The sequence below is a fragment of the Canis aureus genome, chromosome 29 (genome assembly GCF_053574225.1).
Source record: "Canis aureus isolate CA01 chromosome 29, VMU_Caureus_v.1.0, whole genome shotgun sequence".
NCBI classification, from domain to species: Eukaryota; Metazoa; Chordata; class Mammalia; order Carnivora; family Canidae; genus Canis; species Canis aureus.
In genome coordinates, this window is record NC_135639.1 from 12,766,070 (window position 1) to 12,910,248 (window position 144,179).

The 144,179-nt window shown below is 39.5% G+C and overlaps 1 protein-coding gene and 1 long non-coding RNA gene across 6 annotated transcripts; one reads left to right on the top strand and one right to left on the bottom strand.

Moving 5' to 3' along the window:
- The first annotated feature begins 46,731 nt into the window (after positions 1–46,731).
- On the top strand, positions 46,732–104,027 carry RAB11FIP2 (RAB11 family interacting protein 2). Of its 5 annotated transcripts, XM_077877475.1 has the most exons (7): positions 46,732–46,944; positions 47,481–47,785; positions 53,418–53,863; positions 54,572–55,040; positions 79,575–79,620; positions 83,750–83,815; positions 85,563–89,964. In XM_077877475.1, the coding sequence occupies exons 2-7, from the start codon at positions 47,649–47,651 to the stop codon at positions 85,788–85,790; spliced, it is 1,392 nt and encodes a 463-aa protein (XP_077733601.1). In that variant the 5' UTR covers positions 46,732–46,944; positions 47,481–47,648; the 3' UTR covers positions 85,791–89,964. The 5 variants fall into 5 exon arrangements, 3 of the variants coding, with proteins under 3 accessions (XP_077733601.1, XP_077733599.1, XP_077733600.1); XR_013367775.1 differs by lacking the exons at positions 46,732–46,944; positions 83,750–83,815; positions 85,563–89,964 and adding exons at positions 81,464–82,054; positions 82,111–83,386 and having other exon boundaries at positions 47,262–47,785; XM_077877473.1 differs by lacking the exon at positions 46,732–46,944 and having other exon boundaries at positions 47,262–47,785.
- Positions 97,918–108,922, bottom strand: LOC144301046 (uncharacterized). The gene is made up of 3 exons (XR_013367777.1): positions 108,517–108,922; positions 101,196–101,251; positions 97,918–99,670 (listed from the first exon to the last, which is right to left on the bottom strand). It is a non-coding gene; the product is annotated as an uncharacterized LOC144301046 (long non-coding RNA).
- Between the last annotated feature and the right edge of the window lie 35,257 nt (positions 108,923–144,179).

A 144,179-nucleotide genomic window follows, 5' to 3' on the forward strand; every position in this document is an offset into this window, starting at 1 on the left:
AATTATTCTAAGCAAAACAATCATTACTCCTTCAGCAAAGCCTGAAAATTCTTGCCTTCAGGTACCTGCTTAGGCTGTTTCTCCCACCCAGAGTATACTCTTGATATTGAAGGCTGCATAAGCAAATTCGATCATTCATTTAACAAATATTTACTAAAACCGTGTTCTACGCAAGGCATCATTCTAGGTGGTGGATGATGAACAAAAGACCAAATAGCTACACTAATGGAGCTTCCATGAATATGGAGAGAGATGGATGATATCGGGTTTAAATGGTGGTAGCAGGATAAGACTTGGGGATAGTAAGTCCATGCTACTTGTCCCATGCTTAGGATCCATTATTGCCACTGTATTTTCCCACACACTCCCGTCCCCATTTCACTGACCTGCACCTCAGGTGGCTGAGGAAAGAAGCTGCCTGGCAGGCCCAGGACCAGCTTTTTGTCAACCCAGCTGTCACTCTTTGCTTTGCAGTGAATTCTCGCTGGTGGACGTCCCTGTGAGATGCAAGGATGCTTTGTGCCCATTTCCAAAATTCCATCCACATGGTCCTTCCAGACTTCTCGCCTCCAATCTTCTAGTTTTACTTATTTTAGGTTCCTGACAAATGGTGAAGCTATTTGTTTCTGCCCAAACGTTTGTGTACATCCATACCTCAGGGCAGCATGCCTCCATTCAAACAGTCGAGCATACTGCTCACAGCTATACCTACTACAAGAATCTTCCTTCACCAATGACTTTAGGCTAACACCCACATTACACAAACCCATCTGTGAACTAAGCCTGCATTTTTTCCTGAAATCTCGTTGTACCTCCCCCACCTCCACCCCATGATGTCGTAGGTGTGAGTTGAGGGAGGGGTTTTGGTTCAACAAAGGTGAATGCCATTGACGTCTGGGCTATCTGTTTGTGTAATCTACTTATGTCTTGTGGACACAATCCCAAATGTACTTGACCTGATGCCAAAGGTACCATTTCATCACACAATAGTATCATTTGGCCCGAGCTCCAGATCAGTTGCCCCATAGTTGGGACCTTGGTGGAGAAAATAAATTCTCAGGCCTTTCCAGCTCTTATCTCCTATAGGTAAAGCAGTCCTCTGGAACCCGAAGACCACCCTCTAAAGAAGAACTTCAGGTGTTGGGTTTAGAAGCAAAAACACACCAAAACGTGAGACAGAGTGCATAAAAAAGGGGGGAAGATAGTTGAGAAGATCGGAGGGGAACACCTCCATTGCCTGCCATGTCTGCTGTGTCCACCATGGTCTGTTACATTTCACCAGACAGGTGGAATGCACAGAGGTGTAATGGAGCCACTAGCACCACAACTTTAAATCTTGAGAATAACCCTAGCAACTCCCCTGGGATGTATGTTACTTCTGATATTGTCTTAACCCAGGGAACCAGCCCTTTCTACTTACATGGCTCTTCCGCCATAGGTCAGGATGAACCACCTGACCTACTAAATGTCAGTGACATCCTGCTCCCCCTCCCCCAGTCCTAGTTGTGACAACCAAAAATGTGTTCAGACATTGCAAAATATTCCTTGGGTGCAAAAATGTCCCCAGGTAAGAATCACATCTCTAGAAGACCCAGCCTCCTTTCAATCAACAGACTCTAGGTCTGAAAACTGACTTAGATCTGGATATTGGGTGAGGGACCAGGATTTTCCAATGCAGTGCTGACATCTGCCACCTACTAACTAAACTAATTCCCATTACATACCCAGGAACTGCAGAAAGGACAAGAGGCTGTGGACCACAAAGGGGACTTGGCTGTAAACTCTATTTATCCCATGACCTCTACTAGCTCCTACTCCAAATGGGGGATCATAATGGCACTTCTGGTTTCCAGATAGTCAGCTCCAATCAGACCTCCAATCCAGCAGTCTCTGAAAAGTCTTGAATATTCCTCCCTTTTTCCAGGTACCTTGGCTTCAGTTCCCTCTGAAAAGGATTTGGGGGATATTTATGATATATATATATATATATATATATATATATATATATATATATATACTACAGTAACATTACAAGGACCTTCTTCTAGAATAGTGTTATTCAACTGTGATACTGTTGATATTTGGGGTTGGATAATTCTCTGCTGTGGGGGCTATCCTGTGCATTATAGAATGTTCAGCAGTTTCCCTGGTTTCTACCTACTAGATGTCAGTGGCATCCAATTCCCCCTCCCCGAGTCCTAGTTGTGACAACCAGAGATGTCTTCAGACATTGCAAAATATCCCTTGGGTGCAAAAATGTCCCCAGGTAAGAACCACATCTCTAGAAGACCCAGCCTCCTTTCAATCAACAGACTCTAGGTCTGAAAACTGACTTAGATCTGGAAATTGGGTGAGGGACCAGGATTTTCCAATGCAGTGCAGACATCAGCTTTCTGCTCTTATTTTAAAATTATGATTATTATACCAGCCAGGTAACTGGCCGTGGGTTATTCACACAGCTCATGCTCTGTTGCTATAGCCACAGGTTCCTCTAAGGTCCAGGCATCCAGCTTGCTACTCCACCCTTGAAGCCCATGTTAGGAATCACATGTATCTTATCTCTAAGGCCCAAGAGCTGTCACCTGACCTTGGCCACTCCAGAAATATCTCACTGCTCTTTCCTCTGCAGTGAATTCTCGCTGGTGGACACCCCTGAGAGATGCAAGGATGCTTTGTGCCCATTTCCAAGGGTCCATCCATACGGCCTTTCCAGACTTCTTTGCCTCCAATCTTCTAGATTTACTGAGCCTGTTTCCGTGTAATATCTCCTGTTTTCATGAAATATCTCCCATCATCCTTCTAGCCTGGAATGGTGAAATGCTTTTCCTGAGTTTAGAGACACATTTCATAAGGTTTTTATAGACTCTGCAGAATTAAGACATCCATAGTGGTTTTTCCCTACTCCCCTGTTTTACTCTCCTTGCCCCTAACTCCTGATTCCTGGGGATCGCATTTCAAAATAGCCACCTACATTAGGCCTTTGTTTCAGGTGTGTCTTAACAGGTTAAGACTCCTGTTATCAAGAGTGACCCTAGGAAGCAGACCCTCAGGGTAGGGTTTTGTGGCTGGATCATTCACTAGCCATTTAAGGATAAGAATCCCATGCTTGTGGTAAGTGGAGTGTGATACAGGCAAAAGCTATTTGTGGCAATTGAATATTATGGAGGCAATAATAATTATATAGATTATGGAGTGGCCTGGCCTTTGTTGAGTGCTTTTAGAAATCTGGAAAAGTAGGGACCCCTGGGTAGCTCAGCGGTTGAGTGTCTGCCTTCAGCTCAGGGTGTGATCCTGGAGTCCCAGGATCAAGTCCTACATCGGGCTCCCTGCATGGATCCTGCATCTCCCTCTGCCTACGTCTCTGCCTCTGTGTGTGTGTGTGTGTGTGTGTGTCCCATGAATAAACAAATAAAATCTTAAAAAAAAAAAAGAAATCTGGAAAAGGGGAAGAATCAAGAAACTCAGCTCATTAACTATTAACTTAAATCATACTGTGAGATCCTGAAGGGCTCTCTGGTGCATTAAGAAGTCCTGGATCTTACACAGCCACAGAAGAGATTGCTTAAAATTAGACCCAGGCTCTGTTTGTGAAGGGACAGAACTATAAAGGAATCTGTCTAGGTTATGCACTTAGGCTTGTTTATACCTCTGCCTTACATCAAGAATCTTAGCCGGGACTCCCTTAGAGAAGACACTGAAGAAAAGGCCTAGTGTAGGTAGTTTATTTTGGAATGTGAACCTCCTAAAGCAGGACTAAGGGAGAAGGATAGCTAAACAGAGGAGTAGGGGTAAACTGGCCTGGATGACTCAGTCTGATAGGGCCTTCACAAAAGCCTTATAAAACACGTCTCCAATCTGTCTGCTCAGGGAAGACTGGAAAAAGCATTTATCCCTTTGGCTCCTATCCTTGGTTTGTCAGAGATTGCTACAAGGAATGTTAACTCCCCTCCACTTCTGGATCATTCGTGAGTTAGTTCCACCTGGTTTCTATACGATGTCTCACTGCTTGTTGTAGGAGAAGCCCCAGGGCAGGAAGCAAGAGACATAAGATAGGGTCAGCTCATGCATGCACAAAACTGGTTGGAACCTTCATGTAACTCTTCCCCCACAGCAATGGCTAGAGTAAGAATTGGGGCCTAGAATGTTTGAAGCAATGCACAAAATATACCTGATGCAGCTAAGAGAGACAGTGTTTCAGGGAATGGGACATGATAAATTGTGTCCAATGCTGCTAATAAGTGAGATAAGGGCTGAGAATTAACCTTCAGCAACATTGGAGGTCATGGTGACCTTGACAAGAGCGGTTCTAATGGAGGGATGGGGGCCAAAGGCTGATTCATCCACCTAGACTCCGCTTCTCTTCAATACGACTTTGAAAAAATAAGCCCCAAGATAGTAACACCCTCAATGTCTGCCACGTAACATTGCAGTCTATCTTGGCAATCGTCTTTGGCTTCTTCCCTTTAGTTGCAAGGGAGGAGGCAGTCCTCTTCCTGTCCAAGAGCTAGCCTGTCCTCTCCCAGCATCCCAGGGTCTTCAGCTTCTTCATTATTCACTTTTCCTTCTATGAATAAAAAGGATGGAGAACAGGAAGCATTTAAAGATGTTCAGGTCTTCCTCAGCTCCACACTTCCTTCTAGCTACACCTTGCTTTTCTTTCCCCGTCTTACCTTGAAAAGACTTCTACTTTCACTATTTCTGTGCTCTCACCCCCCACTTGTCACTTCCTCACCATCTGATTTCCACCCCCACCCCCACCGTGACACCGCCACGGCTCCTGCCAAGCTGAGCAATGACCTCACTGTCACTCCACCTCTGTCTGAACCTCTTTGCAGCACTTGATTCCTTTGATTGTTTCTTCCTTCCTGACAACACCCTCTTCCATTTGCTTCCTTGACAGTGCATTCTCTTCTCTGACACTTTCTACCCCTACTTCCACCCCTCTCCCCCCACTTCTTTGAAGTCTCTTTTTCCTCTGCCTAGATTGCAAGGTGTTTCTATCTCTGGTCTCTCTCCCTTCCGACTCCTTGGTTCTCCTCCAGTGAGCTCATTCCCTCTACCACTACCATTTCTCCATGCTAATGATTCCCAAATCTATACGCCACATCCATATCAGTCTTCCTCCTGGCCCAGTGGGTGTCTGCACTTGCATGTCTTCAAAGCACCTTGAATTTCAACTTGACTCAAACAGAACTCAGAATGTCACCCTCTCCCACTCACCAAACTACTCCTCCTGCTGAGCTCCCTACCTTGTTAATAGCATCATCCAGTGACAAATGTCCTTTTATAGGAGATAGAAGAAGAGAAGACAGAGACACAGAGCAGAAGGCAGAGAAAGATGGAGACAGAGAGTAGAGTTAAACAGCCACATGCCTAAGTATTCCTAAAGCCAATAGAAGCCAGAAGAGGCAAGAGATGGATTTTGCCCTAGAGCTTCCAAAGGAAGCATGACCCTGCCGACATCTTGATTTCTGACTTCTGGTCTGCAGAACTGTAGAAGAATAAATTTCTGTTGTTTGAAGGTGCCAGGTTTATGGTAATGAGTTATAGCAGCCCAACAAATAAAATGCCCAAACAGTGTTTTTTATTTCCTTTCTCAATACTTTTTTCCCCATCTTCCTCATATCAGTCAAGTGTGCTAAAATCCACCTTATTCCTCAGGTCTAAACTCTTAGGAGTAATCCTTGGCTCCTCTCCCAGCTCTGTTTTTTAAAAACTATTCCAACCCTAATCACTTCTCATGAAACCAACTATTACCACAACGTTTCAGGCTGTTGCCATGTTTCCTCTAGACTGTTGCTTTCATCTCCTAGATAGTTCCCTGGTTTCCTTTCTTCTTGAACCACCATGGGGCACTCCTAAACTCAGATGCCATCTCATCTCTGATTGAAACCTTCCGGTGGTTTCTCAAGTCCTCAGACTAACCATGGTACCAAAATTGGCTCATAGGCCCCAAATAGTCTGACGTTTGCTACCTGCCCAACTTCATCCCCACTATGCTCCCTTTTGGCCACCCTGCTCTGGCTGCTCAGGTCACCTATCTATTCCTTGAGAGCACCAAGCTCTTCCCTCTCACAGGTGCTTACAGTTGCCACTTCCTCTGCTCAAAAGTCTCTTTTCCAAGGCTCTCCCATGGTCTGCTTCTCTCATTCATTAGACCTCTCTCCTCCAGAGCCTTCCCTAGACATCCTATCTAAAGTGACCATGTGCATCTTTTCGTCATCTATCCTGCTAAACCAGTTTACTTTCTTTGTAGTCTTGATTATGTAAAAATAAAAAATATTATTAGGCGCTTACTCATGTATTGAGTGTCTCCTCTACTATGATGTAAGCTCTGTAAAGGAAAGGGCTTTGCCTGTTCTTCAGACAACCCTCAGAGTCCAGAACAATACTTGGCATACAATAGAGCCTCCATATACGTTTGGCTGCTCATATAAATTTTGACTGCCTCTTTATCTGTATCTTGCTTACAATAGTCCTTAAATGTATATGTTAAATCAGTGGATGTATAAATGAATAGTTTCTTGATTAAATTAGCTGGAAGAAATCTCTCCCTCCTCAGAACTCATACATGACATTCCTTCATGTGTCAACACATAAGCCTTGGAAGCAGTTCATTGATACATGCTATTTCTCTCATGGACTATAAACTCCTTAGCTCAGGACCACAGTCTCTCTCATGTTTAGTTTCCACACAACGTAGTTTGTCCTACATGACAGAGAGTGGTACTTCAACAGATATTTGGTGACTAACTGAATGAATGAGTGAATGACTAAGAGGGACATAATCTGTCAACTTATAAACTTCCACATGCTTAAGGTTGTTGAATCCTTTCAGATTTGTCCCAGATCTGCCACAGCTCTCCACCAAATCCACCACTTGAGGTATTAAGAGTATCGAAAAACTTCATTCCTTCCCTCTGAGCAGTGAATACAAGAGGCTGCAAGTAGCAAAACACTCATGATACCCATGGGCCTATTGGACTCTTTTTTGGCCACTAACTCACTTAATTTGGTGTAGTTTAGCACATTACAAGATTGTTCAAGAGTACTATAAATGATGTCAGACACCATCAGAAACCACTTCAGAAAATCATTGCCTGTAGCCGGATCAAAAGGTGAACACCTGGAAACTAGCAATGCTAGAAAAACAGAATAAATCACTTTTTTTCCCTCCACCCTGTAGATATTTGCACCTTTTTGCTCTAAGGAATGTCTATATCAACTTAAATTTTAAGCTTCTATAATATAGTTATAAGATGTCAGTATAAGAAAGCATTTTGCTACCTGACTAAAGAGGAATTATCTTGGGTTCTCTGATTTCTCTGCAAAGACTCCGGGCTATTTTCAGGCTATTTTATTTATTTGGGTCATTTGTTCAGCATATTCTATTCTGATCTTATTTTCAACATAAAGATAGTCATATTTAGCCAAATCATTATCATCACTTTGCATTTTCAATAAATGAACTTTTTGAACTTTATATATTTTAACTGAAATATTTTAAATTGACACTAGAATTTTTTTAATGCATTTATTCATGAGAGACACACAGAGAGAGGCAGAGACATAGTAGAGGGAGAAACAGGCTCCCTCAGGGGAGCCCAATATGGAACTCGATCCTAGGACCCAGGGATCATGACCTGAGCCAAGGCAGACACTCAACCACTGAGTCACCCAGGCGTCCCTTCAATTGACTTTAAAAAGCAACGTGGCAATGTTAAACTGCTTTCAGCCTCCTAGTTAGGGCTCAGAACATGATGCTTTTACATCTGTATATTTTCCTTTCTGTCTCAGAAGACTGTTGCAAAAAAACGGTTGGCCAAACAGAGTTCTTATATGAATGACAGTTAACATATCCCATTTTAATCCAATCATTTATTTCTTGAGTGTTTGCTAACTAACTGCTACCTCCTTAGCGCCTTGCAACATGATAAATGTGGTTAATATGACCTCACGTCGACTGTCAGGGTGCCTGGGGCAGGTAACTTATACTACATTTTGAGTAGATATCCAGCCAGCAGCAGCCATGAATGTATCTGCAGCAACTCTCCTCTCCAAGAGATACCAAAGCTGGACTTTCTTAAAGAAGTGTGGGAAAAGGAAGTGAGATGTGGGAAAAATTAAGGCTTTTTTTTTTTTTTTTTTGGTCATTTTATAGCTTGAACGTGGTTTATCTGAAATTTTGTGAACTTGATATGCTATTGTGTTAATGCATCAAGGCTGCAGAGTTCAAAAAGAGATGGTTTGTTTGAAATTATGGCACCAAAATGTGTTTCCACTTAGGATTTTACAAAACAAATGCTTTAGAGATTTGAAGAAGGGCATAGCACGGAAAGAAAGATCTTTCACATTTTATGTTAACATTCACTTCTCAGTGCTCAGAGGAATTCAGCCCAGTATGCTGTGACAATCACATCTGTGAAGCCCCTTTTGGATTCATCTCAGTCTTGAGTGGAACATTCAAAAATGCCCAGGAGAGTTTTGTTCTTCTGGAAAGTGAACCTGCTTCGCTCTGAAGACACTTCTGAAATAAGATTGTTACTTTCTTGAAATGTTACTAGACTGGAATGTATTATGAATTATATATACCTGGACTCCCTTGGGTTTTTTTATTTTTTAATTTTTTTAAGAAGATTTTATATATTTATTTGAGACAGAGAAAGAGAGAGAGCACAAGCATGGGGAGGAGCAGAGGGAGAGGGAGAAGCGGGGAGCCCACTGAGCAGGGAACCAGCCATGGGGCTCGATCCCAGGACCCCAAGATCATGATCTGAGCTGAACATAGACGTTTAACTGACTGATCCACCCAGACCCACTGGAATCCTTTGTTTAAAAAATGTAAAACTATGAAATTAATCAACTGATCAAAAAATGTGTTTCTAAGTGGATAGTTTTCCCTCAAGATATTTTTCCCTAGTTTATATAGAATGACCATCAATATAACAGAGAAGGACAAAATGTGTGTGTACAAGCCAGTATGTATGGGGAGAGTGCCTTGTTGTGCTTGATATGCATTCATTCATTCATTCATTCATTCTTCTACCTCCACACCATTCACAGAGGAGCTGGGGAGGAACACAGGCCTGATAGAATGTTGGAGAGGGAGACATGACCAAGGGCACAGGCACTTGATACTTCAAGTCAGTTCTGCTAAGAATACATCCCCATGCTAGTCAGGATCTCTCCCCTATGCCATTTAGCTTTAAAAAGCTGAAATGGGGTAATTGAGTGACGGGCACTGAGGAGGGCACTCGATGGGATGAGCACTGGGTGTTATACTATATGTTGGCAAATTGAATTTAAATGAAAAGATGCTTTTACATATATAAAAAATAATAATAAAAAAATAAAAAGCTGAAAGATAAACACATCAACAGAAGCTCATTGTAAAGATATAGTTCCCAGACTTATCATTTACATCTCACCTTCAGAATTTTTGACATATTCAAGTGTCACCAGCCTGTTAGTTACTTAATCCTTGTTAGCATACTTGACACACATGGAAAAACAAACAAAACAAACAAACAAAGCACCTTAAATAAATTAATTTTGTGAAGGGGGATTTTTTTCACTGCCATACATAGATATGCTATTTAGATATATATTTTTACATCTCTATATTTTATATATTATATTGGCATTATATTTATATATAAATATATAACTATATATTTATTATCTATTTATATAAAATAGATAAATACTTATATAAATAGATAAATATTTATATTAATAGATAATAAATATATAAAATAGAGTGATTTATTTATTAATATATTATAATATGCATATATTTACATGTAATATATATTTCTGAAACATTGTATATTAAAAAGATCAATATTCAGCAAAGATTTGCCATCTGAAAGTAATTCTCTTTAGAAGACATTGTTCTGAAGTATCCAAAGTAGAATTTAAAAAGAAAGGCAAATCTTTAAAAAAATAAAAAAATAAAAAGAAAGGCAAGAGGCTTAGGTGTGGGAAGTGCCATACACCCACACATGGGGAGCCTCTAGCTGATAATGCTCCTTCTTTGCTTCATGACTTCTTTCTATTTTTCTGCCCTTCTGCCATGACTTTCTCAGGTAACCCTTTCCAAAGCCATATTTCCTTTTCTTTCCACCCCTTACCTTACATACCTCACAGAGATCACACTTAACCTTTGCTTTAAAAAAAAACAAAAAACAAAAAAACAGGCATGGACACATTCACATATACGAGAGCAATCAACCAGTTATTCAAAAATCGTATTCACTGTTGAGCAAAGGGTCCTCAAATCCTACTCACTGTCCCATCATCCAGGATACTGCATGTTAATTACACGTGGTCGTCAAAATATCGGAGACATGAAATCATATTTTTTAATTTGTTAAGATTGCTAAAATTGGTTTAAGATTTTTTAATATGTCAATTGAAGTCATAAATTAAGGCGACCTTTTTATCAGACAATGATAGCAAATATACCTTATTAACCAAAAAATCAAGACTAGATTTTATTATAGGTTAATGGCCAGCCACCCATTTCACTTCATTTGAGTACATAGAAAGCTGTGCCTGGATTTAGAAATATGGTACTTCTCAGATACTAACATAAAAAAATAAAAAATCAGTATCATTATTCCCTTTAGCTTTCTTAATTCATCTAGAAATGGACTTCTTTGTTTTGCACTTATTTGCTCTTAAGATGAAGATTAGGCCTAAAATGTATAGCAATAATAAGCAGTTTTAAAGTGTTTTAAACTTAGTATTCTTGAATATAACATATATTTTCTGGTTAGCAAGCTCACTGACTCTTTGATGAGTTGATGTACAATACAGGAAGTTTTGGTATGATATAAGGGTACTATTTTAAATAAACCCTAAATAAAATACTCTGCTGATAAACATTTTTTTTTATTCAGTCAAAAGATAACTCATTGGTCCTCAGTTTCCCCATTTGTAAAAGGACTGGATCTAGGAAGGGAAGTCTTCAAGTCCACTTCCAAACCTAAAAGCCTCTAATTCTGAGATTCTGTATTTTCCAAAGATGTCAAGTATTATATTTTAGTGTTGATAAGATAACTAGAGAAGCAAACACAAGTTAAAACATTAGAATAATGATGTACTTTTTTGTTTATTAATAAATTGTGGACCCTACACTAAATACTTGTATATTCACAGTATCCTCCCTTAAATGATCTCAATGTTCAGTTGATCAGCCCAAAGCATCACTACAAAATTCGAAATTAAAAATAAAACAACTATCCAATGTTGACATGTACCCAAATTGCATTCTATGGACAAAAAATTAGTGAGCTAAATTCTAGCCATCCTTCTGTGTCTTATCATGGGGCTTGAGTCTAGACTGAGCCAGAGATACATATGGCTGCATATCTTTAAGTTAAAAAAAATACAGCTGTGTCTCTTTAATGTTAATACACTATTTTATGTGGTCCTTAAATTAAAAATTCTCATTTACATATGTTACAAACTTTAAGTCTAAGAGGTTTACTCTGAACAAAGGCTAAGAGGAAAAGAGGAAATGTCATTATTTTTGCTGAAAAAAGGCAGAGATGAGTTGACTGAATTCTAATTAAGGCTGAGCCATAGCATAAGTATGGGGTGAGATGAGGTGGGTGGGTGGGGGCCTGTAGGAATCCCCTATGACCCAAGCTGGGGCCTGAAATTTTCACTTTGGAGGTTATTTCTAAAAGAGATTAAACATATTGTTTTTCTACTTATGTTGTGTTATAAACACTAATTTGTTAAATATAATCACTTAAAATTCACTAAAATTTAGAAATACTGATTTTATCATGTCTTCATTTTTTAAAATGTATTCAGAAATCTAGAGTAATGCAAGTAACTTGATTGTGGCTTTATTATTGGTTTCTGGTTACCTGAATATCGGTGATCATCAGAACCACCAGAACCCAAGCTCTGTGAATGCTGGGATATTTGTCTATTTTACCCACCACTGTATCCCCAGTGTTTAGAACAGTCCCTGGCATACAGTGGACCCTCAACCAATATTTGGTGAATAAATGAATGAATAAGGAGGATGAATATATTTGCATATCTGTGTTGTCAAAATGTCCATCTCTGGGGTACCTGGGTGGCTCAGTTGGTTAAGCATTTGCCTTCAGCTCAGGTCATGATCTCAGAGGCATGAGACCAAGCCCCATGTCAAGCTCCCTGCTCAGCAGGAAGTGTGCTTCTTCCTCTCCCTCTAACTCCCTCTCCACCCTGCTCATTCTCTCAATCTCTCTCTCTCTCTCTCTTTCAAATAAATAAATAAAATATTAAAAAAAAATAAGTCCATCTCCCCACTCCTCCCTCTCAGACTTTGGGGAAGCCTATAGCAATGAACTGATAAACAATGTAATCTTTTTAGTCTTTCTTTGGGATATCCCTCAAATTGTGTTCTGATCTTGTCTTTAAAACCAGACAAAAAGTGAATTAGCAAGCACCCAGTAAAGGCAGGTAGCAGCAATATATAAATGGCCTAAGTTAATAAGGATGCAATTATTTTTTTCTTGACTTGATCAGTTAATGCTCAAACCCTCTGTCACTCGATGTTATTTATACTGGGCAGAAGAAAATGAATAAGGTTGGAAAAGGCTACTTTATCTCCCTTTGAAAACTTAATTATAGTAATAAATACCACTCGTTATTACTATAAGCTAATTTGTACAAAGTGCTTATTTTGTGTCAGGTTCTGTTCTAAAGGCTTCATATGTATTAACTCAAGTTATTCTCACCATCTTGAGAGATATGCCCTGTTTCTAGCTCTGTCTTGCAGATGAGGAAACTGAGGTACAGGGAGATTAAGTGACCTGACAGTCAGTGGTGAGGTCAGAAGTCAAAGCATCAGGAGCTGCAAAGTCAACACTCACGAGCACTCTGTTCTGCTGCCTCTAAGACTCAGTAAAGAAAGATCTCTACTTTTCTTTAATGCAATGTTCTCAAACTTGCTTGACCACATGTACCAGTCAATATGCCCAAAATACAGTTTGGCAAACACAGAAGCAGAACATTTCTTTGGTTCCTTACAAGTCAAAACATTCTAACAGCAAAAGGAGTTATACTTGGAAATATCCTCCAAATTTCAGAAGAAAGTTAGCATGGAGTGAGTTTGAATTCTCATCTTCCCTATGTTACATAACTCACCCACCAAAGAAGGGAAGGAGGCAAGATATTCTTTGCCACATCTTTTTTTTTTCTTTGCCACGTCTTAAAAATGAAACTTAACTTCTTTGATTGATATTTACGAGATACGAACCAAACAGAATCTCCAAAATGTACATCGCTTGGCAAAACAACATGACAAAGGATAGCATGAAGTTCATGGGGAAAGAATGCTAAGAAATGTTTGGTTCTCCCAAGTATCGAAACCTGAGCTTTACTATGCATGTGTGAGTCATTCCAGCTGCCACAGTCGTCACAGCCACCAGCAGGATCTAGACGGACTCCAGTGCCAAGTCTAACATGGAACCCTACTTGTTTGTGTATGCCTACGTCTGACCTTGAACAAGGGAAGTAGGTTTGACTAGGTTATAATGTATTCCTAAGAAAGGTGAGCTTGCCCTTCTGAGAGGCATGTAGTCCAGGTCTGCAATTCAGAACAGGGATCTTTGAGCATCTTCAGCTGTATTTTGAATTCTTACCCCTATCCACCAAATTCAAGTTTAAGGTGGGGAAGGATGATGGGTGGGGGTGATGGAAGGAGCAAGGCCGGAGGCAGAATAAGAAGGTGCAGAATCACTCCATCTTCACTCCCAGTCACCTGAGATTGACATCAGTGACAGCTTTGTCCTAAATGAAGCCTTGGGTCAAACAAAGGCCTCTTGCAACACACCTACAGCTTTGGTTTACTTTCTTCATTACTCACCACTGAATGGGACTGTGAATTCAATATGCTCTCAAAAGCAAAGGGCTTGGTGAGCTGAAGCAGTCTGAGTTTTCCATGGAGCTTTTTTTTATTAAAATTCTGATGATTGTTGGTCTACAGATCAGATAGCATCAGAATCCAGAATATCTGGCCATGCTTTGTAACACACAGCATGTGAACTCTACTGTAAATGATGGCATTTTAAATAACAAGTAGGGGGAAAGTGGCTTTTAATTATTTCACTATTAAGCCCTAAAGTTTATTTTACTAAATACCATTGCTAATGTTATAAGTCGACATAACTTTTGAAGAAAGGAAATATCTTATGTCAATGACTGTAAAGAATAACACGCATATCCATCTCAGTCTCCCGAAGTTAAAGGTACAATATGAGATATATCATTGGAATACATAACAGAATCCTTGAATCATTCAATGGATGGCTTGAATTAATAAAAACATGGGGAAATTATTCTTTAAAACCATGAATTCACAACTACAAAGGTTATTTTCGCTTTGCTATTATTAATACAATAAGAAGTTTGACTTTGACCTTGGAATCACAAACGTGGAAAACATTAACAGTATTATATTTACATGTTCTGAGCCTCTCTTTTTCTGTATTAAGCTGAGGCTTCTGATAAGTTCGGAGGAGTCCCTGTGGCACCAAATAAAACCAAACAATGCATAAAGACTAAGATCAAGGAGGTCTAGTGAACCAAAAGATTCCAGCTCCTTGATAAAAGGGAGTCTGTTTGAAACCACTGGCAATTATTAATGTTTTAAAACTGTAATTTAAGAAATTATTCTTTGTAAAAATAAATAATATTCTTTTGGAAAATCTGTCCTTTATAATGTGCTATATGGCAGGGTTTTCAAAGAGATTTCAGACTTAAATTGATAAAAATGTCTTCATACTGTTAACTAAGCCTTTTTCCTTTTGACAGGATACATTTCAACTGTCTAAGGATGAATTAAAAGGTGGCATGTGTCTTTAATGTAATAATAGCACATCCCTCATAATAAAATAAGCCACTTCTTAAAATGTTATAATTTCCCCACGAATTTAATACTTAAGGTCCAGTGTTGGCAATAGAAAATAAAATGAGATTTTTGTCTTCCAGATTGTCAGTTAGTCTCCCCTGGGGTAAGAGTGGCAGTTTGTTGCAAACTGTGAGTTTTGCAAGGCTTCTCTGTAACATTGCATCAGGAAAACTGCATGTGGTGTCACAGGCTGTGGAGGAAGACACAATGCTGTTTTTCTGTTGCTTTTCAGTCTTAATAGACTATTACTAATAGTAATAGTCTTAGTAGCCATGGATCACGCTTTAATGGAACATACTCCAGAGTTAGGTATATAACAAAGAGAAGTAGCTAGGAAGCAGCTGTCACTGGTCATCTGATCATGATATCTCCAGCAATTATTCCATACCAACCTTCCCCAAATAAGATAACAGGCTGGAGACTTGGTTTAATGCCTGTCACATAAAACAATAAATAAATAAATAAAAATAAAGTCTGTCACAGCCTGAAAAGACCTTGCATGAATCCAAGTGTCTGTAAATATTGCTAACTACAGCTCAGTGGTTCTTTAGACATCACACTTTCTTAGATTTCCTGCTGAAATGACCACTTTGGGAAAGCTGTCAGGATGAAGCACATCCTGAAGGTAATTTCTGTCCGACAAATAAAGCAAAAGTAAATAAATAAATAAATAAATAAATAAATAAATAAGATATAATTATAAATCTTAAAAGAGTATTTCCCTTTTCAGTCTGGTTAAAGTATATGGAATTCTAAAATATCAAATTGTAATGATGTTTACAAATTATTGGAATGGGGATCCAGCTTAGTTGGTCTTTAGATACATTATAGAGGCAGTGCTTCATTAAGAGGAGGTAAGTGTTAAATCTATTTTTTGGTTAAAAAGTTTGGTAAATGTTGATTTCTTAATGGCTAAAGTAAGCCTTCTCAACAAACAAACAAAAACAACAGAAAAAGCAGTTTGGATTGACTTCCTTCATCTCAAAAAGGATGTGTTTTCATTCCAAAAGTGTATATACTTATGGTAATTGACATGTTATGTTGATTTACTTGACAACTGTCAATGGGCCCCAAGTTAACAGGATAACCTGACTCCTTTGGGGTATAGTACTTAAAATAGTCATTTGAACCAAAAATAAATTGAGACAACTTTGGGTTATAGTTGACCTCAGTTTCTGGTGTCCTTGAGAACAGCTTTTGTGTATGCAAAAGACTATCTCAATTTATTTTTGATTTAAACAATTAGTGTCCAATTTACCTAAGGAAAAATTTAAACTTAAAAATCTCATTAGTCCATGGATAAGTAGTATACCAAATATTAACAGGTTTTTAAAAGGGGTTTCAAATAATGTTTGGTCTCATTAGTTAAACATTTCAAACACTTTAAACTTTGCTTATAAATTTAGTATGTTATATTTCTGTTTTAAGTACTTCAATGATCTGAATTATAGAAACCCCAGTATACACTTACATAGCTTTCATATATTTAGTACATTAAGTTTAAAGACACAGTGACACTCAAGTTCTCTTAGATGATACAATATTGTATACAAGTTTAGTAAGAATTCATTTTAAAAACTCAAGTCTAAATTAAGTGACCAATCCAATCATCTTAAACTTAGGGATGTCCAGGATGCATGAATTTCAGTTAAAAAAAAAAAAAAAAGCCAGTCCTGAGCAAATCAGGACAAGTTGGTCATCCCAAGTAAAAATCACACAATTACAAATTTTCAACTGAAGTTATAAGACTGTCATTCCAAGTAGGCCAAGTACATAAAATAACAAATATGCTTAGTTTATTTCTTAACCTTCAAATGTTAATACCTCAATTTTAATCATTGCAATCTTTTCTGTATAATTCTGAATCTTCCCAGGGTTAAAAGATTCTCACCCATAAAGGAAGTCTGTTACCATCCTAGGTAATATAGGTTACTTGCAGACAGATTTTGGCCTCAATGAGAACTGGATTTTTGTTAAAGATCCTGATGAGTCTCATTGAATCTTGTTTTATGGTTGAAATATTCTGGGCTCATTGTATAGGTGAGCTCAATGTCACTAATTTTTAGGAAAATGTAAATAAAACCACAGTGAGCTATTTTTTCACATCCACTAGGATGTGAAATGTGAAATGGTACAGCCACAATGGAAAACAATATAACAGTATTTTTTAAAAAAAAGAATTACTGTATAACCCAACAATTTTACTTGTGGGTATATACACCAAAAAATTGAAAGCACGGTCTCGCAGAGGTGTTTGAACACCCATGTTCATGGTAACATCATTTATAATAACTCAATAGTGAAAGTAAACCGTGTGTTCATCAATGGATAATTGGATAAACAAAATGTGGAATACACCTACAATGGAAAATTATTCAGCCTTAAAAAGGAAAGGAATTCTAACACATGCTTCCACATGGATGAATTTTGACATTCTGCTAGGTAAAATAAGCCAGTCACAAAAGACAAATATCATGATCCTATTTATATGAGGTACATAGAATAGTCAAACTCATAGAGACAAAATGTAGAATGGTATTTTCCAGGAGCTGGGAGTAAAGGAAATGGGCAGTTGATATTTAATGGGTATAAAGTTTTGGTTTTGCAAGATGGAAAGAGTATGGAAGAGTGGTTGAATAACAGTGTAAAGGTACTTAAGGTTACTGCACTGTACACTTAAAAAGTCCTTACTATGGTAAGTCTTACATTGTGTGCGTTTTAAATTAAAGTTTTAAAAATTAAATTTGTCCTTAACTGTGTAAGAATCAAAACGTTGGATAATGAGAAGCACTGATGAGGATGCATGGCAATAAGAACCATCATGCCCTGCTGGCGGGAAGGTAAAATGGTGCAACCACTTGGGAAAAGAGTCTAGCAGTTCCTCAGATGATTGAACATAGAGTTCCCATAAGAGGGTATGTCAGTAGAAACTTCCCAAACTGAAAAACAAAGAGCAATAAGACTGAAAAAGATGGAACCAAACATTCAAGGATGGTTGGACAACTATGCAAGATGTAATATGTGCGGAAATGGGGATAACAGAGGAAGAGAGAAAGGAACAGAAGGCATTTTTGAAGCAATAATGACTATGAATTCCCCCAAATGAATGTCAGACATCAAACACAGATCCAGGAAACTCAGAGAATATAAAGCAGGGTAAAGGCTGAAAAATACTACATTTAGGCATATCAAATTCTAACTGCAGAAAATCAAAGATTGAGAAAAAAAATCTTATCTTGAAAGAAGGCAGAAGAAAAGTGAATAAAATGTTGGTCCCTGCCTACAGCATGGATGAGCTTTGAAAACATGCTGAATGAGAAAGAAGTTAATCTCAAAAGGCCACGTAGCCTGAGTCTACTCACGTGGAAGTCCAGAATGGGACAAATTTATAAAGACAGGAAGAAAGTAGATCAGCAGTTGCTCAGGGCTGGGAGAGAGTGATAGGAGATGGAGGGCTCACATCAAGGGTACAAGGTTTCTTTCTGAGGTGATGAAAATGTTCTAAACTTGACTGTGGTGGTGGTTGCTTCTATCTGTGAATATACTAGAAGCCACTGAACTGAACATTCTACATGGATGAATTGTATCATGAGAGAATTGTATGTCAATAAGGCTGTGAAAAATGCTTTTGTTAAATGTGAGGGTGGTTCTCAGAGCCCATAGTATCTAGTCCTTTGCCTGCCCAAAGAAATTTGAAACTCTGGTCCAGGTTGAGCCCTTGATTAGATTTTGTACTTCTCTGACTCATGATTTATGCACATGTTCTTTTTTTTTTTTTAAAGATTTTATTTATTTTTATTGAGAGAGAGAAACAATGAGAGTAAGCACAGTAGGAGGAAGGGCAGAGGGAGAGAGACAAACAGACTCTCTATGGTGCAGGGAGCCCAATACAGAGCCTGATCCTGGGACCCTGAGATCGTAGCCTGAGCCCAAGTCAGACCCTTAACCAACTGAGTCACCCAGGTGCCCCTACACATGTTCTAAAACACTAAAGACCTTTGGATCCCATAAAAACCTTAGTCATATGAATACATTTTCTATCTAACCTGATGGAATCTTGCATTCTTTCCTATTATTAGGACTTATATCTCTAAGCAGTATTTAAAATAATATCCAAAGAATTCTGGAGATCTCCCCTAGGCTTGCCACCACCATACACAAGACCCTTCTGCTGTCTGCCACCTGTGATATGGTGAGATATATTTATTTCTCATAATGTGATATAATCATTCTCATGATGTGCTTTTCTGTGGCCAAAGGATGATTCACAAATAATATTAGTCCTCTGAATCACCAATTTGCCAAAGTTAAAAGATTCACCAAAATTATTTAAAATTTGATTGTTTTGCCCATGATAAAGCTTACATAGATTAGAAATGGAGGGGATGGTTTCTATAGCTTTAACAGGAATGTTAAACTTGTTAGAATCCAGAGATCACAGGGTAATTTAATCTTATGAACATACTTAATATTCAGAAAAGAAACCAAAAGCCATAAATGGATGTGTGTGACCATGAGATTTATGACTTTTAATTCATATAGAAATTTTGTAGTTAATATTGTTATAGGCTGAATTATATCCCCCTCAAATTCATGCAATGAACCCCTAGCCTCCCAGTGTGATTGTATGTGGAGATGAGACCTCTAAGGAAGTAATTAAGGTGAAATAAGGTCATCAGGAAGGCATTAATCTTACAAGTCTAGTATTCTTTTAAGAAGAGGAAGAGATACCAGGAGTGCTCCCAAACAGAGGAAAAGCCATGTGAAGACACAGTGAGAAGAGGCCAGGAAGATCGCACCAGAAACCAAGCCTGCCAATACCTTTATCTTAGATTTCCAGGCACCAGAACCTTGAGAAAATAAATTCTTGTTCCTTAAACCACCTAATCTGTTCTGTTCTGTTATGGCAGTCCAAGCAGAATGATAGAATACCAATTTCTAAAAGTTATTCTGATGACTTATTCTGAGAAACCTTTCAGCCCTTTTGAGGATTATTTCACCATTTTTCTAAGTCACATGGCAACTTCTGTATGTTGTGTTTATTAACTGGACACCAAAATTTAACATGCAATGTGGTGGTCCCTGAATCTTCCTAGTTATTTTTTTATTCGTTTTTGCCTTAATTTTTCATCTTTTAGCATTCTTTAAGGATTTGTTACCACTGTATTTTCTTGAATAATTATTTTTTCAATTAATTTTATTTATTTGAGAGAGAGAGAATGAGGAGAGGGACAGAGAGAGAGAGAATCCTCAAGCAGACTCCGATGTGGGGCTCTATCCCAGGACCCCGAGGTTATGACCTGAGCTGAAATCAAGAGTTGGGCGTTTAACCAACTGAGCCACCCAGACACCCCTTGAATAATTCTTTTTTTATGGCTGATGTATTTCAACTTTGTATTTTGAACTTGTACTTACACATAGGAATCCCTGCTTAGCATCTTCACTTCACTTCTGCACATTGACATATTGTCCAGAAGCCATAACTCCATGGTTCCGATTTACTCAAGTTTTGGTTAGGTTTGGTTTGGTTTGGTTAAGCTTTGCTGTATTCTTTTTTGACCCAGCCATTTGCAGTGGATTTGTCAGTGTGTTCAGTTAGATATCAAGTTCATTGAGGACCTGGGACATTGGGCTCTTCTCAAAAGCTTAAAATACATGGAAATGGTCATATTGGTCTGATTAACTAAACAATGAATTAAGAGAGGTACAGAAAGCTGGATTGAAAATATGTTAATAGAGAAACCTATCCCATTGCTTTAAATCATGACAGTCCACACAATTACATTTGTCATTTGAAATATACCAGAATATTTTTATTTTCTAAAGTTGGTATATAATGAAGTCTGTGATATTCTGGTTTGGCTCACCACTGTAGCTGCAGAAAAACTAAAGCCAAATGAAAGTTTTGAAAGAAAAAAGAAATCCTTAGGAGTGTTGCAACCATCTCATGCATCATGGTTACTGATAGTACAAGATAAAATTAATGGAAACAATTTGATTTTCAGTAAATTGTTCATTCGACAAATTGGTTTTCCAGCAAGCTGATTTTCTTCTTTCCCTTTCTGAATGTGTATGCCATTAATATCCATACAGAAGTTTAAGCAGTGGAAGATAAACTCCTTCAGTAAACCCTGAGTCTTTTTACTGTGTATCATGTCCCTAGTTGAAACAGAAGAAAACAATGTCTTGGTCAAAGAACATGATACATTTGTCATCTGAAGAGACCTTCAAGTTAGAAACATTTTTAAGCTTAACTGAGGTTACTAGTGACAAATTTATTCTCAATAGAAACATTTTTTGTGTGTTCTATACTAACTAGAAAGATAGCTTTATTCAGCTGGACATTTTAAAGCACTTAGTAAAACAGCTCCTTGACATATAACATTTTTTCCTCTTGAAAACAAATTTATCTTTATAAGGGTTTGAAGTGATAAATACACTGAACGTAAGTGAATACTTCTCAGTGACTTCACGTGGTTATCCGCCCTGCACCGTTAATGTGTAATAAATAGATGTTTTAAATATTTGCTCCTCGAGGTCTCTTCTTGAACTTAAGCATAAGTTATCTAAACAGTTGAAAAAAGATTTATAGTTATGAAGAGGCCTATATGTCAAGGAAAGTTTTATGATATGTTCCATAATAAATTAGCAATAAATGGATACAGGTGACTGTGGAATTTATGACATTTAATGCTTTAATACTGCACTAAAGAAAAACTAATTATTAAGGTCTTAAAGGGTAATATAAGAATACCATCTACAAATTGTCAAATTAAGCCGTTAGTGCTAGTTTTTGAGGTAGGTGCTTTCTTAGGTGGCTCCAGCAGAGAGGCAGGCAATGCATATAAATAGAAGAAAACTTGATGCCATAAGTAGTAGAAAAGCAACAGTCAGCCTTTCCAGCTGAAATGAAAGAATTATTTCTAAACTTTCTTCTTCTGTTGAAAAATAATCATTCTTTCAGCACTTTAGTGACGTGCTGTTTATACTGGGGGGAAAAAGAGGCTAATTTCATTAAGTTCTCCCATGGCATTTGTTGTGCATTTTCCCCCAAGCCTCAGGAAGATGTTTGAATACAAGAGGTCCCAGAAAAAGTTATCTGACTAAAAAATCAAATTGAAGCTACTTGCAGGTTTTAGAACTGTCCCTTCCATAAGGGACTTCAATTAAAGCACTCATGGTGGGGAGGCATCTGTACTTTCATCTTTAGTTTTTCATAAGAAAAAAGAACTTACCCTTTTATTCCTAATTTGAACCTCACCAGGAGGTAGATGAGTTTATTTCCTAGAGGGAAGAGGCTATTGTAAAAGTCGGCCTCCGAAGTGATCTTCCAGTTTCCAATCTCTCACCCTTTTAATCCATTCTCCACACTAACACCAGAATGGTCTTTATTTTTAGGGGGAAAAATGCGATTATAGCACATCTCTACTTAAAATCCTTTGACGGGCTCCAACTGCTTAGCCCAACTCCTAAGCAAGGCAGACGGCCTTTTGTGACCCAGTCCCACCCATCCTTCCAGGCTCACTCCCTCCTGGGCCCTCTGCTCCAGTGTGTTGGGTCACTGGCCGTGCCTGCGTGGCTTGCTCATGACTCTCTATGTCTTCACCCTTTGTTTTTGCTGCCCCTATGCCTCTTTTCCTTATTCTTCTTCTTTCAAGGACCAGCTCAAAGGCTCTTCGTGTGCCTTGTCACAAAGACAACCACTGTCCTGTCAGAATCAATTGCTTTTTCAATGCTTTCATGTCATCATATCCTTTTCCTCCCCTTGCGCTTAATTGTGTAGGTGTCTGTCTTGCTATTAAGTTGAAAATCATGGAAGGCAGGGCCCTTGTCATACATCTGTTCATTCTTAGCATCTCAGTGCATATGGATATAATAGTGCTCAACCAAGGTTTGTTGGATGGAAAAGCTGGACAGGGTGAATTGGAGGGAGAGGCGAGGGGAGATAGGTTATGAGTTTGGGACACAGGTCAGCAAACCTTTCTTGTAGGTAGAGTTAGGGGAAGATTTGGAGACAAACCAAAGTGGACTTTTCTTGTCTCCCTAAGAGGTTACTAGATAAAATCCCAGAAAAGAATACACATTATCTGAGATTGAAAGATATTTATGCATGGGGAAAATTAATGAGGAAGTTATAACCATAATAATAAGGAAAATAAGATGAGGTCACTAAATCTGAGAAGCTACTATGTCTCAGAAAACAGGACTTAAAACCAGAATCAGAAAACTGAAGTGAAGTCTCACCTCTCTCTGTGATCTAATGGCAAGTGTTTCTTTCTTCCTACCTACTTTCCACCTCTGTAAAAATAGGAATTATGATGACTACTTCCCAATGTTTCAGTGTGAATTAAAGAAGATCATATATATGAAATGATGATAATGGCTATGACTTGTTGAAAATCTATGATAGGCTTTGTGCTCTTTCTATGTTATCTTTAATTTAATTTTCTGAAAGTACACAATGTATCTGTAATCATTATATTTATGAAACAGGCACTGGTACTCTTTCCCAAGGGGTCATGTGTACCTTGACTTCTTCAGGCTTTATAATATCAGATTCCTAGCCAAGAGATGTGCTTACTGATGTCTTTACCTTAGACAAAAGCATCTCACAGATGTTTCTAGTGTGTGCAAGTGGTTGACTTAACCATGTGCTTCCTTAGAAGCAGGGCCAGCTACAGTCAAAACTGTGAGAGAGGCAAAGATTTGTGTCATTTCCATATCATCGTCTTTGTCTCCTCTGTCCCCACTGGCAATACTGTCGTGTTGCCTGTCACCTGCACAAGGATTTCATATCTGGAGCTCTAAAATGATCCCCTATCCTCTTCCCAATCTAGTAAGTGAACCAAAAAAGCAGATGAAATTGCTTCATGGCAACTGTAGGTGTCTGCTTCAGCCCTTCTAGGTGGGTATTTTTCATTTTAAAGAAGGGTACAAATTAATAAATATATTTAGTCAAGAATTTTTAGTTTAAGACTAATCCAGTGGCAGATTTGCTATGAATTAATAAAACTTAACCTTTGGAGTCCTTCATTGACTTATCTCCCTTCTAAATAAATATTTACTCAAATCATTTATGTTTTAGGACTTGGAACAGCCTGTAACAGGTCCTATCTAAAGGTTCCAGCACAATTTGTCTCTGTTTATAGCGTGGCCTCTGGGATTGGCTGACTTCTTTCCCAACTACTACTCAATATCTTTGATTCACTGCATATGCCTTGGATAAATCTAAGGGTAGAAAGGGCAATAGAGGTTGTCATGGGAAGCCCCAAACATTACACAAGCTCTCTGTAGCTCAAGGTGTACCCTTCAACTCCAATTCCCAGAAAATTCCATCTGTTTCCTCTGAGTTTAAAGGAATATATTTATGATCACTCTGCTAATAAAATAAATAATTTAAAGTGTATAATGTGAAGGGGTAGCCATGAGTGTTTCTTTGTGGTGATGGAACAGTTCTGTATTGGATGGTGGTGGTCATTACGTGAATCTATACATATGATAAATTTCATAATACTATGCATGCTAAAACTGATAAAATCTGAATAAGGCTTGTAGTTTAATTGCACTGTCAGTTTCATAAGGTATTATGGTTATAAAAGACATTATCATTGTGGAAAGCTAGGGCTATTTGGGAAATTTCTGCACTATTTATACATCTTTCTGTGTTTATTTTTGTATCTTAAATTATTGCAAAATAAAAAGTTGAAATATGTAATGGATTCTTTCTAAACTTACCTGAGTAGTTTTCAAGTTTGGGGCTTAGTTGGTAATACTAGTAGAAAACTATCTCAAAGACACTGGCTCACTCTATGAAAGCTGTTACCCTCTTCCAAAAATGGAAAAATAAAACAACAAAGAATGTAGAAAAAAAAAATCTCAGTTTTCAACAGCACCTTGTCTTAATATATACTCCAGTGCAGAAAAGTCCTGCCTTCTTCTGCTTTTCTTTGAGTGCCAGAGAGATAGGCACAGATTTTGGGGGGCCTCCTACTGTGATCCTCTTTCCCACCTGTCACTAATCACAAACATGAGTCAGGAGGCTCTCTGAGGGCTGGGTGTGCAACAAGCAGATCTTCAAAGTGGCTTAAAGAGGATGTTTGAATTGAGTGGAAGGTTAGACTAGCCTGGTGATTTCTAAAGTACACAGACTGTGCCAGGACAGTATGAAGGTTTGCTGCATTTATAAATGAGAAAAGTAAGGAGCATAAAGCCCACAAGTAGTTTTAGATCTGATGTATACTTTTTGAGTGAGGATCAATTTTTTAATCCCAAAATTATGTCCTTCAAATTTTGTTGGTCACTGTTGAACTTTATTTTTAGACCCTATTTTGTTTCTAAACTATGGTTTATGAAATAATGATGATAGTAGATAATTGTTTATTTAAAGCTCTTGGCAAAATTAAAAACTGGCAATTCTAAGTCACCCTCTTTCCCATGTTTTTCCTTTTTATTTCACCAATCTGTGAGACCCAACTGGATTAAATGTCTTTAAAGCATTTTCAAATTCTATTCCTTTAATTGTTCACTCACGCAGTGGTTTATTTAGGGCTTCTTACTTGCAAAGCACAGTCTTAGGCATTCTGGGGTTCTGCCTTCCAAAAAGTCAAGATAAGACAGGTGCAGAAATAATAATAATGTGAGGTAGAAAGTGAAAAGTGTTGTGCAAAGTTTGAAAAATGAGCTGGAAATTTATTCTGACACCTATAAACGCACTCAACGCTAGAAAAGGTGAGAACTGAGATGTCAAGTGGCATGAAATTCATTGGCTAGACCTTTCAATAGATAGGGAGCCTCATATCAAGTTCGACAAGGGTAAAGGCTAGAAAAAAGGCAAAGCCTGTCAGGATTGAAATAAACATTCACTAAACTCGAGGAAGTTTAGAGGGGCTTGGACAAGAACCAGAACACATGTCTCAGAGGTCCTTCTAGCCCGAAGGGAATGAAATCATTTATCTCTGTACCTTTAAGCATGTTAGCCACGACACTTCTTTACATGTTGAATCTGAGAAAAAATATTGACTCTGACTATAAAGAATTATTTGGTAGTAGATTTTTTTAAAGCTGAATCCTTAAAGCCAGTAAATTAAAAGAAAATCAGTATGTCAATACATGGATTTATATAAATGATGAGCAAAAGAAAAAAGGAAGAAAAGGAAGGAGCATGTGAAAGGAAAGACAAATCACAGAAGTTACCACTGCAAGAACTAGGGGATGGAAGGAGGGGGTAGGAGAGAAAGGTTGGTGATAGAGGAAGTCAAAAATTCTTCCATTGAACAGAAGGTTTTACTTTCTCACTCCCTATTGTCACTTAACAGCTATGTTCACAAAACACACAAATCATTGCGAGTTTGAAAGCTCCAGTGTGGTGGCTGTATTTGTCTTAACATCTACACAGGTGAAATTCCAATTGTCAGACTGATTATTAATTGAGCTGGCATTTTATCTAATATATTTCTAGCAGTTTTAAAGCTTAGTCTAGCAGCCCCTCCACCTCAACATTTCTAAGGTCTGCTCTATAATTCTGTAATAGTACAATCTTGAAACTACATTTAAGGGCCAGAAAAGCGTAACCATTTCCAATGTAAGTATTATACCCTGCAGTACATCTTTCTACTATGGTTATTTATCGTGTCAGAGGACTGATAACTCAGTTCTCTAGTGCTTACTACTTTTTTCCTTAAAGATGTCTAGGTAGATTTCAAATGTGGGTACTATACTAGTTATGTGTTGCTGCCTAGTAAACTACTACAAACATAGCAGCTTATCACAATACATGTTTGTTATCTTGAAGTTTCTGTGGTTCAGGAATCTGGGCATAACTTGCCTGGGTCCCCTTCCAAGAACCTACCAGGCCACAATTACAGTATTGGCTGACACATTCTCATCTGAAGACTCAACTGAGGAAGAGTCTACTTCCATGCTTATTCAGGTTGTGGGAAAGTTCATTTTCTGGCAGAGATTCTCAGTTTCTAGAGGCTACAGCATGGACTTCTCTATAGGTAGTTCACAGCATGGCAGCTATTCCCTCCAGAGCAGCATGAAAGTAAGAGCTGGAAAAAAGAGTCCTCTATAGTGTGATGCAACCATGAGAGTGACATCCATCACTTTTGTCATAGTCTAATGGTGAGAAGCAGGTCATAGCTCCGTGTATACTTGAAGGGAGCAGATTATATAAGGATGTGAACAACAGAGGGTGGGGTTCATTGTGGGGTATTCTTAGGGTCTATCTACCACAGCTGCTAAAATCAACTTCTCATATTTCAGATATCTTTTTATATGCCAAAAATAGACATCACTAGGTGAAAGAGATAATGGGGAACAGTGCTTTTCACAGAGAGAAAAACAGTTAAAGTGAAAAACAGTTAAAAACAGTTAAAGTAAACCTTTAAAGGCACTTTTCGTAAACTCAGTATGGTAAATTAAATTCAAATTTACATTTTAAAAATTATTAAATAATAAATGGAACTGAATAAATATGTTAGCTAACTGATTTCTTGAAATGTTTACATGCTAGCAATTTTTCTTTTTCTAAGATTTGTTTTTTTTAGAGAGGGGGTAGGGGCAGAGGGTGAAGGAGAAAAAGTCTTGAGCAGATTCCCCACTGAGCATGGAGCCAGATAGGGGGAGGGAGGAGGTTGAACCCATGACCATGATCCTGAGATCATGATCTAACCTGAGCTGAAATCTTGCTTCACAAACTGAGTCACCTAGGTGCAGCCCTGCTAGCAGTTTTTCACATACTCAGAATTCAGAAATCTAAAAAACTAAAAAAAAAAAAAAAAAAAAAAAGGCAGTAAACTGAGAGAAAGTATTTGCAACATGTTTAATAGAGAGAGAATTAATATCCAAAATACAGGAAAAGCTTCAACAAAACACTAAAGAAAAAGCAAACGCCCCAAGGAAAAATAGACAAAACATGCAATTCTCAAAGAACGTATATAGTAAATAAAGATATAAATGCTCAGCTGTTCTTGTAATTAAGTAAATAAGTGATCAAAATAATAATAAAATATGAATGTTCATTCACACAATTGGAAAGATAAAACAAAAGAAGATTTGTAGTCTCAAGAACTTCTCAGGATATGAGAAAATGAATACTCACATATTTAGTGAAAAGATAAGCTTTTTGGAAGGCCATTTATGGAAACCTATAAAATTTTAAAAAGTCTCATTATTTGACCCAGCAATTTAATTTCTGGGAAACTATCCTAAAGAAACACTCCCACTTTTAAAAAAGTAATACACAGAATATTCATTGTAGAATTTTATAACAGAATATTCATTGTAGAATTTATAACAGAAATAGCTTCAATGTACTATTATAAGGAACTGAACATGATAGATTCACATCATGAAATTCTATGCAGCCAATAAAAAGGAAGATGTTGATTTGTGAGTACATACCTTTTAAAAAAGTTTCCATGACATAGGGAGTGAAAAAAACTAAAGAACAGTATATAGGTTATACTCTCATGTGTATGTAAACAAGATATGCAGAGATATGTGCATATATGTGTGAAAGACATGGAAAGGGAGCCCAAAGAATGTACATCCGACTCTCAACCACCCACACCTTTGAGTGGGATGTAGGAGTAGGAGGATGACCAGACAGATTCTTATGCGTTGGTTTGTGAACTTGATTTGTTTGATTCATGTGCATTGAGAAAATAAATGAAGCAGTACCACCTTTCTCTTTGCCATTCTAAATGGGGGAAAAAAAGCCACCCCCAATAATGAAAAAAATAATAACTATTTTAAAAACCAACCACCTAAATTTATTTTTGTCCTTCCTTGGCAAACTTCTTGCTGAGTCAGCTGATTTCCTGGCATGTGATAAACACAAGCAAGAAATGTAAAATTAAAGGGGAAGTTCTAGTATCTACTTGCTGATTGACCTATCTGTCTACCTAACTAACAATTTTCTGTGTTCTAGTCCACCATTCATACTCTCTGCCTTTCCTAAATAGTTTGTATTGCCCTGTTGCCAGTCCTCAAATTTGTACCTTTGTCCCTCAGAGGGTTTATTTCTCAAAAGCCAAAAGCCATGAAATAACAAGAGTAGGATGGCAGAAAAATGAGATTACAATAACAGAAATAACAAGATCAATCGAAGAACTGTATCAAAATTAGAATTTTGGCATTATCTGAAAAATCTTTCTTGCCTATGTTTGGCTTCCACGTAGAAAAGATTCAGTAGCTCTATTTTCTTAGCAAAATGATAACAAGCTGCAAGAGGTTTGCCATATAATTCTGATTTATTTTGTCACAGTGAAGAATTTTTTAACGTGGCCTCATGTCACTTTTAGCTGATATGAGTGTTTATTGGCATAGATGGTATATTGTATTATGATACAAGCAACATTTTTAAAAAAAGCAAATCCAACTTTTCTTTTTACATCAAAAAAGCAACTAAAGAGCTTAAAAATTAAACCTAAAATTAGAAACATATGGCTTTGGGTCTTTGGATTTGATTGGGTAAATATGTATATAAATTATACTTGAACGTACTCATTGCCCATTTTTACTTTATGATTACCTTAAGTCAATGTAGGGCCTTGTAAAAATGTACCTATGCTACAGTCATTCCATAAACTCTATGAAATAAAACACATCTCTCTGGCTCAGCGAGGTTCAGAAAATCTGGGTCTTCGCTCCTATAAATGTATCATATTGCATTTACTGCCTAATAAAGTCTCAAAGAACAAGATTGCCCTTCTTTTCACAACTTGATCCTTTACAAATTTACAAATGTAATGCTTTAACCTACTTGAACTCCACTCTGGCTCCCTGAGGGAAGATGCTAACCGAGTAGAAGTGTCTGTTCTCGGTTAGCTGGGCCTTGGCTAGAGGCGTTGGGTACCAGGAGGGGCAGCTGCCTGCGGTGGGGTATGGCTGGCCTCCTGGCCTCTGCTGGAGGTCTGTGTAGCCTGAGTGGATGAGGTCAAAATAAGAAGACAAAGGGAGTGGGTACCAGGAGGTTAGGTCACAAAGAAGGGCAAGAGCTATTATCAAGATGGAAGCCAACTCCCTGAAAACCAAATAGAGATAAAACCAAATAGGTGACATTCTTCAGAACTGAGATATTCGTTCCTTCCCAGCTGTCAAATGCTTAGAGCAAAATGTCTCTGCAGAGCTTCTGTATTTAGACAATCTCAGCCTGAAAAGAAATTGGGACATTCAGGTGACTTTGTGGAGGGTCTTGCAATAATAAGCCCTCACTTGAAGCCCACCCAGAACAAGTGATTTCAGTTTATTTTTTGTGAAAAGGTTATGGTTTAAAACGAGAAGCTCCAGAGGAGGTAAATATGTAAGGAAGAAACTATAATAACACTGTAGGCAGTCACTTGAATGTGACCTTGCATAAGAATGGAAATTTCTTTATCAAACAAGGAAATGTTTTGTCTACACAACTCAAAGCGTTCTGAACTCTGAACAGTAAGACAGTGAGTTTGCGTAGGAAGTAGAAGCAGGTGGAGAATGTAAGGACCAAGGAAGAGAGGAGGAAAAAAGAGCCAGGCCCTGCTGCCACCTCAAAAGCTTGAAAATTGTCCTCATGTAAAACTGGCTATTTTCTCAACACCCTGGATGCTTGACATCGGAAACCACTCACCGAGGAGAATGGAAGCTAAAGCTGGTTCCTAAATCATTCAAAGTCACCACAAAAACTCAACACATGTATCATCTAGATAATTTCAAATCAAAGTGTTTGTATCCAAAATAATTATCTAGCTTTTCATTCTGCTCTGCTAGTGGATGCACACCTGAAAAACTACAAGTGACTTTTTTGGAGTGTGAAATACACATACCTCATTCGTTTTGAAGTTTTTAACTGGGCAGATGCACCCATCCCTGGCAGTAAAGAGCCATCTCTAACTACTTTGCCACCTCCTCAAAGGAAAAGCAGTCCATGATCACCATCCAAATGCTGACAATAGAATCTGTCTGTTTCACTAAGCTTCAAAGCAAACCACTGAAAGCACTCAATGACCACTGGCCACCTTGTGCATGTTTCCTCCATCTTTGAACAATTCTAAAGCTGATGGAAAGCAAGTAATTTTCATCAAAATGGTTGTAGTTCTGGCTGTCTCTAGATGAATGTGGGGCCCTCAGGAAATAACTTTTCATAAGGTCTCCAATTACTAACATTTTAATCCAGGTGAAAAATCAAGTTACATGAGTCTTTGTGGGAACCCTAGAGAACGAAAGGAGGTCAACCTGAAGGTGGTATGTGGAGGTGATGAGGGGCAGGTAAGGAAATATTGAAAGGCCATATTTTCCAAAGAATTCTCAGGGAAACAAACACCCTCCCCTTCCTTTTCTGTCTCCACTCCATTCTCTGTGATATGAGGGATGAATTTCTTTTCTATTTTTTTTTTAAGCGTATATAGAGAACCCCCTCCACTATCACACAAGTTGTTGTCCTCGTCACTTAGGGCAGGGCCTGGAACAACCATCTTTGATTAACACTTGGGTAACAACATCCACTCTAGGTTTTGGAGCTGCAGTGCCAGTTGGTCTTTATGTAATTTTATCTTTATTTCTGATGCAGTTGAGACACCATGTTTGTGTGTGTGTGTGTGTGTGTGTGTGTGTGTGTATGTTTATGATTTTGAATATAGGAGAAAAGCTTTCCAGTGAAAAATCTGTTTGCAATGGTAATATGCAAAATAATTTGTCTGTTTGATCCAGAAAACAATTGTTCTGTAAGATAAGACTATAGACTCATTCTGGAAGATAAGACTGTAGAACTGTAAATAGCTTACTGATTAAGCCTAGCAACTTGCTCAACAAGATTCCCTTTAAAACCCTAGACTTGCTTTGCACTTCCCCAGAGCCATTATGGCACAGACCGCCCAATCTCCCCCAGTGACCTCTACTCCTGCCTTGCAACACTCCCTTCAATATCACCAGCTCAGACTCTAATCACTTTCCCAATTTTCCCACTTTGAAGCACCACTGAGACCATGTCAAGGTCGTATTCACTCTTATTGCAATAGATCTAATAAATTTCTCTTGGCTTGACCAGTTGCTTTTTCTGGTAGTTTTAAAAGTTATTAATGGTCAGCGCATTCCTTGACAATATCTTTAGCAGGTTTCATAATGGGCCGCTCTGGAATTAAGGTCTGGCTTACAAACCAGTTTATGTCCTCTTCACAATGCATTACTAAGGCTTACCTCACCCCAGGTGAATGGTTCAAGGGACTTGAGGAGGCAGCTTGGCTTTCTCTTTAAGTGGGGGTAGAACAAAAAAGGGAGGGGACATGTGGTTTGAGATGACCTTACCCTGTTTGAAGATGTAACACCTCTGGGAAGAGGGAGGATCTTTGTGGGTAAGTGGTCACTAGTCAGCAGTGTGGAGAGGTTCATTGTCCTTTGCTGCTCTGGCTGGTTCCATATGTTTCTATGTCCAGCAACATGGTGGCCCTTGTGCAGATAGTACATATGGCTTTCTTTGAGCAGAGTCAGCATCATACTTACTGTCCCCTCTATCGTTGATGTTCCACCGAAAGAGGATCGTACTCTCCATCAGTTCCTAGCTTTAAAAACTTTGGTGTATTTTCTCCCCATTCTTCCCACTTTGTGGAAAGGAAACACTGTGCTCCTTTGTAGGTAATGAGAATAAAATAGAACATTGTTCTGAGATTAAACACACTTTTAAAATATGTGGCCCGTAGACAGTGACTGGTAATCTTTCTTTCCTATTTTACACAGTGCATTGTGTTGGTAATATTACCTTTGGAATTAAGAATGAAATGTAAAAATATTGTATTAATTCACCAATTTCAAAAATATAAGGCAAGGTTCACACGCATTCTATACTTCAAAACCAAAAACTAACCAACTTTGATTTCATCAAAATATAAACTAATGCAAATTTACCAACAAGTATTTTAAAATTCTAGTTCAGATCGATAAGAAAGAAAATTTTGATACCAGAGTGACACTCAGTTGTGACTTTTTTGTTGTTGCCCCTTAATAAATGCTCTTCAGTTCAGTTTCTTGAAAAATAGATATTTCATTGTTGATATGGTTAGACTCTATTCAAGGTGTGAAATTAGTACGTGCCAACACGAAAGGGGGATAGTTCTCTTAATAACATTTTCCATGACATGTCTTAAACACTATGGATATTTGGGAAAGATCCAAAAGAGCAGAGTGAGAAATATTTATAGCATATGAGTGTAATAAAAAATGTAATCATGAACAAACAATACATTAAATTGGTAGGACATAGTTTACATTAGATCACAGGAATGAATATCAAAAATACAGTCAATATTTTTGAAAAAACAACCAGCAGTGAAAAATTTACTTATAATACAAACCAGACACTCCAAAATAATTTGTGGTTTACTTAATTCTTACCGTTCATCCTATATTCTTTTGAATAAGCTGAAGGAAGGCACCCGAGTAACTACCTCAGCTGTTTTTAATTTTGATATTGAATTTTCAGTGAGATGAAAACTCTAGTCTATATAACAAAAAGAGATGGCATGTCATTTTTTAGAAATTTGGATTTTTCCCCCTCAATGTAGATTCCTATTAAAAAGAAATGTATTACAATAAATTACTATATTTCTAAATTGTCTCATTATTTCTGGACAAACAATAATTGCATATAAATTCTGAATAAAGGAATATCACATTGCATCTTATGTGTTCTGCAATATGCACTCATAGAAAATCATTACAGTAACAAAACCAGCTGCATGTAATAGAAAGCAAATGATTTACAATGTTACTATGAGAAACTACTTTATTTCATATTATCATAAAAAGAGCAGAACTGAATATTTGCATGACAAACAGAAGAATCCAGGAAATTCCAAAAGCAACTTGCTTTTTTTTTAATAGGTATTAATGCTGGAAGGTGATTTGAAAGCCTTCTACTCTAGAGAATATTAGCAATTATAATTTGCAGTCATTATTAGGCCAACGATTGAAAGAAAAAAATCTACAAACATTAATAGAATATAGAAAGAAATCCTTGGAGTCATATGTGCTTCTATCATACAACATCTATGTTATAAGAGCTTACATTCAGCGATTTTGAACACCTTATTTAATTTAAGCTAAGAAGTAGAATGTATTTTTGCTCCTAAATGGAGCTTGACCCTGAAATTTGAACCACACCGAAAGTCTTCAAGGTCTGTTTTAAGATGTTTTGTATGTCAACAATCCTATAGGCCTACCAGCAGCCAGGTCCAAGTGAATTGGCCCCGCCCACATCCCTAATAGATTGGAAATCCCATGCAGCCCACAAGTCCCCAGCTCTCTCCTTCCACCCAGCCTACCCAAGGGTGATGGAGGGGGAGCTGCTATGATGTGGCCTGCCTCAAGAAAAGCTGAGCTGGGTTAACAAGACTCCCTCTTGGCAAGGAGAAGGAGCATTCAAGTAAGGAAGATGTGAAAGCCATGAGACATGGACAAAACACAGAGTCCAGGGTACGACAAAACATAGAGTCCAGTGTAGGAGTGAGTAGTTAACAGCACAGCCAGAAGCAGAAGAGAGTCTGAGCCAAAGGGTGCATCTGTGGTGGATTACAGGTGCAAGCTATAAACCCTGCCACTGAGAATCCCAAATGTCCCCAGCTCCAGCTCCAATCTCCAGGACACCAAGCTGAGAATTGGCTCCTAGACCTCAATATCCATATCTCTATTCCCTATCTCTAATTTTGCTTCACATATATCAATGTAGGAAAATCATTCTAAGTAAATTAACTGGTAAGAATGTCAGGTTTGTGTAGCCCCCCAAAATCTATAAACTATATACACAGTATAAATTTATACATTCTAATAATATATATCTCATACATATCTTATAAATAATATAATAAGTATGTAATATTATATTATGTGATTGCATATTTTATATTTATAATATAATATTGTTTATAATATATTTATAATATATAATACTAAATATATTAGTAATCACATATATGTTATATGCTATATATTATATATATAACATTGTAAGTTCATATAGATAGATAGATAGATAGATAGATAGATAGATAGATAGATAGACCGGTCTATCTTACCAAGGCAGAGAAAGGCCCCAGGACCCAAATATCTATGACTGAAGTCCAAGCCCCAATCTTTGTTAGAGCTATCATATTAGAGTTCTCTTCATTGATCACGCTTTCTAGAGAATCAACTGGTCCACGTTATTTAATAAACTTTATGGTAAGAGCAGTGGATGAATATAAAACATATTTGAGTCATGATTTTAAAAATACACCAAAGGAGTGCAGTAAGCTGGTTCATGTTTTCATTATCCACCATCACATGTCACAGTGGTATTATGCTACAACACTCCAAATGCTACAACAGAGTAAGCATCTCTCTGAACCTTGGTGTTCTTCTAGGATGTCTTTGCTTTATAAACTTGACATTAACGGTACCCAGTGGATGAAAGATATGTGATTAACTGGATCACATGCTGCTAATCAGCCAAGGAAGACGACTGAAAATTGACCCAGGCAACATGGAAGTGTAGAATGGCCAAGACAAAAATCGGATTGGAGCATGTCCAAGAGAAAATGGGAGAAAGAGAGAGGAAGTATGGACAAATCTTTCAGGAAATTTTTCCCTGAAAAGAAATGGAAAAGTGGGGTGGTAGCTGGAGCAGATGTTGGGACAACTGAGCCATTGTTTTAATATGAGAAATATTAGAGACTATATATGTGAATGAGACTTGGTCCAGCAGGGAAGAAAACCATTGAGGAAGCAGGAGGGAGAAGAGATAATGGCAGATACAAAATCTTGATAACACAAGAAGGGATGAGTCCGATTATCGTGCTTAGAACTGCCCTGAGATGAAAGTACAGATGGACGATCACTGTACCAGGACAGGAGAGGGCAGGAGAGTGTTGGGGCACCTTCATGGCCTAGATTTCCATCAATGCACCCCAAATTTACATTAGCTTTGCAAGAAGCTACCCCACACTATCTGTTTCAGTGGATCAGCCCTGACCCTCCATCTTTTCCCTGTCTACTGCTGAGAGGTTGCCCAGTCTACCTGCAGGTGATTTTTAAGATCAAGTTCATTAGAGATATCACCTTAGGATAATACATTTGTAATATATTTCATATGTATTAATATGCTTTAACATTTAGTCCTGATGTAAGCTGGTAGAAAAGGAGATCCTGCATCATCTCATAACACCATAGAGGGGCCCCTCACATCCATGGGCAATTCTCTCACTTTTCTTACAATGGGTTATCCCTTCTAGCAAGTATAGTATTTCAGGCCACACACTCAGGTGATATGCAAGATACGTAACTATTTCCCTGAAGACGGACTTAATCTCTATTTGGATTCTCCTACTTCTGCTCCTGTCAAAATTCACCCAGAAAACATCCTAACTGGATATATTCAGTCATTTCAGGTTTTACACTCAGTAAGGCAAGAATTCCTGCCTCCCTATCTTTCTCCCTGGGACAGAACTGAAATCCTTAGGGCTAAACGGAAGTGGAGGTCCCAGGGGAGAAGCCAGAGTGAGTCCACGTCTGTTGGCATCTATTCCCACTAGTCTCCCCTTGCATACAGACATGTGTGGGTCCCATCAGAGTGGGTCGTTGGTCTTTGACTCTGTGCTCCAGATCTTCCAGATTCTGGCTTGGAGAATCACTTAGGTCTACCAGGGGTTTCCTAAGTCATTTTCACACCTTTCTGGGAAAGATAAAATTCTCAGAGGTTTTTTGGTACTTCATATTAAACAGGAGGCTTGGGGAGTTGCCTCCAGTCTTCTCTGCCTAGAGCCTCACTGCCCTGCTAGTCTACTACCACTGTTGCTGCTCCAAGTCAGCATAGTGCAAGGCACTGGGGTGGAGAAGGGGGTCATGCTCTTGGACCTTGCTCACCTTCAAGAGCCCTCCTAGCAAACAAGATACAACTGATGACTCCTTTTGATGCTCAAATTGGTCTGGAGGCTCAATCAACAATTGGCCCAGTTCCCATGCCAACAAGGAGAGAAGGGAAAGATCTTGGAGACATTTAAAAATATGCAACAAACTTGATCTTCTCTCCAGTCCCTTTTTTTCCTTCTCTCTGACCAGTGACATCTTTCATCAATTGCATTCCTTCCAAAATCCTTCCTTTACTTCATGAACTTTGATTTTTATACCTCTTCCGCTCCTGGGTACTTTGAGATAGCAAAGTAATGGACCCTGGAGGAGCAGTAAGTCTGGCTCTGCTTGATGCTGCCTGAAACTGGAAGGAAAGTCACAGGGGCCTGGGTAATACTGGGAATGAAAAAATACATCAGTTATTATCAACATATTATCAAACTTGCAGCCACATGAGCTTGTGAAAGTGTGTTTTTCCAAGAAGGAAGTAGGCTTTTCATTTCACAATAAATTTGAATTTAATCTGTCAATACAATGTAATCTTTTCTGCAATGGTCAACCAGTTTTGATCCATCACTTGTATTTATCCACTTAGCTAGCAAGTTCTTATTTTCAGTACCTTGTAAAGTTGATTAAATTTAACATAGTTTGTATGATGGCAAAGTAGAATTTTCTTGTTCTTAAATCTGTTCAACTCTTAATCATTTTAAGCAATTTTTGATGCTAAGACAATGTGTGAATGCTAAGAGGTATATATTTAGATATACACCTAAAAATTATGATGAAATCTTATAAAATTCTTTACAGCTTAACAAAATGCTTTTACATACATTAGTGCGTTTTACTCTTCAGCAAATGTCCAATAAATGTAATTGGTAGGTTGAGATGGTGTGTGAGTTTTGTACTCCTGAATGAAAATCCAGTATTTTTCCACAAGACACTGTTAACATTTTGTCTTTTGATTATGAAAGTAGGAGAATTTCGTAACGTAAAAAGTGATTTTTTTTTTCTCAATGTGTTCACTAATGCACCTCAGTCCCTCAGTTTATGGATGTCCAGCTGCTGCTTCACAGAAGATGCTATGAGTTGCAAAATAGATCAATTGTCTTTTGCTTGTCTGTGCTTTCACTAAAGCAGTGCTAGGCTCTGGGATTGCGTCAAGGATATTATAATAATGCTTAAAGCCAGTCTAAGTATGAGAGTTGATCAAAGGATATGAAGGATTTGGTTTCCAAGTTTCCTCCCTCATCCTGGTGTGAGCAATGCCTAAAGAGGAGAGTTCACCACACAGACTCCCTTCATTCTTTGTGATGGGTTAGGAAAACATAGTGGTAATGTTTGTGTTGACTGTAGTGTTACCTCTTTGAAATTAAATGGGATTGTGATGCTAAGGCATTTAGCATAAGGTGAGCAATCAGCAAATGTTAGCTATTGTTTTTATTAAAAGAGATAACATGCTTCAAATTAGAGTATCGGTGCAAAGAAATCAGAAAACATGGATTAGTAGCCAAATATGTGTTACTAGGTGTATCAAAGGATGTCATGTTTTTGTTTTAAATTCATTTAAATTCATTTTAAATTCATTATTTCACAATTTAATGTGAAAACCTAGTATATTAAAATATTATCTGGTATACGATCTATTACTTAAGTTTCTAATTCAGCTACTTGTAGAGATGGAAGCTGTATAATTTAAGGAGTCCTTATTTTTCTGCAACTCAGAAATCAGATTAATTTTTATGGAGATGTTAAAATCATAGTTTAGTGAATCATTATTAAATTTTAAGTGACGGTTTGAAGTCTTATTAAGGGGTTATTTTATTTCCATTTTTGTTTGGAAAAAGTGTCTAACAATGTTGTATTTGGCTTAAGACAGGAGTAACTCAGGGTCTCCATTCACTGACTCTTGCCTGCTGGGCAAGGAAGGGCATCTGCTGCAGCCTCAGATCCTGAATTAGTTGGTGAAGAACAGCCTAGAACAACTGTTGTCCGGTCTTTGTTTTCAGATATGAGGAAAGCGGTTGCAAAGAGAAGTGGAGTTGCACCATCAACCCAACAGCAACAAATGTCTTTTGAGCACTTCCTATGTACCAGGCCCTCCCTGAACTGTACCTGACCCTTCATTTAATCCTCCTGACAACCCATTTTACAGACAAACCTAAATTTAGAGAGGACATAATTTGCCCCATGTCACACTGGTAGTTAGTGTCCAAGGGACAAAACCTGTCCTGGGCTAGGCACTCAAGGAAAGTTAAGCAAATGTCTATATCCCAGGAACTTTGGAGAAAAATCTTGCCCTAGAAAACGTTGACAGCCCTTGATTGTTGAAATGCCTAATGCATCAGACTTCACTTGTACGAAGCCAGTTTGTTCCATCCCTTTCCAATGTCCAAGTGCATCTAGAAAGGGAAAACAAAACCCCTCAAAATTACAAAGATGATTTAGGCAAAACTTTAACTTAGAAATTCACACAATGCACTTCATATTTGGATGGGAGTGTTTTTTTTTTTCTTAACTTCCTCAATTTTTTTAAGGCCTCAGGTTACAAGAGCATAGTTATAGACACAAATTACACAATGTAAATACCTTAAACTCTGGCTTATGCCTGATAAACAACCACAATAAAACTCAGTGGCTCAATGATGTCAGTCTATTGGGAAGATATTCTGCGTAAACCTAGATCCAAGTTTGGTGATAAAAGAAATTTACAGTCGTTATTCTATTGAGGAAGAATTTAAGTTGCTCAAGGTCATAGAAAACAGTTGTTTGAGTCAAATGACTTCTCTCAGTTCAGTGTTCTATTGTACTACTTAACTTCCTGGACGCAGGTATTTCTTTTAAGTCTACATTGCCAAGCTAAGTCCTATGCTTAACTATGTATCATTAATGATTCCGATAACTTGAAAATGATTATTATACAGTCTTATAACAGTCCTTTTCTGTATCATAACCTGTAAGTGCTCTGAAGGTGACCTAAATCAGGCTAGGTAAAAGATAAGCACCCAGTTCTAAGCCAAACTATCTTTATTATCAGATATTCAGATGGACTAGAACATTGTTCAGGCTGGTTGAAAACTGCTTGGCAGAGATAGTATAAAATCTGACCCTAGAACAAAAAGAGTTAGATCTATCCCTCAAAATGCAACCCCTCATTCCACCCAACCAGGCTTTGTCTCTCTCTCTCTCTCTCTCTCTCTCTCACACACATACACACACACTATGTGATTTATATATATTATATCATATATATATATATATCTCAAATACTTTTAATGCCTTTTGCTTGGTTTAGCATATATTAAATAAGTAGAAAGGGAGAGACTACTAGAGTACTGGATTTTATAGAGGGGAAAAAAACCCTAACCACCAAATGTTTCTGCCAGCTGCCTATTAGTTTAATGAGCTCCAAATGAGCACATACATTAGTTCCAGAAATATTATAATTCTAATCCCTTATTTTTCGTTAAAAAATAATCCTCCATCTTGGATTTTAACTGAACTTGAAAAAATGCTAACATGTTTACACAGTACAAAGGTGATGAATTTTCATAACTCTGATATGTAACTCTGGGAAATATTACTTTCAGTAATATTCAAAATTATCCAGTCTCTGTTAACCTTTACATAAGTCTATACAAGTTGCAATATTCTAGGAGATTTCAGAAAGGTTCATGGTGATGAGACAATTGAAACTTAAAGATAAATATCTAAGTTTCACAAAACTTTTATCTATTAACAATAATCTTTGCTCTTCAGTAATTTCATACATATGTAAATTTATTTTATTATATATATAAATATATAGAGAGGAAGTAATCATATATAAATTAATATATATGATATAACCTAAAAGAATATACTATAAATTATACATATCATATGTTATATATGTTAATAGCATATGTAGTATAAAGTAAAATAGCATAAATAGTATATATAGTATAAAATGATAGTAAATAGTATATATAAATTAATATGAGTTACTGGATATTATGTGGCATATATTATATATAATTTATGATATACAGTATATCATATTATGTTATACATCATATACATTATATTAATAGTGCATATTTACATATATAATAATATATATTATATATAAATATATACATTATATAATCTATAATTATATAATATTCTATTATATATTATATATATAATGTATGTAATACTTATAAAGGACTTTGAGAATTCTGAAGATGGAAGGGACCTCAGTGGCACAGAAAGATTATGACTTATTAGGATAACAACTTCTCAATTGGAGACCCAGGACAGATCTAATGCTCAGGCCCATGGGTTTTCCACACTATCATTCACAAACTCCTAATAATTTCGGTGTCAGTTGTCAAAAAGAGGTATGGTTACAAAAACAAAACAAAACAAAACAAAAAAAACAAACCAATTCCCTGCACATGCGCATAAGAGACATGCATAGATATCTCTGCAGCATTGTTTCTGATAGGAAAAAATCAGAAACAATTTAAACATCCTTTGGAAAGAAAAAGAGCCAATGGGGGTCATTCACCATATAACAGTTAAAGTAAATCAATTCATGCTTTGTGCATTAACATGAGTAAATTTTGTCAAGGGAACAAAAATTGCACAACATAATAGTATGATTGCATGAGGAGGAAATTAAAAAGACATCCACACAAAACATTCTTTTTTTAAAAAAAATTTTTTTAAGTTTTTTATGATAGTCACAGAGAGAGAGAGAGAGAGAGAGAGAGACATAGGCAGAGGGAGAAGCAGGCTCCATGCAGCGGGAGCCCAACGTGGGATTTGATCCCAGGTCTCCAGGATCGCACCCTGGGCCAAAGGCAGGCGCCAAACCGCTGTGCCACCCAGGGATCCCAACACACACAAAACATTCTGATGTGCAAATATCTATTCTGGTCCATAAACCCCTATCTTCCTCAGTCGGCATGTCTTCATAGTTTGAAAGAGCTACAAATAGTATGAATAGAAGTTACGTTTATTACTACAAGTGAAAAGTTTCAGTCTTTCCAAAACTGAGTACGCTTACGTGTCATTTCTTCCAAATTTTGAGTATCAATTTTTTTCATGTAGAGTCTATTAATAAATGTTATATTTATTTCCTTTCTGTGATGATCATTTTCATTTGGGAGAACTCTCAAGACATTTATAAGATTTTTTTTCTCTTAGAGGATCCTTTATTAATAAGTTACATAGAAAGAGAATCTGCTTTAGTATATTGACCAAATTCAATTAAATTAAAATGCAATTTGCTTCTTTGTATTGTGGATGTACTACTTAGAATTATTAAATATTATAGAATGCTTTAGTGGTTCCTATTATAGACTCTTATTTTACAGATGAAAAAACAGAGGTCCAAGAAAAGGAAATTACTTCCCTAAAGATATGTAGCTAGTAATAGGCAGATTTAGGATTAAGACCCACATTGCTGACTCGAGCTCTTTATACTACACACCACACTGCTTCTCAGGCACCACAAACTGTGTCCATACACTGCCCAATTTCAGAAGACAAATCAAGCCACCTAATGATGAAAACAAAACGATCATCTCCCTCCCCCAAATACTAGCTTATTGTGATTATAATTTCAAATCAATTTGCCAAATACTCTTTTATTTTATTTTTTTGACTGGTTATGTGAAGATTAATCTATGTATGTATCTTCAATATAACGGGAGTTTTGCCATATGTATGTAAGTTTTGTATATTTTTGATAAAATATATTTTTTGGGATATATAAATTTTGTATATATATCTCAAGTGTTTGTGTGTGTGTGTGTGTATTTGAAGTCTGAAGATTGTGATGATATTTTGGGAAAGCTTCTGGTTGTCCTTGTATCTTTGAACCTCCAAATGGAAAATAATATCTGTTATATAATGTATATGGGAGTGACCTAGTGGGTTATTTAAACACCAAGAGCGTTATAATTGTCCTACAATCAATTCACAAGGTGCGAGTTTAGAGATACTGATGCCCAAAGGGAAAAATCTTTTATAGTGCTTGGAATAAGTCTCCTTATGGGACTTGACTTAGACATGTAGCACTTACTCAATATTTTCAACTAGCGAAATCTTCCACTTTTGGAGAATAAATATTGACCATTTTTACTTTCTGGTCAAATTGTTCTTATTCGTTGCAACAGGCATTGTAACAGTTTAAAATGAGAACTTTCAGCATTTTACTCCTTTAAGATCTTATTTTCCCAAGTGCTGGTATTTGGTTTCCCAATACCAAACATTTCTGCACATATCATTAGTCATAGGATAATAATAATAAAAAAAATGACTCTTCAAGTTTGGTGTGTTGTCTTTATGTATGCAATCCTTCTCCCCCTTTTAAATTACTGAATATGTATTTCTTTAAAATTAATAAGAAGAATTTTGTAAACTGTAAGACAATAAACATTCTGCAGAACCACTTTGATCCCAGATCTTATATAACTGCCATTATTTCTCTCTTTGAGCCAACCACATATTTGATCCAACTGACATGTTTTTACTTTTTAAATAAATAATCAAAAAAGAAAAAAAACACTTACCTATAGGAAATCACTTCACTTTTACAGTGTAATTCTTGCTTCTATGTAGCTCATTTTTGTTGCTGTTATTTACTTCCCTGGGACAAAAATATGCTATTTTCTTATTCTGGCTTACGCACATTAGGTCATAACTTCTGATCTTGCCAGATAGTAAAATCCAAACAATTTTGGCTCTAGCTAGGTTTTGGGAAAACTCAAAAGAAATGTGGGTGCTACAGGAAGAGATGTTAGCAATTCTAATTGTTTAGCTCTTGCCTTTGGAGTATTCCCTGAATTGTGTTGGAGTATGTTATTGTGTTGCTGTGAACTACTGCTGCCAACTTCCACCCTAGAGATGACTATATTTCAGAGATGAGTGAAATGATACTTGTAAACAAGTTTATAATCATTAATAAAGCTTACCAAACAATTTAAGCTCTTTAGAAACACACATCCACTCTTATAATTAATTGCCTATTGTTTATTTAATTACAACTTTTTTTTTTTTTTTTAAAGATTTTATTTATTTATTCATGAGACACACACACACACATACAGAGAGAGAGAGAGAGAGAGAGAGAGAGAGGCAGAGGGAGAAGCAGGCTCCATGCAAGGAGCCTGATGTGGGACTTGATCCCGGGTCCCCAGGATCACACCTGGGCTGCAGGAGGCACTAAACCGCTGCACCACTGGGACTGCCCTAATTACAACTTTTAATAGAGACATGAAGACTTTAAAAATGCAATGGTAAAAATTCTAAACTTAAATTTGTTTTTATGATGTTTCATTTTGTTTTTGTAACTTTCAGGTGTCAAATTATTTCTCGCTGGAGATCCTGCTTGAAATTCCACCATTGACTGTTCAGTGCACTCTTTAAAAATCCCTAAGAATATTTTTCTTTAAAGTTGACAACTGCCCACTCTGGGATCCAGATGCTGTATATTCACAGTACGATGATTATTTTGTTTTATTTTCCACACATGGCTTTTTCATACACTGGCTCAGAGATGGCAAAAAAATTTTTTTAAACATATTTATGGTATGCTTTTCTTAGAATGACCTAAAACCAGGTCTTTTCATTCTAGATGGTGTCTAGCTCAGTATCATTTCAGATTCATCTCTCATTTGTGTCCCTGAAGATTCTGGTGGTAAACTAATCCAGGGTCTCATTTGGGAGTGACTACTTCATGTAGAATTTACACCAGCCACGTGTGTAAGTAATACTAAAAAACTGAGAATTCTCAATACATGAAAGGAAATCTATAGACACTAGCAAGTGTCAGTGGGTTCCCGAAAGAATGTGCTAGAATTTGGGTTGTCTTTGAGATTCCTGGTGTTGTCTTTTAGTATGAGGAAAGTCCCTTCTTCCACAAGACTAAAATAACACATAAGGTCTCCCCTCCCCCAATAAGATTCTTCAATGGCTACTCTTCTAACACAAATATAGTGGGCCTTCACCTAACTCCATTCAAAAAATATTATATGAAAAGACCCCTGTTTGTTTTCAGTGCTGGTATCCTGCAAACACGGGACACTGAGGAACACGGAGCACATAATGTCCTTAAGTGGAAAAGTTTTAAACCTTGCCAAAAAATTATATACCAGCTTACTTTTGTGGCCATTTTTAGTTGGAAAAGTGTACACACATCTATTATATTGTTTCACTCTCAAAATTCATCCTACAAAGGGAGAAAATGCATTGGATGCTAGGCACTATGAAGGGAGGATCCACGATACACAAGGCAGTCTAAAGAATTTAGAATTTCCTTGGGAAGGGGGATCCTTGGGTGGCTCAGCGGTTTAGCACCCGCCTTCCACCCAGGGTGTGATCCTGGAGTCCCAGGATCCAGTCCTACATCAGGCTCCCTGCATGGAGCCTGCTTCTCCCTCTGCCTCTGCCTATGTCTCTGCCTCTCTCTCTCCCTCTCTCTGTGTCTCTCATGAATAAATAAATAAAATCTTAAAAAAAAAATTTCCTTGGGAAGATAAGACACGGACAGAAAAAAATACAATAAAGGTAGTATACAAATGTCTCTTGTAATGGGGAAAGAGAGGGGCGAAAGGAGACTCGGGGCCACATATGCCAGAAAATGTACAGTATCTCAGAATACTCCTCCAAACTATTTTAGTCGTGATAAAATAAAATAAAAAGCCAACAGTAGCCATTTTATCTGCAATTTATGGACAAAGAGATGGAGGCTCCCAGAATCTCAGTTCCTTGCCTCAGGTAAGTGCCCATCACAGGCCACACACTGAATCTCTGGCAGAGGCAGAGCATCCAGCAAGGCTCCGAGTCATCAGCCCCACTAGATCTGGCTAGTCCGGAAAAAGCTCAGTATTGCCTTCTCTCTCTCTCTCTCTCTCTCTCTCTCTTTTTAAGATTTTATTTATTCATGAGAGACACACAGAAAGAGAGAGGCAGAGACACGTGCAGAGGGAGAAGCAGGCTCCATGCAAGGAGCCCAACATGGGACTCGATCCCAGGACTCCAGGATCATGCCCTGAGCCCAAGGCAGACGCTCAACCCCTGAGCCACCCAGGGGTCCCCAGTATTGGCTTCTCCTAAAACGCCCCTTGCATTCCTACAGCGCGTGTGTCCATCAGGTTTTGCCCACAGGCACAGGTGAGACAGCCGTCCGCAGCCCTTGGTGAAGGAGAGTCCTCTCTGGGTTCGGCTTCAAAAGGTGGATAGTCTACACAGTGAGCGCCCAGGGGGTGTCCTAGCCCCCGAGGAAGCTGAGGCTCGGGGAGGGGCGAAGACTTGTCCAAGGTCACACAGGCTGATGATGGCAGACATGGGGGGGGGCGGGGATCAGCTCTTCTGACTCTAGCCCCAGTGTCTCTCCCGATCTTTATTGATTCCTGTGTGGTTCTGGAACCTTCCATCTGCTTTCCCCCTCTTCTTCCATTGGAGGTGGAGGACGTCTTCCCAGTGAATTAGAGAAGAGTGGGTAAGGGGTTGGGGAAAAGGGTGCTTTCGGTCAATGAAGAGGGCCGATGCGCCGCGCCAGCCACCATCTATCTGACACCCACCCGCTCTGTGCCAGGCGCCAGGCATCCATCCGGGCGCAGGCAGCCAACACGCTTTCCAAAGACCGAACCCGGGCATCCCTCCCCAGATCGGGCGGGCCCGGGTTGCGGCTGCCACCGCTCAGGAGCGCTCCCCCCGCGCCCCCCCCCCCGCGCCCCCCCCGCGGCAGGCCGCCCCGCCCGGTCCTGGGAGCCCAGCGCCCCTGCAGGCCCCCGCGCCGGGCGCGACGCCGAGGAGGCGCACCCAGCCCCGGGCCCCGGAGCTCGCGCCGCGCGCCGCCGGTCGCCACGGCAACCAGGGAGGCGCTGACCCCTGACCCCGCCGGCCCCGCCCCTCGCGTTCCCGAGTTCAACATGGAGGCGGCCAACCCGGAAGTGCCGCCGCCGCCGCCGCCCGCCGGGGGTTGGGAGCCGCGGGCCCCGCGAGGCTGAGCCCGGCGTCCGCCGCCCTGACAGCCGCTGGGGCGCCGCGTCCCTGCCCTCCCGGTCCAGCTCCGCGGCCAGGCGACCCGCCCCGCCCCCGCCCGAGAGGAGGAGCCGAGGCGAGGGGGAGGAGGCGGAGGAGGCGGAGGAGGAGGGAGAGGTGTGCTAGAGGGAGCCAGGCCGCGCGAGCCGCCGGCGGTTCGTATTACCGGGGTCGGAAGGAGGAGCCGGGCCGGGCCCGCCGAGCAGCGCGGGCGGGCGGGAGGCGCGGAGGCGGCGGGGGTGCGGGCCGGGGCCGGGGGCGGGGGCGGCTCCGCGCGGGCCCCGGCGGCCAGGCCTCAGCCGCCCGCAGGCCCGGGAGCCGCCCGCCGCCGCCGCCGCCGCAGCCCGGGGCCGGTCCCCGCAGCGGGCGGCGCGGAGGCGCGGGCGGCTCGGCCGGGGGCGGCGGGGATGCTGGGCCCCCGGGCCCCTGCCGCGGAGAGGGCCCCCCCAGCGCAGCCGCGCCCCCGGGCCGCCCCAGCGAGGCGCCGCGCCGCGAGCCCCGGGCCCGGCGGGCAGCCGTGAGCTCGCCTGCCGCCGCCGGGTGCCCGGAGGATGCAGTGATTCAGGAATTAGGCTCTCCCCGCGGGAGGGGCTCGGGGCGCCGAGGGAAACCACCACCACCACAACCCCCCCAAAGACCCAGAATGATGCTGTCCGAGCAAGCCCAAAAGTGGTTTCCTACCCACGTGCAGGTCACAGTGCTCCAAGCCAAAGATCTTAAGCCAAAAGGCAAAAGTGGCACCAATGACACATACACCATAATTCAGCTGGGCAAGGAAAAGTACTCCACCTCTGTAGCTGAGAAAACCCTTGAGCCTGTCTGGAAGGAGGAGGCCTCCTTTGAGCTCCCTGGATTGCTAATGCAGGGGAATCCCGAGAAATACATCCTTTTCCTCATAGTTATGCACAGGTCCCTGGTGGGTCTGGATAAGTTTTTAGGGCAGGTGGCAATCAACCTCAATGACATCTTTGAGGACAAACAAAGAAGGAAAACAGAGTAAGTTATGTAATTTATTTTGAATTTGGGGGAGATTATCTTATTTACGGATTTTCTGTTCTTGGAAATTATTTGGGGCATTCTCTCTCTCTCTCTCTCTCTCTCTCTCTTTTTTTTTTTTTTTTTTTTTTGGATTGAAATATGACCTAGTTGTAAGCACCATGGTTGCACGAATCTGGAGTAAAACATAGCCCTTGTGAAGAAATATATATATATTTTTAAATGGAGGCAGTAATGATCCATTACTCTCGCATTTCTGGTTAAGGTAAACATGTTAAATAATTGAGTATTTTGCACCGGATTTTAAGCAAACTGACATGGTTTTCACCGCTTGTAAGAGGACTTGATCACAGTGCTGACCACCTAAAACTTGTGTGAGTTGCTGTGATCGTTAAACACTACAGTTTGCCAGGAAATGGAGAATTAAATCTGTCAATATAAGGTCTCATGTTGAATTTTGAAGTTGTCTAAAGGTCTATTACCAAATTTAGAGGTCAGGATTTCGTTTCAGCTTTAGAAACACAAGCTGGCCGGTGTTTTAGCTCAGCCATCTTTCAGGGTCAGTACATCTCGATGGAGTCTAGAGCTGTTGAAAGAAAAAAATTTTAAGTGTGTACAAACATTCGCAACCTTGAATGCACGCTGACATTTTTCTGTGAATTCACAACCTATTGGAGTTCGTGTATTACTTCGGAAATAGTTCTGTAAAGCCCGCGTGTTGCAGGTAGTGATGGAGTTCTTGTGATGAAGTGATTCAGGGGCGTCTTCACTGCAAACACGTCCTTTTACCTCTGACTTTCAAGCTCAGGAGAGATACGTTGTCATTTAAAAAAGGATGATATAAATTAACACTTGGATGTTATGTCTTAAGTCGGAAAATTACATGTTTTCGGAGATACAGATATACTCACCCTTCCTTAAACCTGATCTGAGAGAACCTTGAAATTAACGGAATTAATGAGAAAAATATAGGTTGAGTTTGTAAGAGGACTTCAAGTGTCCAAAGCAGCTTTGGTGTTTCCCACGTGACCGAAATTTATTTGCCCTTTTGAAAACTTTTGATAATGGTAACTTTCTTGAAGTTCATGTCCATTTCTTATTACATTTTTACAACAAGTGTGCCTTACTATATTCTCTGTACATCTTCCTGCAAGCTTCTCTTGATTGGAGTTTTTATTTTTATTACCTTTTTTTTTTTTTAAAATCAGGACTTTATGTAAGATTTAGTACGTGAAAGGTAAAGGGATAGACAAGTACTAGGAATGCAAGAGGAAAAATGGTAAATATTTACTCAGGAGATAACAGTATTTTAAGAAAAAGGAGAGAAAAGTTTTAAAAAAATGTAAAATTGAATGTATATTGATGATTTTTGATAAGTGTTTGATACCTACAAAATGGTATTTGTTACCTACAAAATTTCCTCTGAGGAGTTTTTCATTAGTTTTTCATTAGCTGAAAGATAGATGATCACCAAGCAGTTTGTTCAAATCACCAATTTTGGATGAAACTTACCCTATGATATTTAAAGTGTTTTGAAAGTAGACTTTCTAGTATATTGTAACTGCAAATGTTATGCTGCCTTTTTTGGTACTTTTTATGTTAATGAGTGACCTATTACAGGCCTCCTATGAAATCTAAATTTTCCGAGCGAAAGTAGGCCCAACTGTGAATCCAGAGATTCAGAGGATGAAGTGAGCTTTTAAAATTCCTCCTTGCTTTACTCCTTATCTTTGGCAACATCCGAATTACAATAAATTTGGCCATAAGTAACTCTCCTATCGTGGTCTCCCTACAGAAATTCTCTATTGGCTACTAAATAAAATTGATTAGAACTTTCAGGAGGAAAATGCTTTTAAATGTTCTCAACAGGGCTTGTGATGTTATTGCATGCAGAGTGATTTTCAGATGTTATTAAATCCCATTTTCTTTGTGGATAAATGAGGACCACATATTTGATGAGATATCTTTATTGGTAATATTTCTAGTTTTTTAATATATTTAATAGCTTCCTTTTCCAGCACAGCTGTGCATGTGGTACAGTACAAGATGAACTTGGGCCACCGGTGTATTGCAAGAAAGATATTTAATATTCTGCACAGTGCTGAGCCTTGTCGGCATATCCCCAAGAGCTTTTTAGAAAACCAGTATGAGTGATGAAGGCTACCAGCTGATTTAGAAGTCCCATGAAACTGCTGGGTGTGACATTTTATACTCTTGACACTGAAGACAAGTATTTACAGCTTGTCTTCCAATTGTGTCATGATAGGCAAAGAAGTGTGATGGCTAAAACTATTATTTTACTTATTTTTATAATTTAAAATTAAATGCCATTCTTCTTTTTTTCTTTTAAGGAGAGGGAAAGGGCCCGAGTCATAACATTTTGAGTGGGGCATGGAAAGAGAACTTCTGTATCTCCCACTTTTATGGGTGTCTGGGTTGGTTCTGGCATGAGATTTAAGGAAATAATGCAGTGTTTAATAATAGAATGGTAAAATCGTTCATGCTGTTATGTAATATCTATTGATTTTTTTTTTACAACAGGAATGGGTGATTTTTTTTTTTTTAATGCTCATGAAAAGTAATAACAATCAGAGTCCCTAGAGTTAGGTATGACTCAAACACATGCAGATTTTAGGACTTTTGTGCGAGTTTCTGCAGTGCACCTGTGTCCTGGCCTCTGGCACCCTTCCTGCCAATCTTGTCCCGTTTCTGACCACACAGCACCAATTGCTTGGGAATAGTTCCCACATGTGTGGTGGTTTTTGAACATGGACCTGTGCCCACTAAAAATTGAACAGAGGCCATATACAGTTTAAAAACAGCACTCCAGAGGTGAAAAAAAAATCAGCATTAATCCACTAAGCCCCAAATGCTGTGTCTTCATTTTATCTTTTTGAAGCCTGGGAAAATGAGTGCTATCTCTGGAATGATTCTTGAAGGTCTCATTAAGACTTCCCCATTACCTCACTTTCAAAACAAAGCAGCTAAGGTAGTTTGTCATGCCTAAGTTTTAAGTTTTATACATTTGTTAAAAGTTCTTTCCAGCTCCCCACCCCCTCCGGGAGTGGGGGGATGGAAACTATCCTGTATTTAGAGTTTGTATTCAAATACTGACTTGCTTGATTCTTTTAAGCTTACCTGATGAGTCTTTAGTGTTCCCTACCATAAAACAAAATGGTGCAACACGCACACAGTTTTAGCTTGGTTACGGTAAGAGTATAGTTTTAGAAAAAAATTATTCAGTAAACATTTGTTGAATGCAAGGCAAATTGCCTTCAAGGAGCTTACCCTTTAGCAGTAGAAAACCTGCATTGCCTTCCTCCTTGGTTGTCACTGCCGCCTGATTAAACACAGGGTCCCCTAACACATGGCCAGCCCTGCCTTTAACCTTATTAACATATGTGGTTCATCAAATAGGAAAGAACTTCTATTTTCATGCAGATGTTATTCATCAGCTTGGGTATTTTCCTTATTGGCTTTAATCTGACATTGGGATGTTACTTAGCCTTTGTGCCCCAGTTCCCTCATCTATGAAACATGGATGTTAAAGTAGATCATTGATTTGGTCTTATTTCTGAAATTCGGTGAGTTTTGATTCCTCTCACCTCCTTCCATCTATTGGTTATTGATTTATTTATTTTTCCTCAGATTTGCTTTGATTTGTTGTATACATGGAAGTCTTCTAGGCCTAAGTTTTTTTGTTTTTGGTACACTTCCTGCAAAGTGTACTCATTTACTTTGTGTAAAGCCTGAGATGTTACAGAACATTTCCCATGTACCATCCATCAGAAGCATTTCTCCCCCCATTGAGAATGGCTTTATTTTCCAGAATTGGGAATTAATAACGGGGTGTCTGACCTTGTTTCATTTCCAGGCTTTTTGAATGCTAAATTTTGTATTGCTCAAGGTTCTCTATTCCACAGAGTTGATTGCTGTCCTTTCTTATTTCTATTTCTAGTCCCTGTGTGTTCAGATTTCACCATTTGCTTCAAAAGCTTTTCTCAGTGTAGGGTCTTGGGGTAATGCTTTTTATTATAAAACATTTTATTTTTAAAAATTACTTTTTTTAATGCAACTAGATCATAATTGATTAAATTGCTTCAAATTAATGAAGATATTTCTCTTGTGTGTTTTACTTTCTAAGATTGTACATATGGTATGTGCCAATTTTCTCTCCTGCCTGGAAAGACTGGTGAACCAGTCTTCCACCTGATGTATAGTAAACATGAGCTTCTTCTGGCGTATCTTCTTGGTAACAGGAGAGAAGGTACTAATGTAAAATTAGATCAGAGTTCCTTTGTAGCTAAGAAAGTTTGTTACACTTGATTAGAGCCTTATTTAAGTATAAATGTAACCTATTTGCAGGTTATGCTTCATTGTTAAAAAAATGTGGAAATACTATAGAAACTCTCATCGAGGCTTGATTTTTATTTTTTAGCTATTTTCTCTGTAAAATGACCACTTGTAACACTGACCACTGGAGACTTTCTCATAGATAAAAAACACCACAGAACAAACCAAAATAAACTTTACTTCTTATACAGTAGCCCCCTCTTATCCACAGGGGATAAGTTCCAAGGCCCCCAGTGGGATCTAGCCTGAAACTGTGGCTGGCACCCAATCCTAGATATACTATGTTTTCCTTTACATGTACATACCTGTGATAAAGTTTAATTTATAAATTTGGCACAGTAAGAGATTAATAATACAATAGAACAGTTATATACTGTAATAAAAGTAATGCGGATATGATCTCTTTCTTAAAATGTCTTACTGTCCTGTACTCACCCTTCTGGTGATGATGTGAGATGATAAAATGCCTCCGTATTGAGATGAAGTGAGGTGAATGACGTAGGCTTTGTGACATAGCATCAGGCTGCTAACTGACCTTCTGAGGCTGTGTCAGACAGAGGATCGTCTGCTTCCAGAACGCAGTTGACTGCTGGTAACTGAAGCCGTGGAAAGCGAAACCGTGGATAAGGGGGACTACTGTAACGTCATTTGACAACGGACGGTGCAATTCAGCGAACTGACGAAAAGCATAAGATTTGGCTCCAATTAGAATAATTTCTCTTTGGTATTGGTACAGTAGCAATGATAAATGAAGCAAATAGATTCTAACAGGAAGCATTTAAGGTTTCTTTTTCCTTCAAAAACTTTACAGGGTTCACTACTATTTGTCACTTCCTATGTTTTACTCATTTTTCCTATTTTATTCAGGAGAAGGCTTTGGCCCGCTTTACATGAATCTAAATCACATCTTATGTCATTTTCACAGTTAGCACACTGTAATGCAACACGCTCCGATATTAACAAAATTCTTCCAGTAGCTTTTACAGAAGAAATATTTTGGGGTTGGGGCTAAATATTTAATTATTAAAAATGTCATTATTTTATAGTGCTCAAGAGGAGTTTGTATTGATGAATTATTTCATAGTCTCTGCCTCAGTCCTTTGACATTAACAAATGTTCTTAGGCCATAGCAACACTTAAGTCAGATGGATGCATAATAGCTATCATGCTTCCATTGCTTTGATGGTTCATAGCTTTACCTAAAAAGCTATTTGTACGTAACAAGCCTGTATCCTCTCTGCAGTGTGTGTTACAACCCAGTTTTTTCCTTCTCTTTAAGGTGGTTTAGATTAGAATCCAAACAAGGAAAAAGAGCCAAAAACAGGGGTGAGATAAAGGTCAATATTCAATTCATGCGGAACAATATGACAGCAAGTATGTTTGACTTATCAATGAAAGACAAAACAAGATCTCCTTTTGCAAAATTAAAAGATAAGATGAAAGGTAGAAAAAATGATGGGACATTTTCTGATACGTCTTCTGCAATCATTCCAAGTTCTCACATACCCGATGCCAATACTGACTTTTCAAGTGGTGAAATACAGATGAAATCCAAACCAAAAAAGCCTTTCCTTCTGGGTCCTCAGCGACTCTCTTCAGCACATTCAATGTCTGACTTAACTGGGACCCACATATCTTCTGAGAAACTGAAGTCTGCTGGCACCATTGGTCAAACACATCTTCTTGGTCGGCATGTAGATTCCTTTGGAGTGGTTCCGGAAAGTGGTAAGTGACACTTTCTCATTGTATCCTTAGTGATCCGAACTACCCTTTTAATTTTTAAAGTCTAGCTTATAGAGTTAGAAAATAAAAATTGCAATTTCTAGGTAGTTTCTAAGCTTAGCTCTTTATTGAGTGCCGAATATACTCAAAATTGGTAAGTTTATTGAAGGCAGAACTTGTCTGCATTCAGCATTGTGTTTATATTATTAAATGATAACAAAAATGAGTCCCAGTTGCTTTTCATGGCCTGGCATCTTTTTTTTTTTTTTTACTGCTGTTTCTTTGGTCCTGAAAGCCTGAAGCATAAATAAATATTCCATTTAATCAGAAAGTTCCTAGAAAAAAAAATCTTGTATGTTCAGAAGTAGCAAAGTATATTTAATGCTAATGATGAAAAAAGCCTTTGAGAATTTATAGCACCATCTTGCCCACCAGAACCTCTAGTTTTGACATTATAGTTTATTTGATTGTTTTTTTCTGAGCTGAGTAAATTACTGATTGTCTAGCAATATGCTAATTATTATTAGCTTACCTACTTGAGACTGCTATACTTCACCATTTTAAGATTGTTTTCCTTGATTATTTTAAAGGTTAATATCTTTAAATAGCTAATTGCTCTCATTCTAAAAGCAGCAGTGTGCACACAGAATGTGTCAAGTAGTGTGATGTAATGTGTCACTGATTATGTACTAACTACAAAATTGTTTGCAGGAAGTCTCAAATCTCCACACAGAAGAACATTAAGCTTTGATACTTCTAAAATGAACCAACCTGACAGCAGTGTGGATGAAGGTGAATCGTCTTTCGGAAGACAAAATGACCCATTTACAAATGTGACTGCTTCATTACCCCAAAAATTTGCAACACTGCCAAGGAAGAAAAATCCATTTGAAGAAAGCAGTGAATCATGGGACAGCAGCATGAATTTATTTTCAAAATCAGTTGAAGTAAGAAAAGAAAATAAAAGAGAGAAAAGAGAGAAAGTTAGCTTGTTTGAAAGAGTGACTGGAAAAAAAGATAGCCGGAGATCTGATAAACTTAACAATGGGGGATCTGATAGCCCTTGTGACTTGAAATCACCTAACGCATTTAGTGAAAATCGGCAGGACTATTTTGATTATGAGTCAACTAATCCGTTTACAACAAAATTCAGGGCTTCAAATATAATGCCATCTTCAAGGTAAGCCTCATGGGGGAAGTTGTGCTATTTTGAAAAAAACTACACTTGAAAGTATCAAATACCCTTTTAAATACTTGAATGTTTTAAATTCCTTTTATTTGACTTGAACACAATTCTTATCTTATTTTTATAATTAATTATGGAGCCAGGCAATGCTACATACATCTTTGGAATTGAACTTTTTATCTTAGAAGGATAAAAGATTCTTAATCCCTACCCTAGTCTATTTCTATGTGAGCCAGAAACTCACTGAAACTTAGGAAGAGAATGGCATAGCTTTTGATGAGAGTGGTTAAGAGTGAATCACCACTGGGTGTTAATTCAGGCCAGAAATTTAGGTGATACATTGGGTTTCTAGATACTATTTTCCAGGGATTAGTTCACAGGCTCTCTGGGGAGGATTAGTGGGCCAATAGCAGCCTATGGGCTGTTCTTTAAGAAATACTGGCTTATGTTAAGTATTAATGGTTTTCATCGTCGGTGTTAACTAGCCTCATCAAATGGCTATTTAGAAGTCACTTCTATTTGTGAATGTTTATTGGAATTTTATGACCCTTTGGGTACTATAAATATATCAAAGAGTAGCTGTATGATGATTTCTGGTCATAGGGATAATCACTATCATGATAAAGATTAGATTTTCAAAATCTGAGTTCTCAGTTTTGTATATAATGGTACTTCTTCCTTCGCCCAAGTGGGAACTCTATTCCTTTAAATGAGATTATGGATTTTGCAGAAGTGAACAGTAGAAAAGCTGATTAAAGAAAACTTAATCAAAGAATAAGATGAATGTATTGGAATCCTAAGCAGTTATAGGTTAGCATGGTAGAGTGTTTGCCATGGAATGTAGAAGTTTTTCCTCAAGGCTATAATGTATAAATACCAACCAGAGTGGGAATCCTGGCTCAGTGGCTCTGTGACCTCTATAAACCTCATCTTCTCCATCTTTGAAACAAGGAAAAGAATACCTACTTGGTAGGATTGGGTGATGATAAATTATAAATCAAGTACATGGTATAAAGCCAGGGCCCAAATAGGGAACCCGTGAATGGTGGCTGTATACTGTGTTTTATATACTGTCATGTAGTATTTTATTCAAAAACAGTGCTTTGTTTTGTTCCATTGCAAACAAAAAGTATAGTATTAACAAGCACCCTTTTAGACGGTACTTTCCTACCTGTCCTCTCATTTTCTAATGATGTGTTAAAGTATGCATTTAACATTTCCGAGGGAAACGTGTATCTCTTTCATTTTTTTTTTTTTTAGCAATAAATACTTACTGTGGCTTTAAAAAGTATTGTTCAGTTTTCTTTATTAGCTATACTCAAAAAGAATACATTCTTATCGTGTGGTATTAATATTTTACTGAAGAGTCCATAGTTTCATTATGGTATTCTCAAATATTTTATTTTGGTATTTCACATAGTATATTACACATACTGTCTTAAGTCCTAAATTACAGTGGTAAATAGAAATATATTTGCTTTTTCTCCCTTTCGCTAAACTTTTTTTTTGAAGAAGATAATTAAAAACAACTGTCTGAGATAACTTAAGAGATTGCGTAATTTAAATAATTTTAGAGTCAAAAGCAAGAAAAATGGGCAGTGGCAGGAAAATAATGTTTTTAAATTATGGCAGCATGTAGAAAAATAAGTATCCTCAAATCTTTAATTGCCCTATACTGGGGCTGTTTACATGGATTGCCACAGGTTTTAAAAGTGAGTGTGGCATTTTGCCAGATTTAGGCTGTGTTTGGGTGACATCAGTACAAATGCTGTTTCTATCGAAATGAGAGCTATTTCTTGGTAAATGGAAGATTTTTAAATTTTAAGCCTTTCTCTTCGTCGTGTTCTTCGGGAGGCCAGATATGAGGACGACTACATCTGTAGGTTCCTGGAAAGTTACCTTTCCTCTGTGTGTCACAAACTATGTCTGTGGTAAATGCATTTGCAATTAAAGGGTCGCTCTTATTTAGAGTGTAAAATAGAAGGATCACCTATAAGTAGATCTAGGAAGAGAGTTCAGTTCAAAACCTCTGGAAAGCAGCTTTATCTTGAGTGGAGTTTGGGGGGATGCAGTGGAGGTCATTTTGTTTCTGTGTAGCCATATGCTCCTGTTTCTTGTCCTTACATCAGCCCCTGGGGATCATCGGAGACATTTTAGGTTTCTCCCATTCACATCTAAGCCAAATGCACTTTGGAAGCTCTAGACTCCTGTCACTAGGATGTGTGCCACAGATTGTTTTTTTTTCCAGTACTGCTAAACAGATCTCTTCAGGGTTTCCCGGACTCTTGTCACTGATGGCTCTGAGAACTCTGGCCAGAGCAAAGGGTGGATGCCGTCCATAGCCGTGGAACCGGATCGTGTTCTTTGTGAGTGAGCTGGCTCACCTGTGGTCACAGGTGCAGGGGGACCGTGATGTTGCCCTGCAAGTGGATAGGGTGTGATTAAGCCCGGAGAATTTTCTTTATTCCAAAAAGCTTGACAGCACTAAGGAACACTTTCTTAGAAGGCAGAGTTTTTATTTCTTCGTTAAAAAAAAAAAAAGTAAAATCCACCTGAGGAAATCACCTTGTAAACCACACAAAAAAAAATACCACGTTCTGCTTCCGTTCTTGGAATAGGTCCTGTAATAGTCTTGCATAAAACCAATAGAGGAAACGAATTCAGCTTTTTGTTGGATCACCCGACAAAAAGAACGGGGTTCTTTGAAACACTTTGGCTTGTACTTACTAACTCACAGGCTCCTCCTTACCTGCCCCTCTTCTCTGAAGCCTTGCCTGCTCTTGTTGAGAGAGCTGTTGGATCCCTTTGGGGCAGCATTTTCTTACACGGAAGTCTTGCTTTGCATGGGCATCCCGTTGTTCAGTAATAGACCAGTCTCTGGTCTCCCTCCCACCATCACCAACATCTTGAGGGCCGTACCTCCATTTCATTCAGCTCTCCACCCTGAATCTCCAGCCCGATGCTTGGTACGTAGTAGGTGTTAGAGAAAACCATTTTTGAATCTGTGAACACAAGATAGCAGACCGATTTCCTAAAATGTGATTTTATTCCTTGAGGCTCCTCTTCTAGCCCGGCGTGGGCTGTGAAGATCTGGTACAGTGAAAACAGACCCACAAAGGCAAAACATGTGCATTGTTTATGTACAACAAAGCATTATTCAAAATCTAAGTCAGTGTCAAGGGCTCCTGAAATGTAGCGTTCAGACCCTAAATAGCACATTTCTGGAGTTTCTTAAGAACTCTGTGTTAAGTAGCTTATCAACTGTAATAGACAACCCCAGATCTCAGTGGCTTATCACAGTGAAAGCATGGCTGCTCGTTGCTGTCGCCACCTGATTCACAATGACAGGGAGGTGGGAAGGGGGTGTTTCGCTCCATTGGGTCATATAGCTCCACGCCGTTATTCCGGAACCAGGCTCCTTCCTTCTCGCGGTGCCACCATTTACCCCACGGCCTCCAGGGCCACGCCGTGGGGGAAGAGAGTGAGGAGGGGGGTCACATGTGGCATGGCTTTGTGTGCCGGGCCTGGCCGTGGCGTGCATCACTTCTGCAGATGTTCCCTTGGCCAGAGTTCATCATGTCCCTGCCTCAGTGCAGCCAGTGAAGAAATCTGGTTCAGCAATGGACCCAGAAGAAACGGAGTTGGGTGTGGTGAGTACACCGCACTGTGTTTGTGGTCTCTGCCAGTGCTAAGAAGTCTGGATACTGTCTCACGCTTGGCATGCTGCAGAACTCCTACTGCACATGCGCCGGCAAGCGTCGTTGGAATTCTTGCCATTTTCAGAAAATGTTTCATCAATTTATGATCAGTATCGAGTTGTTTGCGTTTTAAAATTGCAGCTAACCTTGCTTTTTAATTATAAATCACAGGTAGTTTGGTGTCATCCGTATCTACCAGTGTGTTGCATGGTTAACCCCACATTTTGTAAAGTAATGCTTGTTTGCATCAGCAGTTACATAACTTTCCAAAAACAAAAAAAACCCTGAGTGCATGTTATACCATTTTTTAAAAAACATTTTTATTCATTTATTTGAGAGAGAGAGAGAGCACGAGCAGGGGTTAAGGGCAGAGGGAGAGAGAGAAGCAGACTCCCCACTATGCAGGGGGCCTGACGTGGGGCTGGATCCCAGAACTCTGGGATCATGACCTGAGCCGAAGGCAGATACTTAAATGACTGAGCCCCTCAGGTGCCCCTGTTATACCTTTTTTTTTTTTTTTTAAAGATTTTATTTATTTATTTATTCATGAGAGACACAGAGAGAGAGAGAGAGAGAGAGGGAGGCAGAGACACAGGCAGAGGGAGAAGCAGGCTCCATGCAGGGAGCCTGACGTGGGACTTGATCCCGGGTCTCCAGGATCATGCCCTGGGCTGAAGCCTGCACTAAACCTCTGAGCCACTGGGGCTTGCCCCCTGTTATACCATTTTTAATCATTTGTTCACAGTCATTCCTTCTTTAACACTAGGCTAGTCTTCTAGTGGAAAGTGGAAAGTGGAAATGTGTTCAGCAAACAAGGTGCCCTTTTTTAAAAACAGAAACACAGCCAGACCCTTAGCCAGATGGGGACAGGTGATGAAGTTGTGGTTTATTGAAGAGTTAGTGAAAGAGATATCTACATGTCCAGGTCGGGCCCATGAAGACATCCTATACAGCCATCTATATTGCCTCTCTTCCTCAGTACCTTAGGCCAGGGGTTGACAAACAAGACGGGTCCCGGGTCTGGCTTGCTGCCTGTTTTTGTAAATAATGTGTCAGCGGAGCACACCCCTGCTTGTGCTCTCTCTCTCTCAAATAAATGAATAAAAATGTTTTTTAAAAAATGGTATAACATGCACTCAGGTTTTTTTTGTTTTTGGAAAATTATGTAACTGCTGATGCAAACAGCCATTACAGCCTAGGCTGTCTAACCAGCCTAGACACCGGTTTGTGTCTACTTTAGTGCTACAGCAGTAGAGACTGCATGGCCTGCAGGGTTGACTGAAATATTTTGCTGAGTCTCGGGCTGGTTGAATAGAGATTCTTGAGAAGGGCCGAGCCAGAAGATGGGCAGCCTGGGTCCCTGAATGCATGTGGAAGACCACCTAACCAAGCATCACCAATTAAACCTTACCTGGGGATTCCTGGGTGGCGCAGCAGTTTGGTGCCTGCCTTTGGCCCAGGGCGCGATCCTGGAGACCCGGGATCAAATCCCACGTCGGGCTCCCGGTGCATGGAGCCTGCTTCTCCCTCTGCCTATGTCTCTGCCTCTCTCTCTCTGTGACTATCATAAATAAATAAAAATTAAAAAAAAAAATAAATAAACCTTACCTGAACGAGACACTCTGAGAGTATTAAGTGAACTGTGGTTTTTGCATTTATTTATCATAACATTTAGCGTTATTGTTACTTGGTATTTAGGGCCCTGGGGCCATGGTAACTTTAGTCTGTTTAAAAAGCCTAGTTTGAAAGCGTTAAGAACCCCTGATTTGTAACACCAAATCCAAACTCTTCTAACTTTCAATGTACTTACTGTATTTTGGGCTTTTCTTAGTTCTCCAACTTTTCTTTTAGTATTCCTTATCTCTCAGTTCTAGGTAATTTAATTTCCTTACCTGTCTCTTTTCAGGCCCTTTAAGCCTTGCTGTGACCATCCTTTGGCTCAGTCCTGGAATGCTCTCTAAACTCCTCTGAGTGTGCTTAGCCTATCCTTGAGGCTAAATACTCTTTAATTCTTTCTTGATTAATAACATGGTGTTTCCCTTTGGATTTCTGCTGATATAGAACATAACTGCTCTAGGATATCTATTGTGTCTGGGTCTTAGTCTTCTTTACTAAGCTATCTAAGCTTCTTAATAGCTATGCTGAATCTTCTTTTGTGGGTGCTCCACAGCACCTAGATCAGTGCTTATCCTCAGTGTTGATCATCCGAGGCTCCTGAGGATTTTTTTTCAACTACAATTTGTTCGGTCATACTGCAGACTGAATTAGAATCTTTAGTGCGAATGGGCCTTGAAATGAAAATCAGCATTTTTAGAACTTCCCACTGATTCTCAGTCAGGTCTAAAAATTACTGATCTAAATTATATCATGTATTTCATAAGAGTTCAGTAAAGTACTAATTGATGAATAGGAATCAGGAGTTCTGTTGGTAAATTCCTAGTTGAATAGATGACTTGGTCACACTAGCTTCGCTTCCAGGGCCCTAAGGTGGAGGGCTTAGTTGGGAGGTCAGCCATACTAAAACAGGAATATGGAGAAGAGTATGAGATTTGGCTGAATGGCTAAGAAACATCTAAATTATAGTAGGTATTGAAGTCCCAGCAGAAATGTCTGACTATTTAATATTTATGGCATCTGTGGATGAATTGTTTCTCAGAGTTCAGGTAAAACCCAGACATCAGTAGTGATGAACAACACTTACAAAATATGCTTGTGTTTATTTGCTACCTATCATAACTTGAAGAGAAACTTTGTGATGTATGTTCTTCTGAGGCTCCCTGAGAAAGTTTATTATTGAGGAAGTCCACCCAGTCAAGGGAATTCATTAACACAGGAGAAAGTTGGTTGTGTGTCTTATTCTGAAATGTAAAAAAAATAGAGTAAAAAAATATAAGCATACTCCGTATGGAGAGCTGCTGTTTGATTTTAAAAAGGAAGCTCATTGGAGAGTAAGAACTTATGGGAGATATTTTTACCAGAAAATTTTGATTTGGGAATATTCATCTATTTGTGACTCATACAAAGAACATGCTTTCCCTTCGTTATTTTCTGCCTTCTTGTCGTTGTGAATACCATACAGCAAACTCTTAGTTCTGTGTTAACTTAATGGTATATCTCATGTTATCAATCCTGCTATATTGCTTTTATTAGAGCATATATGCATATATTTCCATTTACTGTACTTACTGAGGAAAAACCTGTTTGTTGCTTAGCTGGTGAAACAGTTTTTAGGACAGTACAGAAGTAGTGCCTAAGATCAAGAACTCCTATCTGTCACTAATATCTTATAATTTTGCATGACCGTGTGCCTTTTACTTGTGGGATCAGGTTAACCTACTTCCCTTTCTCCCTTTCTCCTTTCTTTTCTTTCCTTAACTCATCAATTCCTGTCTATGGTTGTATCATACCTTTCTCAGAAGCTACAAAAAAATTGGTTACCTAGAATGTATGTTTATTTTTATTTTTATTTTTTTAAATTTTTTTAAATTTTTTATTTATTTATGATAGAGAGAGAGAGAGAGGCAGAGACATAGGCAGAGGGAGAAGCAGGCTCCATGCATCGGGAGCCCGATGTGGGATTTGATCCCGGGTCTCCAGGATCGCGCCCTGGGCCAAAGGCAGGCGCCAAACCGCTGCGCCACCCAGGGATCCCAGAATGTATGTTTAAACGTGTGCCTAATTTTCACAAATCACAAAGCACCATAGGCCTATAAGCATGTAGTTGTTATTATGAAGTTATATAACATGTCCATGAAAAAAAGACTATTTACTATAGGCCTACATTTTGATTTTTAAAAGTTAAACAGATGTTCCAAAAGAAATCCTATTCATAGTTTTAAAACCTTCATTTTTGTAACGCTCAGTATGGACCTTTTCTCCCCCCCCCCCCCCCCCCCCCGTGTGAGTTTATAGCTCAGTTTTTGGCATAATAAACCTTAACATGTATAAGGTTTATTTTAATAGCAGTATTTATTTTTTGTTCTTATTTGTCTAATAGTAAAGATAATTTTGCCTCTCATCCATGGCAGGCTATAAATCTTTACACAGCTGAAAATTTGTGGCCTCATTTAAAGACAGAAAACAAAAACTTTTGAGATGATTTTTAGACCCATTAATCCATTAGTATCCAGGGATTTGCAGAATGTATCCAATGAAACAGTGACTACGAACATGAAATATGCAATATGATTAGTTCCCTTAACACTAACTAGAACTTTTATGCTAAACTCCCCAGATACTACTTGAAACTTTTTTACCCTTTGTCATCCTAATACTCATTATAATAGCTCTCATTAATTGGTACATCTCCCAATGGGTTAATTTGCAGATACCATCCATGCCATCCTTTGGTAACTCACTAATGCAAATTGATATTTATAGACTTCAAAATTGAAAACAAAAAAGGCTCTGTAACAAAAAAAGACAAAACTTTGCTAAGTTGTTATTATTTTGAGCTGAGAGATTGAGATATAGAGAGATTTTGTGAGAGAAGAAAACCAGCCAAAAAAATCCACAAAAACTACTGTAGGCTAATAAACTGATGTGAAAATTTCTCAATTTACAGCACTTGACAGGTGCTAAAAGAAAAGCATCTTTAATTTTAATGTGTTGTTAGGACCTCTTTAGAGAGACTGTACAAGTTATTAACAAGGTCCTCTGAGACAGGAGACGGGTAATTAACAAGACCTATGGAGATATAGTTTAGGTAATTAACGAGCTCTTAGGCACTGGACACTGGATAACGCGGCGAGTCCAATAGTTAAAGAGAACAGGTTGTTATGATATGATCAAATACAAGATAGAGTATGTAAGTCCTGAGGTTTCTGATAGGGAAGCATTAAGATAATATTCCAGTGACCCCAGTGCAAATCAATATGTAAATTTTAACTTTTAAGGTAGAATTTGAGAGGATTATTTCATTGTCAAACCAACAAGCTTGTTACATGTAGGTTAATAATTTGTGTTAATTGCCATTAATGAACATGTGTATTTTGAGAACAGTACATTGGAAAGACATAAATTACATGATTCAAAATTATTGTAGACATTTGTTCTGTTTTCACCAGTGGCCTTTTGGCTAAAATTGCCTATTCCAAGTTGACCTTATTTTCTTTATCCCCTTTAAAGCTGTCAGAATCTAGGCCAGAGAGGAGGCTGTTCATCACCAGTGTAGTTTTTACATGATATGTACCGCTTCACTCATGCTCTTACGATACTTTCTAGCTGAAGACCTGATTCTTGATTTCAGACATTTGGTATAGTTATTTCCTACATAAACTTGAAATTGTTGGGGGTATGAATTGAATTTTGGTTCAGAAAAACTCCTGCAATCAGCAGACCTTTATTATAAACATGTTATACTTGGAAGATTAAGAATAAAAAGAAAGCCCTTGCATGCCTCCTCATCCATTCCGTTGCCTCCTCCGTGTGACTACTTCCAGATGATTTTTTCTGAATTTTAGATCCGATAATCAAATGACACTTTGATTTGCATTATTTTTGGAATATTTACTCCTCCTCTTAGAGTTCATAGAAACAGGTATGTAAATATTAGGTCTCCATTCCATGCTAAGGACTGGGCATTGTAAAGACATTGGGGAGCCATGAAGATTTTTAAGTTACATTGTGATTTGATCAGATTAACTAACCCTGTAGCATGAGGGAGTCTGGTGGGGTTTGCAATGGGAAGGGGGAGGACTTGGGGCAGGAAAATGAGTCAGAAAGTTAGTATGATTGTGAAGGTGAGAGTTGATGGAAGTCACCTGGGAGTGAGGACGGGAAAGAAGGGAACATCTTGGAGATGTGTTCCTTTTATATGTGGAGGTCGGGATGGTGGGGGATTGGTAAAGGAGAAGAAACGAGGAGGATTTTTCCAATGATGGTCTTTAATTGGAGTCTTAAATTTGATGAAACAGAGAATTGTAAAAGCTGTACAGACGGTCCCCAACTTAGGATGTTTCAACTTAGGAATTTTCAACTTTATGATGGTAAGTTGATATGCATTTGGTAGAAACCATACTTCAGAATTTTGAATTTTGACCTTTTCCCAGGCCTGGAATATGCCGTTGGATTCTCCCTCGTGAGGCTGGGCAGCAGCACCTGCAGCTTGCAGTCAGCCAGGCGATCACTAGGGCACACAACTTACAACCATTCTGCACCCATTTAGCCATCTTGTTTTTCACTTTCAGTACAGTATGCAATAAATTACAGGAGAAACACCATTAAATAGGCTTTGTGTTAGGTGATTTTGCCCAACTGTAGGCTAATAGTAACTGTTCTGAGCACATTCAAGATAGGTTGGGCTAAGCAATGATGTCTGGTAGGTTAGGCGTATTAAATGCATTTTCATTAAAGTATTTTCCATTTTCAGTGGGTTTATTGAGATGTAACCCCATTGTGAGTCAAGGAAGATCCATATTACAGCAATGTCAGGTGTGTTGTCTTTGAATCAAAGTTGGCATTTCAGTCTTGATGGAGACTTCTGAGTTTGTTTTAATGAGGTGCTATCTGTTCATTTTAGAACTTTTTTTAGAGATAGAAATTATGTGTTTTGAATTGTTGAAGACAAGCAAGTTAATATCAGCACACTAACTACAGTTCTTGAGAGTTTATTTCTGAATACTGAACCACACTTGGCTTCTTTGAATACAACAGTGCAAATTTCTGTAATTGCTTATGGGTTTAATGCATTTAAAGTGTGTTCACCTTAGAATTATAATTACTACATGTATTTCTTTCCAGCGGTTTTGGTTTTACCAAATCTTGTCCCCGTTGGACCCCTTTTGTTAGTTTCTCACAGGAGAATAACTTCTGTTTCTTTTATATTTAGCCCTACTTCTGTGAACACTACTTTTCTGTTTAGAACACTTCCTTTTGGGCCACTATGACTCCCATCACCTGTGGTTACTTTTTGCCATAGCAATAAAGCTTTAACTTTCGAAATACAGGTATTGTTTCTATATTTTAATAGATGGTAGTAGTGGTACCTGTGGCGGAGATGTTCTAAATAGCTGCTGGCAATAGAAAGTAAAGCAGCTAATTTGATCATGAAATGATTTTCCTTTTACACATTTAGCTAGTTTCTAAGAATATTGGGATCCAGACATTTGACATTTGTCTCCTTCAACTTATATTTTTAAGGATAAATTAGTGCTCTTTGATTTAAGGTGTTAAATATAGTATTGATATATAACGTAATTGTATTATAAATATGAAAATGTAATATATAAACGTATATTGAATACAATGTATCACACATAGGTAAAAATGTATGTATTTTATGTATTTTAACCTTAGAAATTATAAGTTGGGGAGTGAATGTACAGTTATTTCAGTAAATAGCAAGAAAGCTTATTTTAAAAAATTGCAAGATGCATTTTGAAGGAATATTTTATAAATAACGACTATGTACTCTTGTATCTTCACTCACTATTTGGTAAGCTCTTTACTCACTACTTGGTAATTCTATCATTTCTTTTTTAGTTGGAGGCTTGGAGCTAGGTATACTCTATGCCTGGTAGGTTCCTGAGGAAGTATGTTTGCTCCTTTAGGCTACCAGGGAGCCAATTAGTGAGTGCCCTGCAGCGGCTCTGCCTTAAGTATAATGACCTCTTTGTTATGGATTCTGGAATGGGAATGGGGGTGTTCAGGTTAATCACATATTTTGTTGACTAGAGATATACAATATATTTTGTTTCATGCAGTTTTTTTCATTTTCAAAGAAATTAAATGCCCCAAATAAGTTAAAAACGGAAATCATACTGAACATAATTTAATATTTGTTTCAGAATATATATTTGATTACCTTCTTCCACTCAAAGATGTTACAATATAACATGAGAATGTAGATATAGTAATAGTAGAATATTCTAAAGGAAATACAGGATAGGTATGAAAAATTCAAATTTAGGATTCAGGTCTGGATTTGAGTCTTGAATAGCTAGATGTATGACCTTATTTAACCTTTCTAAGCCTCATTTTTTTCAACTGAGAATGGGATAACAACCTTGGCAACCTTGGTGTTACAGAAGAGATTAAATAGTGTTGTGCATAGAGTGCTGAGGGTAGTTTGCCACAGGGTGAGCCTGGAAATGGTAGCTCTCATTATGATCTTATTGGACAGCACCTACAGAACATGCAATAATTGCTTTAAATAAGTTAAATGAAATTATTTCCAAGTAATAATGTATTCTCAACTTAAATCTTAAAATAGAATTTAGGAGCTCATGTTTCTTGCTGACCAGTAGAGGATGTGTACATTTGGCAGAAAGCAATAAACTTGATAGTTTTTCTATTTTCTTTCAAGATGTATGTTCAGTAATAATCTTTGATAAAATAAACTAAACCACATTGAGTTTAAGGAAAATATTCCCTGTATTAAGTAGAAAATATGTTTTATTGCTTTACAAGGGAAAGGTATTATAATCAATATTGCTATAAAATTCTGTGTTCGGAAATTCTTGCATAGCACTGGTAAGGACAGCGCAGGGTAGACAGCTAAGCTTTGGCTTTACCTTAAATCATGGTGAATATTTTCTAAACTCATGTAGCTGAGCTTAGATTAAATTGTTAAAGAAGGCAGTTCAAACTGTTATTATAAGAAGGATAAATGCTGCTTATGGAAAACCCTTGAGAACATTCCAGAGTCCTCTTTGGAAAAAGGGCCTGTCCCTACCTTAGGAAATTCACACAGACCCTAGTGTATCCCTTCTAAGCAAGATGTGAAGGTGGGCTCTTTCATTTCTTTAAGGGAGAGTGTCTTCTTTTCTCTCTGATTTTCACCAAGAATGTAAGATTCTGCTAGAGGAGTCTCTGAACTCAAGGTTCTCTAATATGCCTGAAATAATATTAATTGCATCTTTGATGTTCTGTCGTTCCAGTTTTAAAAAATATTCCTTATTTAAGAGAAGATATAACCAAAATTTAAATGTAAGATATTTTTGTACTGCCATCAGTTTATTTTATGGAATAATAAGGACAGGTAGGGTCTTATAATGTCACTTTTTTGTGCCTTTTGTCTTTCGACTGTGAGGAGACAGTATGTATTAGGGCGACATGCTAAAAAAAGATGTCCGTTTTAGAACTTGATAATAGGGGATGGACATTACTCTCCTGTCTTGTGTAAGAATTCTGTTAATATTGTGAAACAAAGATGCATCAGGCAACATCTCTTTCGATCAAAGGCAGGTAGATACAAAATATGTAACTGATTGCCCTGATGGGTGACTAACTGCTCAGAGAACTAAAAATGCCAGGTGATTAAATAGGTAAGGTCAGGCAGTCTAGGTGTCATGGAAAAGGTACAATTGGCCCAATCTCAAAGGATGGATCTATGGAGAGAGGAAAGGGCTTTTATGAATGGAGATTAAAATGAGACCAGGCAGTGCATTAAAAATGAGTGTTTTAAGTGGCTATCAGGACCCAGCCTACCTGAAATTGTTAGGGTCGGAGGTAGTAGTGGAAATGGGACCTTGTTAATGGGAACTTAGCATGCCAGAATGAAGCATTTGCACCTAATTCTATAATAAGTATAAAGATATTTGGGCCTATGAGTGATGCGACGGAAAACCAATTTTGGGAACACCCAGAGAACAGTGACCTGGCTAATGCATATATAATATGGGCCTGAATAGGAAGAAACACTCACAGAATGAGTGAGAAAGATGCCAGTGAGAGCTTCTTTCTAAGTGTGAGTGTTAGATTCAGAATAAAAACTGTGTGCAGTGAAAAGTAATTTTATTTATATAGCTTGTAGGAACAGGACAATGGGGAAGTTACTGTGGCAGCAGAAATTTTCAAATATTACAAGGTACACTGTAAAAAAAAAAAATCATTGGATGCCTGTGTTTAAAATGTTAGGTTTTTTTTTTTTTTTTTAAACAAAGAACCATTCAGAAAAAGCTGGCTGAGGGATGCAGTATAATGTGCAATTTCCAATAAAATCACTATATTCATCTACTTTTGGAGGCACTACGGAGTGTATTTTTATGTAAAACAATATGTTGTTTTCCAGCAAAATTTTATAATTTCATAGCTCTGTGAAACCAGCTCTTGATCACCAAGAATAGATTTGAAGGCTAGGCATCTCAGCTGACGGTGTAGAGTGGCTAGAAATCTCCCAGTCATCCTAGTAGCTCTGCTTCCAAAGAGTATGCACGTCGGCACAGGAGTCTGGGGTTGTGTCACCTAATGGAGGGGCCTCCATAAATCTGACTGCCTATGAAGTCTCTCCTTGAAGGCTCAGCAGGGGAAGTAGATGCTTTCTGGCCTGGGGCCTCCTTGCAAGCTGGTCTTGAACATCCATGGCCTTCCCGGTGACCAAAGGGCACTAGAGGCTTCCTTTCCAGAACTTGACTTTGTCCCAGGTACAGAGCCAGCTTGGGGTGCTCTTGGCCCAGGGTGTTCTGGGCTCCCTGACTTCCTTTGCTAGGCCAGAGGGACCGAGGCCCAACCTGCCTGGCTTGTCCCTCACAGAGAAGTTCCCTGTGCCCAGATAATCCTCAGCCCTCAGCCTCTCCCAGGAAAAGGCTAATCACACAAGCCATATGTTTGGAAATTTGGGAATGTATTTAAAATAATTTTCATTTCTTCACCAGGAGAAAATGGTAAGTTAAACTGTAGTGAATATGAGATACTTGAAATACTCTTTAATTTCATAGATCTCTTTAAATCCTCAAGTTTTAGGACTTCTTCGATGACATATTCATTACTATTCATGATTGAAAAGCAGCTTGCTCTGAATTTGCTGTCCAGGATCTCTGGTGTCATTGACCACAGTTTTTAATTGTCTTGCCTATGAGATCTCATGAAAGACATCCTGTGAGAATATTAATGAGTAAATTACAGTTAATCCCCATAGACATTTATGCATTAGGTTTTGTTTTGCCATTCAGGTATTCAGTGAGTGTGCCCAGTCCCAGGAGAGATAATGTAGTATTTTAATCTATAATATCATTAATTTGATTTGGTGCTGATTTTTTTTTCTTTTCCTAAAAAGAAGGAAAAAGCAATATTGAGTTGTACCTTGTCTCTTAAGCCCTTTTGCACATGTAATAAAACTGAAATATGCTACAGGTTGTGTTAGTGGTATCTCTTTTTGGACACTTTATTGTTTAGAGCTTTTATAAAGAATATCATTAAAGAACATTTCTTTAAACTCCTTTAACATAGAGCTTTTGTGGAATACATGTTTTCAGGATTTACCAGAAAAATCTCAAATTAATCTGTATTGTGGTCAAACACCTAAACTAGTAGACCTGGTTGGTAAACTGGATAAACTGGCTAGTTGAATTGATTTTATTGCGGGTCACCAATTTCAATTCATAGTAGCAGTTTTAAGTATCAGAATAATTCTTTCTGTCTTAAAAAGAACTGAAAAATATTCCATTAATATACCATCAGGTCTAGATATAATTAATCTTTGTTACTCAGAAAAATGATTTCTTTTCTTTGAGGACTTGATATCTTCTTGTTAAAACTTATGTTGACCTACCATCGTTTTATTCAGTCAACTACTAGCTCAGTTCTTAGAAATTTTCATTAAGCACTGACTATTGATCTATTCGATATAGATTTGTTAAGCATCTGCCATGCTCTAGATACTGGGTCAGATGCCAGGATTGAAAAGATTACTGAAATATCATTCTTTTATTCAAGTAATTTATAGCAGAAGGGGCAGGGAATCCAGGAATTAAGATAGATGCACAAAAGGCAAATTTTTTAAAAAATGTTTTTTTTTTTGTTTGTTTTTGTTTTTGTTTTACAGCAGTTTAGGTTACAGCAAAATTGGAAAGGAAAAAGTTCCAGTATGTGTCCTACCCCCACACATGGATAGCCTCTGCCACTAGAATGGTACATTTATTACAATTGATGGACTTAGGATGACACATCATAATTATGCAAAGTCCCTAGTTTATATTAGGGTTGACTCTTGGTGTTGTATATTCTGTGGGTTTGGTGGACAGATGTTTAGTGACGTGTATCTACCTTTACACAATCATATAAAATATTTCAGTTCCCTAAAAGTCCCTTGTGCTCTGACTATTGACCGCTACCTTCCCCCAAACCCTGAAAACCACTTATCTTTTTACTATTTCCATAGTTTGTGCCTTTTCCAGAATGTCCTATAGTTAGGAACTTACAGTTAGTAGCCCTCCTTTTCAGATTGGCTTCTTTCACTTAGTAATGTGTACCTAAAGTTCCTCCATGTTTTATCATGGCTTGATAACTCATTTCTTCTTTAGCACTGAGTAGTATTCCATTGTTTGTATGTACTGTAGGTTATTTATCCATTCACCTACTGAAGAGCATTTTGGTTACTTCCAGGCTTTGACAATTATGAATAAAGCTTCTGTGTGCAGGTTTTGTGTGGACTTTTGGATAAATACCACGGAGTGTAATTGTAATTGTGCATGGATTGAATTGTAAGAGTATGTTTAGTGGGTTGGCTGGCCAGTTGGTTAAGCACCTGGCCTTTGGTTTTGGCTCAGGTCATGATCTCAGGGTCATGAGATTACAGCATGGAGTCTGCATAAGATTCTCTCCCTCTGTCCTTCCCTCTTTGAGCTCTCTCTCTCTCTCTCTCTCTCACTCTCAAATCTTAAAAAAGAAAAAAAAAAACCCCGAATATATTTAGTTTTGTAAGAAACCACAAACTTCCAAAGTGACTATACCATTTTTCACTTCCACCAGCAATAAATGAGAGTTCTTGGTGCTTCAAATCTTCATTGGCATTTGGTGTTGTCAGTGATCTGGATTTTGGCCATTCCAATATCTCGTTGTTATTTTAATTTACACTTCCCCAATGTATGATGTATGGTCATATATTTATTGTCATCTGTCACTTCTTTTGTGAAGTTGTCTCTTGAGATTTGGGGCCTATTTTTCCATGGGGTCGCTTGTTTTCTTATTGTTGAGTTTTAAGAGTTCTTTGTATATTTTGGATAATAATCCTTTATCAGATGTCTTTGCAAATATTGTCTCCCGGCCTGTGGCTTATCTTTTCATTCTCTTAATGCCTTTCACAGAGCAGAAACTTTTAATGAGGTTCAGCTTATCAGTTTGTTCTTTCATGGATCATGCCCTTGGTTTTGTACCTAAAAAGGTATTTACCATATCCAAGGTCCTCTGGATTTCCTCCTATGTTATCTTCTAGGAGTTTCACAGTTTTATGTCTTACATTTAGGCCTGTGACCAATCTTGAGTTAACTTTTATAAAGGATATAAGGTCCTGTGTGTAGGTTTACTTACCTTATATTTGAATAACACTTTGTCATAAACATTTCAAATTCATTTCTTTTAACCTTCTTTCAATCCTAATTTTTTGAAGTAGGTGGCATGTCTTATTTCTTTATTAAAAATATGAAATTTAGAGCAAGTTGGTTGTACCTGGGTACTAGGTGATGGGCAGTAAGTTTGGAAAGATCATTTGAGCCCAATCCAATAGGTTTTGAAAGCCAGGCTAAGAAATTTGTTATTCAGGAGGAAGTTGAAGGCCACAAGTGTTTTGACAGGTGAGTAACAAGGTTAGATTTGAGCTTTAGTGTGTCCTACCCAGCCATGTTGCTTAGGCTGTATTGGACAAAGAAGGACTGGCCGAGACTGGTAAGAGGCTGTTCGCAATAGCCTGAGCTGGAGGGATATGGTCTTGTGATCAGAAAGGTAGCAGTGACCTTGAGTAGCAAGGAAAAAAGAGAGATTCATGTTCAGAAGCTGAATGGGGAGAATCTGGCAGCTTACTTATGAGGCAGTAGCTTTCAAGCCGAAGGCTGGAGTCCAGGGCATTCCTGAGGCTTCACCTTGGGTGACCAGGAAACTTGGTTATGCCAGAAATTGGAAAATCAGACAGAACTGATACAAAAGTCAAGATGATGATTGGTTTGGGACATGTTAACCTTGAGGTACAGGTAAGATATCCAATCCAGGACTTTAAACAGACATTTGTAAAGGTGGTATTCAAAGGACAATACAGCTGTAGTGGAAGATAAAAGACTGAGCAGTCACACCAGCAGTCACACTGTATTGTGGTGGCAGGGGCACTGGAGGGAGAATGTGAAATCACCAGGGTAGAGTACAAAGAGGTCTGAAAGCAGAACCTTAAGAAATATCCAGTGTCTCTCTCATAGGAGTGAGAAGAGTAAGATGACAAGGAAAAGGAGTAATTGGAAACATAGAAAATCTCGGCTACTAGGTATCTCAAAAGAGAGTCTTTTTTTTTTTTTTTAAATTTTTATTTATTTGTGATAGTCACAGAGAGAGAGAGAGAATGAGGCAGAGACACAGGCAGAGGGAGAAGCAGGCTCCATGCACCGGGAGCCCGATGTGGGATTCGATCCCGGGCCAAAGGCAGGCACCAAACCGCTGCGCCACCCAGGGATCCCTCAAAAGAGAGTCTTAAAAAGAAAGAACAAGTCATTGGTATCAGATGGAGCTGAGGGGTTAAAGAGAATGAGGCTGTTGCCTTTGGTAAAAATAGTTTGTTGGTGACCTTTGTAAAAGCAGCAGTGAGTACTGGTGATGGGGGATGTGTTTCAGATTACAGGAGGTGAGTGAGTAACAGAGTCAGCAGGGGTTCCTCAGGAAGGACTAGAAATTGGCAAGATAAAAATGGGGCAGTTGTAGGAGGGGTAAGAGGCAGTGAACATGCTCTAGTGGGAGAGGTGAGTAAACACAATAAATGAGGGAACAGTTGGGCTGGTAGTGGGTCCAAAAAGCAGGTGAAAAGTGGGGGAATCAGAAGATGAAATTGATCAGATGGGATTTTTGATTGAATGGATCTGACCGAGAGTAGCCGTATCCCACTCTTCCTTTGGAACTATATCTAGAGAAATTCTGTTTGGGATGTAAGGTAGTATATAAATATGAGGTGGTATTATTCAAATTCAAGTCACTTTAAGCCATTACGCTATTTCCAAACTGCAAGAGCAATCAGTCTTTAATAATGTAATTCTGAATTGAAAATCATTTGAACATAAAGTACTCTAGCTCTATGAATGTGAAAAGTGTTGTTAAATGAAGGCCAGGAACTTTTTTTGTGGCCAGCATGTAAATGTGAATTATCATTTACAAAGTAGAAGACGGTGTATATTCTTGGAAGAAAGAAAGGAGTGTTAAAATAAGTAGTGATAGAGCAAAAGCCAGAAAATGAAAGGCAAAGGGAAGTGTAGATAATTCATATGAATAATTGTGGGATATTGTTTTTCTTTGGCTCTCTTCTTTCTTCTTTCTTTTTAACAGATAAATAGGATAAACCTTTGTCGTTAACCACTTTATATTATGAAGTTAATAGTTTATGGCATTTATTGTATATTCTTGTATCAGTTATAGCATCCCAGCAGGAAACAAATGACACACTCAAAACAGATAATTGAAGAACGTTTAGTGAGAGACCATTTCCAGAGGGATGCCTGGGGTTAAGGATGGCGCAGAGGGAAGGTATTGCACCAGGAGCCAGCAGTGTCTGGAAGGGACTGCTGTATTAGGTGTGAAGGGACAGCTGTAGCTCATCTGTGGCTGTTTATAGACTAGTGCTTAAACCTGTAGCACAGCAGGGAGGGCCTGCGGCAGCAGTGACATGAACTGGGAGTGGGGACGATAAATACCCTACCTCCCCTTCCTTCTATCCCCTGTCTCTTGCAGGTGCCTCCCAGGGCCAGAGAGTAAACGGAAGCCACTGGGCAAAGCAGCCCAGATGAAGCACTCTGCAGACATCAGCCTCCTAGGGCGCAGGGAGGGGCCTGTGGAACAGAACAGTGGGCTTGGTTATTTCCAAACCTCTTGCTTTTCAGCCTGTGTTCTACCTCTTTAAGATTGCCTTGGACTTCTCTTAATCACTTCTGATTGGGAGAAACCTCAGGAAATTGTCCTGGACTGCTGAAGCAAACCCTCTCTGAGCTCACAGCACAGCTGAAGAGTTCAGAACACGTTGGAGGGTGGGGGGAAGAAGCACAGTTCCTGGCTAAAGAGCTTGGACTGTGGAGTTTGGCTGCCTTTCCTTGAATCTTGACCCTGCCACTTAATAACTGTGTTACCTTGAGTAAGCTGCTTAACCTCTCTGTGCATCTTTCCCCTTCTGTAAATGGAAGTAAAAACAGCACGTTACAAGAATTAAGTAAGTTAACATGTAGAGTGCTCTGAAAGGTGCCTGGTACCACAGCTAAAGTCAATAAAATATCATTTGCTATAAGGCATACTATCATTATTATTTGTAATGATAAAGAATTATACACTTTCTTCACTGTAAGTGGGGTATTTTTTTCTTTTGCTTTTTTCAGATTCATTGCAAAGTTTTATGTTATGTTGTCGTCTTCTCCCAACTACATTCGTCACCAAAGTGAAGGCCTGGGTCTCTAGTGCCTACTCTCACAGTTAAACAGGGAAATCAATAGGATGGTATGATTTGAAAATGATCTTAGAAGTTCTTCTGTGATAGTTTGAAGTTATACTTACTTCCCATACACAATAAGAAATTGAATGTTGTTTGAGAAAGTTACTCCTCTACTACCCACCCTCTTCCTTCTTTTTCCCCTTCCAGCCAGGTGGGGCTGGAAATCCACCTCCTGGATTTTGCAAATAACTTGAATTCACTTCTTGAATACAAAAATGGATCAAGGTGTAGGCCAGAAATGTATTTAGCTTCATAATTTCAGCAATGATGGGGTTTGGAAAGAGATATTATGGAAGATGAAATAATACTTGTTTTTAAATGCCTCCAGAAGAGCTTCAAGCATTGTTACATGACTTCTTACTGAAAGATTTAAGGTCCTAGAGTCAGGAATTTACAGTTTGCATTGTCTTACTCTCAGTTAATCAGATTTAATAGATCTTTGTTCTTCTGTGGGTTTTTTTTTTCTTGACAAGCACTTTATACATTTTTAATTCTCAACAGTCTCTACTCTTAGATATTCTTGTTCCAAAAGAATGTATTTGTTAGAGAAAAGGAAGGGTGAAGAAGAAAATGATTGCTGCCAAGTGCTTGAATGATTCGGAGGTTGTAAAGATTATTTGGCCTTTCTGGCCTATCTGTGGAAGACTGGTCCAAAGCAGATATGTTAGGACAGTTTCAAGTCCTCCCCAGTTATTTCTTTACTCAGTATTTATTTTAATTTCAAAATAAATTAATAAATGATGTTATGTAAGAGATAACTAATGATTCCTTGAAATATATTTGAGTGGTATTCACTTCAAACTTATAAATTAGAGTTTACTTGGAAAAAAATTCTTGAAAATTTGTTGTAAATATGTTGTAAAAAATCAGCTTCTTCCTACAAACTTTAGAATGTTAAGGTAAAATACCTTAGCTTAAGATATTTTTGAAAGTAGGAACTTAAAATATTTTCATCCGTTTAAAGTTTGCTTTAAAGTTCTCTGTCACCCCCAAACTCTTTCAGTTTTGATTTCTCAAACTAATTTTTTTTTAATCATGAAGTTAAAGTTTATATATAGACTTTTTCAGTAGGAGCATGTCCAAGTTTATCTTACACCTGATTAAAAACACCATTTCCCTTAACCTGTCAACAACTTAGTTGAGCAGTCAGACTGTATTATTCGATATCTTGTCTGACAGGAGGACAGCAGTCCAAAGAGAAAGATAACACAAATTGGTGCCACACTTCGATAAATAGAGACATTTTATTTTTTCACCAAGCTAATTCAATCCAGTTCAGTTAACTCTTTTTCCCCCCTTCAGGACAGATCAAAAAAGGCAGCCATGAATGACTGACTGTGTCCTGTGTTTGACACGTCAGTGTGTGAAAATAAAGCCGACCACAAGGGAGGGGCTGTGCCTTTAGATTGCAGACAATGCCCTGAGCAAGAGCCCTCTCTCTGCTCTGCTCTGTGCTCTGCTGGCAGTGATAATGGGGGAGCTGGGGCTTGCCGCGCACGACACCCTTTCCCCTTCCAGTGTGCAACCTTTGTGGTTTCAGCATTCTTGAGACTTTGCAGACATTTTTCAGGCTGTCACTGAGCTGTTCTTTATTTCCAGAGGCTAAAGCTACTGGATGTTACATATTGGTAGTTTTGTGATTTTGGTAAACTGTGTCCTTGGCGTCTGTTTTCTAAAAATTTCATTATGATAAATATAACGCTGGCATTTCTGTTTGTCAGGTCACTAATTTCTTCCTGAGACGTAGAATGATATTTACACAGTCATCATATTGTTGATGATACTCATCCAGTGATCATTACTGTCAATTGTTAATGGGTATGGGTTATGCTACCAGACATGAATTGTCTAAATAGCATTTGTAAAAGAAGATTAAGTTGGTCAGAAACTTGCCCACTGCTCTGAGGGATCGGGTCCAAGAGTCCCATCTTTTGCATCAAGTTTTGCATCAAGAGCCTTTAAGGGCTGCTTCCCACCCATGACCTCATGTTCTAGTCTCTTCGGTGTCCTACAATGGCCCTGCTGTCTCGAAGCCCCAGGCCACGTGTCTATTTGCAGAGCCCTCCTTCTCTGCCAAACCTACCCTTCATGTAATTTTAAATCCTACTTTTTCCTTGACTTTGGCCATCCTTAGCTAACTGCTGTGATGGGACATTGCCTTCTTCCATGTGATCTAAAAATTAGACTCTTGAGTATGCTCTCCTCCTTCCAGGGGTGCAGCTCTGCATGTGCACCTCAGAATGAGATGGTATTTTATTTTCTGAGTAATCCATGTGTCCTGTCTGTTCAGGGCTTCAGCAGTGCAGCCAGGGCTCACTAAGACCTGTGTGCAGAGAGCAGGCCAAGGGGCTGTGTGTCACAGGTAGGAGGGCAGATTCTAGAGCCAGACACCTTCCCCCCACCTCTTCCTGACCGTATGGCCACACTCAAGCTACCAAACCTCTCTGTGACTTGTTTCCTTACTCTGAAAATGAAAAATCCTACCTACCTTATGGGTGATCAAGATTAAATGGGTTAATTTTGGTAAAGTGCTCAGAATAGTATCTGGCACAGTCTAAGTGCTATGTAAATGTTTCTTAAATAAAATAATTTACTGAACATGTTCTGTTAGTCACTGTGCTAAATGTTTTACATGTTGTTGACTCATTTCATCTTATAGTAGTCTCATAGGCAGGGAGTGTTGCCATCCCCATTTGACAGATGACACAAAGTTAAGTGACTTGCTCAGGGTCATACAGCAATATTAGGGCAGAGTCTGGATTTGAATTCACGCCCGTTGGCCCTGGGGGCCTGTGAGTCACTTTTCTCCTTGAACCACTGTGGTTGGTGTACTGCAGACCTGAGTATAAATCATGTTGTCATTTGGATGGAGAGACATGCAGCAGGATGTTCCTTCTTGACTGTTAGAAAACAATGGGCCAGGAGATGATAGCCAGGAGAGGTTAGGCCCTGGGGATTAACCTGATGATGACTGCCTTGGACTGGAAATCAAGGAGGACAGGGACCACATATGTTAGCAGCTGCTTCAATGGCACTCCAGGCCTAGGTGTGCCATGTGATCATGGCTTTCTGGATTTTATTTTTGTTAATTTATTTTAAGCCGCTCTTTTGTCAGGCTCCTGAGAGCTGGTACACTGACTCTAGCCTGGAACCATACAGGACACCATAAAGACCGTGAATGAGGAAATGGGTCAGCTGCATCAGCCTGCTGATGGGGTGTTCATCTGTGGGTGTTTAAAACATGTTTTCATCTCCTCTTCTGTGTCACCCAGCTCTCCTGAAATAATTTATCCACAGAGTTCTAGCTAGTAAAAGTCAGCAGTCAGTTCAGAACGCTCATACTACAAATCTTAGTCATAACAAATGAAATATTGGACACGTGGGGCATTCTCTTGTGCAGGTACATGAACGTGTGTGTGGTTTTACAGCTTGGGACAGGTACCTGTAGGAGTAGAGATTGTTGAGCTGTTACAGTTGGTGTTTGGACTTTGCAGCCATACCGTCAAACATCATAAAAGTGAATTTTTTTCAAAAGATTCAATTATTAGGCTGAAAAAGCACAGATAATGAGAAAACTGTCCATTTTACAGTTAAAGTCTTTTTTGGAGGGGAGGGGGACAAAAAGGTTCCTAGGACAGTAATGCTTTGTCGAGGCTCTAATGTCCAGTACTCTTAAGTGCCAGGTAAAAGTTAAACTTGAATGGCAATGATGAAATATTTACTCATCAGATGACTTTGAAGTTTAGCCTCTTTTTGGTTGCAGTCCCTTCCTAATGGACATGTTTCAAAGAAGGAAACGATTATAGCATTCGGCTGTGATGTTCTCTGACTCTCTGCATGGAAGAAATCCATTGTATTTTAGACCATTTGGATATTTAAATCTTTGGAGACCACTTTCTTAGAAATCACATTAATGGCAGCAATAGTTCATACAACTCTGAATTCATTCTCATTGATAGGATTGTGTTTAAAAGTTAATTTTTCTAATACCTGTATACTTTTTTTTTTTAAAAAAAAAGATTGCTTTAACTGGTATTCTGCAGGCTTTCCAACTTAAATTTATTGGATTCTCCACAGTCTATATATCTGAAGGGTCTAAGGTGAGTGAGTGCATGTATATAATGTGATAAAATTCAGTTCTGTAAACTATCTTGCAGGGTAAAATCACTTACATTTAAAGATCTTCAGAAACCCTGTATTTAGAGGTACAGTTCTTCAGTTCTGATAATAACCGGAGGGCTTTCCTTTAGAGTTTAAAATTGTAGATGCTTTAGAAGGTTGAGTGAGTATTGTTTTTCTCCTGCATCCTGGATTAAGTTTCATTCATCCATGTGATTTAGGACTTTAAAAGTTGTGTTGGTTAGAAAGGTTCTGTTTTTATGTTTCCTCAACCACGTGGACCGTGCGATACACTTTTAACATTTGTGTCTGTCCTTTGTTCCTTAGTTTTCATATGAATCCAACAAGCAATGAGGACCTCAGGAAAATCCCGGTAAGTTGCCGAGGGGCTAGTGCATTTCAGAAAAGAAGCCACAAGCTAGCCTTCCTTCTGGCATACATTTTTAAAAAGACCTTCATCATGAATCCCCGAGTTACCTTTGGATTGTAGTTTAATGTGGTAGTGTGGGGGAGAAAGAAAAGCAAAATTCCAACTTTGTCTCTATATACGATAGGGTGTGCAACTCTATAATCTATAGAAATTCAAGCAAATATTATAGTTCTAATTAAAGCCAATTTAGAATCCACATATTTTGTTTACAGACTTTTAAAATTAATGTGAAAGTTGTGTGTCAAGGTCAACATTATAGTTATGAAATAAGAGCATGTGGAGAAAATGAACCTTTTTTGTTGTTGTTGTTGTGGCAAAAATCAAAGAATAAAACTGCCTTGTTAACATCCAACAATGGGAAAAGCATCCTGGCAAGAGATCTAGTTAACCAGGAAAGGCTTTGAAAGAGCCTTTAGGACACTTACCTTCTTAGTCAGAACAAAACCAAATATATTAACAGACTTGGAAGCGACCAACTGCATTAACTCACAGATTTTGCAAGGACTATTCAGATATCTCAACTTCATTTTATTATTATTTGAAGTCCAGGTTTGATTGTTCAGAGTTCCACTGCGTCCACAGTCAATTCTAAATGCATCAAACCTAGAGAGTACGTTACTTTACAAAAATATGGGCACATGTTCTTGGTAGAAAACTGACTTCTCACTGAATAACAGAAATAGAGCCTTTATTCCAAGAGGCTGGTGGTTGCTGTTTGAACCATCTGTCCCTAAAGTGTGTGTGATCCAGATGTAGAATAAGAATCTTTTAAAGCAATAACATATCAATTTTTCTATGATGTGATAGAAATGCCTAGAAGTCACTGTGGTGTGGTGTATAAACCTTTCTAAATGTAGTTATTTGTACTTAAAATTGTAGAAAACATTATAGAAGCAGAGGACTTTGTACTGCGTTTTTGCTGTTTTATGTAAATGATTTATAAGTTTTGATGTTTCATAAATACTCAAGTCTTTAGAATATGGCAGTCTGGCGAGAAATGTCAGAATATATGAAGTCAGCCTTTGATCAGATAGTAAAATGAATTCTATCAGGCGGTTACTTAATCTCAAACAAAATGCAACATCAAAAAATCGATCTAATGTGCAGCCATTGTTTATGAAGTCACCTTAATTACAATTTCTCTGTGCTTGTAAATGTACTTTTCCCAATCTTGTAATTTATTGCTGTAAAAGCATCCTTAGAATTCTTTAAAGAAATAAAATGTGAAAATTGTTTTAGTTAAGGGATTTAAAGGTGATAAAAGAATCCTTGATGTGTGATTATTTTTCTCTGGAATACTAACTATTCTAAATGACAGTGAAAGGATTACTAGGTGTTGTTAATTTACTGCAGGATACAATTAAGAGGAGAAAGCTCATCCCTTCTACAGAGCGTTACTGAGGAAAAGTATTTGAGCAATTTTTATGTTGAAGATTATAAGATGTTTGAAGTAATTTACATTAAGTTCTCCAATAATAGCCATCCACCAAGTTATTTTTTTCCCCTTCTGGACGTAGTATTTTGTAATTAAGTTTGTATGTCTTACATGCTAATGCCAACACCTGTCTGTGAAAGCACAGTGTTTAAACAGGAGCAGTAGCCAGTTGAAAGGGCAGTGCGAGCTCTTTAAGGCCTAATTAAGAACTGAAAGGGAGATGAAGGCAGTAGGACAAAAGATGTGAAAGTAGCTGAGATGATATTCCCAGAGCAAAGTTCCTCATTAGAACAATAATGAGATGATCAGAGAATGCCAAGCCTTCATCTTATCTCTCTCTCTCTCCTCTAGCTGCCTTGGATGTCAGTTAGTACCCCACCAAGATTTGGTTACCAGGACAACCTGTCTTTAAATCTCCAGTTATTTTGAATCCTGATAATTTGCTTTTGTTGAAATTTAAATATCGCAAAAAATATACATTTCCTAGTTTAAAAGGCTAGGCTATGTGTGAAGTAAAAATAGATCACTAGTGATTCTCTGAAGTCTTCTGTACAACTCTGTTCTTGAAAATTAGGAAACTTCATGTAATAATTCTAACCAATCTCTCACCTACTCCCTATTTTCTGATATCTGTGTATGGCAATTTTTAGCCGAGGTTCGGTCTGGAATGACAAAGGATTGGTTGTGAAAGGAGAAGAGAGAAAACAAATTTACATTGAAATTCAAGACATCTTAAAAACACATGTGCTATCTGTGCAGAGTGCCAGGGGAGTAAATACCGAGTCCTCCGGAGTCCCACTGTAGGTCATTTGAGTCTCTACCAGTTTGGAGGTTTCTCAGTTTCAGAAGTTCTTCCAAGAACAGTATTAGAAGTATCTTTTGGAAAAAGAAGTGATTTTTGTATTTGCTTGAGAGTTTTCTTCTTCAAGCAAAATAATTTTTGTGACCAGAAAATTTAATTAATTTAAATAGGTTTAAATTATTATTAATTTAAATAGGTTAAATTAAATAGGTTTAATTTCCTATTCTATGGATTAATATTAATCTTTATTAGTTTATTGGGAACTATATCAACAGAAGGGGTGGTACATATGTACATATGTATTGAGTATGTCAGTCAGTTGGAGAATCTTACGCCTAAAATTAGAAGGATTAAATAATTGCTTTTCAAATATGAGATAAAATCTGGAACTAAGCACAAAACTGTTTTTAATTATTTTATATTCTTTTCCAGAATATAGTTTATAGTACATGTGTTTCTAAGATGTTTTCCTGCCTAGAAACTTGATGCAGAAATTTGGGGGAAAATTTTCACATAAAAGGACAAATGGAAAATGTACTGGAAAGGTCAGAAATGTATTTCCAGGAAATCTGTCTGTATATAAGTATTACATGGTTGTGAAGGGAAATATAAGCCAAATAATGGCTTCTCTACTCTAGATTATGGCTTTAAAGCATTGAACAGTATCCTGGGATGATAATGAATTATTTTGAGAGATTAAATTGTTAGATTGATTCGTATCATAGCAATAATGTAAACTGCATATGTCAGAATAAGAATTTTTCCACACGTCTTTCATCCTCATTGTCTTTACAGCAATGAATGGTTTTTTTTTTTTAAAAAAGCTTCAATCACATTATCTTCAATTCAGATTAGTACTGGTGTGTTGTTAAATATAACAATATAAATTATTTGCTAACTGTATCATCATTTAATTAATTTGGAGAAATCAGTTTATATATGTGTAATTTGATTAAGATTAGAGAGAGTTAGTGTTACTATGTTAAACCAAGAAAACACATAAAACAGTCAACTAGTCAGTAATGAAGCCCATTTAGTTCGATTTCATTAACCACTGCAATTCACACAAGAACACCTATTTTTCCGTACACATTTTATTAGATAAATGAAATCGTATTAGTTGGATGTTATTACTTTTCTAAAATGCAGTTCAGAAAAAAAATTACTTTGTAGACCAGGAAATTTTAGAGTTGAAAGGAACCGTGGAGAACATCTCATTTATCAGATAAGGGAAGTGAGGCCTGGACCGGTATCTGTCTCAAATCTATGCAGAATTACTTAGGTTACAGTAAGAAAGTTTAGCTGATTTTTAATAAATTTTAAAAATGTACTTACCTCAATACTGTGTCTTATCTTTTCTACAGAAATCTGCTTAATATAATAAATGTTTAATAAGAATGTGGCTAGGAAATTGTAAGTTTTATATCTCTAAACTGCTCATGACCAATTAAATAAATTAGTAAATACGTGAATTGTGTGTGCGTGTGTATGTGTGTGTGTATACTCTTACTATTATGAAAGATTGAAAGAGAAGAAAATGTAAACCAACACTTGTGTCCAGAGTTGTGATAAAGCAATATTCTTAAATGCTTTTGAGGGACAAAGATAATACAGCTGCTAAAGTTGCATCTGTTCCCAGTTTCTAATACTAAAATGAGTTGTTTTAAATATAATCATATAGAATGTAAGCTCACTTTCCATTGGCATCCCCTCTCTTCATCCTGTTAATCTGGTGGAGGCTTTTATTAACTTGTCTTTAATGTTTCAGTAGCTTGACAACGACTCTCAGCCCCTCCAAATGATCCTACTTACTGCTGCCATTTTACTTTTCCTAGAACTTCACCCCAGTCCCATCCTGCCCCTGTTTAGAAACCATCAGTGGCTTCCTATTTCCTGTTGCAGTAAGTCTGAAAGTCCTTTAACAATAGCCTCCAGTATCCTTGAGGGTCTGTTGAAACCTCCCATCTCAGCCTCCCCAGACCATGCCCTGAACCTTGCTCTCCAGCCACCATTCTGCCCTGATCACCTGCTCCTGACTCCACTGTGCCTTCAACCCTCTTTCCTCCTTTAAACAAGCAGAGCCCACTGCTTGGGATGCCCGTCAGCCACTTCTCGGCAGAGTCCCTGAAGACCTGGCGTGAGCTCTATCTTCTTTATAGAACATGAGAGATTCCATGGGATTGGGGCAATTATCAGTCCTGAATTTTTCCCTTTGTTCTAGGGAAGGGAATGACTTTGGGAACGTAAACATCAAATTGATATCTGTACTTCAGGTGTTTCTCTGGATGGCAAAGTCAAGGCACCTGTAAAAAGTGACACTTTGGCTTTCCCCGCTGAGCACTAGATGCATGTCAAATAAGTAAATCCTGAAAATGCATAAAGACAAATGTAATCTGATGAAAAAGAGAGAGAGAAAGGCCTTTCTGCATTCACCTCCTAGTCCCTGTTCTCCATCCTCCATGAAATAGATTACCTACAATTATTCCTTAAGAGCAAGACCGATTTCCTCAGTGTTAGGGTTTATTTTCCTTAAAGCCAGATGCAAAAGTTTTGAAAGAAAGTGATAAAAACCATTTCTAAGTTGTTGAGTTTTAAGGATAGAACTATGTATAAAAAGGCATAAAGGTTGCTCCTTAATATTTGTGTGTTCTATCTCATATAATGAAAACTCTAAATCCTATACACCGTGGATGATGTTCCAGTGCTGTTTTGATTAAATTTCTGACAGATATTTTTTCTTTTAATATTAGACTGATTTGTAATAAAAATGAATTGCTTTAATGTCTTTTTCCATTTAGTTTATTATTATTTTTGTGTAAGAAAGGATATTCATCGATAGAATAAGCTTATTAGCAAAATAAGTAGATAAGTGAAAGGAGAGAATGCAGATATACTAATCCTGAGTTTACTTAACATGATTGTAGGTGAATTCTGAGTTTCTTAATGACCAGGGCAAAAAGGGAAATAAGTTATATAGGTATTAGCACTTAGGAGGAGGAATTAGACTGGTTACTCAGGGGAGAAAAAGCTTTGTTTGCCTCTAAATTATAACAGAAGCTACTCCCATGGGGCTTCTTACAAGGCTGCTCATTGATTTAATCCTGAATGCTTTGAACATATCATAGTAAAGTGGAGAAGCACACTTGACACCACTGCTTCTTGGAATCATCTTCAGTCAAAAGCCAGAGTCATAACATTAAACCATAGTCCATCAGCAGCAGTTCCATGAAGGCTAAGCCATTGTCCAAATGTATAGTTCTCAGTAGCTTCCTAGAGTTTTTCCAAGTGTAGACTCTTAGAGATCTTTAGTCTTTACCTCTTTTAATTATATGTGTTACATAACAGTTTATCTCTTCACTTAGTCCTAAATGATATAGTCAATTTCATATATGAGGACATTGTCCACAATGTAAAACATGGTTCTAGAAGGATTTAGAATTACAGTCAAGGCTATGGTGCACCTGCCCTAGTTCTTGCCTCAGGACTGGCCAGCCATGGTGTGAACTGTTGTCTTGGTTCTAGGCAAGGGCACAGAAGAAGCTTGATCATAATTTGAAAAATCAAAAGTTGAAGTTCAAAATCATTCTTAACTTGCCCCCCACTGCCATGTTCTGTCTCCTAAAATGACCCATCTTTCTCCTGCTCCAGGACAGCAACCCTTTTGATGCCACTGCAGGGTACCGTGGTCTGACCTATGAGGAGGTCCTACAGGAGCTCGTGAAGCACAAGGAGCTCCTCAGGAGGAAAGACACGCACATCCGGGAACTCGAGGACTACATCGACAATCTCCTCGTCAGGGTCATGGAGGAAACACCCAGTATCCTCAGAGTGCCATACGAACCATCCAGGAAGGCTGGCAAGTTCGCCAACAGTTAATAAGCCAGTTGTACGACATGTGTGATGAGGGGCAAAAAGGAAAGAAGAAAGAGCAAAAGAAAGCAGAAAATCTTGGCACTGCAAGAAACTACATTATCAGGCTTCATTACATACTCCACTCCATTGCAAAAAGTTATTTTACCTGTAAATATTAGCAGGGACCATCAAGAGTGACCTCTGAAGTGAGCTAAACAATTTAAACATTTAAAGTGAAAACAGGCAAGATTCCCAATGAATAAGCAGTTCTTTAGGATTCACTTAGGTGATGGCACTGGGCTACTAACCTGCCGTAGGCCTAGGGACAGCTTCAGAAGGATGTGACTTATTATTCCTCAGGAATAGAGCTCATAAAGCAGAATTGATGCTGTAGCTGGTTTCTCAGAAGTCCGTTTGTAGACATAATTAGCTGCAGGAATACCGTTCAGTATAACACTAAAAAAAAAAAAAAAGTTCATATTTTATATGCATATATATGTACATGAATGTATGTTCATGTATCTTTGTATATAAAATACATGCATATACCTCATAGATACATGTGTTTTTAGAACATTTAAAAACAACTGATTGCCTCTAAAATTAGGATACCAGTTTCTTAATTTGAAAATCTATGTGTGCTCTATCGATGCAGAACAAATCATCATTGCTACTAGCACAGTTTGTTATAGGGAAGCTGCTTCAGATCACTCTTGACTTGGCAAATCTTCGTTTCAAAATGAGCTGCTCCTATATATTATTCCAGCATCAGATGTTTGCTCTTTTTCTCAAAGGAATGATCCAAAGGGTTTTGGGGTTTTTTTTTTTTTTTTTTCAAAGCATGACATGTTATAGGAAACTTGACTAGTGTCACAAGAGTACGAATTTCTTGAGTGAATTTTTTATCTTAACACTTGAATTCTGTGTAAGTAGAAGAGGAGCTAATATAGTCTGTTTTGTTGAGATTCTGAATGCCCTTAAATCCCTAGCAAAGAAAATATTAGGAAGTTAGATCTGAAAGTAATTCTAAGGGAAAAAAAGTAGGTGATCGTCTGATGCCTGATAACCCAAAGCAATGGGCAAATTTTAGGAATGAAGAATTCGGCTTGGTTTCAAGTTACATAAATAATAGAACAGATGGTTGCATTTGGGTCTTGAACCAAAATAAGAGCCATTGAAGGAGGAGTGAATTCTTGGAACAGAACTTCACTCGCATGGCACTATCTACTATTCTTCGGCCACCCTTAAGAATTGGTTAATTACAAAATTATATGTACACTCTTTTTATAAAATCCACACCCCCAAAATATCAGGCACTTGCGTGAATTATCTTGATATATTTGTACTGAATTAGCCTGGAATGTAAAGTGAAAACAATGGTACGAAAATATTACTAATCATCTATTTTTTCCCTTAAAAATCTAAAATACTTACTATGAAACACTGAATCCATGTCTCTGGTTTTAAATGGAAAAATTCACCTGTATATGGAGACATGTATTCTCCAGGCTTTTAATGAACTGCATTTTTGTCTAATATTTTTCTCCACAAAGACTTTATTGAAAATTCAGTACAAAGCAGAATAGTTTTGCTCATTTTAATATTTTGAATCAGATAATACTTGGCCAAGTGTATATTCATGAGCTAAAATTGCTCGTTTGTATTTTCTGAGTTTCTTTAGTTTTCCTATGAGAGCATACATTTTGAAATTCTGAGAACTTTTCCTAAATACAAAAAATTGAATAATTTTTTTAAATGAAGTGGAGAAGGAAAAATATCTTTTACCAACTTTTTTTTTCCATTTATAAATTTCTGTAGTAAACCTCAAAATCTGGTTTAGAATGCTATTTTCTCATTTGAGGTCTTAGTAATTATTATTTTCTAACAGGGTGCCATTTTTAGTTAATATGTTATTAAATATTACAAAATTCTTAGCACTTTTTTTCTGTTGGTATAACTGAAACTCTTCTTAGACTTTTTAAAATACTAATATCCATGCATTTTCAGTATTATGACAGATTATCTGGAGATATTTTAATATGCTTCGGCCAAATTTGTTCTTTATAAAATGAACCAAGATGTCAGTTTTATATTGGGGATATGTTTTATGTAAATAGAATTCGTTATAAAGTATTGTTCAAATACTACTATTCTTTTTATGAGGAAATTCATTTCTAAGGAGAGGCTCCACACCAGGATGAGACTGTTAAGGATTAGATTTATCAGACGTGAATGATTTGGTTATAACTGAATCAATATTTTTATCTTTCAATCTGAGACAAGAATTGTACTGAAATCTGAATCTGCACTTGTCACTGCCTGAAAATGTTCTGCAACGTTTATGAACTTCCGCTCGTGACCTAGAGTCAAACGTATTACATGTTTTCATAATTGGTCCACATAAAACACTCAAACCAAAAAGTAAAAATGAATTCTCAAGTACACATGTCTGTGTTTCCTGTATTTGGACAAAAGTGCAAACAGAGTAATTTTAGTTTCTTGCATTATAGGGGGAAAAAAGCCAAAAAAATCACCTTCAGTTAATTTCTCCAAAATGTAACTTTCAGATATTCTAATGGCATATTTTGTTAGTAGTTTAGAAATAGAAATAAAAGACATGCACTCATTAAATAATGCACACAGCACAGTAGACTTAAAACATTTTGCTTTTAGGCTTAAAAAAATGCATGCTGAAGAATATTCCCATTGTAAGAGAATTTTTTTAAATCGCAGAATCAATATTTATCCTGAACCTATCTTAAGCTAACCTATCTCTGTTACTGATTAAAGTATTTCTGCTATTATTTTCAAAACAGTATTGTTTTACAACCATTTCCCCTTCCAGTTCTAAAATTTGGCTTTGAGAGTATTGAATATACTGTCCTACCACTTAGGCTTCGAGTTTCATTTACCAAATACCAGGGTTATATCTTAGAATTGTATATAAAGTGACTTGTCACCCATTCATGAAAAATGTTTGAGTATTGCTTTTTGCTGCTATATTGTGCATTGAACCTAGTTTTGCCATCCTCCCATGAATGTAGTATTATCCTTAGATTAGGCATAACTACATCTATTGCTTTTGGCAGTAAATGAAGATTTTGTTGTAATTTTCCAGCTGTGAAAATGTTGCCTTGTATTTAAAAGGATTTCATGAATGGAAACCTAAGTAAAACTCAGCTCATTAGTGACAGACTTGCTTTCCTCACATCCTCCCTTCACCTACTCCTCCACCCTCACAACCCCTCCACCACCACCTACCACCCCCACAAGGGTGCTTATTCTTGAGCAAAGAGAATCTTAAAAACAAAAACAAAAAAAAAAAACCTGCTGTCTTTAATGTATCTAGTAATTGTTACACTAGAGCTTTTATTTTCCTCTGTAGCCTTTTAGGAGAAGCAAACTACTTTGGATTTGTAATTCAAGCAGAAACTTTTTGATGTCCATGTACTCATACGTCTTATAGATATGGTAGGTGTTGTGTGTGCGCGCGCACGTGCGTGCGTGTATGTATGTGTGTGTGTGTAAGTGAAGTATAAAGCATGCTCATTCACTCGATCCTTTTGAAGTAAGAGGTAAAGGACCACAGTGCCGCTGGTTCATGGAGATGTAAGGGTCTGTCAGCACACATCGAAAGCCCCCGTTTTCACAGATTTATAACTTTAATAATCCAGATGCAATCATTGGAAGTATTTAATATGCAATAGGTAGCACCTTAACTAATTAATCTGCATATGAAGGGTTTTCTGATGTATTTAATAAGAAGTGTAGAAGCTTTCAAGCATTAAACTAGAGTTGACATTTTATTTCATTTATTTTCTGTGTCGAAAATTTCCACTCTTAAAATGGAATGGAAGTCTGTAAAAAATGATACATTGGACCTATTAATCTTTGAAGCTTCCAGGTGGTTTGTATTTTGAGGTACAAAAAAAAAAAATGCTGCAGATCTAGAAGTGTATATATATTTAGCAGGTACTTGAAAGATAATAAGCATTATTTATAACTGAAGAGTATTACATCCTATTAAGTAAAATGCTCTGGTAACTTGTATACATTCTTGCAGGTACGAACCCAAAAGTCTGTAAGCATTGCATAATGTGACGGTTGTATAATTTATGTAATCTGATGCATGAATCAGAATTTTTATATAATATATAACTATCAATTTATTATAGTTGATTAAAGTGTTTAATCTTAATTCAGTTGTCAGTGATTTCTTGTTGCAGATAAGACTGCACGATGCATGCATTTGTACATGAGTCCTGCTTGTCTTTGAAAAATATGTAGGATGCCTCTTCTTTGATGTATTGCAGCCGGTGTATCGTAAGACCTGCAGACTCACTTCCCTATGAAAGTAGTTTCAAAAAGTCGTTCAGAGAGTGGTTTCCAGGCCCTTGGGAGTGACATGCTTCGACAGAGATGTGAACGCCCTCCATGTGTAAGACACCCCTTCCGAGGGCTGGAGCTTTGGTTGGGGTAGAAAATGACATTTGAGTATTTGGGTAGAGGCTAAAGTCAAGCCAGAATGTTTTCTATTTATGCATTATTTCATTTACACCTCACAACCACCCTGTGAGGACCGCTTAGGCATTCAGAGGACATTTAAGACAACTAATGAAAAAATCTGCTTGTGAAACTCTAGAATTGGCAAACCTGTAGCACTTCTCACCGTTTCTTGTCCCACTCATGAAGGAGTCGCTCAGCCCTCACCCCCTCCGCCCTCACAGCCCAGCGGTCCCTGGGTACACCTGTCCATCCAGGTGCTGGCTGCAGGAGGCCAGTGTGGAGAGGCTCGGGAGTGGATCTGGATGGCAGCGTCTCAGGCAGTTGTATGATCCACATCGGGAGATGTGATCCATATGTAGCAGTTGGGGACATAAATCATATACACTTGGAGCAAGAGCTTTCTCTGCAGGCCAGAACGTCTTCCTGTTCTCTAGATTTTCCCCTTTCTGCCTCTCCCCCACATTTATGTTTCCTTAGTCTACTGAGACACAGATATGTGGGGTAATTTGGGAATAGGGACGTGTTATCATTAAAGTGGCCATTTCCCCCGTAAGATCTGTTGTGATGCAAGGCCCGACTCAGGAATGTTTGTTTAGTTTGTCAGGGTAATCTCTTGTGACCTGGACGCCTAGCATTCTACATTTTTTCCTCCCAAATAATCTTACATGCTAACATGAATGTCATGCTTTCACATTTTTATGCTCGTACAGGGATACCAGCAACATTTTGAGGAACCTATAATTATGTGAACTAGAAATGCTTGATTCTCTTGTTTTACTCCTTTTACCCTAAAATTTGTGAAATTTTCATTTGTTAGACATACCCGGAAGCAGAATTTACGCTGGGAAGCACAGAATCAAATTTCTCTATCAAAGGTTTTCCGTGATAAGTGTATTGCGGTCAAATGTGAGATGTGGTCCAGTTTGTTACTAACATTAGTACCAAAGTTTGCAAACGATTTTTTTCTAATGAATTAGAACAGAGTAGGGGCGCCTAGAGGCTCAGCAGTTGAGCATCTGCCTTTGGCTCAGGTCAGGATCCCAGGGTCCTGGGACCCAGTGCCGCATTGGGCTCCCCTCAGGGAGCCTGCTTCTCCCTCTGCCTGTGTCTCTGCCTCTATGTCTCTCATGAATAAATAAAATCTTCAAAAAAAAAAAAAAAAGTAAAGATCTCACCATTATAACATTACTTGTGTTCTGTTACGCTGAGGCAAGTGACAGGAGAGCATAGGAGACCAAATCTACAGGTCATTTGCAGTTTCCAGGAAACTTCCTACTTGTGCAACAGCCTTACTGCAGGGATTGCAGACTCCAGAGTCAACAGAGCCAGGTAAGTATGGAGCTTAACCAGGCAGGCCAGGTGTAGCAGAGTAGGGATTACGGATCTGGAGAGCCCACTTCTCCCACTAAAAGGGGACGGCAGCTGTTCAGCTCCAGCTTATGTGCCCACATGGAAATGAATGTGAGGCCAGGGTTGCTAACCCTGATCTCCCTAGAGAAAAGGAAAACAGGTTTCTATGTGAAATACGATTTCCAAATGCTAGCAACTAATTCACTTTTTTAACAAAAAAAGCTGAGGGCCACCAGTGTATGACCTCATCCCTAGTTACTGTTTCTGATGTGCCATCAAGTCATCAGAGCGATTCAGACTGGTGGTTTTACCCGGCGCACAAATGATTTTGTGTTTAATCAAAAATTGGATTGGCCAAGGGGCATGTCGGGTGGGCATAAAGTTTCAGTGATGCTAGATGAATAAATTCTAGAGCTCTGCTGTGGAACCTTGTGTCTCTTGCTAACAACATTGTTTTGTACTTTTAAAAAGTTACTAAATGGGTGGGTCTCATTAAATCTTACTAAAGTAAAGAACCAAGGCCTGCCCCTGGGCCCGATGTACAGTTGCTTAAGAAGGAAACAGTACAGATAAGCCCAAGTTAGTCAGAGGCCACTGCTTTAGTGTCTAGAGCGTTTTATAGAATGTCAGCTCAGGATCTGCTATGTACTCTTTTTGTGGTAATTATGATTTTTCAATATCTTATTTATGATGGTCTTGCCTTTTGGCAGAAATTGTGTTAAAACTCTTAGTGTCCCGTTCTCCCTCCCCCCCACCAAAAAAAAAAACCTGGGGCACCTGGGTGGCTCAGACAGTTAAGAATCTGACTTCGGCTTAGGTCATAAACTCCAGGGTCCTGGGATGGAGCCCTGTGTCGGGCTCCCTGCTCATTGGGGAGCCTGCTTCTCCCTCTGCCTCTGCCTATCTCTGCCCCTCCCCTTGCAAGTGCTCACTAGCTCACTCACTCTGTCAAATAAATATCTTTAAAACACCTACAAAACTATATGGCATTAAAAATTATTTAAGAAACAACCAAAACAAACAGAAGACAACCAAAACCCCCGAGAAAACAAAAAACAAAACAAAACAAAACAAAAAGCCAAAAATCTTAGTGTCCCAGAGATCAGTTATGCACCTAATATTGTGCTGTGTTAAGGTCATATGGTATGTGACCATTTCTGGTAATACTTACTTTATATTGACTTGATGTGTTTTCATGGGCTTTTTTTAGGATAGAAAATTCACATTTCAATGAAAATATGACGGCTGTCAGTTCCATGGTTTGCTTGATTTTGTACATTAGCCATTTAAAATTTTACTCTACTAAAAAATAATAATAAAATAAATCCTACTATACTTTTTGACCAGCCAGATCAGGAAAGGTGAATAGTATAGATCACTGGTTCTTACAGTGTTGTTCCTAAAGCACCAATGCCCCTGTCACCTGAGAATTTGTCAGAATGCACATTCTCAAGCCATTTCCAGAATGACTAAATTGGAAGCTCTGGGGGTAGGACCCAGAATGCTCTTTTAATAAACCCTCCAGGTATTCCAAATTCACTTTCAAATTTGAGAACCATTGAGATAGAGCCCCTATCTTTTTTTTTTTTTTTGGTAGTTTATTGTAGAGAATTTTTTTAAAAAACTTATTGTGACTTTCCTTGCCAGTCCTGAATTTGTGAATCTTGGGGAGTTTTGTTTGTTGGTTTTTATTCTTATTTTTTTTATTTTTATTTTATTTTTTTTTAGTTTTCTGGTGAGATGAACAGTTTGTATTTTAAAGAAATTTAGTCTTCAAGTGTCATACCTTTTTTTTTTTTTTTAAGATTTTATTATTTACTCATGAGAGACAGAGAGAGAGAGAGAGGCAGAAACACAGGCAGAGGGAGAAGCAGGCTCCATGCAGGGAGCCCGATATGGGACTCAATCCTGGGACTCCAGGATCACACCCTGGACCAAAGGCGGCGCTAAACCACTGAGCCACCCAGGGATCCCACAAGTATCATACTTGATGACACTTCATATAGTAGAATGTTCAGAAGATAAGCACAATGCATCACGCAAAGCAGATACATTATAAAAATATGGATTCATTGATCCGACGTTTTGGTTTGTGCTGTAAGATTTGAGATCGTGACTGAGAATATGGGCCTCCGTGCAAAAATGCCAGAGCACCTTCCTTTTGTTGTGACTTGGCTGTTCCACATTTGGTCAAGGAGGGCAGCATCCTTCTCTGCCTCACAGAGGCCTTTACCTGAAGTCAAAGATCCTAGTGTAGAGAAGAATCCGAGAACACAGTTGCATACTGACTGTGGTAAAATAAAGTCTGACTGTGTGTGAAATTGGGTAGTGAACCTTAATAGCACAAGCACAGCCAGCTTATGACTGTAGGTGAGAGGTGCTATTTAATAGGCACCTTGGTAACTTTGCTGGTTATAACCATTTTGTCAAAGAGTTATGAAAGCTTATATTATTTTCACATTCAGAACGGGGTTGAGTTCTCATTTCCAGGAAAATCTAGAATGAAATTGAAAAGTCTTGCAAGATCCTGCATCAGTTACTAGAGACGCCAAGTGATTGGGTTCAAGTAACATTAACTAAAGTAAGAGGGTAGGAGGGAGAGCAACTAGCAGGAGAGCGTTTTATTGGTTTTTATTCCTCGGTGGAATAACGACTAGAACATTAACTGCGTAAAATGGATCCAGAGACATCTGAACACTGGCAAAAGTTGTTGGGTTGGGGTTTTTATGTTTCTATTCCTTTTCTCCATGGAGATATCAGTGCCAAACACCTGCTTAGCCGATTGTGGAAGGGGAACCGAGAGTTCAGGGCATTCAAGTCTCAGCCAGTTCAGAATCCTCAACTTGAACCTGTAGTTTGAACCTCTTTCAGCAAAATTCTGCTGAAGTTTATCCGAAGAGTACCAGAACTGGCCTACGCATTTCCTTTCCTTTCCTAGTTATGAAAGGGGCTTTAATGAGGGGAAATGGCAAGAGAGCCATGGAAGGTGGGTGGGGAGGCCAGGCCCACAGGTAAACTAGTTGCCAGCCTCAGATTAATTTAGGGTCTAATCTGAGACTGTACAAGATGACCACCTGTTTTAAGAAAAAAAATTCATTTGCCGTAAACAGTGGACTGATCCAATAGTGGCATTTAATGTTTTTATGTTTACATTTAAAGATTTTTTTATTAATGTACTGTTATTGAACATCTTCCATGATTTATAAGCTGTAAAATATTTTAATCCTTGACTCATTTGTTTACCAAGCTATTCACTTAATGCTATATAATATGTAGCACTTGAGACCATCTGTTGGGAATATTTGAATAATATGCATGCTATGAAGATATGTACAGCAAGTAAAGCACAAAACACATGAAATATTCAGGAAGAGTTTGTGAGGACAATCCATGTATTTTAATTTTAAAAAATGTGGACTGAAATCTAGCAGTAAGTCTTTCCAAAAATGCAGCCCACTTCTTATTCTGGGCAAATTGCTCTGCTGAGTGGCATTAAGATGTCATTTTGACTTTAAGTGAATAGATTTTGAATGAAAACATTGGAATTCATACTACTTGGAGTTGTGCTTATATGAGCTCTTCATTAGGTGTGAAGAGGGCTTGCAGAGAGACTGCATGGGATCCATGGTAAGCATAATGCTTTGTGCAGCAGGCCAAGAGGGAGACCGGGACTGGGACAGCGGGGGGAGCTTAGGGTCATGCCTGGACAAAGGGTTTGCGGGGAGCATCATGTTTAATTGGATGGTCTTGGAAACACTGAGCTGGCCGGGTGAATCCTAGGTCTGCCAGGCTCCCTTAATACCATTGCAGGTTGAGGCTATGTGTTTATTTCTTTTCTCCGAATTGGTGGAAGATGGCAGCAGATTGGCACCATGGGCGAGTCCTCCAGAGCAGGAGACCTTGTGTGAAAGGTTGGAAACAGAGGTGTCCAAGTCACTCAGCTGCATGGAGACAGCTGGATTCCTACACCAGCCACCTTTTATTTTAGCCAGGAGCGATTCTAAGACTTGACCATTCCTGGGAGGCTAGTTGTGACTTCGGGGTAACACCACTTGAGGAACCATTATGGCCTAGACGCCTTTATGATGCCTCCTCTAAGAATGTGCAAGAATGGTATACACATGAGATGAAATTTAGCTCCCACCAGACCTAGGAAGTATCTAGCTGATTGTAAGCCTTCATCCTGGGACTCACCCTCCAGCAGTGCCATCTCTAACTGCTTTCAACTCTTGAGCTTTGTTGCCTAAACCACACTCCCTTGGAATTAAACCAGTTTCTTAGTGCCTGTTATTTACTGGTCCCCAGCGACAGGAGTGACCTCACTCATGGGCATCCCTCAAAACTCCCAAAGCGCATCTCCTGTCAAAATCCGATTAAGATCACAGCAATGGAATTTCCAATTCACTATTGCAAAAATCTCACTATTTTATAATATTAAGCATGTTACTTCAACCTTTTGTCTGATCCTTACTCTTTCAATCTTATTACAGACTCCCTAGGTATTTATTATCATTATCCACCTAAGATAGTTTGAGTCTCTCTCGTCTGTTGATCCCCACAAACTGGCCACTTTGTAAATGTCTCTCTGTTGTCTCTGCACTGAGGTCCTCCGATTTGCATAGTGAATCATTGAATTGAACAGATTTCCCCAGTTACTCTTCAGTTTGACAATCACTAGTGTTTGGCATTCCCTAGTGGCTACATGAATTTCAGTTTGCATTTTTCAATGGTAAACCTACTCTTATCTTTATTATATTTATATCCTTATTTCTTTGTCCTGACTCATTTGCTTCATCATTTTGAATTATATGTATCTTCGTAAATCCCCTCAGATCTTTCGTGGAATGAGTTATCATGAATACATTTATATCAGATGAGTACATTTCTTCCAATCCTGGCTTGTTCTGCTCCACACAAATTGCCACATCTGATCTCTGCTGATCTCCAGCGAACCCCCAACCCACACATTTATTTGTCCTTGTTTTGGAGTCTAATAGTTATGTTTTAAAAAATATTATAAAAATATACAAAGAATTCCCGGCAAGGAGTTGAAGCCTCTAGTCATCAGAGCCCCGGCATTGACAGCTAGCGCAGTGCCTGATATATAGTTGGTACTCAATAAATATTTGTTGAATGAGTGGTCAAATTATTATCTTTTAAGGATTTTTATTTATTTATTTGAATGAGTGAGAGCAAGAGAGGTCACAGAGGGAGAGGGAGAAGCAGACTCCCTGCTTAGCAGGGAGCCCCATGCGGGGCTCAATCCCAGGACCCTGGAATCATGACCTGAGCAGGAGTCGTCTAGACGCTCAACCACTGAGCTACCCAGTCGCCCCTAAGTGATCAAATTATTTTTACCAAGATCCATATAGTTATTACAAATATCTGTTATGAAATTATAAGTAGTGATTTTATCTTATAAGGGAGCCCCCTCTGAAATGAATGAAAGTAGGGGTTTTTGGTAGGTGGTAGGAGTTGGGTCTAGAGGAGAAATGATTGCTACCAAAACATTGCCCAGGGGAAACTCGGAGTAGGCAGAAATAAATTCATCTCAAATTATAGGCAGCCTATCAAAATTTAATAAGCATGCTTAATCAACTTCAGTATTTTAGTGAAGGCTTGCCATGTCCTACTGTAGGTATTTGTTTACTTGAGCGCCCTGCTCATCTGTATGCAAACTGAACAGAACAAAATAGCTGCTCACCTTTGCTTCGCCACCGCTGATAGGTCACATGTCGCATTCCAGGTCCTCACTAGATGCTCGTTAGAGAAAGGGGCAGGGAGGAGTTTCATAGCTGGCTCTTTGAAATTCGATGCAAGGTTTTACTTTTATTGTTGTATGTGGTTTGGATGGCAGCATGCTGAGATTTTAATTATCTGCACTTTAAAATATTGCAACCATGGTTATTATAAAAACACTTTTCATTGTCTTGATGAAGGGAGGAGCTCCCATTCTAATATGGCTTATATTTGTAATTAATGAGAAAGAAAGAAGCCTTGAGTGGTTCCTAATTGAAACAGGGTGTACATCAATCCACTTTTGCTTTAGCAGTCTTATGGAAATTCTAGATGTAAAAACAGTTTACTTAATTGTATCATGATGCAAAAATATATCTCATGAGGACAATAAGCAAGGTAGGCTTTTTTAACTAAAGTGTTTTATTTAATGTACCTATCTTTCATTGGATAGTCTGGAAAAATGAGTACAGAAGCCTCAGTGAAACAGGGTAAATAGATTTCATCTCCAGTATTAATTGATCAATAAGCATTTATTGCTAGTTGTAGATGTCGGCAAAGCCTCCTCTGGCCTCTCCCATCCATCTATTCATTGGAACCCACATCCATCCATCTTTTTTCCTTCCACTCAACAAATTAAATACCTGCTATGTATAAAGCACTGTTCAAAACACAAATGATACAGAGTTGAGCAAAATGTACAAACAGTGCCATAATCAATCAGTGATGTCTACTAAGGGTTCAGTAAGTCTATGTTTTCCTCTTCCCCACCCCACTTTTAAGGGGCATTTTGAGTCTTTTAAGGTCTACTCAAGTTGGAATAACCAATTAATTGTTATCTTCTTGTGAAGGTAGACATTTATGTCATCTGGTGATACTGAGACTACACAATAGATAATGAGAAATGTATCCAGTATTACAAAGAAGTAATGATGAGCTCACATGCAATCCTTCCATGACTCTCTTAGTTAATTCATGAGTTTAATTTTGACCAAATATAGTTGAAACCTGGAAGATGTTTCCAAGCAAAGTTAAAAAAAAAAAAAAGAAGAAACACTGAATTATCTCCAGTATAGAGACAATTCTTGAATGATTAGAGGTAATGATGTAAATGGATTATTGTTATCCTTTTCTTTCTTTTTCTAAAAAGACTTATTTATGTATTTGAGAGGGAGAGAGAGCACAGGCTGGGGTGCAAAGGGAAAGGGAATCCATATGTAGCATCCCCACTGAGCAAGGAGCCCAATGTGGGGCTTGATCTCGTCACCCTGAGGTCATGACCCTAAGATCATGACCTGAGCTGAAATCAAGTTTTGGATGCTTAACCAGCTGAGCCACCCAGAAGCCCCAATTATTATTCTTTTCTGCATTGCCAAAAACTTACTATCATTCTCCATTTGGAATTGGAACCATATCAGTTAGAAATGAAAGATGAAGAAAATATATTTTATTTAAGAAAACTTCATTAATGGGTGCCTGGGTGACTCAGTGAGTTAAGTGTCCAACTTTTGATTTTGGCTCAGGTCATGAACTCAGGGTCGTGAGATCAAGCCCTGAGTCAGGCTCTGCACTGGGCATGGAGCCTGCTTAAGATTCTCTCTCCCTCTCCCTTTGTCACCCCACCCCAATGCTCTCTCTCTAAAACTCTTTTAAAAAGAGAGAGAGAAGAAAATAAAAAAAGAAAACTTCATCAACATTTATGATGCATGATTTCTTTCATTTGGTGAAAAGTGAGTACCAAACTGCCAAATGGATTAAGAGTTGTATAGAAAGGAATTGTTTCAGTAGCTTCTAAACTGAATAAACTAACTGAAAAATTTTCATACCCAGAATTTAATGATGTCTGATTTGGCCTTTTTATTGAGAATAATTACCTCCAAAAGATGAAAACCAAACATCAAAGCAATGGGAAAAAGCTGGGCCAATCAATAAATAGACTTAGAACAACTGAGTGCCATCTGGAAAAAATACAAATTCAAATCCAAACCTCACTCTTTATACCAAAATAAATTCTATATGGTTTAAAATTTTAAACATACAATATTAGAGGCACCAAAAAAAGCGTGGGAGTCTTTGCCCCATTTTTGTTTTGTTTCTTAGTATCAGAGCGGGAAAGGCCTTTCTGTTCAAGTCACAAAACCTAAATTCTATAAAGGAAAACATATTTGATGACATAAAACCTTTTAAAGCATTTGAACAACAAAGTACCATAAACAAAGTCAAAAGGCAAATGGTAAAATGGCAAAAGACTGCCCCACACATGACAAATAAGGTCTATCTTCTCTATCACACAAAGCGGTGCCACACCACACCTGTAAGAGAAAGGTAAACCATTAGGAAAATGGGCAGAAGAAAAAACCCAAATGTCCTTATAAACACCTACAAATTAGAACAAAACAAAGAAGATGCCTTGTTTCACCTAGCAGACTACTCGGCAGGATTAACACAGTGGCTTCCAGGAGAAGGGGACGTGGGTACTCAGGTCATTTGCAATGTAATTGGAGACAAGCCCTTCGGAGGGCAATTTCACAGTATCTTAATTTCTTCAATGCATCCTTTTACTGATCCAATAATTTTTTTTTCTAGAAATTTATCTTACAGATATTCTGGAACATATACAAATATGTGCTTGACAGGATGCTAACTGCATCATTGCTGATGTTAACAAAAAACCGGAAATGGGTCACCGGAAATGTAAATCAAACATTTTTGATATCTCATGGAATACTATGCAGGAATTAAAAAGCAAGAGATCTGTATACAAGTTGATACACAAAATATTCAAGGTACACTGCTGAGGGAGAAGGGAAAGGCAACAGAAAAATATACAGAACTCCAATCATCTTATTAAAATATGTATGGGGATGTGTGTTTGCAGGAACATTCCTGGAAGAATGTATGAGATGGTGGTTACTTAGGAAGAATAGGACTGAGGATTTGCAAAGGAGACAGATTCACTTTTCATAAACCCCTTTTGGCCTGTTTTAATTTTTCATCATATCTGTATGTCATTTTCAGAATTAAATAGGATACATCTTTTGATCAACCTCAGGAATATTTGACTATTATCTGATTATAGACTTGAGCCACTTTTTTATGTAATTCGGGGGTCTGTATTTGAAAAATAATACCGAGGGAGCCTCAAGCAAACCACTGCTCTGCTGAGGTGAGTGGTTTACCATCTGGCCAAGAATAGGAGTCAGGCTCCTCCATTTTCAAAACTGTCAGCTTTCCCACTCTCACATCTGGCATCCAGAACACATGGGGCCCTTCTCCCGAGAGCAGAGTCCCTGTGACCCAGTCTCTTCATGAGGATTGATGCTGCCTCTGCTGGAGAACCACAGGAAAGGTGCTGCCCATCATGTTTCTTAGGGTAAATTTCCGGCAGAAATCAACCCAGGAATTTCTTTTTAAATTTTCTGTATGAATTGGACAGTGAAGTTCTCAAATTGTTTCTTTACCAGATTGCTGCACTTTTTTTTTTCCTTCAATCTTAGCACCAAATTCAGAGTTCAGTACAGAACTGGGTGTTTAATGACTATATAAGGATCTGGTTTGTGACCAAGACATTTATGAGAGAAACCATGACATCAAAATAAACTAAAGAAATGATCAGGCTTAATGTCACTCTGATGGGAATCTTTTCTTTCACATGTAGGCGAGATGTAGGGAAGGCATGCTTTCCTTCTAGGAAAAATAGCTACCTCCTTGGCAGTATCCTGGCCAAAGATACTTAATTTTGTTTTCTTTTTCTTATTTATTTATTTATTTATTTATTTATTTATTTATTTATTTATTTTAAGATACTTAATTTTGATCTAATAATGAGAAACTAACCAGATGAGTCCAGAAATAGTACATTCTAATCAGTTGTCTGTGAAATCTTCAAAGTCCTGAAAAACAGTGAAAGAAAAAGGATTGCTCCAAATTAAAATAGTTTAATGAGACACAACCAAATGTATCGCTCGGGTATTGGATCTGGAGTAGGGGGGAAAAAAGCAAAAAAAAAAAAAAAAAAAAGGTATTTGGAAAGCAATTGAGAAAATTGAATATGAACTATTAGTAAAGTTAATTTTCTCAGGTGTTTTGATGGTTATGTAATAAAATGCCTTTTTTATTAGGTAAGGGGCCTATTAAAGTGTTTAGGATGGAGGCATTTTGGTGCTTGCAACTTGTTTTAAAATGGCTAAAGAAAAGTACACAGAGCCAGAGAGCTAAAGTAAATGTAGCAACACGGCAACAATTTGTAAATCGAGGTGAAATTCCTTTCAATTCTTTTAAGAAAGTTTGAAATTTTCAATTCCTTTCAATTCTTTTAAGAAAGTTTGAAATTTTCAAATGAAAAAATAGGGGAAAAAAATCTGATGTGACTCATATAATCCTACTGTTAGTAAACAGCAAAAATAATATTATGGTAGTTAAATAGTAATACAATTAAAATTTTAGCCCTATTAAGTGATATTAAGTAGGAATAATAGTATTTAATTGCAGTAGTAGTAAATCGTAATAAAAAATAAAATAATAAACAAGAAGAAGAATTCTTTCTTTTCAGGTTAGATTCCCTTGCTTTCTGCTGACCCTCTGACTTTGCCAGTTACCCTATTCCTCCAAGGGGAGGACAGTCTCTTAGGTCCCTATCAGCCTGGTCCATCTGACCTCTTCTGACAGCACACCGGCTCATGGGCAGTGCCTGCCCCCCTGTGTAGCCTCCATTCCTGCCAGCCTCCTTGGCCTGCCTCCTTACACCTTCTCCTGGCGGGGAGTGTTTCCATCAGGGTCCCAGGTGGCTTGTTTTTCTCAACCTTTGCCCTGACCCCCCTTCGCTGTCGCTCCCCAGGTGTCTCTGCTTTCAGACCTCACCCCACCCCTGCAGCCTTTGTCTAATTAAACTGAAGTGGTGCCACCTGGCAGTCTTCCTTCCTGGGCCTCTTTGGGTGGGTTTTTGTGTTGTTTTTTTTTTTCTTTTCCTTTTTCCCCTCTGGGGCTGTCATGAATTTCTCATCGGCATCATTGGCCTTTCCTGCCCTCCCTTCCCCTTAGCTGGGGCCAGGTGTCCGGCTCACAGTTGTGATATAAATTGCTCTTGGCCTTTTCCAAAACCAGGAAGGCCCAGTTGAGAGTGCTCCATGCCTTTCCAGACGCAGCTTCCAAACATGGGTGCCCTGATAGGTGTTTTCAATCATCAGCATCTGTTTTCCCTAGCTAGGGCATGTCTGGGTTTGTGTTACCACTTGTCAGTAGCCTGTGTGGCAAGAAAGGTGCCATCGCTTCTTCCTTCCTGGGGGCCCTCCTGCCCTTTCTCACCCATGTTTGACCTTTTAACTTTCACACTTTGAAATTTAATGCCAAAACCTTTCCTATCATTCTCCTGGAATCCCCGAGACCTCCCAAATAACACCAGATGCAAATAAATCTCAAACAGTTGAGGCCAATTTGAGAATTTTCATACTGGGTCCACCAAAGGAAGGAAGCAAGGCATGGATAAATCTCACCTAGATTTCCCAGATTGGAGCTGTGATCTGGCCAATGGGTTGGACTATGAGTATAGGGACTGTAGTATAAAATATACCAGGAAGAGAAATGAAAACTGGAAAATTGTGGGAACCAAGGGGCGGTCGGGCTAGAACATGCTGTGACATAGATTCAGCCTTAAATACTTCATCAAATCCACACTACACACAAAATACAGGTAGTTAGGTGGCATTGACACTGCCTTCTTCTCTCGTCTCTTGGATATTCTTCCTTCGAGTTTCCAACATTTGAGAAACAGAGATGAACAAAGATAGTTGGAGGATCTGAAAAAGGGAGTACTGGTCCTGACCTAGTCAGTGATGAGCTTTGTAATTTTGTTCAAGTTGCCAAACTCGTTTGTGTCTCTTTCTCTTGTTGTAAACCGAGGGAGTGGGGTGAAGCCTGGTGGATTTGATGACCTGCAGGGCCTCCTCCAGCACCAAAGCTCCGTGACTGTGAAATAGGTTGGGCTGAAGTTTTTTTTGCATTCTTCTAGAAAATGCCTTTTAAACACTGAGGGGCCTTTGTGTTTTTCATAATTCTGATAGCTCTGTTCCGAGAAACCAAACCTGATCAGAATCCAGGGTGAGGATGACAGAAAACGGACCGCGTGACAAGCTAAGGCCCGAGCATGGGCCAGCAGGGCAGTGAATCAACACCGAGGGGTCTTCCTCATTGATCTGAGTCCCAGAGGAGCCTCTCCGCAAACGCCACTGGATGCCCGGGCCTGCGCGGCTGCATTCTACACCACCCGGCCCTGCCTGGTTTCATCACCTCTCCCTGAGTGTTTGATGATGGTAACTTTGATCTGAGCCCGAAACCCCAAATCAAAGTGATCGTTTGTTTAATATTTGTCACACATCCGGAAATTCTAAGACCCAAAACAGAACAGAAAGCACTATAACAAGGATTTTCCTTTCCAGCCAATTAAGGTCATTAAAGAACAGTGTCCCGATTCAAATAGTTGCCTAAGCTTAGAATTAGTGAGTTTCCCCAGCAACAAGTTACAAAAAGAGTCCACCAAATCATGTCGGAGAACAGAGGGAAAATAGAAACGTAGAAATAAAAGTATGATTAAACAATTCCTTTGACACCTACGTAATTTAATCTAAATAGAAGGCAGATCCCACATGTGCATCTAAGCAAGGACCTGAACTTTCGAGTTACTTGGAGGAACACAGGTTTCCCTCCGCTATTCAAAAGCTGAGTGCTCCGCTGAAACCTTTCATAAGCTGAAAGGGAAGAAATAATTAGCATTAATTTGCACGAAAAATAATGTGAGCATTTCCAGACCCCCAAATAAAAAGCCTGGGCTTTCCGGATACCTTGGGACACATCTTGCTAACGGACGCACAAGACAGATCCAGATAAAGCACAGGTGCTCCGTGACACTGAGAGCTCCGGGGGCCTGATGCTGAGATGCCGAGTGTGGCTCAGGGGGGTGAGCTGGGGGGTGCTGCTACCCCACCCAGCTCCCCTCCTGCAGACCCCACAATGCTGTTTTCACTTCCCCCACCCACTCCCCTTTCTTTTTGCAAAAGTGAAAATCTCGTTTTGGTAAGTGAAGACAGGAACTCATGTAGGTCTTCCAGAAAAGCAAAGGGGCAAAACGTGAACTTTGGAAAAGGTTATCCCCTGGTCGCCACAGTGAGTCAAGTTGAGAAATCTAGCCACCGTGACGCCCATATAGAATCATCAAACCTATCATTTGACACCCCCCCCCACCACTACCACCCCCCATTTTACTAAACAGTCACTTCCACGGCTGTATGGCTCCATAGAGAGGCAGCAGCGATTCCCGCTCTGCTTCCAGAAAGGAAAAGCATTTGGAACCCTTCCAGGTTCTGGGGGCCAGGAGGGGGCGTGGCTTACCTGACAGGTGAGGGTGGGAAGGGAGGTGAGCATCTTTGACTCTGCGGCAGGCCGTCCCCAGGTGTGCATTCTGGGGCATCTCAGTCAAATAATGAGCTCCTGGGTGAGCCCCCCATCTGTAGGGGGAACCTCTAGTTGGCCAGAGCTGACTGTGACTGAGTGGCCAGTTCAATCCACTTCAGAATGAAGGATCAAGAAGCCCATTCCGGGTGCATGATGCTTTTAGTTTTATCTTTAACACAGCTGGTATTTTTGTCTCCCATTGACCGATTCCTCCTCTGTCTCAGGTTAGGAAGAAAGGGGTGTTATTTATTGTGGCCCCTACAACTCCAGTAAGTCAATCAACCCTTACCTACAAGGAGCCTTCCTCATTCCCAGGGACTGAGTCTTTAAAGAAGGCTAAGCCTTGGTCCCTGTCCTGAGCAACCTGCAGTCTAGGATTATGAAATTCAATTTTATTAATTTTAATTGTGAACAGTGTTCTCCCTCACTCTTCTGATCTCTTCGGGTGTTATCATTCTGTCCTATAAATAAATAGCATTATGTTTCTAATATGAATTATGGCAGAGCTATTTTGGTCCTCTTTGTATTACCGTTGGGTTTTAACAGCTCATACAGAACAAATTTGATTGTGTTTATATTTAAACCTTCTTAACGAGGGAAACAGAAGGATTAGATTCAAGAAAAACAGGAGCAGCATTCTGAATGTGTTTAAACAAGTTTTCCCCACAGATAAATAGAACTATCGAGTATCATTTTCAACTAGACTGACAAGAAAAAAAAAGCCATCCGCTCCCCCTAAAGAATTTGTACAATGCTCAAGGCAAGTTACAGCTGGATCCTCTTAAAGAAATCAATCTTTTCTAGTAAATGACTCGTAAGACCATTTAAATCTATGAAGCTTTTCAGTAAATTTATTCAATTAAAAGGATTTTCAATATTTTAGCAAACATTAAATTACTTCTAATATTCTTGCGATGTCAGAACAGAAAAAAAACACAGCGCCCACCCAACAGCCCCTCTCCGGAGCCGCAGCCGGCGCCCACAGCGCCCTGCCAGCCTCTGGGCAAGTCTCGGAGTAGGCTGATGGAAGCTACTTCGGTGCGCTAATGCTGACAAATTTACTTATCATTCATGATAATCACTCCCGCCGCTTCAGGGGAAAAATTTTTCAAGCACCTAAGTACTGGGGGATTACATTATGCCATAAGAAAAGGCAGAAAATAATTTCTGTAATGACAAGGCAACATCAGTCAAGACTCTGGACCAGATAATCATATTATTCTGTTATTAAAGAAGACTAACTTCTCTGGGTCCGGAGTATATTGCATCTCATCCTGGGACTTCTTCTAGAAATCGTTTGAAGAAGTTTACTTTTGGGCACCTGGGTGGGTCAGGGGCTGAGTATCTGCTTTTGGCTCGGGTCGTGATCCCTGGGGTCCTGGGATCGAGTCCCACATTGGAGCCTCCTTCTCCCTCTCTGTGTCTCTGCCTCTCTCTCTCTCTCTCTGTGTCTCTCATGAATAAATAAATAAAATCTGAAAAAAAAAAAGAAAGGAAAAGGTCACTTTCTAGTCTATGCTTTGGATTTCTATTTAAGTAACATTCTTTTTTTTTTTTTTCAATTGATGAAACATCCTAGTCACAAGTAGGGGTTATCGTTCCCATCCAAGAAGTATATGCTACTGATTAGCATAATGAGCTGACTAAATGGAGGGATACGATGATAAGAAGAACAGTCCTCATCCCTCCCTCCTTGTCAGTAGGTGGAGATTAGAATTTATGAGTTTATAAGCTTTTTGGTGCATAATAGAATCAATCTCAAGTGGGGAGAATCACCCAGGTCTGAGTATGGACACAAAGAGATTTAAAAGTCTTTCAAGCTCCACCCCCTAACCCCCAAAAGGACTGTGTTAGTTCTAGAAATACTCTTTGGACCAATAGAGCCATGAGATACCACTTTCCGTTAGGCTGGGAAGAAGGAAGTTGGTGGGGACACAGCAACACAAGCATATTCCCACCCTGCTGGCCGGGGTGGGCAGGTAAGCCCACATACCTCATCATTCACCAGGTCTGCCTTTCAAGGTACATCCCAAGCACATGCTCATCCAGGTGCCTACAGGACCAGTAGAGGATGGTTTCATTGCAGTCTTATTTTTCACAGGGGCTCCTGGAAGCAACTGGGGAGTGTTGGGCAGGTAAAACAGGGTGGAGTCTATCCTGGATGCTGTGCAGTAATTCTAAATAACAAAGTTGATATCTACACAGCAAGATGGATTGACTTGAAAACATTTAGTCCTGACCAAAAAATGCCAGATACAGAGTGAGAACTATGTGACAGCACCTTTTCTGTCGGTCGACAATACTTGCGTACAGATAACAGTTGGCATTTTACAAACAAAAGACACTAGTGAATTGGAGTGGTTGCATGTGGTGGAGGTGGGTGATGGGTGTAGGGCATGAAGAATAAATAAATAATTAAAATACAGAAAAGGGGGCTATGCATAGAATGATAGCGCATGGAGTAATGGTGTATCACGAACTGGGTATGATGAACCCATATCTCTGCATTTCAAGTACTGCCCCTCTCCCAAATATAATACACACCCACACATAGACACACACAGGATTGCAAGGTGGTGACACATGGGCCAAATCAGTACATAGAGATGTCATGTCTTCTTTGGCTCTTGCAGTATATATAAATGGTTTTGATTAGTTGCCAACATTTGAAGTGCAGGGCTTCAGCTACTCTTAGAAGATCCAGCAAGCTTGGGCTGATGGTAGCAATCCCCAGATGTGCCTGGAAGATGCCCCATCTGAACAAGCATGTCATGTCCCCATCACCCCAGCCCTCACCCCCCTGCATCGTCGGCTGAGGGTGAGGTCACCTGCCTCAGGTTATGTGCTAAATCAGACCATTTCTGTTCTACCTCCCGCCTGGGTTGTGACGCGGTGCTGACACCAGCTGCCCTCCCTCACTCTCCTACCACACCCTCTCTGGGGTTTGTTGACCCAGATCAAGTGAAGGAAAGGGAGGAACAGGGATGATTCCTAAAATGTTGGTTAAAGTGATGGAGCAGGTTTGGGCCTTTCGCTGAAATGAGGGACACTGGGACAGCATCAGACTTGGGGGGAAATTCAAGAATCTCCTTTTCCACCATGAGATGTTTCAGGTGTCTGCTGGACAGCCAGGCATTGGGGTTAAAGCACCAGGGGGATGCGAGTGTGGACTTCCAGGGAGAGGCCAAGGTTGAAGGACAACCAGGTGGGCATCATCACCAGGAATGTGGCGTATGAAGCTGTGGGACTGAATGTGATCACTTTAAGCCAAGTCCAGAAGTGGGGAAGGGGAATTAAGGAAACAGGAAATTAGAAATAATCTCTGTTGAGATGGGACATGTGAATTAAAAAAATGAAAGTTTAGGAGAATTCCCAAGCTATATCATTTCGCTTTTTTTTTTCCCCAGGGCAATAGCCAATTGAATACATCTAAAAAATTCAACACTCAGTGCCAAAACATGCTGCAGAATGGCATGTATAGTTTGGTAGCATTTATGACCGCTGAAAAGAATATTTATGATTATTGAAAAGAATATGCAAAACAATCCAGTGTATTTTTTATGAGTATTTTTTATAAGGCACAGCCTTCCGAGAGGAATAAAGGAGAGTGGGGCTGAGGAGGCGTGTGTGTGGGGGCAATAGGACTATAGTAATCTGTAATATTCTATTTTGATTTCTTAAGATTAAAAGGAATAAATATGATAACGTGTACCAGGCCATACTGCTGGACTCTGAGAATCCGCTGTTGAAGATAAGGATGTGGTCCTTGATCTCATGGGATTTCCAGGTCAGGCGATTTGGGGGTTGACAGCACACAGTCAATGTGGTACATGATTACAAGTGTTAAGTAGAAGAGAAGAGTGGACCTCTGGGAGTCAGTAAAGTCAGGGAATCTACTTCAGACGAGGAGTCTGGAAGGGCTTCCCTGAGGTGGTGAACCTCTACGTGGAATCCTAAAGGTAGGAAGACTCTGTCCAGTGATGGGGGAGGGGCAGCTGGAACAGCACGTGCAAAGGCCCCAGGGCAGATGAGAGTTTGACAAGTCTTTTCATTCAGTGCTTTGGGTGGGGTTAAGGGAGAGTCTTAAGGTTTGCTGGAGACTCAAAAAGGCAGCCATTCAGAGAGGAGATCACACCCACCTTGGATCCCTAGGTTGCCATGGTAACTACATTTGTGTCTCAAAGTCATTCTTGATCTCCTGTTGGGGGTCTCACCTGAGTATTCCCAGGGAGGAGAGGGGAGAAGGGTGTGGCTTGAACGGACAGTAGGGTTCGGCTTTGCTCCATACCTTCCTAGGGAATACCCCATTTTGAAAAATCACTACGAGGATAGGGACTCTTTTTCCAGATGGCCCCACAAAGCAATGACTTTGGTTGCTTTCCAATGAAGCCAAGTCACCCAAAGACCTCATCAAAGGTGGTGAAAACATGAAGTCTGATTATCCGACCTGCGTGAGGAGGGTGGGGCAAGATGAACCACATTGTAATGTGTGTATTTGAAAGATTTTTTTTCATTTATTTGAGACAGAGAGAGTTCGAGAGAGCAGGAGTGGAGGGGAGGGGCAGAGGGAAAGGGAGAAGCAGACCCCCCCCTGCTGAGCAGGGAGTCTGATGTGACATGCGGGGCTGGATCCCAGGACCCTGAGATCACTACCTGAGCTCAAGGCAGAGGCCTAATGGACTGAGCCACCCATGCTCCCCTGTAATATGTGTTGTAAACACCCACGAGCTAGACCCCTGTGTGGGTTTCAGGGACTCCATCTCTGGAGCAGGGAAACAAGCCTACAACCGTCCGAGAACAATAAGAACATTTCAACAACAAATCTCCAAGCATCTGACGCATAAATTCTATGCCGTCCTTATTCTGTGACAGCATAGCTTTTGCCCAGTCTTCAAAGCTACAGTAAAATAGGCCAGGGATTTAGCGAGTTTTCTTTATTTTTATTTGTGCATATGCAAACAGGCCCCAGCCAGCCACTCCTGGCAACTGAACATCTGTGCTCACCTTCCTTTTAAAAATAAGCAAGCAAATCAAATTCTGAAAAAACTCTTTGCCTAGATTATCTTCTCCATGTTTTAGCAATCCTTGTTCACTGGCCCCTTCTCTGGATGTGACAGGTGACATTTATTAGGACTCTAGTGCAGGTTTTCTTATTTGCCTTTTGCCTTTTTTTTTTTTTTTTTGCATGACTTTGCACTTTTCCAAAGTTTCTCTGTAATTTTTGCTTTGGTTCCAGTGTTTTAAGGTTGGCCTGGGATTACTTTGTTTTGTCTTACTGGCATCAGACATTAACATTAAAGAGAGAGGGAGAGAGAGGCATAGGCAGAGGGGGAAGCAGGCTCCCCAAAGAGCAGGGAGCTCGATGCGGGACCTGATGCCAGGAACCCCGGGATCACCACCTGAGCCAAAAGAAGGCAGATGCTCAACCACTGAGCCCTCCAGGAGCCCCTTAACTTTTCTTTCTTTCTGAACTTCTGACCTGAACTTCTGGCTCTTGTGGGCCTCCCCTTAGGCAGCTCTGTATCCTCTTTCCCTCCCATTGTATTCTTCCCAGTGGTTTCACCATTTGGAAAGGTGTCAAAGTCGCATTAACTTTACTCAACACCTAGTAGTCTCTGCGATGCACCATCAGCTGAATTGAGTCACATTAAAATCTAATTACTGCACTAAATGGATTATGATTACATACTCCACTGCTTTGGTCTGTCAAGTGTATTTTCAACAAGGTGAAAACTTGCCTCTTTACCTGGGAAGAGATTTAAAGAAAAGGAATTTACCAACTTTCTGCTAAAATAATACCCGTTTGTTCATTCATTGAATACTTATTGAGCTTCTATTATATGCTAGGCACTGTGCTAATTGAGTATAAACTGATGAATAAAAGGAACATCGGCCCTGCCCTTGAGGAACGTAAGTCTGAGGGGAGACACAGACATTAACAGACAAATGTACGGCACATAATTTAAAATTACGGTGAGCAAATGGAGAAAATGAATAGGGAGCTATGGTTGCGAATAACTTGGGGGAACTATGTGGGTTGTTGATAGAGTTGCCAGATTAGCAAATAAAAATACGGGACTCCCAGTTAAATCTAAATTTCAAATAAATGATGAATACATTTTTGGCAGAATTATATCCTACACAATGTTTGGGATTGACTTATGCTAAGAAATATGTGTTACATTTGTTATTTATCTGATATTCAGATTTAACTGGGTGTCCTGTATTTTATCTAACAAGCTGCTAGTTGGGGAGGGGCCCTCTGAAGAGGTGATATTATTTTTTGTTTTGTTTTTCAAATTTATTTATTTATGAAAGACACACAGAGAGAGGCAGAGGGAGAAGCAAGCTCCCCATGGAGCAGGGAGCCCGATGCAGGACTCGATCCCAGGACCCAGGGATCACCACCTGGGCCAAAAGGCAAATGCTCAACCACTGAGGCACCCAGGCTTGAACTGAGAACTGAAGGATAAAAGAGAATGGAGTTGAAATCCCAAGAGTTAGAGCTGGGCATGATCCAGGGGCAGAGTGGGGAGTGAGTCCCTGATTGGGTTGGAGGTGTGGATAGAGGCCAGATCATATGAGGCTTTCTATGTCCTGGCAAGGAGGGTAAATTTTATTTGAAATACATTACAAAGCCTTTGAAACATGTTAAGCATGAAATGGGGATGATAGATCAAATTTAAGTGTTAAAATTATAATCCTGGCTGCAGCATGAAGAAGAGCTTGGAGGGGACCAGAGGCGAAGTGAGGCAGAAAGTGAGATAGATATTACAGTTATCCAGGGAAAGAGAGCTGTTTGGATGGAGGGGAGATGAGATAAGTAGATCTGAGATATATTTTGCAGACAGAATTGACCATATTTGCTCATATATTGGACACAGAAAGCAGTGGGGGGGAAGGAATCTAGAGAATACATTGTTTTGAATGGAGGGTCTAGGTAGACAGTGGGGCCACTCCTGAGATCGGAAGGACTGGGAGGAACAGTGAGGAGGTACTATGAAAGGGAAAGGAGTCAAGAGTTCACAATCAGAAGGCTTAGGTTACGCCAGCCATGAGACACCCAATGACCCCCACCACTGAGTCATCCACGGAGCTTCATGGTTCATGAATGTTTCCCACCTAATCATATTGTTTGACACGGCACTTCCTTAATTCTGGCATTTCTGATTCCTGCAGCTCTGTGATGGCGATATTGTATCTGAACCGAAAATGTTCCTCATTTGGCATCTTGCTTGAGCCCCATTGGTTTGTACCCTGTGTGATGTGTCACATCTTGTCTCATACTGTCTATAATATGGATGTTGTCTTTCTTCTGTAAAGCCAGGTTATCAAAGTCTCCTATTACACAGATCAGAATTGAGCTAGTCTTGCGGTTCAGGGGTGCCATCTACACACTGGACTAAAAAGAAACCAGCCATTTGGTGCGTCAGTTTTGGGAAATGTTGAGCCCCCAGTACCCCTGCCTTGGTGCTAAGAACTCCTGAGGTCATAGGCAATGAAAGGCTTCCTGAGAGAGAAACTCTGAGTTCTCCTTGACCTAAGCCTGACCAAGGGACTAAACCACAACCAGTCAAGAGGCCAGTGGCTAAGGTTATGGGATCTGGCATCAAGAGACCTGGGTTCAAGCCCAGGCTTCCCTACCAACTAGTTGTGTGACCTTGAACATGTTATTGATTATTGCATAACACGAGCAACTTCATATTTTACACACTTCATATTTTACGCACTTAGCATGGAGCCCAAACAAACACAGTATGCGGCCTGTAACTGTTGTCCTTTGCTGCCTTCTTTTATAACATATGATGGAACTGAGGGAATGTATTTGTTAGCCCAAAAATATGGGGTGCAAGCGATGAGCCATGATGATTCTGAATGATGGAGAAGTCAGCACGGTGGTTAAGAACATGCACCCTGGAGTCAGGTTGCCTGGGTTTGAATGCTGATTCTGACGCTTACTGGCTATGGGGCCTTGAGCAGTCACTGAATTTCCCAGAGCCTTGGTTTCTTGATCTTTTTAATGGACTCATAGGTTGTTGTAAGAATTAAATGAGTGATATAAGGGAAACATCCAGAAGAGTGCATGAGGGCAAGATGCCTTTGTGAATACGAGCTAGTGCTATGGAAGGGACACGGTTGGTGGGAGGCAGGAGGAATGGACACTAAATTGAAGTTAGGTAAGTTTGAGTTGTTGCCCTGAGACGACTGGACCTGTTATTCCCCAGCGCCAAGGCACTTGGTAGAGCTGCTGATGGTGGCGGTCAGTCTTCCCCATTCCTTCTCACTTCTTTCTCTAAACCTTTAAAATGACAAAAAGGGGAGTTTACTTTGATATTCATGAGGAAGTGACTGGTGGCCCTCTGGAATAATCTGCCCCTGCAGAAGATGGAATGTGTGCAATCACAGAGTGGAAAAGAATAGAGTGTGTGAAGGGGAAGCAGGTTCACCCCGATGGGCCACTGAACACAAGTCATGGAACAGGAACTGAGGATCGGGACCATTTAGTGTGTGCTGAAGGGTGTCGTCACGGGGCACAGGAGAAGAGGAACAAGGGGGGAATGGTGGCCATATGATCTCAAAAATCATGTGCAGAAGTTTGGAGAAAACGTATGTTGAGGGTGGACCCTCCCCAGAAACGAGAATTTCTCCCTGCATAGAATTCTCACTGACGGATATTACCTTGGTAAAATATCCAGGTTTCAACCCTCCTGACAACCCATGTTTCTATTTGGGTTTCCTGTGATTCCAGGGAAGGTGGTCCCAGCCTCTTACCCTGAGGTGAAGCTCCTGACCTGGTGTAAGACAAATCACACCTACGTTGATCTTCTTGTACTCTTCCCCCAGTAACAGGTTCTAAGGAAGGCATGTGACCCAAGTTGGTTCAATGAGTTCATCTCAAGTCTTTGGTTTGGGAGTTCTAGGATAAATAAGAGAAATAAAAACAACAACAACAACAACAACAACAACAACTATGTTAATACAAAAAGCTATACACGAATGCTTATAGTAGCTTTATTTGTAACTTCTGGAAAAGAACTAGAAACAACCCTGATGTTGTTTAACGGGTGAAAGGTTAAACAAATGGTGATACACCTACACTGTAGACTACTGGTCAGCCATAAAAGTAAATGAGTCATTGATACAAAAACCTGTATAAATCTTCAGATAATTATGCTTAGTGAAAACATCCAACTTCAAAAGGTGACATGCTGCATGATTACATTTATAGAACATCCTTCAATGACCTAATTATAGAAATTAGACAACAAATTAGTGGCTGCCAGAGATTAAGGGGGGGAGCAAAGGAGAAGTGGATATGACTATAAAAGTGTAATATGAGGGGCATCTGAGTGGCTCAATTGGTTAAGTATCTGCATGTGGCTCAGGTCATGATCTCAGGGTCCTGAGCTGATTGCTCAGCGGGGAGCTTCCTTCTCCCTCTCCCTTTGCCCCTCCCCCTGCTTATTCTCTCTCTCTCTCTCTTTCTCAAATAAATAAATAAAATCTTTTTAAAAAGTATAATATGAGGGATCCTTGCTATGATGGAGATGATGCGTATCCTGACTCTATTAGTGTAAATAACCTGGTTATTGCACTTGCTACAGTGTAATATAGGTTTGCAAGATATTGCCATTGGGGAAACTGGGTAAAGGGTAAATGTATCTTTTCATATTATTTCTTAGAACTACATGTGAATCTATATTTACCTCAAGATAAATGAATTGACTTTTTAAAATGTTCACTGTAACCATTAAAATAACAATGCTACATTATATGTATGGTTCCATGTACACAGTATATATGTACTATTATTTTAAGATGTAGTTAATATTTAATTAGAGGCATTCAATGTCATATGTATATCACTATAAAGCTATTAGAGAATATATTCATACAATGAAATACTACTAAGTCATGAAAAAGTAACATACTCTTGATAGAAGCAAGGACAGAGTTAAATCTCAAAACCAGTATACTTGAAAGAATCCTAATACAGAAAGTATATATTTTATAATTCAATTTATATGAAATTCTAAGACAGACAAAAACTAATCTATTGTAGAAACAAATTAGAATAGTGTTTGTCTCCTCAGAGGTGAGAGTGGGGATTGACCAAGAAGGGTAAGGGTCATAAGAGAACATTCTGGATAAGAATATTTTCTTTCTTGATAGAGTTTCGAGTTATACAGGTGACTGCATTCATCAAGACTCATTGAATGGGACATTTAAGATATGTTCATTTAGCCATATATACATCCTATCTCAAAATCTATAAACAAATATTGAATTCTAGTAATTTTGTATATTCTTAAGTGATTTGGAGTAAAGTGTATCAATGGTTGTAACTTACTTAAATCCTTTTAAAAATGAAGTGAATTGCTGAATGAATAGAGGATGGATAGTTACGAGAAAATGAATACAATAAAATAATGTAGAATCTACATCATGGGCATTTGTGTGTTCGGGCTAGAATTCTTTCAATTTATCCTTATGCTTGAAAATTTATGTAAGAAAATAAACTGCTAACAGAGGGAAGATATCATAATAAGAATAAGAACATAAACCTTGTTAATCTCAAGGAAACCAGGAAAGGAGGAAGAAGGAAACAAAGAATAAAAAGGTCACATATCTGTACCCACATTTGATATAAATGAACTAAACAGTCCAATTAAAAGATAAAAAAATCAAAACTTGGACTTAAATAAGAACAACCCTATGCTATTTACTAGAGATACATTTTAAATATAAGGACACAAATGGATTAGAAGTAAAAGGATGAAAACAGAAAACAAAAAGCTAAGTGGAGGTAGCAGGACTATATTAATATCAGACAAAGTATGTTGTTTTAGCTCAAGATACATAATAAAATACTACTGACTGGGTGGATCCAACAACAGAATTTTGTTTTCTCATAGTTGTGGGACCAGAAGTCCGAAGATCATGGTCATTTCCTGGTGAGGACTCTCATCCGGGCTTGTGGATGGCCCCCTTCCCTCTCCGACCTCACATGGCCTTTCCTTGGTGAGCGCACCTGCAGGGAGAGAACAAGCTCTTTTCTTATAAGGGCACCAATTCAGTCATGAAGACCACACCCTCAGGACTTCATCTAACCATAATTACCTCCCAAAGGCCCCATTTCCAAATATCATCACACTGGGGGTTAGGGCTTCAATATTTGAATTTTGAGGGGAGTAAAACACTCAGTACATAATAAAAGTAAAACATATTAGAGATTTTAAAAGCACATTTTTTAATGCTAAAGATTCGATTCAATTGAAAGCTTAAGGATCCTTAATTTGTACGCACCTAATAACAGCTTTAAAATATATAAGGAAAATGTTGACAGACCTAAAAGGAGAAATAGACAAATTCACATCTGCAGTTGTTTTTTTGTTTTTGTTTTGGGTTTTATTGTAGGTGACTTTGTTATGAATCTATTGTTTGCGATAGTAGAAACTAAATCAAATTAGCTTAGGTTAAAATTTTCATCTGGCTTCTGGTAGAACTGTTCAAGTTTTTATTCTGTGTTGCTAATTTGAATTCTTATATTACTGAGTTTATTGTTCACTGCTTCTATCAAAGTTATGTGGCAACTATGTTTTATTTTTTTTATTTTTTTATTTTTTTTTACCATTTAAATTTTTTTTTTTATTATTCATGAGAGACACACACAGAGAGAGGCAGAGACATAGGCAGAGAGAGAAGCAGGCTCCATGCAGGGAGCCCAATGTGGGACTCGATCCCAGGACTCCAGGATCATGCCCTGGACCGAAGGCAGGCACTCAACCACTGAGCCACCCAGGTATCCCTCTTATTACTGTTTAAATGTCTGTAGCATCTGTACTGATGTCCTTTCTTCATTCCTGATGTTAATTACTTGTGTTATCTAATTTGAGTTACCTTTCTATTTTCTCTTCTTAATCTTTTTCAAAGAATTAACTTTTGGCTTTGTTAGATTTGGAGTCCACCTTATTATTTTTTAAAGATTTATTTATTTATTTTAGAGAAAGAGAGAGTGAGAGAAAGTAGGGGGAAGGGCAGAGGGAGAAGAGAGAGAATCCTAAGCAGATTCCCTACAGAGTGCAGAGCCCAATATGGGGCTTGATCTCAGGACTCCAAGATCATGACCTAAGCCAAAATCAAAAGTCAGGTGCTTAACCTACTGAGCCACCCAGGCACCTCTGGGGTCCACTTTATTTATTTATTTTTTTTTTATTGGTGTTCAATTTACTAACATACAGAATAACACCCAGTGCCCGTCACCCATTCACTCCCACCCCCCGCCCTCCTCCCCTTCTACCACCCCTAGTTCGTTTCCCAGAGTTAGCAGTCTTTACGTTCTGTCTCCCTTTCTGATATTTCCCACACATTTCTTCTCCCTTCCCTTATTTTCCCTTTCACTATTATTTATATTCCCCAAATGAATGAGAACATATAATGTTTGTCCTTCTCCGACTGACTTACTGTTTTAAATGTCCCCTACTTGGGACGCCTGGGTGACTCAGTGGTTGAGCATCTGCGTTGGGCTCAGGTAGTGATTCTGGGATTCTAGGATCAAGTCTCTTTGCAGGGAGCTTGCTTCTCTCTCTCTGCCTATGTCTCTGCCTTTCTCTGTGTGTCTCTCATGAATATATAAATAAAACCTTTAAAAAAAATCCCTATTCTTCCCTTATCTCAGCTGGCTACTAATGATCGTTGTTTTAGTTTTATAGATTCAGGGTCCTCTCGAATCTTTATTAATATGAAAATTTCTCAAGGTTTTTTTTTTTTTTTTTTTCCCAGTAAATGTGAATTAGGGAGAGAATTCTCCTCCAGAGTCCTCTTCCCAGGTTATTTTCCAGCCCAGCAGCCTTCAGGGAGTGCTTCAGCCTTCTCACTGAGGTTGAACCCATGAAGGCACCCTACTGGGCCAGCCAGTCCTAATTTCTGCCCCAAGGTAAGCCTTTGAACTTCAAACTGGGGTATGTCAATGGGGACATTTTAAGGCTCATGAAATTCCTTCCTGGTCACAGTGCTTTCTCATAAGAAGTGGAATTAGGAGTTTGGCTTTTCATTCTCTGTTAATCCCATCTGATTAGGAATCTCTATGTGAAAGAGACCTTGAAGTATTTGGTAAGGAAATGACACCATTCTTAGTTTCCAGAAGCAAGTTTCCTTCCTGAGTAGATTTTGATGGCTAGAGTTGGGAGGGAGTACATACCCCATCATCTTACTGGAGGCCTCCTCCTAACATCACAAACATCTATAGTTTGTTTATACTTTTATTTATAAAGCATTTATTGAGCACGTAATACATACCAGGCTCTATGGTTCTCTCTATGGACAAATAAGTTAACAAGACTGGATATTGTCCTTGCCTAACGTGGCTTATGAGCCAGCAGATTTCTTGTCTTTCCCTGGGATCCTAGATAAACTCATTGCAGACTGCAGACAATCAACGTGATCGTTTGCTAACAATGATCCACCACCTTGTGTTGCTGCTTATCCTTCTGTGTCGGTCATACTGTATTCCAAGCCCATAAAGCCCAGAACCATCTTCTACACCCCACTTGTATGCCTAGTCTGAACCACTTATTGGACTTTTCAGTGACTTAATCACTGTGCTGTGACGTCAACACATTTGGATGTCTAAGTTTTTCATTTCTTTTGTTGTCCACTGAATAGCCCAGCCCAGCATGCCCAAAGAAAGGGCCAGAAGAGATGTTCCATCCACTTGAAGTCTTGGTGTGGCAGTTTAATGGTCTTCTGTCATTAAGAAGTTTTCCCTGAGTGGCAGTAGTGATATGCCTGATGCAAAGGATACTGCTTAGAATTCATGTTCCCAACAGAACTGATGATGAAAAGTCAGAGAGGACAGCATGACTCTGAACAAGCAAATCCAGTGGCAACTAGCCAGGCCACAGTGGCAAGCCACTTCTGGTAGATTTGGCTGCTAAACTTTCAAAGTCAGCTTTGGGAGTGTGTTGCTGGTAGAAGGCACACTGATTGTAGCTGTGACCTTGACAAAGTTGTGGGGAGATTAGCTACCCGTAATACTGGGGGGGGCATACTTAGGAGGAAAATGACCTACCTGTAATATTGAATTTTGTCCAGAATAATTCTTCTGCAGGCTTTTAGGGTTTGCCTTGTGTTTCTCATGCTTCTTAATTTCACGAAGCCTGAACTGTAGGACTGGGGCTCACGTAGGTGATGTTTCTATAGGAAACACCCCGCTTATTGGTCCCAGGTGGCACTAAGGCTTTTGATCATAATGCAACCATTTTTAAAGCAATGCCTGGGACCTGTAAAATTGGTCATTTTATTACAGAAATACATTATGCTTTTGGTTAGAAAATGCCCTTGTTGAGAGCTGCCACCTGATTGGCCAACGACGCACTCAACTTTTGCAGTCACTTTTTAACCAAATAATACATTAGATTTTTAAAAATAATAATTATTATTTTAAAATATTTTATTTATTTATTCATGGGAGACACAGAGAGAGAGGCAGAGACATAGGCAGAGGGAGAAGCAGGCTCCATGCAGGGAGCCTGACAGGACTCGATCCGGGGTCTCCAGGATCACACCCTGGGCTGAAGGCAGTGCTAAACTGCTGAGCCACCCGGGCTGCCCAATACATTAGATTTTAAAAACATCTTTGCTTGTGTGGTTCAGGGAGAGAAAAACATCCTGTACATGTAGTAAGATGAAACTGAGTGCACTTAAACAAGAAAATTATTAAACAAAGCTCCAGATTATTTTAAATGATTGAAACAGAAACTTGCTAGTTCATAAATTATTATTAACAATCGTGCCAATGCTTTGCAATTATCACTTGTTTATTATCTCACCATCCCGTTTGATCCTCATAACGGCCATATGGGATGTCATTATGCCTGCTGGTTGGAGGAAGAAAATAAGGTTCATGGGACAGAAATGATCCAGTCTCATGTGACCACAGAGGTGGATCTGGATTGAGGACTTTTATTCCAATCGGTTTTCCAGATCATTTCTTCCAGGTTCTTCCTAATGCTAATGATCTATAACTCTGGGAACATCTTGAGAGGAGTCTTATGGTCCAAGGGTTCAGAGATGAGTGGAGTTGGTTAGTTCTGGGAAAGGCAAAAGCTTTAGTGGCCATATTGGCAAGAAGGAGGCAACATGAAAGATAAAATAATGAGATCCTTCCATTTTTTTTTTGTCTGTTCTTTGCTTTGCTGGCTGAGAAGAAAGTGGTAAAACTTGAAGACCACCAGAAACACACCCTATCATCTGTTATTTTGCTTATAAAGTACCGGCCCCATTTAGTGACCAACACCACCTGATCATCATCTTTTCCAGTGGAAATAATTCTGTTAAGAGCCATCCTTCTCTACGAGTGCACCTTTATGGAGCAGACCAGAGGGAAAAGTAATTGAATTTAATAAAAGCTGTTCTCAATATAAAGCCACAGGGAAATACATTTAACTTCAAAGCCAAGATGCATGGTTCCTAAATATAATTAATTGCCTGACAGTTTCTTCCATCAAATCTCAATTTGACAGTAAAGAAGTGAATTCTTTGGCATTTTAAAAAATTTTATAGTAACATGAATTCTCCACTGATAGTTACGGAGAGATTGACAAATGTCACTCTCAGAAATGTCATTCTTGCGATTTATCAAAGTTCCCACAGCTGCAACTTCTTCCCCAATTTGTTCAGGAGAGCTAGAAATCGTGTTAGGTAATCTCAACAGAGTTGTCAAAGGGGAAATTTGGAGCATAGCACTTTTTCCCTCTTAACCTCCTCCCCACCTCCTTCTTAAAACTTTCCTTCAAAAGAAAAAAAAAATCTTCAGAGAAAATTCTGTTCTGAGCAACCCATGGAGAGAATGCTTCTGTCTTTGGTGCCCTTGTTTTCAAATGCTAAGGGTTGGTGAAACACAGATTTAGAAGTTAGGAAATTTGCTCATCATTGTCTGAAGCCCAGGAAGGGGTGAATGCTTCCAACTCAGCAGATTGAGAAAGTGTTCCCTGGGAAGCAGAAGCTGCAGGCTTGCTGGAGGGACCTCTGACTTGCACTACCTGTCGCTCTTCCAGGGTCAGAGTTCCCTCCCAGGTGACCAGCCATTGTTGTCTAAGGACTGGCCCCTTCCTACTCTCCCAAGGGAGGGGTGAATTCCTCATTCTCTGAATCCCCATAAGGAGAGAAGGTGGATCTAAGAAGGGAAAGCTTATTTCAAGAACTGAGTCTGTGTAGAAGACCTGCTGCCCCAAATTCGTTTCCACAAAGAACAAGCACAGGACATCCCAGATGAGTTTGAACGGGAGGTATGCCAAAGCAACATCTGTATCTTTAGCCTCACAAGTCACGATGAGAGACAATTTTTCACCAAGAGGCCGCTTCACACTACGTTGCTTGCATTTAGAAGTGTCTCTGGGAAAAATAATACGCAGTTGAAAAAGAGAGATGGTGACATATGCATGAACACATGTATTTAAAAATTTAATAATATCAAATTTCCGACCAAATTTGAAAGACAAAAGTTATATGTATGAAAATATCAACTGCAGGGTTATCCATAATAGTAAAATACTAAGAATCACATAAATGTCCAAATGAAAGGTATTGCTTAAAAAAGCTACAGTGCATTTACTTGGTAATATAATAATGCAGTTATTAAAATGTGAACTATAAAGGCTGGAAGGAATATGGAAAAGTGTTTATGATAGAGTGTAAAATTTAAAAACACAAGTATGTGCACATAGGACTGCAACTATGTAAAAGAGTTTAAGGGCAAAGACTAGAAGTAACTACTATATAAAGAGGAAAATATTTATGTTGGGATAATGAAATCACAGGTGGTTTTAAAACTTCTACGTTTTATTTCATAGCGTGATATATATCTTTTATAACGAAAAAACATAGTAGAAAAGTTGAAGCCGCTCTTAGGTACTTCTTAGCTTCTTGTGGAGGACTTTTAGCTTTAGATGCCCCTTATCTATGCACCTTCAGCCCTAGTCAGCTGTTGGATTTTAGCCACAGGGCCAGAGAGCAGGAGGGTCTGTGTATGATTGGAAAAGCATTGCTTTCTCCATCTGCCCTGTGAGCCAGACAGACCCCTTCATTTCCCTCTGTTCACAGCTCTCTGCATTCTCAGAGTTAGCTAATCCTCAGCTGGCCAGATGGATCAACAGTTGGACGGGGCCTCCTTTGGGTTTTATAAAGAACAAGATTATTGCATGCTTTCTGATGACTCAGTTCCCATAAGGGGGAATTTATGGTGAGCAGTTAGGAGCTTGGGGGACGGCTGACCAAGGGGATGAGCCCATCTACCCACCTTCCCGGGGTATCAGATCCCCAACTAGTATTTCTGGGATGAAATGGGGTGCCCTTGGTCTGGGAGTGTGCAGAAAGAGCCCCTCAGGAGACCGTGCCCATTAGATGGGAAGTCAGCCAGGCTCTGGACACACGCCTCCTGCAGCGGAGCCTGGAAAGGACAGGATGGTGAGCCCCCTCTGAGTCTGAACAGAGAAGCTGTCCTCTGGTGGTGGCCCGGGTCACCTGGCAAGAACAGGAGGAGGAGGCCGACGACGTGGAGCTTGGACCTATGTGCTGAGCAAGCAGATGTTGCACAATATGCAGGGGGGGCCGTGTGATCTCGCTCATGTTCACCTGCCATTCTGGCCTCACTCCCTGCCCTCCACCCCACAGGGCTTTGCTTGGAGTGTCCCACATGACGACCACTTGTCCTTCTGCAGGCACTTGCACTCTCTCTTTCCAATTCCCCTTTCTCCACAGTTGTCTTTTCATCCTTCTTACTAAAAGGACGCCCATCGAGTGGCTTTCTCTCTCCCCTGTGTAAAGTCTGCTGCTCCTCGATTTGATTATTCTTTCAACTTCGTGCTTGTTTCTATCCAGCAAGCTCTGGGCCATAGAAAGTAGAATTTTTATTTGCTGCCTTGCTTCTCTGCTTTTATTCGGTCTTCCTTCCTAGAGTGTAAGCTTGCCAAAATCAGAGACTGTGTTGGTCTCGCTCACCACCATGTACTGGCAACCAGCAAGTTGCTTGGCACATAGTAGGGGCTCCGTCAGTATCTGCTGAGTGAATGAGTAAGTAAATGTGAGATGAGCCAACGTGGCATTTTCTTCATCAGAGCCCAACTCTGGGGGCCTGGCCTCGCTTACCTCCAGTACAAAGCTTGCTTCCTGCTGCTCATGGCCTCTGTGGCTCAAGAGTGATATTCTCTGAGTCCGAGACAGTCCAGACCATCAGGTGGTGGTGTTGGGGGAAGGGGTAGGATAAAATGCAAGGGTGAACTTGACCGTTGAAATAAAGCCTTGGTGATCATTGCAGAGTGACCTAAAGATGCTTGAACCAATGAGACTTAAAATGAAGGCCTGTAGAGTCTGGGGGACCTCGATGGCCAATGGAAGACAATGTAGCTATGAAAAAAAACAAGGACTCCGTGGAGGGCAGTGTCCTGGAGAATCACCACCGGACCCTCTAATGCCCAGGGTGGTGATGTGTGTGGAAGAAATGGAAGGAAAATTCTAGCACAATGCCAATTACTGACTTAGTCTCTGGCTTAGGGCTTGCTGCTCGCCCCGCATCCTGGTAGGAGGTGCAGCCATCATATTTCTTTATTAAGACTCTTGATTCAAAGTCTGTTTTCTTGCTTATGTAAGTTCTTCAAGAAAGACTTTTAAAAAGTCTCTGCTAGTAATTTCTCATATTTTTAGAAAATGTGAGGTCAGTGTTACTCATCATTGTGCTCTTGCGCCCAGAAGATCAAGGCAGGAATACCATTTTTGTTATCTTTGGTCAATAAATAGCCCAAACAGTAGGAGGTATCCCCCCTCTTAATTTCCAGTTCAGCCTGTCTCAGGCGTAGTATTTAGGAAGGTGGCAGCTTTATTAGCCTTCCAGTCTTATAATCCAATGGCCAAAGACTCCAAAAAAAACGATTTTGCTAATTTATTTAGCTCTTTCCATATTGGAATGTTCTAGTTGGTTCCTTTTTGTTTTTATACATTATACTGTAATGGGCATCCTTGGTATTTATGTCTTCGTAAATTTATTTTTTCTCCTAGGAAATTCTTGGTTCCCAAGAATCAACTATAGTAGGAAACATTTAAATATTTATTATGAAATATAGCATACATATGAGTACATATGACACATGTATGGACTAGAGAATAAGTATGAAATTAATACCTGGGAATCCACCACCCAACACATGGGAAACTCTCCCTTCGTCCCAACTGCACCCATTCCCTGACTATCCCTATCCCTGATCTTGTCCTGGTCTCTCCCTCCAGAGATAATCACTCTTCTGAATTTTGTTGAGCCATTCATGCATACATTCCCAAAAATATACATATGTGCATATTTTTATTTTGCATGTTTTGGCCTATATATAAATGGAGCCAGACCCTCTATATTCCGTGACATGCTTTTATTCACTCAATTTTACAGTTCTAGGGTTTAAACATGTCATTACTCTTCGTGGCTGTATAGTATTCCTTCAAATAACTATATCAGTGCTTATATCAATTCTACCATTTTGGAGATTTCAGTTGTTTTAAATTTTTGCCCCATAAGCAACATTGCCATGACTGTTTTGTCCATTTTTCCTGGAGCACATAGGCAAGTGTTTTCCATAGGAGTGAAATTTCATGTTCACGCTCTGCCTGTTCAGACCTAAGAGAGCATCATTTAAATCCATGTGTTCTACAATGAAAGCACAGGCATTGGTAAAGCAGCCTAGGGAAAGTTTCAGGGTTTCTCTGACACCTGAGTTGCAGTGAACAGCACACGTGACACACACCAGCTGCCTACCCACCCAAGAGGAAAGCATCGCTCTGGCCCAGGTGAGAGCCGTGAAGGGTCGGGCATTTCCTGAGCTCAGTGGTATCTGAGCTACATAGCACGATGTCGCTTAGACACAAATAGGCACAGGGCTTTGAGCAGCCTTTGGGAGCAGGACTAAGGGAATGTGCGTTTACTGAGTTTCTCAACTGGATTAAGCAAATTGTCAGGCACTTCATATACAGTATTTTATTATCTCCCTTCATCTCTGGGGCTACCCTTTGACATAGAGAATAGAGTTCCTTTTGCAGGTGGGTAAACTGAGGCTCCTGGAGGTTGAGAAACACATTCAAGGCACTGTTAGCAGGTGGTGAAGGTGGGACTCCAGTCTTGTCTCATCATTTCTTCAAGCTGGTGATAATGCCTGGCCCAGGGCTGGTGCTCTGTCAATATTAGTGAACAAATGAAAGGAGAAAGAAAGATACGGAAGGGGTGATGCTTACAAACCTAACCAAACCCAAACATTGGCAGGCTCCGGCGTCCGGTGTTCATCCACTGAGAGCTGTGACTGCGGCCGCCCTCCCCTGTGCCCGGTCCTTCGCTGCAGGGGGTGACCAGAGCTCTGCACGGCCACCTGTCTTGGGGGAGCCGTCATGTTTTCTGACCTTCGGAATGACCTCCTGTGAAGCAACAGCTGGAGGAGCAGATGTTCCCCTCTGTGGGTGAGGACAGGGCACTGGCTATTCTGGGCTCACTCAGGAAGCCTCCAGACGTTGGACCAGCCCCCTGTTTTTTCAATGCAGGATTTCAAAGAGACTTGTAAAGAGGACTTCCTAATCCAGCCAAGCCCTGGGGAGGAGGTGGTATTATCTCCAGATTGGGGTGGAGAGGGCCTGATGCATTGGGGAAGTCATAAATCAGGGGCTGGGTAGCTGGGGGCAGCCGAGGAAGCCTCAGTGCTTGAGGGTCAAAATGCAGCCAAAATGCAGAGTCCAGGTGCAACCCTTGTCAGAGAGGGATTCCGGCCCTTGCCTGCGGTCATCGGAGGCCGGGGAGTGGGGCCTGGCTTCTGGGTTCAGGTGTCCTCATCCTCTTAGATTTGAAAACCCATCCCCAAAGGTTGCACATCATTCCTCAGATCTTTCCTGCAGACACTTCAGGAAAAAAACAAGGGAGCCAACAAACCTGTGATAAATTATATTGATGCTGTCGGGGAAGAGACAGTATGTCTTTTGAAAAGACAAACCAATTTCAAAACATGGATCTGTATTAAGGGCTCCATAATCAGCCTTTGTTGCTACTTGAAAAGACTAGGAACACTTAATAATAATAGTAATAATAATAAGTAGATGCGTGTATATATGTATACATTATATATATATATATATATTTTGTCATACATTATTTAAAATATTCAAGGTCTTTATTATTGACTGAGATAAATTCCAGCTTCCAACCTTGGCTGCCTTGGGTTATGAAGTGTCCTTCTCACCGTATATCTGAATGGGTATTAATACATTTTTATGTACTCTATTATATGTCAGTATATAACTATGCAGTTATCTAATTACCTTTTTATTATATACATAAATTTATGATATAATTATGTATATATTACTGTATATTACATACAGTTTTACAGTCTACATGTAAGTATATATATAGAACATTTTAAATTGTGTACATTCACACTCACATAATTTATACCTGAGTTCATGAATATAATATTAACAGTTCAGATATATTTATGCATACTTCAATATATACTTAGATGCGTAATATGAATTATGCACGTCGCCGTGGGCACTGAGGGGAGGGGTTGTATCTCAGCTCACACGGGAACAAAGCAGGGTGGCTGCAAACAAGAGTTTGGGTTTCCCCTTCCTGCTGTTGCAATAATACCAAATCTCTTAGCAGCCCAGGTACTGCATCTGAGCTCTCCTTGTGGAGAGTATCAGCCTTGCAAGTCTTGTAAAGCTGCAGGCTTGTTAATCTAGAAGGCCCTACAGATGGACTAACCGAAGCTTTAGTCATTATACTTAATTGGGCGAGTGGCCCTCAGAGCTGTCTATAAACTGTGTGTTCACAGTGAGGTAATTAATAACGCCACTTCCTTTCGGGAGACATATCATTAGCCATTATTTCTAGAAACATGACATTGATCTCTTTATTCAGAGAGGTAATTGCAGGTTTCTGAAAAGAGTGTATGGTTTACCCAACAATTCCCCACAAATGACATCATCTCTGAAAAGTAAAACCCACAAAATCTGTCATTTTAAATCTATAGTTGGGATTTTGTTCCCTAGGTGGTAAACGAAGACTCTGGAAAAAAAAAATAATAATGAACCATTTGGGTATGGAAATAAGCATGAACGATAAGGTTTTGTTTTGTTTTTTTCTGATATTAGTAATTTCTTTATGAGCCTGGGTTCAGTTGGGCTTGTGCTTGCTAGGATTCTAGCAAGGAGTGAAACAAAGTCATGATAAAAGGGAAAAAATTTTAAAGGTTTACAACTGCCTTTAGATAATAGTTTTCTTATTGTGTCTAACAACATGCTCACAAATGAATTCCATTTCAACATTAACATGTGAAAACCCATGACTTCCAAAATCCAATTCTTAACATTAAAAGGAAGCAGAGAGACGCAACACAGGACTTGACATTTGCATTGATTGGATTCTATACTGCGGAGCAAGAATCAAAGGAGAATTTCAGAACAGTTTTTGCTAAACCCTCTAGCTGACTTACTGTCAACAATCCTACTTTCAGTGCACACATTAAATTGAAAAAAAATCTCACTTGCCACATTTCACTTTTTCAGGGTCTTTATACGGTAATGGTAGGATTAAAAAGAAACAAGACCTTTCTTCACTTGGATTATTTGCTTGCCAGCTTCAAATCCTTGCCTGGTTTGGAGGATACTCTGAGTCCATCCGAGAAAGGAGGGGTTAGTGAATTAGAACAAGGTGGCTTATTTAAATCAACTGAAAGATAATCTGCTTCCAAACTCTTTTGTAAACTTTGCAGTGTGAACCTTGTTGTGTTTGTTGATGAATTCCTTGAACTATGATTTTCCCGTGCATCCTTCTTTTTACAACCTTGTTTGGCACCAACTTCCCTGCTTTTTCAGGTAGAGTTCTAAATGGAAACCATAGAACCTCTAAACTTGCCATAAACTAGCATTTCTCAGTTAAGTTAGAGGGATACCGAATATGCAAGATGCTGCAAAGAAATTTAGAACACGATGCATTTTCGAGTCTCTTGAAAACTCTTCGGAAACGTTGTCCCAAATGTCTCCCTTTAATCTATTTGTTGAGTTTCCTTCCTTTTCAGATACACAAGAGAATCACCTGATGACATAAGAAAACTTTAAATTTGGAAACTATTGAATGTCACAGGTGTGAAGTTATTTCTCAGGTAAAAGGAATTTTCAGTGTTACTCAAAGCTGGCGAGATGGTATTGACGAGACCGGATTTACATTCAGCCTGAAAATAGAAGGGAAAAGATGTTTTTCATTAAGCAGTTGTAATCAGCAATACATTTACGTTGCTAGAAATATATTCAAAATTTTAAGAGGAACTGGCTGAAGGTAAATGTCTCTCAGTTAAATTTTAGGTTCAAATAAATGATGGAATTAAAAATGATGTTCAAATGCCTAAATAATTATTTTAAAGATAATCCTAAAATGTCATTTAATGTCTCAATACCAAATGGGTAGATACTGGATTGGATAATTTGGCATTTTAGGATTTGGAGACTTGGAGAGGGTATTTATGGCTTATGAGTTTTAAAGCCATAATCTCATGATGAATTTGGTTAACGTTATTAAAAGCTACATCTTAAATATCTATGCTTTGTTTAATATATTGAATTTATTAGTAGAGTTGTCTGTTGGATTTTATTTTTAACCTGGCAGGAGCATATGCATTTTAATCTAAATTTAATCTAAATGCTCAAATTTATCTTCAAATGCTTTACTTAGTTAATTATGCAGACATATCTTGCTAATGCAGCAAACAACTCTATCCAAGATGTACTTTGGATGCTTAATTATCCATAAGAATTAAAAATCCTTTGATTAAAACAAATCACTCCCATTAAGAATCAAAAACTGCATTTTCCTCTCCCAAATTCAGATCCTAACATGTCTTTGTTCATGAAATCTCCCACCAGAGGGGCTTTACTCAGGGGGAGGGGACACCACAGGAGAAGCTTGGGATGGGGGTCTGAGGTAGGCACTGGGATGCTTTCTCTGAAGAGCATCCTTCTAGGGTTTATTAGTTTCAGGAGTATTAAAATGTACTGATGAATCTAATGTTTTCCTAATGTCTTGGATTATTCTATGTGTGACAAATAAACAACGAAAAAGGCTTCTAAGGGGTATTTAAGTTAAACAAATAAATCCTGGCTACGTCAAGTTAGTGGATCAAGATGTTTTTGTCTTTCCTGCTTTGGCGGGCCTGATAAAATCAGAAACTTCGCTCCCCTTTGGATTTTTAAGTAGGAAAGAAAGACCAGATTTAGGCCTGGATGCCTCTCCCTGGACCCACTGAACCCGAACCAAGTGGTTGTGGATTGCAGGAACAAGAGCTCCTTTGTCATCTTCATTAATCAAACCCACCAAGCCAGATGAATGGGAGGCATTTTTTAAAGTAAAATAATTCACTAGAATTTGGATGTGTTTCTCTTTAATTAGTTTGATGAGCTCTGAGTCTGAGGACTTGTCAAACACCTGGCATTAACCCTGTGCTACTGACCCGGGAGGTGCTGGGGAGGGCGGGGAGCCGGGAGAGGCGAAAGGATGGAGGCAGGTGGGATGAGCTGAATGAGGGGCCTTTTCTGTGCAGCCTGTGCCCCAGATGAAAAGAATCATTACCACAATGATACTTCTAATTATACTGTCATTAGGATACGTAGTCAGTTGGCTGTGGTTTGGGGAGCCTTGCCTTTAGACAACATGATCCAGGAGACAGTGAAAGCAGGGGGGCCCGGGAGGTGTTTAACCCCTTCACCAGATGCAACACAGGGAGTCCTCAACGTTGACCCCAAAGAGTTTTCCATTTGTCTTGGCCCTTTCTTCCCACGTTGCCCATGAACGGTGTCAAAACGTGCACTACAGGGTGCCTTGGTGACTCAGCGGTTGAGCATCTGCCTTTGGCTCAGGTCGTGATCCCGGGGTCCTGGGATGAAGCCCTACATTGGGCTTCCTGCAGGGAGCCTGCTTCTCCCTCTGCCTATGTCTCTGCCTCTCTCTGTCTCTCATGAATAAATAAATAAAATCTTAAAAACAAACAAACCAGGCACCACATACATCATGGTGGGGAAACACATCAGTGAGAGACTCTTGGTACCCCCAACTACCCCCCACCTCGTATCACAGGCGGCATTCCTGTGCTTCTGTGTTCAAAGTTCCACTCCAGCTCAGCCCATAGACACGTTTATCGTGGGAAGTAACAGCAATCTAACCACCCGCCTTCCACCCACCAGTGGGTACTACAGGACCAAACAAAGTTACTTTAGGATGGATTCCTAATTCTAGCATTTGTTTACAAAAGCAAAATTGGAGGCTCCAGCATTTAAGGGGAGGGGGTGATGTATCTGTCCATGGAGGGGTGTAACCCAGAGGGAGGCAGGTATGGGCTTTGGAGCTGGATGGGCCTGGATTGGAATCTCAGGCTCTCCACTTGCTAGACCTTTGACCATGCAAAGATGACAAATCTCCAAGCCTAGGTTCCCCACCTGTAAAGTGGAGGTTGGTAATCGTACCTATCTCACAAACTGTTCAGGGAAATAAAAGATAATTCAGGTACATTGCCAAATGTGTAGTTACGAGGTGGGTCGTGTAAAAAAGTTTTCCTAAAGTGAGTCTCTTCCCTGAAATGCTGAGTCTAGCACAAGTTCCTGCCTGTGTTATGATGAAGGAACTCACCAACTGACTCCTTATTTCTGAGGTTAAATGCTAAGTAAGCCCTTTCTATACATTCCCGTTGCAAAATGCCTAAAGAAGGCTGATCAGGAAATGAAATGCTTTGTTTTTTAAGTCTGCTTTGAATACAACAAGCTCCTCCTGACTGTTTTGGTATAAGTACCTGATAAGATACATTTTCCTAATAACTGGGACCTTTTGGATAGTGAGAATGATAGTATTTGGAAGACTCTCTGAATATTTTTGGACTTTATTCTTCAGGATGATAAATTGCGATGGCCCAAATGGGGTCATGGATTTTTGGATGAATAAATCCAACCCTGTTGACATCTCTTAAATCCTCTGCCTGCCCCCAGCCTTCAACTAGGGCTGAGATTTCAAAAGACATTTTGTTCTATATATTATGTATACATAAAAATGGATTTACACATCGGATGAGAATTTGAACTATTTGGAAGAAAGGCACTATTTATATTGAAAGTATTCTTACACTTCATTGCTATTCTTTTGAGAATCGCAAACATACATGTCTGTATTGAACAATGGCCTAGGGAGACCGCAATTTAAACTATTTCAAAATAAGTCGTTCTCAAATTTCACACTTAGAGGGTGTGGATGTTTCATGAAGCGTAATGAAAAGCATATATTGGGGTAATTTATTTTAATGACAAATATCACTAAAGATTCACTGTGGTGAGTGGTATGGGGTTAGTGCAATGTATCAAGGGAGGCGAGTGTCATCAGAGGACGCGTATACACACTATGCAAATTTTATGCAAAAAAATACTGTATGTGTATATATCTCAGACAGTGTTGTAACTGCATACATATGCCAGATAATTATTGACCACTGAAAAAAAATCTAAAAATAAGTGTTGTCATATATTTCTAACTCAATAATAGGATTTTTAAAAAGATTTTATTTATTTATCCCAATGCGGGACTCGATTCCAGGACCCCGGGATCACACCCTGAGCTGAAGGCAGATGCTCAACCACTGAGTCACCCAGGTGTCCCAATAATGGGATTTTCATCAGGCGATATAATTCTTCTCCTTTCTCTCCTCCCCCTCCTCTTCTTCTTCTTCACTTATTTATTTGTTTTTAAGTCTCTGCCATGATTATTTTAAAGTATATACATTTTGTGGGTTTTGGTATCATGCTAAAGTCGAATTATTATGGGCTCTGAAGGCTAGCTAAATCTATGAGCTAGTTAATTTCTACAACCATTGTAAAGATGACATTGTATTGCTATGAATTTTAATTAAAATGGCAGACTTTGTTTAATCCTTTTATTAAAAAAGCTTCCTACAATGCAAGTCAAAAGTTTATGTAAGAAAGCAGTTAATTTTTGAGATGTTTGAATATCTTTTCTGCTCAAATCTCTTAAATGTAGCCCTCCATCAATCTGGTTTTCCTTTTCAAGGCAGTTTTCCACCTATTTTGTATAAAAAGTACAGCCCGGAATTTGCTTTAAATATAATTAGGGCCCTAAAATGTATGGTTGCTCTCTGAAAACTATATCTCCAAGCTCTTTTGCAATACAAGTTAATTAACTGGATTTAGATATTTGCAAGATGATATATTTAATGGGATTACTGCTCATATAATGTTCTCAGTGACTGATTTGCAATCTAAGCTCACAGAACCGAGTGCTGAATTTCCAGCTCTTTGAGAGTTAATGTTGTGTTAAAGAAAAGTACAATTTGAACCTCATTGTTCATGAATAGGTGAGTTATTCCCGTGAAATGGAGCCGGGCCCTACAAGGGCTGCGGCAGGCAGATGCGTGATCAGGAGCTCGCAAACCATCACATTCCAGCCACGGCCCCAGGTAGCTGGATCCCCACACCTGAACTCCTGACAAGTTCAAGGCAATTGTGTGTCTCGTCAAAATATAATGGCCCATTATTCACCGTCTGTCTTCCAAGTGGGATCAATTAGATGCTTCTGCTCCCCACGCTTAAAGATAAACACCTATGTTTTGGTTGGTCGAGGGTTAAAAATGAGACCATACATAACCATTCTGCACCCCTAGATCTGGCCATTGTGCGATCCGAATGTTCTAAATCCACCTCTCAATGCAGCCATTCAAAATATTTGTGATTATTTTATTAGGCTGGGTAGGAAGGTAAGTAATAATTTGCTTTGAAGGAAGATCAATAGAAAAATGTCAGCCTTTCAAAAGAAAAAAATCCCTTTCCATTCATGTCTGCCTTTGTCTTACTCTTTCCTTTTTTGTTAAGCAAATATATTTCTGCCCGTCAATTGAGTTCACTCCAATGTTATGGCTTCAGTCATTGAACATGACATCACTAATGAACATAATTTAAATCTCTCTGATCAGAGAACTACTGTAAAAATAGCATTTTAACTAAAATGTTGAAACTTTTATTAAATGTATAAATATTAGCTCAGTCAATAACTATTAAGAGAAAATTTAAATTCTCCCTTAGTTGGAAGGCTATATAATAGTATATCCAGTTTCTCATTTTCATTGGAACTTACTGAGTGAAACGGTTCTTTGTATTTGACCTAACGAGATAATTTCCAGGGATCCAGAGACGTAGTCTGGGTCTGGTATCTGAGCTCTGGATCGCCACTGAACTCTCTCAAGCAAAAGAGTGACTTTAAAAGGAAACATCCTTCTGTAATATAGACATGACAGCTTCCTGAGTTTTTAGCTAGGCACTCATTTCGGTGAGCTGTTAGGCAAAAATAAAAGCAAAATTGGAATATAAGGGTCAAAAAGTCAGAGACCAGAATCACCAAATGCCAAGAGCTGAGTCGGCAGAGAGGTCATTTGGTCTAAGTTCACTTTATGGATGAGAAGGCTGGAGTCCAAAGGGGTAAAGTGATTTCCTGGATGGGGAAGTTAGGGCTTGGATCTGGTTCAGCTCTTGAGACCCCCTGGGTGGATGGCTTAGTCTGAGGGGTGGTGGTCTGGGAGAGGGGAGACATATGAAGAAGGGAAGGAGTCTTGACTTTTATTTCTGTTGCTTCCCAAATACTCCACAAAGTCAAAAGGAGCTGTCAGGCGCATACACTCACGCGGTTCCCCCTTTACCTGCCACAAACACTTGTGGATGGGAAATCCCTTCCTCAGTAGTTGGGGTCACGGGAGTTAGCACGTAACTCATAGCCCTGCAGTGATTTTGGCTCTGGCTCCAAGAGCTCCTGACCTGACTTGTTGGGGTATGTCCCCCCTCCCCCTGCATTTCTTTCCCAGCCCACTTGGCAGTCCCTGCTTTTGCCTATTTTCCTATGCTTTACAGCTTTGGGGGTTCACAGAAAGAACTATTTTCCTACCTTATTGAACTTTTCCTAAGTCAAGGGAGTCAGATTCAATCTCCCAGCCCTCTTCACCTCATTAACCTCTACCCTTCCTTTAGATCTCGGCTCATTTTCAAGCCTTTCCTGACCTTTACAATCCCTCAATCCCTCCATTGCGGCTTTCATAACATCACATTATGTCTCCTTTGCAGCACTTCACGAAATCGTAATTTTAGAGGTATTTGTGTGCTACTGCTAATATAGCTTTTTATTCTGAAATAGTGAAGACTCATACACATATGGAAAATTAGTGCTGAGAATTCCTGCATATTCTTCACCCAGTGTCCCTAATGGTAGCCTCCATGATAGTACTGGATGTAACCACAGTAAATTGTCGAAAGCAGGAATTGACGTCGGTACAAATCCTGAATCCAGGTGAAAATCTTACTATGATTTCAAGAGTCTTTACATGAACATTGTGTGTGTGTGTGTGTAGTTTTATGAAATTGTAGATTCAGTAATTACTGACACAGTCAGTTGACAATTATTCTCTCACCTAAAAAAAAAAACAAAACCCTCATGTTATCTTCTAATAGCTGTACCCTTTCCCAGCTCTAACCCCTGGCAACCACTGCCCTGTTCTCCATCACTACAGTTTTACAGCACTGAGAGTGTTTTATAAATGAGATCATATAGTCTGCAATCCTTTGACAATAGCTTTTTGCATTAAGCCCTTCAAGAGATCCATCCAAGTTGTTTGCATGTGTCAATAATATGACCCCTTCTCTTACTGAACAATATTTTTTGGTATGGATGTTCTACAATTGCTGCTCCATTCATCTGTTGAAGGATGTTTAGGTTGTTTCCAGTTTGGGGCTATTATAAATAAAGCTTCTATTAACATTCGTGTACAGGTTTAAGTCTGGACATACACTTTCATTTCTCTTGAATAAATACCCAGGAGTGCACTGCTAGGTTGTATATGTGCATGTATAGTGTGTGTGTCTGTCGGAAACTGCTTGGCTGTAGTATTTACATTCCCACCAGCAATGGGTGACAGATCTAGTTGCTCCGCATGCTCACCAGCACTTGCTATTGTTCGTATTCTTTATTTTAGCGATTCTAAGAGGTGTGCAGGGTACCTTCCATTTGCGTAACCGTAATGGCTAATGATGTTGAACATCTTTGCATTTGCTCGTTTGCAATCCACATCTTCTGTGGTGAGGGTCTGTTCAAGTCTTGCCCATTTTCTAACTGGGTTGTATGTTTTCTTACTGTGGAATTCATAGTGTTCTTTATATATTCTGGATACAGGTCCTTTGTCAGAGTCATGATGTGCAAATACTTTATTCTAGTCTGAGGCTTATCATTTTCTTCCTGAGAAGGTATTCTGTGGAGGTAAAGTTCTTAATTTTGATCAAGTCCAATTTATCTATTTTTTTTCTTTTGTGGATCATGCATTTGATATTATTTCTAACCAAACTTGGTCCAAAGCTAATTAGGGAATACTAGCTAGTATGGCATGTGAAGTGGTTCTTGGACTGAGGCCGGGGAAGAGCGCTGGTTCTACCACAGTCCAGGTAACCAACCTGTCCTTTCTTTGATACTTTCGTGTGATGGTTACCGACTCACTGCAACTTCATGGAAAGAGAAAGAATTATTAATGGGGCCTGAAAATTAAATGCCCCTTATAATTATTTGTTATATGAATGAAAGAGATGTTTCCCAAAAAAGATTTATGTTTGTCCAAAATATCAATTATCTAAACAAGGTTTGGAGCAACAAAAATATGTATGCATGTGTTAAAATGACATTATAGCTTGCATAGCAAAAAAAGAAAAAAGAAAAAAGGAAGAAAGAAAGAAAGAAAGAAAGAAAAGAAAGAAAAAGAAAAAAAATGATGTGCAATAAATGCAAAAAAAAATGACTTATCACCTAAGACCCTTAATTGTATAGTGTACTCCAACTATAGAAAGACTTCCAACAGTTTCATTTGGAAGAGCTAATTCTACTTCTCCTTCTTGCTTTCAAAATCAGAACAATATGGCTTCTCTAAAAATTGAAGGAATTTATACTTAAGATGAGACTACATTCTGTTGGGGCGTGAAGAGTGTGCTCCACGTATGTTATAAACAGCACAATCCATTCTGGGGATCTTGGCAAAAGGGAAACTTGTCCATGGGAACCTCAGCATGACTCACCTCATGTTCGACTTGGGTGAGGAACATCATTGGATGAGGAACCTTTTTCATGACCCTAAATCTAGGAAAGTACAGAAATCCAAAGACAAAATTCTGAAGTTAGTTTCTAAGAAATAAAGAAGCAAGGAAGGAAGGAAGGAAGGAGGAAAGAGGAAGGAGTGATACTCTTCAGCTCACACACTTCCGTAAGTTATATCCGTACTCCACCAATGTTCACGTGCTTGTATGGCTTTAATAAAAAGTATGTACTTATTTTGTTATTTGTGGGAAGTCAATCAAGTGGTGCTCACCATTTGGCAAGAGAGGCTCACACCACTGCGCCCTATCTGAGTAGACGGGGTGCAGTGGTGTGAACATAGACCAGACACTCTCTGGTCATGTTCGCTTTATGACTTTAAGCAAAGTCTGTATCTTAATTCCAAAGCATCTAAAATATTAGTTTCTGTACAAGTTTTTCCCTCTGAATCTCATACCACTGAGCCTCCTATCTGTTAGAAAGGTGCTGATTCTCAACATCCTCAGAGGTGAGGATTCCCGGTCTCATTTTTACAAGAGCAGGAGAGGGGAATCTATGCTGGGGACTTTGAGGAAACCAACACACGAGAAACAAAATAAGCCATTAAAATTCAACACAATACCCTGAATTCCTGTTAGTCGTTTATGAAAAGAGCGACAGGCATTGGTTACACAAAGATAAGGCCAAGATGCTTAACAGCAGGTAACTGAGATGCTCTGTAGCAAGTGGAAGGAGGAAATGGGGGCCCTGTAATGATGCCTTTAGATTTTGCCAGGGGGAGCATGTCCTGCCCGGCCAGCGTGCATTCCCGCCTGTCTCTCTGTCGCCACCAATTTGAACAGACTCCCAAGGATCCTTGTGAATTTGTATCATGAGACGTTAAGCAAGAACAGTCCTTCAGTGTCTTAATGAGCAAGTGGTCAGGTCACCTCGGCAAGCAAATACTTTAAAAAAGTAATACTGCCAAGGCCCTGTCTCTGCCCAATGCAGGCGCGCGTTAACTCCTTCCGAGCAGGGGCTGAAAAGCTTACATTCAGGATACATTAATCTGAAAACAAGTGTACTTTTGTGTCCGGGAGGATTCTTTACATTGCCATCAATTTAGTACACCGATAGACAGAGGTTCTGCTTCACTATCAGGTTGCCCTGGGAGAGGAGACCCCTCCGCAGGCCACACTGAGTGAAACCACCGATCCTCTCTGATTTCTCCCTAGCGCCAGAGACGCTCCTCTTTCCCTTCCCTTCTCTGACCTGCTCCAAGTTTCTTGGGAGGAAAAATGACCTCTGGGCGACATGAATAGTCATTCAGCTCTGCTGATAGTGTATTCACTGGGGGCAAAGAAATGCACGCGTGCACACCTGTGCACACACACACAGATACACACACACACACGCCAATAACAACAGAGGCAGTTAGGCCTTGTGGCCTAGCGCATCACAGCATGGTGTCACAGATTTCGGCACTCTGGAAGTGACCTCTAGGTTCCTGCCAGCCCACAGCCCTTTCCCACTCTGCTAGGAGTTTTCTGAGGATGCTATCAAGCTTTGAGCTAAAGTCTACCGAGGTTGGGGAAAAAGATGATTTTTTTTTTTTTTTTTTTTTTTGGCCATGTGTAGCCGTGTGTGCTCAGATATCTATCTACATGGACATTGGGGTGGGTTGGGGGCTTGTTTGCTTTAATGTCTTTGATTTCTTAGTAGATGGAAGAGTTAGGAGTTGAACATATCCACAATAGAGCTCTGCCCTCTTGCTTCTGTAATACCCTTGAGGCAAGTGTTTACCTCCCCCAGGAGGAGGAGGTGGAGGGGGACGTGGGGCCCAGCCCTCTGCCACTGCGTTCTCCGTCTCCTGGCCTTTCCTCCCCTTCTATCTCTGGCTTCCCCAAGTTGTGCTGTTGTTTGTGCCCTGGAGGCTCGGGAGGAGGCCAGGGGAGTATGTATACCCCCTCCCATTGCTGCCCTGGTTTCCTGGGCTTTTACCCATTCGCAGATTTAATAAATATTTGCAGAGTGACTTCCCAGTCCTGGGCATTCTGGTAGGTGCTGGGGAACAGACAGACAGGTTCATTACCCTCTTGTGTTCTATAAAACACCTCCCAGGATGTTGGTCTTTCATTAATCCTGGTCCTTTGATTTACCCTCCACTCACTCCTTGGGCCCTTATTCATTGGTTTTCAGAGATAGAGCTGAAGGACGTGGAGGGACATGGATACCTTTCCACACACACTGCCTCCAGCACTTGGATGAATTTTCAGTAGCTGAGAAGGAATCCCTCTGTCCCCTCCAAACTCATTTTCCCTCACTGGTATGGACTAAATGTTTATGCTCCTCCAAAATGTATATGTTGAGACCGAATCCCCCATGTGATGTGAAGCCTGTGGGAGGTGATTAGGCCATGAGGGTGGAACTCACATGAATGGGATTAGTGCCCTCTTAGAAAGGGTTCCAGGGAGTTCCCTTGCTCCTGCCATGTGAGGGAGGACACAGTGAGAAGATGGCCATTGTGAATTAGGAAGAGGGCCCTCACCGGACACCGAACCTACCAGGGCCTTGATCTCGGACGTCCCAGCCCTTCACAACTGTGAGGAGTAACTTTCTGCTGTTCCTAAGCCCTCAGTCCACGGCCTGGTGTTCTAGCAGCCAAACAGGCTAACACATTGACTTGCCTAATGTAGGAAGACGCGGCTGTCATCCTCGTTACCTCTTGTGGCAGGTTTGCACGCACACTCATTCCTCGTCCAGGTTCATTTCCTGCCGTTTAGGTTACTCCAGCCTACATGGATGCCTTCTATCTGCAGGCCAGCTCCATGCAAGGCCTCCTTCTCCTCAGCAGCCCTGTTGTTCAAAGCCAGTGAGTGCTGTGCCTGCGGCCCTGAACCCTCGGCCAGCTGCTCCTGGTCAGTTGACAAGCAGGCACTGACGGAGCGTCCAGATGTGCAGGTGCTCACTGTTCCAGGCACGGAGGGGACGGCAGTGAACAAGACTGATGCTCCCTCTGGCATCTGACGCACGGCTCCCAGCTAAACTCCAGGTCTCCAAAGTCTTTGATCGGCCCAACGCAAAAACCAAAAAATGGGCAGTGCTTCAGAAACACCTTCTTTTTAGAAAAAGTGTTTCCCAGGATGAAAGTAATAGATTTTCTGGGGGCGTGGGAAGGGGTTGGGGAGGTAGAGAGAAGCATCTATAGCTCAAATACTATCTCTTTTCTCTTCCAACCTCTTTTCTCTTTTTATGTAGTGTGCTCACAATAACAACTTTTATTTTTAACTCTGCTTTTCAGAGGCCATTGTGGCATGAACATTTTTCATGTGGTTACAAAATCTTGTTGGAAATGTTTAATGACTGCGCAGCATTATAGGAAATCTCCCAACGCCCTTACAGGAGTACGAGTTTCCTCCAGCTGCTCTAATTTCACAAACATGGTGGTAGGAAACAATAGAAATTCATTCGCTCACGGTTCTGAAGGCCAGAAGTCTAAAGTCAGCATCCGTGGGCCCAAATCAATGTGTCAGGAGGACATGTCTCCTCCAGAGGATCGAGGGGACAATCACTTCCTCCTCTACCTTCTAGTGCTGCCAGCGTTCCTTGGCTTGTGGCCACATCATGCCAATGTCTGAGGCCAGCATCCCCAGATCTCCCTCCGTTCTGTTTTCACATGGCTTTCTCCTTTCCAATGTGTCAGATCTCCCTCTGCCTCTCTCTTGTAAGAGCATTTGTGATCATATTTAGGGCCCAGCTGGTTGATTGAAGATAGTCTCCCCACCTCAAGATCCTTAAATTACATCTGCAAATACCCCCTTCCCAAATAAGGTAACACTTACAGATTCCAGGGATTAGGTGGTCGGATCTTTGGGGCCCATTATTTGACCCACTACACAGACATATGAGGAGGCCAAATGAACAAAAATGAAGGTAAACTACTGGCATGAAGGTAACTAACCCAGGAAAAGTTAGAGAAGGGAAGGATCAGTGGGCAAAGCTCTAGAGATCAGTAAGGTCTTCACGGCATAGGTGAAAGAGCAGGAGAGACTCAAGCAGAGCCCTGGTGGGTGAGCAACAGCAGCACCCATGCCCAGCCCCTTGCAGCCCACAGCACACTCGTGTAAGCACCCTTTTGTCTTTAGGTATTCCGGAGTGTTTGTGAACCCAGACCTGATGTTAAGTGTAACAGGACTTCATGTCACAGAAGTGCCACTTCCTACAGTGGAGACTGGTAAGAGGGGCTGGCAGGATGGATTGGGCCGTGTGTGGCCAGAGGCTGTGGGGACTTGAAGAGGATGAGGTGATGCCTGGATGATGCAGTCAGTAGAGTCAGTGTGGAAGCCAGAGCAGGATGATGGGGGTGGGGTGGGGTGGGGTGGGGGGTGAGCCTGCTTCAGGAAGGTGAAGGGCAACAGTGGGAACAGCTGGGAGGGTGGACGTGGCTGTAATCCAGGAACAAGTGAAGAGGAGCCTGGCTCTGGGCATGTCCATGAGAATAAAATGAAGAGGAAAATGATGCAGACAGGGTGATCCTGGGTGGATGATTGGGTGTAGAGACTAAGGGACGAGATCTCAGCGATAGTGAGGATTTCAAAACCCAAGACTAAAAGAATGGAGAATGTGCTGGTTAATTGTGTCAATTTAGCCACCCACCCAGGTGTTTGGTCAGACACTGGTCTAGATGTTACCATGGAGGTATTTTGTAGATGAGATTAACACTGAAATTAGCAGACTTTGAATACAGCAGATTATGCTCCACTGTGTGGGTGGGCCTCACCCAATCAGTCAAAGAGGAAAAGAAAGACTGAAGTCTCCCGAGGAAAAGGGATTTCTGCCAGCAGACAGCCTTCAGACTCCAAGTACAACTCTTTCCCAGGTCTCCTGCCCTTTGGCTTACCTTGTGGGTTTTTGGATTTTCCAGTCTCTGCAATTGTATGTGTTAACTCTTTAAAATCAATATTCTCTCTCTCTCTCTCTCTTTCTTTTTCAATAAATCAGAAACAGACTCTTAATTATAGAAAACAAACTGATGGTCCCCAGAGGTGGGTGGGGATGAATGAAATAGGTGACGAGGACTAAGGAGAGCACTTGTGATGAGCACTGGGTGATGCATGGAAGTGTTGAATCACTATATCATACAAGTGAAACTAATATAACTCTCTGTGTTAACTAACTGGAATTTAAACAGAAACTTAAATATATATATATTTCTCTTTGTGTGTGAGTGTGTGTATATATAAAATACAATATATATGATAGATCATTATTTGTAATACATTTATTTATTTTTATATTTATTAGATGTTTATATATATACCTATATTTGTAATACATACATTCACACACATGCTATCGGTTCTGTTTCTCTGGAGAACACTGAGTACTACAGAAGGAACTAGAAAAGACGTGAACTAGGAGTAATTCTTAATTGAACCAATATATAAAAATAGTAAGAAATGCAAGTTCTTAAGAAGAGAATGAGGACACACAAAACTGACCAAAGGTGAACTCAAAACCTGAACTGTGATCTCCCAGTCATTACTGAACAAGAAATCTCTCATGAATGTCATTGATTAAAGATGAGCCATCAGAAGCCCCCACCGTGGAAGGTCCCAGCACGATGTTGGATGGCTGGACTGGCAAGTTGACCTCTGTGTTTCAGTTTGCTGCCACTCATGAAATGATGCGAACACCACAAATTCCAGTTTACCCCAAGCGTCTTTCTAATGGGCACATTATTCATTGACTAATAGAATATGGTTCCATCTAATGTTTGTGGTAAAGCCACTCAGGAGTTTTCCCACTAATTTACTGCCATATAAACTGTGATAATTTTAGGCTCGTTTTCATGTTAATTATGACTCGCAAGCCCAGGGCTAGAAGTCTGCAGTGAGAAATATAGCCTCTGAGCAAGGGCTACCACAGGCTAACAGCCTTTCCTTGAGGTCAGCTTGAATGGTAACTGTAAAAAAGTCCATTTCTCTGGCAGGTCTAATTTGGGGTAGATATTATGCAGAAGGTGCATTTTAAAAAAAAATAACAACTTTCATTCTGTATAAAGGCTTAATGATTTTCTCTGGTCTTTGGATTCCGTCTTCACAATGCAATTTAAAATGCAGTCATAATTTAATAGGCTACATATTAGAAATCGGTTGGGTCTTTTTTTTTTTTCCCCAATCCATAGGCACATGAGCTCTCATACCCTAAGATATATTTTCTTTCAAAAACTCCCCAGCTTCATCATTTTGTTGGAAAGAGGGAATGGGGATTAGCAAACCTACTTAGGTAAAGTTTCCCTGGGCGCTGGCTCTGTGCCCATGGCCTGGATGGAAGGATGAACCTGCCCCCTGGCAACTTAGAGTCCAGTAGATGGACTGCAGAAGCAGGTCATGAAAGGTGTGAGGCCAGAGGAAGCATCAAGAAGGAGGGGCCTTCATTTTCCCAGCAAGAAGATGGCATCAGTATCTCTTTCTCATTAGCATTTTGCCTGGCGGTGAAGTCCAGATAAGTTAATGGCTAATTCTGTGCCTCCATCCCTCATTTGAAGTCTGGGGGTAGTAATAGCTCCACTGTTAGACTGTATCAGTTGTGAGGCTCCATGCTAGGTTACTAGGTGGAAAGCAACTAGGACACAGAGGAGATGCCCCTTATGCTTTAGTATCACTGCTACTCTGAACACAACCAATGTGTGCTCATTGAAATCGAGGTGAACGGTTCAGAACAGGAAAAGGGTGAAAAGTGTAAACTGCTTGCACGCTGCCACCCTGAGATAGCCACCATTCCTGCTTTTGTGGCCATACTTTCACTTATCTCTTATAGAAGAGAAAGATATCCAGAAATATTGTTTTATGTAAATGGATATTATACGCTTTAAAATAAACCCCAATATCCTTAAATCTTTATTTTTGTTTCTTTTTTCCCAGCCTCCTGCTCCTGAGCTGTTAATGTAAACATTGAGGTACTACCTTCTACATCATTCTTGATGCTCTTATGATCGATGCAAACCTGTGGAGCCAGGATTAGGAGGCTCGTTTCTTCCCTAAAATATATTTGTATTTTTGCATTTTTCTGTTTGTGACTGTGTGGCTTTATTTGCTCTTACTTAACAATACAAACCAGAAGTCTCTCTAAATCAACTTGTAACAGAGCTAACTCATTCTTTTCAATGATTGTATATTATTCCATGGTTCTACTATTAATTCAATCATTTTGCCATTGATCAACATTTACTTTATTTCTGTGTGTGTGTGTGTGTGTGTGTATACAAAGATCTCATAATAAGAGTACTGGAGGTTTGATTTTTAGGGATAGTTTTGCATCCCTAAATGTGGGATGTGAAGTGTTGGGATGGTGAATTAGGGGGTCTTGGAAAATAATCAAAGACGAAGACACTATCCCAGAAAGGAGCCAGATCACTCTGCCCAGCTTTCTGACTGAAACATATTGAAATGGGCCCAGATACATCCAGGGAATGGCAGAGATGGACTCTGACTAATGACTGACTTCTCTTTTTCCTCTTCCACGTGGACAGAAGAAGTGATATTCAACTTAGTCTTGAAGGATGACCAGAATACAGAAGGTAGAAAAGAGGGTAAGGGCATCGCAGGTCAGGCAAATAACACGCACAAAGGCCAGGTTGGTGAAAAAGTGTGTGGTATATGAAGGAACAGTATGTTTTTCTTACTGCTCAAGCCTACGGTTTTAGCAGGGTGCTTAAGATAGGTGTTGTGAGCAGGTGAGACTAGATGAGTAGGCAGGATGGACTACCTTCGGGAATTTTGATTTTCTTGGACAGACTATTGGGAAATATCAGACTTTAGGCCAATTTTTATCCCGTGAGTGTTTGCTGGGTGGTCACTTGGGTAACAGGTGGCAGCTTGCTGATTTAATTTGCCAGATAGAGCCCTTGGAACAGCAAACCAAGGAGACAAGGTGGAAGGCTAGAGGTAGAGACTTGGGGACATCCCAGGAGAAAGGCCACAGCACCTGATGACCAAATGCTCAAGACATTGGCCATCTTGAGCATGTAGTAGGATCTCAACAAATATTGAAAGAAGGACTCTCACAAGGGAAACTAGTAATGGATGGGCAGAGGTCAAGTATGAATATTGATGCTAAGTCATTGCCAAGTTGCTATGCCATTGCCTGTGGCAATCACCGAAGAAAGAGATATTATGGTGGCCCTTAGCCCCACTGCTCTGGAAATG

Coding starts and splice junctions, on each gene's coding strand:
- RAB11FIP2 (XM_077877473.1), top strand. CDS start 47,433: ATGATGCTGTCCGAGCAAGCCCAAAAGTGGTTTCCTACCCACGTGCAG. Junction 55,041..79,574: donor AATATAATGCCATCTTCAAG/GTAAGCCTCATG, acceptor TTTGTTCCTTAG/TTTTCATATGAATCCAACAA. Junction 79,621..83,749: donor AGGACCTCAGGAAAATCCCG/GTAAGTTGCCGA, acceptor TACTTTTCCTAG/AACTTCACCCCAGTCCCATC.